General features: G+C 50.1%; 5 protein-coding genes across 11 annotated transcripts in view; all 5 read left to right on the plus strand.

Annotated features, from left to right (window-relative positions):
* Window positions 1–6,569: 6,569 nt before the first annotated feature.
* Window positions 6,570–28,938, plus strand: IGSF23 (immunoglobulin superfamily member 23). 2 transcript variants are annotated; one of them, XM_054463608.2, is made up of 5 exons: window positions 6,570–6,777; window positions 19,164–19,429; window positions 22,894–23,047; window positions 27,556–27,620; window positions 28,577–28,938. In XM_054463608.2, exons 1-4 carry the CDS (start codon window positions 6,653–6,655, stop codon window positions 27,587–27,589), a joined length of 579 nt encoding a protein of 192 aa, XP_054319583.1. In that variant the 5' UTR covers window positions 6,570–6,652; the 3' UTR covers window positions 27,590–27,620; window positions 28,577–28,938. The 2 variants fall into 2 exon arrangements, with proteins under 2 accessions (XP_054319583.1, XP_054319582.1); XM_054463607.1 differs by lacking the exon at window positions 28,577–28,938 and having other exon boundaries at window positions 6,653–6,777; window positions 27,556–27,688.
* A 6,997-nt stretch (window positions 28,939–35,935) lies between these two features.
* PVR (PVR cell adhesion molecule) lies at window positions 35,936–56,790 on the plus strand. 3 transcript variants are annotated; one of them, XM_054463610.2, is made up of 8 exons: window positions 35,936–36,325; window positions 40,560–40,907; window positions 43,140–43,436; window positions 47,221–47,338; window positions 50,972–51,120; window positions 51,952–52,074; window positions 54,508–54,539; window positions 54,956–56,790. In XM_054463610.2, exons 1-8 carry the CDS (start codon window positions 36,247–36,249, stop codon window positions 55,025–55,027), a joined length of 1,218 nt encoding a protein of 405 aa, XP_054319585.1. In that variant the 5' UTR covers window positions 35,936–36,246; the 3' UTR covers window positions 55,028–56,790. The 3 variants fall into 3 exon arrangements, with proteins under 3 accessions (XP_054319585.1, XP_054319584.1, XP_063514737.1); XM_054463609.2 differs by having other exon boundaries at window positions 35,938–36,325; window positions 51,952–52,110; XM_063658667.1 differs by lacking the exon at window positions 35,936–36,325 and adding an exon at window positions 36,359–36,387 and having other exon boundaries at window positions 51,952–52,110.
* Window positions 56,791–63,141: 6,351 nt separating this feature from the next.
* CEACAM19 (CEA cell adhesion molecule 19) lies at window positions 63,142–76,213 on the plus strand. 4 transcript variants are annotated; one of them, XM_054463613.2, is made up of 8 exons: window positions 63,142–63,942; window positions 64,546–64,914; window positions 68,212–68,362; window positions 70,785–70,868; window positions 72,192–72,238; window positions 73,134–73,219; window positions 74,463–74,516; window positions 75,314–76,213. In XM_054463613.2, the coding sequence occupies exons 1-8, from the start codon at window positions 63,888–63,890 to the stop codon at window positions 75,368–75,370; spliced, it is 903 nt and encodes a 300-aa protein (XP_054319588.1). In that variant the 5' UTR covers window positions 63,142–63,887; the 3' UTR covers window positions 75,371–76,213. The 4 variants fall into 4 exon arrangements, with proteins under 4 accessions (XP_054319588.1, XP_054319589.1, XP_054319592.1 ...); XM_054463614.2 differs by having other exon boundaries at window positions 75,317–76,213; XM_054463617.2 differs by lacking the exon at window positions 70,785–70,868 and having other exon boundaries at window positions 75,314–76,209.
* A 14,766-nt stretch (window positions 76,214–90,979) lies between these two features.
* CEACAM16 (CEA cell adhesion molecule 16, tectorial membrane component) lies at window positions 90,980–102,255 on the plus strand. The gene is made up of 7 exons (XM_054463619.2): window positions 90,980–91,089; window positions 93,192–93,324; window positions 95,194–95,538; window positions 95,882–96,160; window positions 97,452–97,730; window positions 99,695–100,021; window positions 102,033–102,255. The coding sequence occupies exons 2-7, from the start codon at window positions 93,288–93,290 to the stop codon at window positions 102,041–102,043; spliced, it is 1,278 nt and encodes a 425-aa protein (XP_054319594.1). The 5' UTR covers window positions 90,980–91,089; window positions 93,192–93,287; the 3' UTR covers window positions 102,044–102,255.
* Window positions 102,256–138,397: 36,142 nt separating this feature from the next.
* BCL3 (BCL3 transcription coactivator) overlaps window positions 138,398–140,888 on the plus strand; it is an 11,560-nt gene continuing 9,069 nt past the window's right edge. Inside the window, exon 1 of the mRNA XM_054463621.1 lies at window positions 138,398–138,860. Within this exon, the coding sequence (XP_054319596.1) occupies window positions 138,605–138,860 (256 nt within the window). The 5' untranslated portion in view covers window positions 138,398–138,604. The remainder of the gene's footprint in view (window positions 138,861–140,888) is intronic.

Consider the following 140,888-nt stretch of genomic DNA (forward strand, 5'->3'; position numbering starts at 1 on the left):
AAACAGACCCAGTTCGGGTCGGTGACATGTCCTTCTCATAGAGATGTGAGAAATGCAGGATTCCCTCACACAGGGCAGCAGAAATGATGACTGATGGTACAGGGACCCAAGGAGCCGGGAGAACAGGTCTTGACCTTGAATGTCAGTAAATTCATTGTCTGAGAATGGGAGGAAGGAAGTGAGGCTGGCTCACAAGTTTATGGGTGGGGGCAGGAAATAAAATGTGTTCAGACGCAGTGAGTGAAATTTAACCAGAGGAAGCTGAGCTGATTCTCGGGTATAATTATGAGAGTGATCTAGGCTTTGTATATGGCAGTGAAGGCTGGAATGGCTGCTGAGAAAATTGGAACCAGGAACTGACCAACGAGAAATAAATGGATTTCCAGAGATTGCTCAGGGTCTGTTTGAAGCTGGGCACATGGATTTGTGGAATATGATGAGGTTTTTTTTTTTTAAATAATCCAATCAATCTTTTATTTTTTAATTTATAGTACCCCCTTTTATTTTTTGCCTTTGTTAAATGCCCAGACATGCCACAGTACCAAGCATTATCAATACCAACTCACATTCCTTTCCTTATTTAAAAAAAAAAAAACTAACTTTCTAACTCATTACAAACACCCCTTCCCCTTTCCTCTCCACTTTCTTTTACGTGACCACCTTATCTAAAAAAAACAAATCAAATGTTTAGCCAACCAAAATTAGTTTAAATTGTACGACCCAACCCCAGCCAATGGGGAAAGGGTACAAGAGCAAGACTTGCATCAAAAATAGACTCTCGTGCCCCTTTGCTCAGGTATGTTCTCATGGTAACTGGCCAAAGAGACACCCACCCCTCTGCACAAAAATAAAATTGCTTTGCTAAAAATCCTTTGTTCAAGTGTTCAATTTCCTTAAAATTTTAAACATTATTCCTAACAGATTCAAAGTGGTTCCAGGATGGAAGGGCAAGTTCAACCTGTCTGTTCCTTCAACCTGGAATGCTCTTCCCCACAGCCCCACACTCTCACCCAACACCGACCTCTCTTCACCTATCACAGAGCCAAACTCAGGATCCCAGGTCCAGATCCCTAAGTCCAAATCCTGGTTCTGCCACTTACTTGAGCGTGAACTTGGACAATTTATTTAACCTCCATGAATCTCTGTTTCCTCATGTAAAAAAATGGAAGCAATTTCTACCAGCTAGGGATGTTAAGAGACCCAAATGACTTTAAAAGGTTGTTGCACTTAAGAACACAGCCTCCAGAGCCTGATACCTGGTTCTGCCCAGTTATTCAGCAGCTTTGTGGCCTGGATAAGTCACTTAACCTCTCTGTGCCTCAGTTTCCTCTTCTGCAATAGGAGAATGGCAGCACCTGCCTCATAGTGTTGAAAGGATAAAAGAGCTAAACGATGTAAAGTGTGAAGTTACATAAACGAATATATGTAATGCTAATCTATGCAAAGAGTAGGACTGGGCTCAGAGCCAAGTTCTCCATAAATACTAGCAATTGTCATGAGTATTTCCTCCATATGGGGCTCCTGTTCTTTCGGTGACACACAAAAAAATTCCACATGGTATGTGGACAGATACGTTTTATTTTCATTTTGTTACTGTCATCTATATTTAAATATAATTAGCATATTCATATATAATTTCATGGATGTTGTTTAAAAAAATGAGTGAACTTATTTTAGATGAGTCATTTTAAAGAAAAATGTTGAGTAAAGAAAAGTGTAGCTGGAGGCCAGGCACAGTGGCTCATGCCTGTAATCCCAGCACTTCAGGAGGCCGAGGCAGGTGGATCACTTGAGATCGGGAGTTCAAGACCGGCCTGGCCAACATGCTGAAACCCCGTCTCTACTAAAAATACAAAAATTAGCTGGACGTGGTGGTGGGCGACTGTCATCCCAGCTACTTGGGAGGCTGAGGCAGGAGAATCGCCGGAACCCAGGAGGCAGAGGTTGCAATGAGCTGAGATCACGCCCCTGCACTCCAGCCTGGGTGATAGAACAAGACTCTGTCTCAAAAGGAAAAAAAAAGTGTAGCCAAGTGCAGAGGCTCAGGCCTGTAATCCCGGCACTTTGGGAAGCCAAAGCAGGAGGATCACTTGTGCCCAGGAGTTTGAGACCAGCCTGGGTAACATAGGAAGATCCCAACTCTACAAAAAATTTTTTTAATTAGTCGGGCATGGTGGTGTGTGCTGTAGTCCCAGCTACTCGGGGGGATGAGGCAGGAAGATCACTTGAGCCAAGAGGTCAAGGCTGCAGTGAGCTGTGGTCACACCACCGCACTCCAGCCTGGGCTACAGAAGGAAACCCTGTCTCAAAAAAAAAGAAAAAGAAAAGTGTAGGTGATGTGTGCATATGGAAAGAATTACGAATGTGGTATGAGAAACACTGAGGTTTGAGAAATGTTCCAAATAAACAAAGCGGGACATCAGTTAAAGCTGTGAAAAAGATCTTATTCAGTAACCACTGGCAGTAGGGGAAAGAGCTGAGCTCCGTTCAGATTCCTGCAGAGGTGGCTGGGTGTCTAGAAGGCAGAATGAGGGATGGGGAGAGAAGGGCACTGCAAGTAAAAATCATAAAAAGTTGTCTGGCTCATGCCTGTGATCCCAGCACTTTCAGAGGCCAAGGCAGGTGAATCACCTGAGGTTAGGAGTTCGAGACCAGCCTGGCCAACATGGTGAAATCCCGTCTCTACTAAAAACACAAAAACTAGCTGGGCATGGTGGTGTGCACCTGTAATCCCAACTACTCAGGAGGCTGAGGCAGGAGAATCGCTTGAACCCGGGAGGCAGAGGTTGCAGTGAGCCGAGATCATGCCACTGCACTCCAGCTTGGGCAACAGAGCGAGACACCATCTAAAAAAAAAATTGTACAGTGTCAATGGGATTCGGCCAGCTGTGTCTGCTAGCTGGCAATTGTCATAGAATTCTATCCTCCCGCAGAGACTGGGAGATGGAGGTCCTCTCCTTCTGACAATTCTATTTCAAAGGAATGGCTTTCAGATCGTCTAGAAACACCCCTGAGTTGTAGGATATAGATACATATACACACATGTCTGAAAGAGGAAGGATTCATAATTTTAGGCTCTTCTTAGTAAATGCTCTGAAAAGGGAAATTAGGGGTATATTGCCAGATGTTGGCTAGGTCAGACAGTAAATTCTCCTGGCAAGGTAGAGCTTTCTCGGGTGGCATTTTAACTGGGGGCGGGAGTCATCCTAGGAACACGACCTTATGCTGCTAGACGCCCTGCTAAAATTTCATCATCTCTTTCTTTCTTTTCTTTTTCTTTCTTTTTTGAAACAGAGTCTTGCTCTGTTGCCCAGGCTGGAGTACAGTGGCTCAATAATAATTCACTGCAGCCTCGAAAACTCCTGAGCACAAGCAATCCTCCCGCCTCAGCCTCCCAAGTAGCTAAGACTACAGGCGCATGCATGCCACAATGCCCAGCTAATTCTTTTATTTTTTTGTAGAAATGGGGTCTCGTTATATTTCCCAGGCTGGTCTCAAACACCTTGCCTCAAGCAATCCTCCCACCTCAGCCTCCCTAAGTGCTGGGATTACAGGCATGAGCCACCACACCTGGCCTTGGTCATCTCTTAATGCAGAGGTTTGCATGGAGTTCTGCAGTCCTCAGAAACAGTGACCTGCTAAGTTCTCCTCGTCCTGCAGGGGTCAGCTTCGCCGTCTCTTCCCCAGAGTCTTCCCTTATCCAGCCTGAGTCTCAGCTAGATTGAGAGTCAGATCCTTTCAAAGCTCTGTTTTTCATCTTTCCTTTTCATCAAAGTTCTTTTTTTTCTTTTTTTCTTTTTCTTTTTTTTTTTGAGACCGAGTTTCACTCCTGTTGCCCAGGCTGGAGTGCAATGGCGTGATCTCGGCTCACCACAACCTCCGCCTCCCGGGTTCAAGTGGTTCTCCTGCCTCAGCCTCCCGAGTAGCTGGCATACGCCACCACGCCCAGCTAATTTTGTATTTTTAGTAGAGACAGGGTTTCTGCATGTTGGTCAGTCTGGTCCAGAACTCCTGACCTCAACTGATCCGCCTGCCTTGGCATCCCAAAGTGCTGGGATTACAGGTGTGAGCCACCGTGCCCGACCTCAATCAAAGTTCTTTTGGGATTTAAAGTAACTGAATCCCAAAACAAACTGACTTCAGGGGAAACAATGAGAATACACAGACCAGCATAACACACAACCTGAAGGATCAGTATGGACATCAGGCACAGCTGAATCTAGGTGTTTAAATGATGCCATTAGAAATCTCTCTTTCTGTGCACTGACTATGCTTTCATATGTGTTGGCCTCATTTTTAGGCAACCTCTCTACTCATGTTAGAAAGATGGCCCCCAGCAGCTGCACACTGAGATCTCTTCAGCTCAGCAAACCCGGAAGCAAGAAAAAATGCTTTTAGGCTGGGTGCGGTGTCTCACGCCTATAATCCCACCACTTTGGGAGGCCGAGGCAGGTGGGTCACTGGAGGCCAGGAGTTCAAGACCAGCCTGGGCAACAGAGTGAAAGACTGTCTCTACTAAAAATACGAAAAAATTAGCTGGGCATGGTGGCACATGCCTGTAATCCCAGCTAATCCGGAGGCTGAGGCATGATAATCTCTTAAACCCGAGAGGTGGAGGTTGCAGTGAGCAGATATCACGCCACTGCACTCCAGCTTGAGCAACAGAGCAAGACTCTGTCTCTAAATAAATAAATAAAATTTTAAAAACAGAAAAAAGAAAAATTGCTTTATTCCCCAGAGTTCCAATAAAATCCCTAAGAGATTGTTTCTCCTTGGCCTGTTCTGGGTGCCACACCCAGGTCTCCAAAAATCACTGTTGTCAGGGGATGAAGTGCTCTGATTGGCCAGTCCTGGGCCCCTCACCTCCCTGGAGCCATGAGGAGGTTGGTTTCCAAAAGAGAACTCCAGGTGCTGTTACCTGGATAAAAGAGAGTGCTGGCTGGGTATAAACCCCGGAATCCTTACAACATAATGGTTATTAATTGCATTGCAAATATTTACTTTTTGCCTACAGTGGTCTCCTGACCTAGCTAATCACTCCAGCAGAGGCCTTCAGACCAACCATAAAAGAGGCACTTTAGCAAATGCTAATAAAGAAATAACTGTGTCACCTGATAACGACTATTATTAGAGACTCATGGGTGAACCTTAGCCCCTGGGTGGAACCTGAACCTCTCTGGGAGGGAAAAGCATGAGCTTCTAAGTCAGAAAGATCTGAGTTCAAGTCTGAACACTCCCATTTCACTCACTTGCTCTTCATTCATTTATTCACTAAAAAGAAAACATGTAGGCTGGCTAGGTGGTTCATGCCTGTAATCCCAGCACCCTGGGAGGCTGAGGCAGGAGGATCACTTGAGCCCAGAAGTTTGAGACCAGCCTGGGTAATATAGTGAAACTCTATTTCTACAAAAAAAAAAAAAAAAAAATTTAATTGGCTGGGAATGGTAGTGTGAGCCTGTAGTCCCAGCTACTCAGGAGACTGAGGCAGGATTATTGCTTGAATCCAGAAGGTTGAAGCTGCAGTGAGCTATGACCATGCCACTGCACTCCAGCCTGGCTGATAGAGTGAGACCCCATCTCAAAAACAAGAACATGTATTGAGGACCTGTTATGTGCAAGGCACTGTTCTAGTCACTAGGGACACAGCCACAAGCCAGACAACATCCCTGCCCTCCTGGATCTGACATTCAAGTTGGAGAGGTGGGACTAAGGAGGGAGAGACAGATAACTCAAGTGGACAAAGAAATAAATCATCTAAAATAGCAGTAAATGATGTAAAGTAAACAAAGTGTGGCTTGCTAGCAAAGAGCTGGGGAACTGAGTTGCAGCAGGCATTAAGAAAGGCCTTTTTGATGGGGTGATGTGTGTGAATTAAGCCAAAATAATAAGATACAGTCATCTTTGAGATTATATGAGTAAGGTTCTAAGGAGAGGGAACGGCTCATGCAAAGGCCCTGAGCTGGTGCCTCCAAAAACTGGCAGAAAGCCCCTGTGAACGGCTGTGTGATGGTAGGTGAATTACTCAGCCCCTCTGCACCACGGGAAAATGGGGATGCTCATATTTACCCCTCGAGGTTGGTATGAGGATTCAAATTAGGCAACCCTGTTACAAGGTTAATGCTGTGTCTGGCATATAGTAGGTGTTCTATAAACACCAGCTATTAGTTTGAGCAATATAATTATTAATTTGAGGAGGAAAGAATGGACCTGGGGAGTGAGAAGGGTGAGGAAAAGGGAGCTAGTGTAGCTTATCCTTCTGGAATCTAAAATTCAGGATATAGTCTGAGCAAGCTCCTGATAACGGGATTCTAAACATGCCTCCAGGACATCCTAGACACCAAATTATAATTAGCATTGACTTCATAGTGACTGTCATTCGTTGAGCGCCTACTACGTGACCAGGCACTACTCCAAGCACCTTGTGTCCACGGCCCCGTCTGACTCTGGGGCAGGCACTATTATTAACGCCTCCATTTTACAGAGGAGAAAAGCTGTGGTTCAGAGTCCAGGAGAGAAGTCAGGAGGCCAGCAGAAAGCCCCGTCACCTCCTACCAGGTTGACCTTTGGCCATTCCTTGCCTTCGATGTGAGTGATAGGAGCGGGCGATTCTACTTTTCCCTCCATCTCCCGGTGGGGATTGTACAGTGAGAGAATGAGAGCAAAACCTCAGAGCCCCGTTTCCAGGAACCCTGTCCCAGCCTGGTTCCCACCCACCACCACCACTGACCCGATGCTAGAGAAGGATGCGGCTGGAGGTGACTTCCCAGCCAACTTGGTGTAAGTCATGTGGGGAACTGGCCAGGGTAGGGCATGGTCATCGTGAGCAGGGTCCTGCAGGGCGGGGCCGGGGCTGCAGACGCGACTGTACAGGTCTATAAAGACCCCATGTGTGATGAGGAGACCTTCTCTGCACAGTTCCTGGACAGAACACAAGATGAGGGGTCCTCTGGACGTCAGCTCCGGCCACACCCCTGCCTGGAGGAAGCTGCTTTTAACAGGTGCGTTGGAGACAACGGCTTCACCACGGGCCAGGGAAAAGGAGGAAAGAGTCTCCTTACAAGTCCAAGTCGCCCCCACTCAGAGCTTTGACCCTGTCAGTTTGAGGCCCATGCAGCTCAGGCACCCAACTCATGAGAACTCTTGAAGGCCACTCCGCCACAAGAGATGACCCTGTTGGCTTCTTTTAGGAAGAAGAGAAGTGAGGCGCAAAGAGGGGACCAGGTCACCTACCCAAGATCAGGGCTGGCAAGGGGCAGGATCAGAATTTGGGACCCCAGCCCAGCCCCCTTCCACCAGAATGCCCTGTCTCACCCCAGCAATCCACAACCTAGTAATAATAAATATAAATAATAACAATCGTAAAATAATAACAGCCATAATAGAAGGTCACTGTAACTTAATAGATCTATATACCAGCCTGTTTGGGGTTTTTGTTTTTTTGTTTTGTTTTGTTTTGAGACAAGGTCTTGCTCTGCTGTCCAGGCTACAGTGCAGTGGCCCAGTAATGACTCATTGCAGCTTCAACCTGCTGGGCTGAAGCCGTTCTCCTGCCTCAGCGTCCTGCGTAGCTGGGACCACAGGTATGCACCACCAAACCCAGCTAATTTTTTATTTTTAGTAGAGATGAGGTCTTACTATGTTGCCCAGGCTAGTCTCGAACTCCTGGGCTCAAGCGATCCTCCTGCCTCGGCCTCCCCAAGTGCCAGGATTACAGGCGTGAGCCACTGCGCCCAGCCTGTCAGCCCGTTCTAAGTGCTTTCCTATAGTAACATTTACCTCTTATCACAACTCTTTGAGATCAGAGCTATAGAATCCCTATTTCACAGAAGGGGAAACTGAGGTTCAGAGAGGTCATGTGCCCTCTCCAGGTCACACACTTGGAAGTGGCAGACTGAAGATTTGAAGCCAGATGGGCTGGCTTCCCAGACCACACTTTCCAGAGACCACACACATCTGCCTCTCAGATAGTGAATGAATTGCTTCCTTATCCAGGTCTTAAAAGTTCAGTTCTGAGCCGGGCGCAGTGACTCACACCTGTAATCCCAGCACTTTGGGAGGCCGAGGCAGACGGATCACGAAGTCAGGAGATCGAGACCATCCTGGCTAACACGGTGAAACCCCGTCTCTACTAAAAATACAAAAAATTAGCCGGGCCTGGTAGTGGGCGCCTGTAGTCCCAGCTACTCGGAAGGCTGAGGCAGGAGAATGGCGTGAACCCGGGAGGCGGAGCTTGCAGTGAGCCGAGATCGTGCCACTGCACTCCAGCCTGGGCGACAGAGCAAGACTCCGTCTCAAAAAAAATAAATAAATAAAGTTCAATTCTGAGCCGGGTGCAGTGGCTCACGCCTGTAATCCCAGCACTTTGGGAGGCCAAGGCGGGCGGATCATCTGAGGTCAGGAATTCAAGACCAGCCTGACCAACATGGAGAAACCCCGTCTCTACTAAAAACAGAAAATTAGCTGGGTGTGGTGATGCATGCCTGTAATCCCAGCTACTCGGGAGGCTGAGGCAGGAGAATTGCTTGAACCCGGGAGGCGGAGGTTGCGGTGAGCCCAGATGGCGCCATTGCACTCCAGCGTGGGCAACAAGAGCGAAACTTCATCTTTAAAAAAAAAAAAAAAAAGTTCAGTTCTGTGTAATTTTAAAACCCCAAAGTCCACCTAGTTCAAAGCTTTGCTCTGTCCCCAGCTCAAGCAGGTGTCACACTGGAAGGAGGAAAGGGATGTGGTGGGCCTCTTCCCTATTTCATCAGAGCTGTTGTCTGAGGCCTCTCTCAGGGTGCAGGGCAGAGGGGAGGAAGGAAAGAAAAGGAGGTTGGAAAGTTTCTCCTAGGCTGCTGTAGTTTTGTGATGGAAACACGGTATGCTGTGTGTTGCTGGATCTTCCTGGGGGCGGGGAGGGTGGGGTACTTTGAGAATTGGCTGTGCCACTGGATAAAATAGCAACCAGTTTTTAGAAAGTGGTTTACAACATGTTTGCAAAGTGAGGTGGGGGAGCTTACAAAACATTGTCCAAAGGAAAACAAAGCCACGGTGCAACGAACTTCAACTCTGTAAATACAAAATGTTCTCTTGATAACAGCAGGTACCTGGAGAGTGTGACCAGGACAAGCGTAGGGGTGGAGGTCAAAGGGATATTTGGCTTTATATGGGTCTACTTTTTTTTCCTAAGGAGAAGCTCTTGAGTGATTAAAAAATAATTTTAAAAATTATGAAAAACCTTCAAAGAAAATATACTCCCCAAAGTGGTTATCTGAGTATTAGGCTTAAGGATTTGTTTTACTGCTTTTTACTTTACTTTCCAAATTATTCTATAATGAGGAACAGAGGTTGTTTTTTGTGATGCCTTGTAAGAATTGCTGAACATAATTCTACTTTTTGTTTAAAAGAAATAGAAACAGCCTGGCGTGGTGGCTCACGCCTGTAATCCCAGCACTTTGGGAGGCCCAGGCAGGCGGATCACGAGGTCAGGAGATTGAGACCATCCTGGCCTACATGGTGAAACCCTGTCTCTACTAAAATACAAAAAAATTAGCCAGGCGTGGTGGCGCGCACCTGTAGTCCCAGCTACTCAGGTGGCTGAGGCAGAGGAATCACTTGAACCCGGGAGGTGGAGCTTGCAGTGAGCCGAGATTGTGCTGCTGCACTCCAGCCTGGCGACAGAGCAAGACTGCATCTTAAAAAAAAAAAAAAAAAAAGAAAGAAATAGAAACAATAACAAGCATAAAGCTTGAAAAACAATAGTAAAAGTTTCCAAAACATAGTGTTTATTTCTAGGTGTCTAAGTTTTATGCTATAAAAATGGAAATAAATATATATGTATATATATGAGTATATATGAGTAATACCATATATGTAGAGAGAGAGAGGGAGAGAGAAAAAAAGAGAGAGAGAGGGAGAAAGGTCTTGCTCTGTCACCCAGGCTGCAGTGCAGTGGCAGGATCATAGCTCACTGAAACCTCAAACTCCTGGACTTGAGGAATCTTCCCACCTCAGCTTCCTAAGTAGCTGGGACTACAGGCGCATGCTACCGTGCCCAGCGAACTTTTTATTTTTGTGGAGACAGGGCCTCACTCTGTTGCCCAGGCTACTCTTGAACTTCTGGCTCAAGTAATCCTCCAGCCTTGCCCCGCGCACCTCCCCCGCCGCCCCCGCAAAGTGCAGGATTACAGGTGTGAGCCAACACACCAGCCTACTCTTATATTAAAAAAAAAAAAAAAATTCCTATCAGGAGTGAAAGGATTAGGGTGTAGTGCCCAAGAGACACAGAGTTTCTTTTTGGGGTGATGAAAATATTCTAAAATTGATTGTGGTGATGGTTGTACAATTCTGTGAGTATACTAAAAGCTCTTGAATTGTACACTTTAAATGAGTAAATTATTGGCTAAGAAAGTAGATTTTATGTGTTCTCGCCACAAAAAAATAAGTACATGAGGTAATGCATATGTTAATTAGCTCAATTTAGCCATTCCACAATGTATACGTATTTTAAAACTTCACATTGTACACCATAAATATATACAATTTGTATTTGTTAATTTTAAAAAGAAAAAACAGAGGCAAGGTTATAACTTAATCAGTGCCCAGAACAAACATTATGTCACCCTTTAAAAATGTACCATTCACATTGATTTATAACCCATTATTATTTCAAAATAAGGTGGTGAGAAAATGTTGGGTGAGGGGTTGGGTAGGAGTAAATGGAGCAAAGCAGATCCCAGAACCAGAAGACATTAGTGGTATATGGAGAGGGACACTCAACAGGAGCTGCGGGCTGGAACAGAAGGACCCAACCAACTGTAGGACTAATCCCTTCAAGCTTACTCCCCTCTCCTTTTCTGCCAACGTGCCCACTGACAGAAACCAACCAGCAGCAAAAGGTAAGGGGACACCAATAACACAGCTCAGAGAAGTCAGCCTTTCAGGCAGCAGAGTGGAGCAGAGAAGGGTAGAAAACCAATTTTTGCAACATCCAGTATAATATAAGTGTGTGCTTCATGGGGTCAAGGAAAAGAATCAATGATTTGATACACATTCAGCACTTAGAACAGAGTCAGGCTTGTGGTGGGTGCTAGTGAATGTTCTCTGTTATTTCTACTCTACTTTTATCACTACTGCCACTGTCATCATCAATTCTTGATGCTCCACACTCACTCTCAGTGGCTTGGGAACGATCACTTGCAGGGACAGCATTTCACCTTTGGTCTCACTTGCTCCCCTTTTCTCCTCCTCCTTCCCTGCTCCTCCAAGGCACCCTGCTCACATCCTGCACCTGCTCTGCCTTCTCGGAGCTGCCCTTCTCAGCACAGCTGAACACCTTGACCGAAGGAGCCAGTGTCCACCTTCCTGTCCCCGGAAGCCTTGAAGGCATTCTCACCCGTCTTGGTTCCGAGGGTATGATGCCCAGCCAGCAGCCATGATATTCTCCCCGGAGGGCCTCCCAGGACCTGCTCACACTGGCCGGGAGATGCTGGGAACCCAAGGCAGCCTGGTCATTAGAAACGTGACGGCTCAGGACTCGGGCAGCTACACCGTCGTGCTGGAAACCAGCAGGGGACGCAGGAGTGTGACAGAGCAGATCCATGTCAAGAGTGAGTGGGGCCCCACAGTGGGAGGGGCTGACTTCTCAGAAAGCAGACCCACTGGACCCCAGAAGAGCCCACCAGAACACTTTGTGTGCTGGTTATCCTTGCTCCCCAATAAACCACCTCAAAACTTAAAACATCAATCACTCATCTAGCTGGACAGTTCTTGTGGTCACCTGTTGGGGTGTCTGGGTGTTGGCTGGTCCAGAATGACCTCCTTCATGTGCCTGGCCATGGACCAGCTGGTGGCTGGAGTGATGGGGATGAGAGGGCCACATGGCCTCCCAACCTCCAGCAGGCTATCCCAGGCTTGTTCACTCAGCAATGAAAGAGGAACAAGAGGTAAAGCTGCAAAATTCCTTCAGGCCCAGGCTCAAAACTGACCACCATCACTTCTGCCACCTTCTATTGGTCAAAGCAAGTCACATGGCCAGCCCAGCTTCAACAGGAGGGAAATAGGCCCCACCTCTTAAGGAGAGGAGTTGCAATGTGTTGTGGCTATTTTTTGTCATTGTGTTAGATTGTTCTTCCATTGCTATAAAGACATATCTGAGACTGGGTTATTTATTAAAAAAAAAAAAAAAAAAAGAAGAAGACGTTTGATTGGCTTATGGTTCCATAGGCGGAAGCGTGGTGCCAGCATCTGCTCAGCTTCTAGGGAGCCCTCAGGGAGCTTTTAATCATAGTGAAAGCAAAGGAGGAGCAGGTGTCTCCCATGACAACAGGAGCAAGAGAAAGAGAGAGTCAGAGAGGCAGTGCCACATTTTACAACAATCAGATCTCATGAGAATTCACTACCATGAGGACAGCACCAAACCATGAGGGATCCACCCCTATGGCCCAAACACCTTTACCCAGGCCCCACCACCAACATTGGGGATCGCTTTTCAACATGAGATTTTGGCAGGGATAAATATCCAAATTATAACAGCCAAGACTTGCAACAGACATTCATGAGATACACATTCATCATCACTTGGGAAAGGTAGAGAAGGTCTGGTAGCAGCCTTCAACGTCATCTATATTTTTATCACCTGGACTCAAACTTTCTTATCTGAATTAGGAAAACAAAGCCCTGAGAGTAACCAGACCCATCCTCCTTTTAGAAGATAGTCCAGAGACTGTCTTAGTCGGCTCGGGCAAAATACTCTAGGCTTAAACAACAGAAACTTATTCCCTCACAGTTCTGAAGGATGGATTGCAAGATGAAGCTGCTGGCAGGTTTCATCTCCTCTGAGGCCTCTCTTTTTTGACTTGCGGAAGGGTGCCTTCTCATTCTGTCCTTGCATGGTCTTTCTTCTGTGTGTGCACATCCCTGGTGTCTCTCTGTGTGTCCAAACTTCCTCTTCTTATAAGGGCACCAGTCAGGTTGGATTAGGACCCATCCTAACAACTTCATTTTAACTTAATCACCTCGTTAAAGACCTTATCTCCAAATACGGTCACATTCTGAGGTACTAGGTGTTAGGGTTTCAACATATATGTTTGGTGAGGGACTCAATTCAGTTCATAACAGAGATCAACTTAGTTAGGGTTCAGATTCTGATGCTCTAACAAAGACTCAAAAAGTTCCAGTGTCGGCCGGGCATGATGGCTCACGCCTGTAATCTCAGCACTTTGGGAGGCCGAGGCGGGCGGATCACGAGGTCAGGAGTTTGAGACCAGACTGACTAACATGGTGAAACCCCGTATTTATTAAAAATACAAAAATTAGCCGGGCATAGTGGCAGGCGCCTGTAATCCTAGCCACTCAGGAGACTGAGGAAGTAGAATTGCTTGAACCTGGGAGTAGGAGGTTGCAGTGAGCCGAGACCATGCCACTGCACTCCAAACTGGGCGACAGAGTGAGACTCCGTCTCAAAAAAAAAAATTCCAGTGTCTGAAGCAAGATGGGAGTTTATTTCTCTTTCCCGTAACGGTCTGGCGTAAGCAGTTTAAGGATGATACAGTGGCTCCATGGTGCCAAGATGTAGGGTCCTTCGAGTTTTTCCGTTATTGACAGGGTGTTGTCCCATCTATGGGATCCAAGGTGACTCCCATAACGTCTGCATTCCAACCAACATACCAGAGAGGGGAAAAAGGAGGTGAAAATGCCTTCCTTTTAAGGCCCAGCATAGTGGCTGCTCACACCCCATTGGCTGGAATCTAGTCACTTGGTCATACTTAGTTGCAACAAGAGCTAAAAATGTAGACTTTATTCCAGGCAGCCATCTGCCTAGCTAAAATGTGGGATTTTGTGACTAAACGAAGAAGGAAAAAAGAGATGTTGGCAGCCACCCAGCACTTTCTGCCACAGGTTGCTAGTGGAGAATGCCTTTGGGGCTCACCCCTACCCCCACCCCTTGGAATCCCAAAGGGTTTAGCCAAGTATTCCTTCCAACCCAATGTATTTGGCCTCTAGATCATCCAGGGATGATCTAATTTTTGTATTTTTAATAAATACGGGGTTTCACCATATTGGTCAGGCTGGTCTCGAACCCCTGACCTCGTGATCCACCCACCTCGGCCTCCCAAAGTGCTAATCAGCCCACTCCATGTGGGCTCCCAGCTCCACAGTAGGCACATGAATGGGTGTGGAGAAAAGGGGTTCATTCCCTAGGAACAGTGATATGGGCGAGGAGGGCTGGGGCTTTGAGGGGAGGCTTGGGGGAGTGGGAACATTTTTCTATCCATTTATTCAACAAGCCATCAGCACCTACCCTGTGCTGGGCAAGGCTGGAGACAAAACAGGGACTGAGACAGCCCTGGCCTCTTCCTCCCAGTCTTGTACTCACAGTCCAGGGAGAAAGACAGACCCATCCCCAGATAATGGTGACCCAGAGTTGGCAGGGCTGGGCTGGGTGGAACCCACAGGGCTGTGGGAGCCCAGAGAGCACCTGGCCCCTTTGAGGTATCTGGGAGGACTTCCTGGAGGAGGAGGAATTCAGCAGTGAACAATACAGAGTTGGTCTCTCCCACTGTGGAATTCTCAATCTATCATGGGAGACAGACACTAAATGAACAATTCCAAGTATGGGGTCAGAAAGTTTATCTGCAGGAGTAACATTTAAAATTTTATTTGAAGCAAAATTGAAGTTAGCCGATAAATATATGGAAGGTTGTTCCAGGCAGCAGGAACAACGTGGACAAGCACTGGAGGGGTAAGAGAGATGCTGGTGAGTTTGACACAATGAGAGTAGAGCAGTGTACAGGCCATGGGACAGATGAGGCCATTGGCATTTCAGTGTCACAGAGGGAGGCAGGTGGAGTTTTGGTTGAAGCGGGCTGACGATGGGCTTTAGGAATGACCTTCAGATTTCTATGCCACAGGACTTTCCCACAGCTGACTTTTTAAGTGCGCATCAAATACCTCTTTCGTGCCTTCTCAGTCCTGGTTGATGCTGACATTGCAGCCAGGGAGATGTGGGAACCAAAGAAGGTGTCTGACAGCCCCGGAGGGCCAGTAGAACTTCCTGAAGCCTGAGCTGGGACCTGTACGATGGGCAGGAATTTGCCCAGTGAAAAGTAGGGAAAAGTGTTCCTGCAGAGAGGCCAGCCAGAGTAAACACGGGAAAGCAAGCCTGAAGGGAGGCTGGGCATGGTGGCTCACGCCCGTAATCCCAGCACTTTGGGAGGCTGAGGCAGGTGGATCACTTGACGCCAGGACTTTGAGACCAGCCTGGACAACATGGCGAAACCCATCTCTGATAAAAACACAAAAAATTAAGCCAGGCATGGTGGCACACACCTGTATTTCCAGCTACTCGAGAGGCTGAGGCAGGAGAATTGCTTGGACCCAGGAGGCAGAGGTTGCAGTGAGCCAAGACTGCGGCACTGCATTCCAGCCTGGGCAACAGAGACTCCATGTCAAAGAAAAAAAATAGCGAAGGGAGCCAGTTCACTGAGCATTCTTGATATGCCAGACACTGAATGATTTCCCAGCAGCCCAAGAAGCAGCAGCTCTGAGCAGCAACCCATTGCACAGGTGGGGAAACTGAGGCTCAGAGAGGTGACATCAATGGCCTGTGGTCATGTGATGAGCAAGGGGCTGAGCAAAGGTCATATGACGACTCATTGATCCTCGAGCCTCTCTCCTTCTGTGCTGCCTCTCCAGCCCGGCAACATCTCCATGGTACAATGCAAAGGGGGGATCGCGCTTAGAACCCCGCTTCTGTGCAGAGGGGTTTTTACTCCCCTCCCAGAGAATTTATGGACCGCTGAGGTTCATCCATCTGTATTTCTGTGATTTGATGACTAATTTTTTGTTTTGTTTTGTTTTGTTTTTGTGAGATGGAGCCTCGCTGTGTCGCCCAGGCTGGAGTGAAGTGGTGCGATCTCGGCTCACTACAACCCCCACCACCCGGGTTCAAGCGAGTCTCCTGCCTCAGCCTCCTGAGTAGCTGGGATCACAGGCGCCCACCACCGCACCCGACTAATTTTTGTATTTTTAGTAGAGACAGGGTTTCACCGTGTTGGCCAGGCTGGTCTCGAATTCCTGACCTCAGGTGATCCACCTGCCTTGGCCTCCCAAAGTGCTGGGATTACAGGCGTGAGCCACCGTGCCCGGCCTGAAGGCTAATTCTTCTAAAGACCTGGCTCCACACCTTCGCCTATGCCATTCTCAGTCCGAAGGGCCCTTTCTAAAGAGAGAAGTTGCAGGAACTCACGCTCGGTGGTGCAGGCTGTGCGGCCAGAACTCCCTGGATCAAGTCCCTCCACCATCTGTTATGCCCCTGAGTCCCTGCAAAAAAGTAACTTTCTGTTTTACACTTCAGTTTCCCCATCTGTGCAATGAGGTCATAGCGGAACCTACCTCATAGGGTGACTGTGAGGAGTAACTGAGTTAATCTGTGCTAAATGCCTACAACAATGCCTGACAAAGAGCAAGTAAATGTTAGCCCTGGCCAGGTGCCATGGCTCACACCTGTAATCCCAGCAGTTTGGGAGGTTGAGGTGAGAGGATTGCTTGAGCTCAGAAGTTCAAGACCAGCCTGGGCAACATGATGAGACCCCCATCTCAACAAAGAATTTAAAAATTAGCCAAGCCTGGTGATGTGCGCCCATAGTCCCAGCTACTCAGGAGGCTGAGATGGAAGGATCCCTTGAGCCCAGGAGGCTGAGGCTGCAGTGAGCTGTAACCTTGCCACTGCACTCCAGCCTGGGGGACACAGCAAGACCCTGTCTCAAAAAAAGAAAAAATAGCCCTGTTTGTTTCAAAGGACTTGACTTCTTTGAGCCTTCCTTTTCTCATCAAAATGGGAATAAGGCCAGGCACAGTGGCTTACACCTTTAACCCCAGCACTTTGGGAGGACAAGGTGGGTGGATCACTTGAGCCCAGGAGTTCAAGACCAGCCTGGGCAACATGGTGAGACCCCATCTCTACAAAAAATAGCTGGATGTAGTGGTGCATGCCTGTAATCCCAACTACTCTGGAGGAGCCTTTGAGCCCGGGAGGTGGAGGTTGCAGTAAGCTATGATTGCACCACTGCACTCCAGCCTGAGTGACAGAACAAGACTCTGTCTCAAAAAAAAAAAAGAATAATAATAATTACTTCATAGGATTGTTGTGAGAATTAAATGAATAAATCCAGTGGCTTTCATAAGAAATGCTTTTCACATCATGCCCAGTATATCCCACAACTAACCAAAAGGCAAGTGTAGTAACAGTCATTACTATGAGTAATGCTCTCTGATGTTTTCTATAATATTTCTTTTCATGTTTTGAATGTTGATCACAGTCTACTAAATGATTTAGACACCTGGGCATGGGTCTCGCGTGCAGTATAACAAGCCATGGATTAACACGTGTGCTTGGCTCATAGTAAGAGCCCAATCCATGGCCGGGTATGGTGGTTCACACCCATAATCCCAGCACTTTGGGAGGCCGAGGCGGGTGGATGACCTGAGGTCAGGAGTTCAAGACCAGCCTGGCCAACATGGTGAAACCCCATCTCCACTAAAAATACTAAAATTAGCCGGATGTGGTGGCGGGTGCCTATAATCCAGCTATAGAGAGGCAGAGGCAGGAGAATTGCTTGAACCTGGGGGACAGAGGTTGCAGTGAGCCAAGCTCCAGCCTGGATGAAAAAACAAAACTCCGTTTCAAGAAAAAAAAAAAAGAGCCCAGTCCAGGTGGCTGTTACATTGCCTCTTGTCTGTATACCTAGTGGGCTCTTTCTCCTCCTTCAAGGCTTAACTCAGACACCTCCTCCAGGAAGCCTTCCGTGAGCTCTCTGGTGCTAAAATTCTTTTCACTTATAACATTGCATTGAAATCAGAAATCAGCTCTAAGTGGAAGTTCGCAGCACAGTCTGGGAGTTCAAATCCCAGATGTGTCCCTACTTGACCATGAAGCCTGGCCTTAATGAGCCCCAAACCTCAGAGCCTTTCACCTGAAAAATGCAGACAAGAAGTGGGGACCTCTTGGGTCACCTCCTCAATGGGCTGTTTCCACTCCTGCAAACTTAAAATCAAGTTCTCACATGATAGCCAGAGTGAGCCTGTTCAAACCTAAGCCAGCTCACGTCCCTCCTCTGCGCAGTCCTCCCATGGGTTCTACTGCACTCAGAGTCAAAATCAGAGTCCTCACCCTGGCCCAGGAAACCCCAGCATGATCTGCTCCCATTATCTCTCTGACTTCTTCTCCCAGCCCTCTCTCCCTTTCCCTCATCTCTATGCCCGCCTTGGCTCACACCCACCTCAGGGCCTTTTACTTGCTGTTCCCTCTGCCTAGAACATTTTTTTCTTAGGAATCCACATGGCTCCTTCCTCTGCTTCTTCAGGACTCTGCTCAAACATAACCTCCTCAAAGAGGTCCTCCTTGACCCACCTTACCTGAAACGGGCTTACCCCACCCCCAGTCCAACCCCACAGCCCTTTGCAGTTTTCCTCACAGCTCTTACCACCACTATATATATTTGTCGGTTTGTTGACCCCCTCCTCACTCAATCGTAAGTTTAATGAGGGCAGTGACTGTGTCTGTTTAATCACTGCTGAGCCCCCGAGTCCTAGAGCCTTAGAGTCCTAGATTTGGTTCACCCAGATCCAGAGGCGAGGATTCGAGGATAGATAGTCTGTTTGGGAGGTGCAAGGAACTAGAGAGTGGGGAAGTTAGGCAGAGAAGGCAGGAAATAATAAAAGCTGTGTTCCCAAGCTGGTTACTATGGGTAACTGGAGCACAGTCCCATTGGGGAACTCAGGCCCTGGTGTGGAACGACTCTGCAGAGTTATCCCACATAGCAGCGAGGGAGCTGGGGAATTTATACACCAACCTGTCCTGGCATTGTGGAGGGCTGCTCCCTGATGTGCTTATTCCCCAGCACTTCCAGCCTGCTGCCTCCATGGGCAGAGTAGGCTTTGGCCACCAGTGAAAGTCCTCAGGCAACAGGATGCAGGTGCTGGCCGTTGGAAGTGGGAAGGGCAAGGGGTTGGACTGGGGGCACTGGGCACAGACCAGGCTCTTCAAACACATTCATGGGTGAATTAATGAATGAATGAACACATGAAAGAATGGACATCTCTATGGTGGGCAGAAGAAATGCCCAGCTTTTCTGAGTGGTCTCCACTCTTGTGGCCTTGTTCCCTGTTTGCACAGACAGCCTCCAACTAATGCCACTGAAGACATTCCCAGCTGCTATCCGGGGAGTCATCCAGAGTGAGCTCAACTATTCTGTGATCCTGCAGTGGGTGGTGACAATGGACCCTGAGCCCGTGCTGAGCTGGACCTTCAATGGGGTGCCCTGTGGGATGGGAGAGAAGCTGTTCATCCGACGGTTGTCCTGGGAGCAGCTGGGCACCTACATGTGCATAGCCACGAACAGCAAGAAACAGCTGGTCTCCGAGCCTGTGACCATCTCACTGCCAAGTGAGTCCCCCATCCCACCCCAACCCACCCAAGAGCCCTGCACCCTCTCCAGCCTGTGGCAGCCTCTCTGATTCCATTGAGCCACCTACTATGAGCAGTCCCCTGTGAGACCCTTTATAGGCAAAATGTCATTCCAATGTTCCATCCACCTGGTGGACTGTGGATGATTAGGCCACTTTCTTCTTCTTCTTTCTTCTTTCCTCTTCTTCTTCTTTCTTCTTTCTTCTCCTTCTTTTCCTCCTCCTCCTCCTTCTTCTTCTTCCTTCTTCGTCTTTCTTCTTCTTCTTTCTTCCTTCTTCTTTCCTTCTTCTCTTCCTCTTCTTCTTCTTCTTCTTCTTCTTCTTCTTTTCCTTCTTCTTCTTCTTTTTTTTTTTTGACAGAGTCTTGTTCGGTCACCCAGGCTGGAGTACAGTGGTGTGATCTCAACTCACTGCAACCTCTGCCTCCCAGGTTCAAGTGATTCTCATGCCTCAGCCTCCTGAGTAGCTGGGATTACAGGCATGCACCACTACATCTGGCCTATTTTTGTATTTTTAGGAGAGATGGGGTTTCACTGTGTTGTCCAGGCTGGTCTCAAACTCCTAGGCTCGAGTGATCCACCCACCTTGGCCTCCCAAACTGCTGGGATTACAGACATGAGCCACCTCGCCCAGCCAATTAGGCCATTTTCAGATGACAGGCTGAGGCTCAAAGAGGTTAACTGTGATGAAAGCCCAGCTTAGGATCTGGACCAGGCTACCTGGGTCCTTGTCTCCAACCATTTGCTGGCTACATGAACATGGGAAGCCTCTTTGCCTCTGTGAGTGTCAGCACATACCTGCAAAAAATGCAGATCAAAATCTAAGGAGTGGGCCAGGTGCAGTGGCTCACACCTGTAACCCCAGCACTTTCGGAGGCTGAGGCAGGAGGATCACTTGAGCCCAGGAGTTAGAGACCAACCTGGACAACATAGTGAGACCTTGTCTCTACCAAAAAAAAAAAAAAGCTAAAAAATTTAATCAGGCATGGTGGTGCCACCTGTAGTCCCAGCTGCAATGGGAGGATCACTTGAGCCCAGGAGTTTAAGGCTGCAGTGAGCTGTAATCGCACCACTGCGCACCAGCCTGAGTGACAGAGGATGACTGTCTCAAAAAAAAAAAAAAAAAATCACCATTGTCATCATCTAAGGAGTGGTTCAAAGCAATGGCTTTGGAATTTGAATCCCTGGCTGTGTGACTCTGAGCCAGTGCCTTGACTTCTCTGTGCCTTAGTTTCCTCATCTATAACACTGGGAAGATAATAGTGCCTATCCCAGTGTGTAGTTGTGAGCATTCAATGAGATAAGCAGGTCAATAGCTTAAAACAATAATGTCTAGCACTATCGAACACTAATGAGTGCTCAATAACCGTGAGCCAATATCACTGTTGCAATTAGCATTGTCATTATTAATTGTAGCTATTACCATATACAGTTGGTATATGGAGCCCTAGGAGGCAATCAAAATGACAGCAAGTTGTTGAGATCAGAGAAGTGGTCTGGGACCTGGTCAAAACTCAGTTCAGTCCCTGTTCCCATGCCTTCCTGGCTGGGTAACTTAGCGCAAGTGACTTCCCCTCTCTGAGCCCCAGTTTCCTGATGTGTATAATGGAGGTAATCCTATATACCTCTACAGGGTTGTTATAAGGAACAAAAACAAGGGGTGACTGAGTTTGCCAGAACAACTGTCAGGCAGCAGGTGCCTTGAATAGCAGCTATTACGGTGAATATTGCTTTTAGTGTGTTATTCATGGAGGGACACACAGTGATATGGTTTGGCTGTGTCCTCACCCAAATCTCGTCCTGAATTGTAGCTCTCATAATCCCCATGTGTCATGAGAGGGACCCAGAAGGAGGTAACTGAATCATGGGGTCAAGTTTTCCCCATGCTGTTCTCGTGATAGTCAATAAGTCTCACGAGTTCTGATGGTTTTACAAAAGGCAGTTCCCCTGCACACATTCTCTTGCCTGCCGCCATGTAAGACATGCCTTTGCTCCTCCTTCACCTTCTGCCATGATTGTGAGGCCTCCCCAGCCACGTGGAACTGGGAGTCCATTAAACCTCCTTTTTTTAATAAAGTACCCAGTCTCGGGTATTACTTCATAGCAGTATGAAAATGGACTACCATGGCTTGGAGTGAACTAGAGGTATGCAGAGGAACTGGCCAGGAGAGAAGAGAGGGAGGGTATTTGGGGTAGCAAAGAATGCATGAGTCAAGGTTCAGAGCTGGGACATGGAATGGAAGGGGTGATGGGAATCTCAGCTTGGCTGGGTCCCAGAGAACCACCTCACCTCCCTGGCCAGGGTCCAGTGGAAGCTTCAGGGCTGATGCACTGGGGGAAAAAAATGTAAATCTTATAGCACCTAGTGACCCTGATATTCATTGAGAAGGACAATACTTCCAAGCCCCCTTTGCTCATTCATCAACTGCCCAGGAAATGTTTATGAGCACTTGCTCTGTGGCCAGCCCACACAGCTGGGAACACTCTGGTGACCAAGACAGCTGCAGCCCTGCCTTCACAAGACTTACAGTCCAGTGTCCACAGACAGTGATCACCAGAGTGGGCAGGGCTGGGATGGGGGAGCCCAGAGAGCTATAAGACTCAGCCTAGGAGTTAAGGAGGGCTTTCTGGAAGAAGGGACACCTGAGCTGAGAATTATGCAAGCTGGCCAGGTACAGTGGCTCATTCCTGTAATCTCAGCACTTTGGGAGGTTGAGGCAAGTGGATCACTTGAGGCTAGGAGTTTGAGACCAGGCTGGCCAACATGGTGAAACCCCGTCTCTACTAAAAATACAAAATTTAGCTGGGAATGGTGGCATGTGCCTGTAATCCCAGCTACCAGCGGGGCTGAGACACAAGAATTACTGGAACCCAGGAGGTGGAGCTTGTAGTGAGCTAAGATTGTGCCACTGCACTCCAGCCTGGTTACAGAGGGAGACTCTGTCTCAAAAAAAAAGAAAAAGGAATTATGCAAGCCAAGAGAGAGAGATGGCATTCCAGAGAAAGAGTGCAGCATGGACAGGCCTGGAGGCAAGAGAGAAAGAAAGGGATGAGCTTGGAAAATTGAGTGGGATCCAGGGTTGCATGGCTATAAAGGCAGGGCAGTGAGAGAGATGAGGCTGGCCAGGTGGCAGGGCCTCGAAGGCTAAGGTGAGAAACTGACTTCTGCCCCAGTGTGCTGGGGAGCCACAGCAGGGTTCTGAGCAGGGGAGGAACAGGGTCAGGTGTGAGCTTTAGAAAGATCCTCCTGGCTTCCATGTGGTAGGAAGGTGGATGGGCGCTGGACTAGGGCAGGAGAGCAGGGAGGAGAGGGGGCCAGAGACCTGGAGGATGGAAGAGAAGGATGGATTGAAGAGACACTTGGGAGGGGGAATGGCAGGAGGGAGGGGTGCACAGGGAGGGCGGGCAGATGGCTCCTCCAATTTCACCCCTCCTTGGTCCCCAGAACCCATCGTGCAGCCCACAGAAGCAGAGCCCATGGAGCCGGACCCCACTCTGTCCCTGTCAGGAGGCTCTGCCATCGGGCTCCTTGCAGCTGGGATCCTGGGAGCCGGGGCACTGATTGGAGGCATGTGTTTCACCATCATCCAGAGCCTAAGGTATCTCCATCCCTCACCCCCGTCCACTGGGCAACATCCACTCAGCCCCCGTGGGGAACAGAGCTGGCTCAACAAGGAAACAGAGATGAAACCAACACTCCCATTGTGGGGGTGATAGGGACTCCTGAGGAGCACATCTGACTCATTGGTTTCCAAAATGGGATCACAGCAACAAAGAAATAGAAGAGGACACTAGAGCTGGGCTGTCTGGCTTCAAGTCCCAGCTCCGTAACTTACTAGCAGTGAGGCTGTGGGCAAGCCACTCCCCTTCTCTGTGCCTCAGTTTGCCTGTCTGCAAAATGGAGATGATAATAATAGCATCTGACTCTCTGGGTTGTTGTGAGTGAATTTTTCTTTTGCTTTTTTTTTTTTTTTTTTGAGACAGAGTCTCGCTCTGTTGCCCAGGCTGGAGTGCAGTGATGTGATCTCGGCTCACTGCAACCTCTGCTTGCCGGGTTCAAGCAATTCTCCTGCCTCAGCCTCCTGAGTAGCTGTGATTACAGGTGTGTACCACCACACTCAGCTAATTTTTGTATTTTTAGTAGAGACAGGGTTTCGCCATGTTGGTCAGGCTGGTCTTGAACTCCTGACCTCACAATCTGCCTGCCTCAGCCTCCCAAAGTTCTGGGATTACAGGCATGAGCCACCGCACCCATCCAGTGAGTGAATATTTCTAAGAAACTTAAAGCAGTGCCTGGAATAAGTATTATGTTTGTCCTCTCTACACATATCTGCAGAGTGACCGCTCTGTGCCAGGCACTGAGGATACCGAGGGAAGAAACAGCAGAAAGTCCCTGCCCTCATGAAACTTGCATCCTAGTCAGGGATACCATCAAGAAACACAATGAATGAGTGAAATACAGATAGTATATTGGATGCGCCAGGTGCAGTGGCTCACACCTGTAATCCCAGCACTTTGGGAGGCCGAGGCGGGTGGATCACTTGAGCCCAGGAGTTTGAGACCAGCCTGGGCAACATGACAAGACATCTTGTCATCTCTCTCAAAAATATAAAAATTAGCCAGGCATGGTGGCATGCACTCATAGTCCCAGCTACTCAGGAGGCTGAGATGGGAGGATCACCTGAGCCCAGGGAAGTCAAGACTGCAGTGACCTAGGATCATGCCACTGCACTCCACACTGGACACAGAGTGAGACCCTGAATCAAAAAAGTAATAATAATAAATCTTTTTTAAAAGATAGTATGTTGGAGGAGCTCTAAGGAGAGGAGTGAGACTGGGAAGCAGGACAAAGATTGTGGAGTGGGGTGGCATTTAACGAGTCAGGGAAGGCCTCCCTGGGACAGTGACATTTGAACAAAGGGAGGGAGTGGGGAGCCATGTGAGGGTCTGGAGGAATGGCATATCCAGCAGAGGGAACAGCAAGTGCAAAGGCCCTGAGGCAGGATTGCCTGGCTTGTTCAGGAAATAATGAGGAGCCCAGGGTGGCCAGAGTGGTGTGAAGAATGGGCAGAGAAGTAGGATGTGGGTTAGAGAGGGAGTAGGGAGGCAGGGGAAGGCAGCTAGACCCTTGTATAAGGCCTTGTAGGCTCTCTGAGCACTTGGCTTTTGCTCTGAGTGAGATGGAAGCCGTGGAGGGTCTAGTGCAAGGGAAGGATGGCATCTGACTTACATTTCATCCTACATGTTGGCTAGTACTACAACACTATTAATATCTTACCATCAGCAAGGCATGGTGGCCCACATCTGTAATCCTAGCACTTTGGAAGGCCAAGGCAGGAGGATCACTTGAGCCTAGGAGTTTGAGACCAGCCTGGGCAACATAATGAGACCCTGTCTCCACAAAAACTAAAGTTTTTATTTTAATTAGCTGAGTATGGTAGCACGTACCTGTAGTCCCACCACTTGGGAAGCTCAGGTGGGAGGACTGCTTAAGCCCAGGAATTTGAGGCTGCAGTGAGCGATGATTGTGCCACCACACCTCCAGCCTGCTTGACAGAGCGAGACCCTATCTCTAAAAATTAAAAAAAAACTTTTTTTTAAAACTTGATCTTACCATGTATTGAGCACCTATTACATGCTTTTTTTTTTTTTTTTTTTGAGACAGAGTCTCACTCCATTGCCAGGCTGGAGTGCAGTGGTGCAATCGCGGCTCACTGCAGCCTCCACCTTCTGGGTTCAAGTGATTCTCCTGCCTCAGCCTCCCAAGTAGCTAGGACTACAGGTGGGCGCCACCATGCCCAGCCAATTTTTGTGTTTTTAGTAGAGACGGGGTTTCACCATGTTGGCCAGGATGGTCTCGATCTCTTGACCTCATGATCTGCCTGCCTTGCAAAGTGCTGGGATTACAGGCATGAGCCACCAAGCATTACTCTATTTAATCTCCATAAGATCTGGGGAGGTGAGGGGGCTGTGGTGGGGGTGAAGATCTCATTTCAGTCCAGAGAGTAGTGATCTGCCCAGGGCCCACAGCTGGAGAGAAGGGATTCGAACCTAGACTCCTGCCTGCCACTTTGTTCTAGCTCCCATCTACATTGCCTTTTCCACCATCAGTAACTGTACAGACCTCCGTAATCTGTGTTGTGAGGAAGAGAAATCTGTAGGTGGTAGTGGCTTAGGGAGGCTCTGTGGACCAGCTGGGAGGAACTGGGGCCAGGTCTCCATCTATGAGTCCTGCACACAACCATCTAGGGGCAAGGGAGGGCCAGGCTGCTGCCTCGGCCACCCGGACTGCCTTCATCATTGTGGCAGCTCTGATGTCCTGGCCCCTCAGCACGTACCAGGTGCCGAAAGCCCCAACTCTCAGGGCTAGGTGCTATTATTGTCCTCATTTCCCAAGTGAGTAGAGCTAATGCTCAGAAAAACTCATTAACTTGCCCAAGGACACACAGCAAATGAATGGCTGGCCCTGAATCGAACCCTGATCTAAGTCTACGGAGGGGAAAGGTGAGGAGTCAGACTGGCATGAAAATCCTCACCCAGGCACCTCAAGTCCCTGCCCTCATGAGCAGGCAAGAAGGGTCACTTTCTGTCTTCCCCACCCTGTGGCCAAGACCTATTTAGTTGTGAGCAACAGACTCCTGGGACAAGGCCAATGGGAGCATCAGCTGGAAGGAGCCAGCCTCGTCCAATCAGCTGTGACCTTGCAGATGAGGCCGTGTGTCATGGACATGGCTGCCTTGATCCTCCCAGTGAGGAGGAACATTTCTCAGAAAAGAGGTGTATATGGGCTAGGCAGGAACCCCACGCATGCCTACTATGCCCACCTAGGGCCAGGAGAGATCCCCATTGTTTGTAGTTGAGGAGAGGGACCTGAAGCCAGGCTACTTATATTCACATCTCAGCTCTGCTGTACATGACCTTGTGGAATTTGGGGAAGCCCTTTAACCCCTCGGTGGCTCATCTGTAAAACAGGAATATGGCTGTGTGTGGTGCTCACACTTGTAATCCCAGCACTTTGGGAGGCTGAGGCGGGAGGATTGCTTGAGTCTGGGAGTTTGAGACCAGCCTGGGCAGCATAGCGAGACTCATGACTCTACAAAAAAAAAAAAAAAAATAGAAAAATTCGCTGGGCATGATAACACATACCTATGGTCCCAGCTACTCAAAAGACTAAGGTGGGAGGATCGTTTGAGCCTGGGAGTTCGAGGTGGCAGTGAGCCATGATTGCTCTACTGCACTCCAGCCTGGGTGACAGAGTGAGACTCTGTCCCAAAAAACATTTTTTTTAATTGAAAATAAAAATTAAAAACAGGCTGGGCACAGTGGCTCACGCCTGTAATCCCAGCACTTTGGGAGGTCGGCAGGAAGATCTCTTGAAGCTAGGAGTTCAAGGCCAGCCTGGCTAACATGGTAAAACCCCATCTCTACTAAAAACACAAAAATTAGCAAGGCGTGGTTGTACATGCCTGTAATCCCAGCTATTTGGGAGGCTGAGGCAGGAGAATCATGCCGAGACCAGCTCAGTCAGGGAAACTCTAACCCAGCAGCGCTAGAGGAATTAAAGACACAGAAATATAGAAGTGTGAAGTGGGAAATCAGGGGTGTCACAGCCTTCAGAGCTGAGAGCCTCAAACAGATTTACCCATGTATTTATTAACATTAGCATTGTTTCTATAGATTTTAGATTAACTGAAAGTATCCCTTATGGGAAACAAAGGAATGGGCTGAAATAAAGGCATGGGTGTGGCTACTTATCTGCAGCAGGAGCATGTCCTTAAGGCACAGATCACAAGGTGGCAGCCAGTTTGATGTCCCATAGCGCCCCTCTCCATGGCTTGCAGAAGGCCACCTTCTCGCTGTGTCCTCACGTGACCTTTTCTCTACGCTCATCCCTGGTGTCTCTTCCTCTTCTTGTAAGGATACCAGTCTTATTGGATCAGGACCCCACTCTTAATTGTGTCTGAAGAATCTATCTCCAAATATAGTCACATTGGAGGGTTAGGACTACATATTAATTTGGGGAGCAGATAATAATTCAGTTGATGATTCTTATTCTCTCTCCCTCTCTCTCTCTCTCTCTCTTTGTCTCTCTGTCTCTCCACTGCAGGACTGACAGGCAGAGAATAGGAATATGCAGCTGAAATGTGGGCAACTCTCCTGTCAGCTGAAGAGGTAATACCAGGATGGGTGTGAAGGAAATCCTAGGTTTGGGAACAGAATGAAGTTCTGGGCAGAGACTCCACATGTGATTTCCTCCCTCCTGGTTCCCTGGTCATTTGTCTGTGAGATGTTCCCCTCCTGTGGAGAGCTCCAGGAGCTGCTTTTCTCTCCTTTTGCCAACTGCCAGCACCCCATCTGCCCAGCTCATCAAATTCCTGGAAGCCGCCTAAACAAGAAGTCTATATTTCATAAACCTCTTGGGCTCCATGCAAAAGAAACTCACTGAAGTAGCTCAGGAAAAAATAAAATGAACAGTTTAATATAAGGACCTATGAAATTTTTCAGCAATCCATAGGTGTGACAGTCAGCATTTGCTTTGTAACAAACTACCTCCCCAAAATTCACTGGCTTGAAACAACAGCCATTTATTTAGCTTGCAATTTCATGGGTCATCCATTTGGGCTGGGCTCAGCTGGGTAGTTCTTCTGGTCTCTGCCAGGCTCGCTCCTGCATCTGGGGTCAGTTGACAGATTGCCCAGGGGCTGTCTGGACTAGGATAGCCTCATAGCTGGGACAACTGGCCTCTCCTTCATGTTGTCTCTCATCCTCCAGCAGGGTGACCCAAGCTTGTTCACATGGCAGAGGCAGGATTCCAAGAGTAACAGCAGAAACTGCAAGGCCCCTTAAGTCTCAAGCTCAAAATGGACATGCCATCACTTCTGCCACAGAAAGGACTTCATTGGCCAAAGTTCATGACTGGCCAAATTCAAGGGATGGGGAAGTTGACTCCATCTCTTGCTAGGAAGGGAAAAATCTGTGGCCATTTTCGCAATCTACGAAGAAATGTGGAAGTACACACAGCTCTCTCTGCCAGCCTCCCCAACCCACACACTTCACCCCCACCCCAAGCCCTTACAATTCCTTTCCTCCTGCACGTGGAATTCACAGTTCTCTGTCTCTCTCTGCAGATGGGTGCTTTGTACTTCTCTATCCACATGGGAAAAGACCCCATCCCATAGCTTCCAAGTCTACAACATCTCTGTTCAAGGGAACAACCCAACTTAACCAGACTCCCTTTGCCCTGTTTCTGAAACACCTGAAGAAAACATCTGATGGGTTGACTCAGTGCCATCCTTGGTCCCATCGCTGTGACACGTTGTGCAAGCAAAGCATCAGAGGCTCATCTCTGTCTGTGGGAGCTCAGTGCTCAGAAAACAGGGGGGAGGTTTTACCTTGGAAATTGGCCAGACCCCAAAATATGTCTTTTACACATGCTGCTTTCCTTTTCTCTTTTTCAAAAAGAACCAAAAATCAAATAAAAACACCACCACTCTGAGTGGTTTCTCATGAAGCCTCTCTTCCTGAGAGTGGGAGAGGCATGTTTGCAAATAAGATCAACCTTTGAGCTTTGTGCTGTTCAAGTTTAATACCTCTCCATAGGAGGATCCTGACAGATGGCAGGCACAGGGCACACAAGTATGGCTGAAACTCCTCTGGGGGATATATCTCACATTTGAGGAACACTCGGTGCTTCTGTGACCAACACAGAACCACCTAACATGGCATTTTGCTTAGCAATAATAGTAGCAGAACTGAGTCCAAGTCCTGTCTGTTGAGGGCTCTCCATGTGCCAGCCACTGACTATTTACCTTACATGATTAATGTGTCATAGCAGGCCAGGCACAGTGGCTCACACCTGTAATCCCACCACTTTGGGAGGCCGAGGCGGGTGGCTTACCTGAGGTCAGGAGTTCAAGACCAGCCTGGCCAACATAGTGAAACCCCGTCTCTACTAAAAATACTACAAAAATTGGCTGGACGTGGGGGCACGTGCCTATAATCCCACCTACCCGGGAGGCTCAGGCAGGAGAATCACTTGAACCCAGGAGGCAGAGGTTTCAGTGAGCCGAGATCATGGCCACTGTGCTCCAGCCTGGGTGAGGGAGTGACAGTATCTCAAAAATAAAATAAGTAAGAGATGTTAGCCAGGCACGGTGACTCATGCCTGTAATCCCAGCATTTTGGGAGGCCAAGGCGGGCAGATCACCTGAGGTCAGGAATTCAAGACCACCATGGCAACATGGTGAAACCCTGTCCCTTGTTATCACAGGAATGGGGATGTGGCTTCTGTGCTGCCTAATCTTGCCTAGAACTAGGTGTACCTGCATTCTTTTGCTTATGACTTTACCCTTGGTTACCCTAATTCCCTATTCTCCTGCCTCAAGAGGTGACCACAGCAGCCCTGGGCCTGCCCTCCTAGGGCTTATAGTACAGTGAGGGAGACAGACCTGTTCCCATTGATGACCCAGAGTCATCACTCCCCTCTGGTAGGCCAGAGGGGAGTCTTAATGGAGACTGGAGGATCCAGGAGGGCTTCCTGGTGAGGGAGGGGTCAGCTGTACTAGAGAACACATTAATATCATTAATAACAAGAGCAGCCAGATGGTCGGGCGCGGTGGCTCACGCCTGTAATCCCAGCACTTTGGGAGGTGAGGCAGGCAGATCACGAGGTCAGGAGATCAAGACCATCCTGGCTAACACAGTGAAACCCTGTCTGTACTAAAAATACAAAAAATTAGCTGGCGTGGTGGCAGGCGCCTGTAGTCCCAGCTACTCGGGAGGCTGAGGCAGGAGAATGGCGTGAACCCGGGAGGTGGAGCTTGCAGTGAGCCAAGATCGTACCACTGCACTGCAGCCTGGGCGACAGAGTGAGACTCCGTCTCAAAAAAAAAAGAGCAGCCAGGTCTTCTGGTTGGAGTTGGTGTTTAGGAAAAATAAAATTTAAAAATTAAAATTTTTCTGGCCGGGCACAGTGGCTCACAGCTGTAATCCTAGCACTTTGGGAGGCCGAGGCAGTGGATTGACTGAGCTCAGGAGTTTAAGACCAGCCTGGCCAACATGGCGAAACCTTGTCTGCTAAAAATGCAAAAAAAATTAGCCAGGTGTGGTGGTGCGGGCCTGTAATCCCAGCTACTTCGGAGGCTGAAGCATGAGAATCACTTGAACCCGGGAGGCAGAGGTTGCAGTGAACCAAGATTGTGCCACTGCACTTCAGCCTGGGCAACAGAGCGAGACTCTGACAAAAATATAAAAATTTTAAAAATTGTTTAAAGAGCAGCCACGTCTCCATAGTGATAATTGTCAGGCATTGCCCCAAAGAGCTTTAATGCGTTATTCTCAAACAGTCCTTCCACTTCAGCCTGCCAAAGTGCTGAGATTTCAGGTTTGAGCCACCATGCCATGCTATGCCCATTTTTCAGATGAAGAATCGTAAGCCCCAGGAGACATCAATAATAATTGCTGCCATTTGTTGAGCAGCTAAATAAATAACTTTTTAAACCATATAATTTATTTATTTATTTATTTATTTATTTTTTTTTTTGAGACAGGGTCTCACTCTGTTGCCCAGACTGGAATGCAGTGGCACAATCTTGACTCACTGCAACTTCCACCTCAAGTGATTCAGCCTCCCAAGTAGCTGGGATTACAGGTGTGCACCACTACCACCCAGCTAATTTTTGTGTTTTTAGTACAGACGGGGTTTCCCCATGTTGGCCAGGCTGGTCTTGAACTCCTGACCTCAAAAGTGTGGGGGAAAGAAAGAGAGATCAGACTGCTACTGTGTCTATGTAGAAAAAGGAAGACAAAAGAAACTCCATTTTGATCTGTACTAAGAAAAATTCTTCTGCCTTGAGATGCTGTTAATCTGTAACCCTAGCCCCAACCCTGTGCTCGCAGAAACGTGTGCTGTATTGACTCAAGGTTTAATGGATTTAGGGCTGTGCAGGATGTGCTTTGGTAAAAATGTGTTTGCAGCTTGGTAAAAGTCATTGCCATTCTCCAGTCTCAAGTAACCAGGGACACAATGCACTGCGGAAGGCCGCAGGGACCTCTGCCCAAGAAAACCTGGGTATTGTCCGAGATTTCCCCCACTGAGACATCCTGAGAGATGGCCTCGTGGGAAGGGAAAGACCTGACCGTCCCCCAGCCCGACACCCATAAAGGGTCTGTGCTGAGGAGGATTAGTGAAAGAGGAAGGCCTCTTTGCAGTTGAGATAAGAGGAGGGCATCTGTCTCCTGCTCGTCCGTGGGAATGGAATATCTCCGTGTAAAACCCAATCGTACATTCTATTTACTGAGATAGGAGAAAACCGCCTTATGGCTGGAGGTGAGACATGCTGGCGGCAATACTGCTCTTTACTGCACTGAGATGTTTGTGTAAAGTCACACATAAATCTGGCCTACGTGCACATCCAGGCACAGCACCTTTCCTTAAACTTATTTATGACACAGAGTCCTTTGCTCACATGTTTTCCTGCTGACCCCCTCCCCACCATTACCCTATAGTCCTGCCACATCCCCCTCACCGAGATAGTAGGGATAGTGATCAATAAATACTGAGGAAACTCAGAGACCAGTGCCAGTGCAGGTCCTCACTTGCTGAGTGCCGGTCCCCTGGGCCCACTTTTCTTCCTCTATACTTTGTCTCTGTGTCTTAGTTCTTTTCTCAGTCTCTCGTCTCCACCTTGCGAGAAATACTCAGAGGCGTGGAGGGGCAGGCCCTCTTCAAAATGATCCACCCAGCTCACCCTCCCAAAGTGCTGGGATTACAGGCATGAGCCACCATGCCCAGCCACATATGACTTGTTTCTAAATAACTTATTTAACTAACACCACATGTTTTTATGACCCCCTATTTTACAGATGAGAAAAAAGAGGCAAGAGAAGCAATACCAGTTGCTTAGGATTCCCAGCTACCAATTAGTGGAAGCAGAATTTGAACCAAGAGAGTCTCTGGAGCCCTCGTTCCCAATCTCCTCTTCTTCCTCTCCATGTCTTTCTTTCTCCCCCTGCTCCCAGGCCTCCTACATCACACCCTTCTGGACAAAGTTTCACATCTGTCATTTTCTTTTTTGGGGTGGACAGAGTCTCACTCTGTCACCCAGGCTGGAGTGCCGTGGCGCAATCATGGCTCACTGCAGCCTCAAACTCCTGGGCTTGAGGGATCCTCCAGCCTCAGCCTCCCAAGTAGCTGGGACTATGGGCATGTGCCACCACACCTGGCTAATTTTTTAATTTTTTGTAGAGATATGGGGGGTGGGGGCATATCTGAGATTTTTAAACCTTCCCTGACTGCCGTGAGCATTTCTGGGTAGAAGCCGCTCCATGCCCTTACTTTGCTGGCATGAGTGCTGGACAGCAATTTGGCAACATCCTCTAGACCACAAATGTGCATGGCCTTTGGCCCAGTAAATCGGCTTCTGGGAATAAATATGACAGATACTGTCACATACATGGGAAATGCCATGGACATGATGACCCAGGGAAGCACAGTTTGCAAGTACAAAAGGGCTGGAAACACCCAAAAAGCCCATCCCCTGAAGACAGTTTCAAAAATGATGGTGCATTCGTGTAATGGAATAGTACACATTTGTGAATGAATGAATGAGGTAGCTCAATATATCTGCCTATGGGAAAATCACCAAGATATGTTGCGAAGTGAAAAACACTTTGCAACAATGAGACAGAACAATGCTACCATTTTATTTTTTAATGGGAGAGGGAAGTATAAGGAAATGGATTCATATTTGCTTAATTACACAAGCTTCTTGATGATCCTTTCGGATCCAGAAGTTTGAAAACCACAGCATCAAGAGGATGCCCATTGGGCATGGTGGCTCACGCCTGTAATCCCAGCACTTTGGGAGGCTGAGGAGGGTGGATCGCCTAAGTTCAGGAGTTCGAGACTAGCCTGGCCAACATGGTGAAACCCCGTCTTTACTAAAAACACAAAAAAATTAGCTGGGTATGGTGGTGCAGGCCTGTAATTCCAGCTACTTGGGAGGCTGAGGCGCAAGAATCACTTAAGCCTGGGAGGCGGAGGCTGCCATGAGCCGAGATCACGCCATTGCACTCCAGCCTGGGAGACAGAGCAAGACTCTGTCTCAAAACAAACAAACAAACACACACAAAAATAAGATGCCCATTGGAGATCTCCATTCACTATTTTATCAGATGACATTTCAGCACTTGAGTGAAGAAAATGTCTACAACTGGTCCAAACACTCAAGGAATTTAGACTCTTGACAGAGAAACACACAGAAGCAAGCAGATGTGCCCCAAACCAAACTTGCTTTTTCTTCTAAGCCTGCTTCTTCAGAGCAGCCTCTGACCCTCCAGGGCCCTGAGAGGAGTCCCTGGAGCCACAGGAGCTTGGGAGCCCAGAGAGGTGGGGGAACCCCAGATGGTGACAGCATCGTCCAGAGGAGGAACATAACGATGGCCACAGATTCCCAGTTTGGAAATAACTCAGCAAAACAAGAGTGACAGAAAATTCAGAGATTTCCAAGAGACTAGCCTCCATGTTTCCATTTAGAAATTCACCTACATACATCCAGGGTGAGAGACCCCAAGCATCAGATGTGTCATACACAAGCATCAGATCCAAGTTAGAGAGGGCACCCGGGGACAGAAACCTCCAAGCCAGCCAAAAGCCAAAGGAAGGATTTTACAGAAACATACAGGAATGTGGGGCTGGGCACAGTGGCTCATGCCTATAATCCTAGCACTTTGGGAGGCCGAGGTGGGAGGATCGCTTGCGGCCAGGAATTCAAGACCAGCCTGAGCAACACAGCGAGACCCTATCTCTACAACAAATCTAAAAACTAGCTGGGCATGATCACATATGCCCGTGGTCCCAACTACCCAGGAGGCTGAGGCAGGAGTTGAGCCCAGGAGGTGAAGGCTGCAATGAGCAATGATGGCGCCACTGCACTCCAGTCTCAGTGAAATAGTGAGACCCTGTCTAAAAAAAAATAATAAAAATAAAAAAGATATAAAGACGTCAGAGAACAGGGACCAGAGCTGTTAGTCAGTCTCATGGAGACCCTGGCCAGGACAGACACCTCTGGGGACCAGGAAGTCTCTCAGGTTCTATCTCTGAGGGTTTGGCTCTCTGAGTCTCTCTGTCACCTCTCATTTCTCTCTCATCTCGCTCTGTCTATGCTGTGTCTCTATCTCTTTCAATCTCTCTCTGTCTCTGTCTCCCAGCCCTTATCTCTGAGTGTGTCTCTCTGTTTCTCTCTCATTTCTCTCTCTCTTTCTCTCTCTCTCTTTCTCTCTCCCTCCCTCCCTCCTCCCCTCTCCCTACTGCAGGTTGGTCCATAACCCTTATCTTCCCCAGACCTGATGGAGTTCTGATATTAACCTGTTTATGTTCTGTTTCCCTCCACTAGAACACAGTCCTCATTAAAGGCAGAGATTTTTGTCTGTCTTATTTTCTGCTGTATACCCAGCGCCTGGGATACTGGCTGGCTCAATAAATATACGTTGAGTGAAGAATGAATGAATTATCATTCTCATGAACATTATTATTTGATGGCAACTGTAAAGCAACAATAATAATAATTGTCACTGCCACTGCTGCTATTGTTGGTATATTTGCTTTTTATTTAGTACAAACTATATCCCCGAAATTGAGCTAAGCATTTTCTTGTTTAAGTTTTACAGACCACGGTGTGAGGTAGGTACTGTTAGTATGCCCTTTTTTCTTTTTTTTTTGAGACGGAGTCTCGCTCTGTCGCCTAGGCTGGAGTGCAGAGGCCCGATCTTGGGTCACTGCAACCTCCACCTCCCAGGTTCAAGTGATTTTCCTGTCTCAGCGTCCCTAGTAGCTGGGATTACAGGCATGTGCCACCATGACGGCTAATTTTTGTATTTTTAGTAAAGATGGGTTTTTGCCATGTTGGCCAGGCTGGTCTTGGACTCTTGACCTCAGGTGATCCTCCTGCCTCCGCCTCCGAAAGTGCTGGGATTACAGGCGTCAGCCACTGCACCTGCGCCCCCAGCCCCCAGCCCCCAACTTTTTTTTTTTTTTCTTTTTGAGACAGGTCTGGTTCTGTCACCCAAGCTGTAGTGCGGTGGCGCGATGGTGGCTCACTGCAGCCTCTAACTCCTGGGTTCACACAGTCCTCCTGCCTCAGCCTCCCTAAGTGCTGGAATTCAGGCCTGAGCCACCGCGCCCTACTATGCCCATTTTTCAGGTAAAGAATCTGAGTGCCCTCAAGGAGAAACCACTTGCCCAACATGAGCCCAGGTCTTGTCTGACCCCAAAGCCCATGGGTTTAGGCTGCGTGGAAGGACAGCCTAGTGGGCTCAGGATCTGTCCCATCACGAGTTGGAACCTCAGCTCTGCCACTCGGCAACCGCGAGCGGTTAGTAAGTTGCTGAATCTCTCCGCGTGCCTCCGTTTCCTCGCCTGGAATGCGGGCGACCTCACACAGGAAGCCGCCCCTTCTAGTGCGCACCGACGGAGCGAGCGCGCGTCTGCAGCGGGACTGTGCGCTGGGAGAGACCTGCGCAGGCGCAGGCGCGCGGGGAGGGCCAGCCTGGGTGGGCACCGCACCCCCCGGCGCCTGGGGGGACTGGCCGCCAACTCCCCTCCGCTCCAGTCACTCGTTTGGAGCTTGAAGAAGTGGGTATTCCCCTTCCCACCCCAGGCACTGGCGGAGCGGCCCCCCGGGGATTCCAGGCCCTGAGCTCCGGGAGCTGGACTCGCAGCGGCCGCGGCAGAGCGAGCGGGCACCGGGAAGCGAGAAGGAGACGCCCGCCGGAGGCCCAGCTGCCCGGAGCAACTGGCATGGCCCGAGCCATGGCCGCCGCCTGGCCGCTGCTGCTGGTGGCGCTACTGGTGCTGTCCTGGCCACCCCCAGGAGCCGGTGAGTGACCCCCGCGCAGTCCAGTGGCCCCTGTCTGGCTCCCAGCTCCGCATCCAGGCCAGGTACTCGGCCCCCTGGGTTCCCGAAGATGACGGCGCCGCCCGGCGCCACCCACCCCCCATCTCTGCCCCAGGGTTGGAAGGAACAGGGTGCGAGGGCAGGACCCTCCTCTTGGCCACCCGGAGAGCGGTCGGAGTTGGGTTTAGAACTTCCTCGAAATTGGCAGGAAGACGGAGCGAGGGCAGGACCCTCCTCTTAGCCACCCGGAGAGCGGTCGGAGTTGGGTACAGAAATTCCTCGAAATTGGCAGCAACACGGGGTGGGCACAAGACCCTCCTCTGGGCCTGCTCGGAAAGGGGATGGAGTTGGGTGCGGAAATTTCCCAAAAAGGCAAGTGAATCTCGGAAAATCAGCAGATGGTGACGCATGCCGGATTACCTTACCCAGGTTCCTGCTCAGCATACCCAGGCCATAACTCAGCAGCCTGCTGGCAGGCTGGGTCTGGACGGAGAGGATGGTTGATGTTGGGGAGGAGGACAGTGGGTGACACTTGACACCATTACCCCTCTGACCCCCAATGTCTGACTCCAAGGGCCTGGCCATTCATTCATTCTTTCATTCTTTTTTTTTTTTTTTTTTTTGACACAGTCTCACTCCATCACCCAGGCTGGAGTGCAGTGTCCTGCTCTCGGCTCACTGCAGCCTCCTCCTCCCGAGTTCAAGCGATTCTCCTGCTTCAGCCTCCTGAGTAGCTCGGATTACAGACATGTGCCACCATGCCTGGCTAATATTTTTGTATTTTTAGTAGAGACAGGATTTCACCATGTTGGCCAGGCTGGTCTCAAACTCCAGATAAATATATATATTATATATTATTATTATATATTATATAATATAATAATATATAATATAATATATACTATTATATATTATAATATGTAATAATATATACTAGTATATATTATAATATTATATACTAGTATATATTATAATATATACTAGTATATATTATTATAATATATACTAGTATATATTATAATATTATATATTATAATAATATATACTATAATAATATATAATATGTATATTATAATATATGATATATATTATATATTATAATATATTATATATATTATAATATATAATAGAATATATAATATTGTATATTATAATAATATATAATATAATAATATATAATATTGTATATTATAATAATATATAATATAATAATATATAATATTAGATATTATAATAATATATAATATTAGATATTATAATAATATATAATATTAGATATTATAATAATATATAATATAATAATATATAATATTAGATATTATAATAATATATAATATAATAATATAATAATATAATAATATATATTATAAGAATATATAATATAATAATATATATTATAAGAATATATAATATAATAATATATATTATAAGAATATATAATAGAACAGTATTATATATTATGAGAATATATAATAGAACAGTATTATATATTATGAGAATATATAATAGAACAGTATTATATATTATGAGAATATATAATAGAACAGTATTATATATTATGAGAATATATAATAGAACAGTATTATATATTATGAGAATATATAATAGAACAGTATTATATATTATGAGAATATATAATAGAACAGTATTATATATTATGAGAATATATAATAGAACAGTATTATATATTATGAGAATATATAATAGAACAGTATTATATATTATGAGAATATATAATAGAACAGTATTATATATTATGAGAATATATAATAGAACAGTATTATATATTATGAGAATATATAATAGAACAGTATTATATATTATGAGAATATATAATAGAACAGTATTATATATTATGAGAATATATAATAGAACAGTATTATATATTATGAGAATATATAATAGAACAGTATTATATATTATGAGAATATATAATAGAACAGTATTATATATTATGAGAATATATAATAGAACAGTATTATATATTATGAGAATATATAATAGAACAGTATTATATATTATGAGAATATATAATAGAACAGTATTATATATTATGAGAATATATAATAGAACAGTATTATATATTATGAGAATATATAATAGAACAGTATTATATATTATGAGAATATATAATAGAATAGTATTATATATTATGAGAATATATAATAGAATATAATAATATTATATATTATAAGAATATATAATAGAACATAATATTATATATTATAAGAATATATATTATGTATTATTATATAATTGATAATATATTATATAATAATATATTTCTTAATAAATATATATTAAATGTATTATATATTATAACATATATTATTTATATAATAAATATATATTTTATTATACATTTAAAGAGTAAATAAATGACATATTTTATTATTTATTTCTATATTTTGTGTATATATATAGTGTGTGTGTGCATGTATGTGTGTGTGTGTATGAGAGAGAGAGACAGGGTCTTGCTTTGTTGCCCAGGCTGGAGTGCAGTGGTACAATCCTGGCTTATTGCAAACTCGACTTCCCAGGCTCAAGGGATCCTCTCACTGTGGCGTCTGGAGTAGCTGGGATTATAGGGGCTCACCACCACACCTGGCTAATTTTTTTGTATTTTTGATAGAGATAGGGTTTTGCTATGCTGCCCAGGCTGGTTGCAGCCAAGCACAGTGGCTCATGCCTGTAATCCCAACACTTTGGGAGGCTGTGGTGGGAGGATCACTTGAGCTTAGGAATTCAAAACCAGCCTGGGCAATATGGCAAGACCCCATCTCTACAAAAATAATTAACTAAATAAAAATTTAAAAATAGAAAAGAATGCATAGGACCATGTTTATTAGTGTCAATAAGCACTGTCACATTTTGAGGACCTACTGTGTGCTAGGGCCCTTAGCAGAAAGATTTTTATATAGGACCTGGGGGATTAGAGGTCAGTCTCTGACCACCCAAGTTCAAATCCCACCTCTGCCACTAAACCTCTGTATGACTTGGAGGACACTATACTCTGTGTCAGTTTCCCTGTCTGTAAAATGATGTTAACAGTAGTGCTTACCTCAGGGGGGCTATTTGAGGATTAAATGCCAAGATATCTGTGAAGCACCCAGAATAGCCCCTGATCTGTGTCAGCACCCTGTGAGTGTCCACTGTTCTAAGTCTCATTTTACAAACTAGGAAAAAGAATCAGAGAGGTTAAGTAACCGGCCTGAAGCTTCACAGCAGAAAACTAAAGGGACCCAAAACTCCTGGGCTATAATTGCCTTCCTCTCGTGCCTCGATCCCCCACATTCTTCCAACCAGGACCCACCCAGAGTAATAATGCAGCGTTTCATGGATTTGAAGACCCAGGATTTCTCCCCGTTTTCTACATTGGGGATATTCTAACCACTAATGGCAAGTTGTGCTGTAAATGACAACAGTCATGGTATGTGAAAGCTACGACACTGGTGGGATGAAAAAGTTCTGGGCCAGGTGCAGTGACTCATATCTGTAATCCCAGCACTTTCGGAGGCCGAAGTGGGAGGATCACTTGAGGTCAGGAGTTCAAGACCAACCTGGCCAACATGGTGAAACCCCATCTCTGCTTAAAAAAAAAAAAAAAATACAAAAAATTAGCCGGGTGTGGTGGTGGGAGCCTGTCATCCCAGCTACACGGAAAGCTGAGGCAGGAGAACCGCTTGAACCCCAGAGGCAGAGCTTGCAGTGAGCAGACATCGCGCCACTGCACTCCACCTGGGAGACAGAGCGAGACTCCGTCTCAAAAAAAAAGAGAAAAAAAGAAAAAGTTCTGGAGCTATATAGTGGTAACGGTTGCACAATATCGTGAAATGTACATAGTGCCACTGAACTGTATGCTTTAAATGGCTTAAATGGTAAATTTAGTTTTTTAACCACAATATTTACCACAATTTTTTAAATCAATGATATTGAGATTGAGGGAAATACGGTAATAATAGAAGAAATACGATAATAAATAGCCAAAGTGAAGGAGCACGGCCAAGTTGCAGACCATCCCAGACGCCCTTACCCTCCTCGCCTGCCATGGCCCCAACTAGTGCCCCAGTCCCCCCTCCCCCCACACCCCACCGTCCACCGGGGCTCCAGGGCCCCAGCGTGCAAGTGCACGCCCAGGTGCCCGGGGTCCTGGAGCCCCTCCCTATCTAGCCCAAGAACGCCCCGGGTCTGACACTTTCTCTTCGGTTCTCCGCAGGGGACGTCGTCGTGCAGGCGCCCACCCAGGTGCCCGGCTTCTTGGGCGACTCCGTGACACTGCCCTGCTACCTACAGGTGCCCAACATGGAGGTGACGCACGTGTCACAGCTGACTTGGGCGCGGCATGGTGAATCTGGCAGCATGGCCGTCTTCCACCAAACGCAGGGCCCCAGCTATTCGGAGTCCAAACGGCTGGAATTCGTGGCAGCCAGACTGGGCGCGGAGCTGCGGAATGCCTCGCTGAGGATGTTCGGGTTGCGCGTCGAGGATGAAGGCAGCTACACCTGCCTGTTCGTCACGTTCCCGCAGGGCAGCAGGAGCGTGGATATCTGGCTCCGAGTGCTTGGTGAGCAGGAGGTTTTGGGGAGGCTGAATGAAAGGCGGAGACTTGGTGGGAGGATCAGGGAAGTTGGCAAAGAGCGCGGAGGCCTGGGAGGGAGGGAGATTCCCTCCACAGCAGATTCCCTGGGGACAAAAGGAGGGGGCAGCGCAATGATGGGGGGTGGGGTGGGGGGAGGTGAGTGGGGGGAGGGGCTGCAGGGCAGGAAGAGAGCAGAGATCTCAGGGAGTAAGGACCCCCAAGCCTGGGATCAGAAAGCCCTGAGGGAGGGGGAGGGGTATATTGGAAAGGGAGCTGGGAGGGGACTGGGAAGGAAGGGAGGAGGCCTGGGTGGCCTCTTCTGGGTCCCTCCTTTCCTCATCTGTAAAAGGGTTGTGACAGTAGCATCACCCTTGGAAAGCTGTCCTGAGTGTCACTACTGCCTAGGAAAGAGTCTGTCTGCCCCCTTGGACTGTGTACCCATGAGGGCAGAACCGGGGCTATTTTGGTCACTGCTGGGCCCCAGCACTTTCCACCAAACAATATTTATTGAGCACTTATTATGTGCCATTCTAAGAACTTTACCTGCATATTCTCATTGCCTATGATTCCATCATTATCCCCTGTTGACAGACAAGGAAACTGAGGCACAGACTTGCCCAAGACCAAAGGTGCAGCCTTAGGGCAGCGGCGCTTCACCGCTGGCCCATGTGAGTTTCTTAGAGCTGTCGGTTACTGTTACTTTATCTGGTAAAGGAGAAAGCTGAAACAGACAGACAGGAAAGCAAGGATCCTGATACCTAAGAGAGGAGGGGATCATGCTTTCATTTTCATGAGCTCCATGAAGCCCTCCTCTTGGAACTTGAGCAAGAAGTCTCTGTGCCTCAGTTTCCTCATCTGTGGGATAGGGATCACCATGAAGATTCAAAAAAATTGACGCTTTTTTTTTTTTTTTTTTTTTTTGAGACAGTTTAGCTCTGTCGCCCAGGCTGGAGTGCAGTGGTGTGATCATAGTAGGTCCTCACTGCAGCCTGGAACTCCTGGGCTCAAGGGATGTTCCCACCCTCCCTGTAGCTGGAATTACGGGAATGTGCCACCATGCCCAACTTGTTTTCTGTTTTGTTTTGTTTTTAAGCTTATGTGCCAAGAACTATTCCAGGCCTGTGCATGAGAAACTCATGAAATGTCAAGGGCTTGGAACTGTGCCTAACACACAACACCCAACCAAAGGCAGCTCTTGTCACTCCAGCAAGCCTGGGATTCTGGGTATCATGGTTTAGGATGAGGGTAAAACAGAAACAGTGAGTCAAGTTAAGGACAAGTCTTCGGTAAATAATACAGGTAATGATGGGGAAGGAAGTTCCAGGTTTGGGAATCACCAGGATGATGATTAAGAGATGGTCAAGGTGGTTTTGGAGTCAGACTATGTGAAAGCCCAGCTCTGCTGCTTACAGCTGTGTGACCATGGGCAAGTCACCTCCCTTCTCAACTTCAGGGCTCAGGCTTCCTCTCCTCCACTGAGCCCCAGACTAGGATAACCCCTTTGGGTTTCCCCTTCCCAGCCCTGCCCTCTCCGAGTCATCACTGCCTAGGAAAGAGTCTGTCTGCCCCCTTGGACTGTGTACCCATGAGGGCAGAACCAGGGCTATTTTGGTCACTGCTGGGCTCCAGCACTTTCCACCAAACAATATTTATTGAGCACTTATCATATGCCATTCTAAGAGCTTTACCTGCATATTCTCATTGCCTATGATCCCATCATTATCCCCTGTCGGCAGACAAGGAAACTGAGGCACAGACTTGCCCAAGACCACACAGCTGCTCAGGGACACAGCTGGGGTTTAAAACATGCCATTCTGTATCCTTTTTTTTTTTTTTTTTTTTTTTTTTGAGACAGAATCTCACTCTGTCGCCCAGGCTGGAAGGCTGGAGAGCAGTGACACAATCTCGGCTCACTGCAACCTCCGCCTCCCGAGTTCAAGCAATTCTCTGGTCTCAGCCTCCCAAGTAACTGGGATTACTGGCGTGTGCCACCATACCCTGGCTAATTTTTAGTAGAGACAGTTTCTCCATGTTGGCCAGGCTGGTCTCGAACTCCTGACCTCAAGTGATCCACCCACCTCAGCCCCCCAAAGTTCTGGGATTATAGGCGTGAGCCACCCCGCCCAGCAACCATGCCATCCTGTACCCTTAATGAATGCCCCCTTCTACCACGGAGGGGTTCGTTGAATGACCTGTTGCTTTTGTTCCTCTTCCCAGCAAAGCCCCAGAACACAGCTGAGGTTCAGAAGGTCCAGCTCACTGGAGAGCCGGTGCCCGTGGCCCGCTGCATCTCCACAGGGGGTCGCCCGCCGGCCCAAATCACCTGGCACTCAGACCTGGGCGGGATGCCCAATACGAGCCAGGTGCCAGGATTCCTGTCTGGCACAGTCACTGTCACCAGCCTCTGGATATTAGTGCCCTCAAGCCAGGTGGACGGCAAGAGTGTGACCTGCAAGGTGGAGCACGAGAGCTTTGAGAAGCCTCAGCTGCTGACTGTGAACCTCACCGTGTACTGTGAGTGTGCCCAAGTCAGCGATGGCATGAACCCCTGCCAGGCTGCCCCCACCACTGTCTACACTGACTCCCCAAGGCACTGTAGGCATTGCTTCCATCATCTGCACCGGGTCCCCTGACTCCTATCTACACGACCCACCCCCATTGTCTGCACCAGTTCCCCTGGGCCATAAACAACACTGTCCCTATTGTCTACACCAGTTTACTTGGGCCATAGTCAATGCTGGTACCCAGATTGTCTGCCCTGGCTCCTCTAGCCGCTGTCTGCACGGATACCTGACACTCTGTTGACTCCCTTGAGCACAGTCTACACTGCCCCTAAACTGCCTACACCCACTTCCCCAGGCAAGTATCCACAGTGACCCTCCCCACATTGCTACACTGGTTGTTCTGGCCACGATCAACACTGCCTCCCTTATTGTCTACACCCACTCCCTTGTCCTTTTCTTTCTTTTTCTTTCTTTTCTTTTTTTTTTTTTTGAAATAGAGTCTTACTCTGTCACCCAGGCTGCAGTACGGTGGCACGGTCTTGGCTTACTGTAACCTCTGCCTCCCAAGTTCAGGTGGTTCTCCTACCTCAGCCTCCCAAATAGCTGGGATTAAAGGTGCACACCACCACACCTGGCTAATTTTTGTATTTTTAGTAGAGACAGGGTTTCACCATGTTGGCCAGGCTGGTCTCGAACTCCAGACCTCAGGTGATCTGCCTGCCTCGGCCTCCCAAAGTGTGCTGGAATTACAGGCATGAGCCACTGTGCCGGCTTTTTTTTTTTCATTTGAACAGAGTCTCGCTCTGTCACCCAGGCTGGAGTGTAGGGGCATGATCATGGCTCCTACAGCCTCAACCTTCCAGGCTCAAGTGATCCTTCTCCCTCAGCCTCCCAAGTAACTGGGACTACAGGTGCAGCCACCATGCCCAGCTAATTTTACAATTTTTTTCTAGAGACAGTTTTGCTATGTTGCCCAGGCTGGTCTCAAACTCCTAGGCTCAAGTGATCCTCCCGCCTCAGTCTCCCAAAGTGTTGAGATTACAGGGGTGAGCCACTGCACCTGGCCCCTTGTCCATTTTCTACACTGCCTTACCATCGTCTACACTGGCTCTCCTGGGCCACAGACAGCACTAACCCCATTGTCTACACCACCTATTTCAGCCACCAGCTGTGGGGTGTTTTCACTGTCTCCCATGGTGTCTACATTGACTCCTATGACCACTGTCTACGTAAACACCCCACTTTTTCTACACCGGTTCTCCTAGGCACTCTCTAAAGTGCCCCCCGACACTGTCTACACTGACTCCCTGGAGAACTGTCTGCATTCACCTCCCACATTGTATCGACCAGTTCCCCTGAGCCACGATCGACTGTCTCCGCCGGGTGCTAGTTGCATTGATCTTCCACATTGTTTGTGCTGGCTCCCCTAAGCAGTGTCTGCAGAGTCCCCCAGTGTAGTCTCCATGCCCCTCTGCCCAATATTGTCTACACTGGCTCATCTACAGGCTATCCAGTCTCACCCCACATCACCACACTGGCCTCCTTGTGTTCTGTCTGCACAGCCCCTGACAGCATCTGTCCTGATTCTCCTGCACAGCGTTACCTCCACCAGCTCCCTCACGGCATCATCGACATTGACACCCACACATTTATCTCCACTGACAGCCCCAGGACTCTCTAACCAGTGCTGTCTAACAGAAATAGCATGCAAGCTGCATATAGGATTTTAAATTCTCCAGCAGCCACCCCATTAAAAAATTAAAAGAAAGAGGCCAGGCATGGTGGCTCACGCCTGTAAACCCAGCACTTTGGGAGGCCGAGGCAGGTGGATCACCTGAGGTCAGGCATTCAAGACCAGCCTGATCAATGTGGTGAAACTCCGTCTTTACTAAAAAATACAAAAATTAGCCAGGCATGGTGGCGGGTGCCTGTAATCCCAGCTACTCGGGAGGCTGAGGCAGGAGAATCGCTTGAACCTGGGAGGCGGAGCTTGCAGTGAGCGAGATCATGCCATCACACTCCAGCCTGGGCAACAGAGCAAGACTCTGTCTCAAAAATAAAAAAAGAAAAAACAAGAAAAGAAAGAGATGAAATTTATTTGTTTATTTATTTATCTATTTATTTATTTGAGACGGGATCTTACTCTGTCACCCAGACTGTGGTGCAGTGGCACAGCTCACTGCAGCCTCAACCTCCTGGGCTTAAGTGATCCTCCCACCTCAGCCTCTAGCTAGGACTACAGGCGTGCGACACCATGCCCAGCTAATTTTTGTTTTTGTTTTTGTTTTTTTGTTTTGTGATGAAGTCTTGCTCTGTCATCCAGGCTAGTTTGCAGTGGCGCGATCTCGACTCACTGCAGCCTCCGCCTCTCGGGTTCAAGCAATTCTCCTGCCTCAGCCTCCCGAGTAGCTGGGATTACAAGCCCTGGCCACAGTGCCCAGCTAATTTTTGTATTTGTGGTAGAGACGGGATTTCGTTATGTTGGCCAGGCTGGTCTCAAACTCTTGACCTCATGATCCACCCACCTTGGCCTCCCAATTGCTGGGATTACAGACGTGAGCCACCACACCCGGCCTATTTTTATTTTTTCTGGAGACAGGATCTCCCTATGTTGCCCAGGCTGGTCTCGAACTCCTGGGCTCAAGTGATCCTCCTGCCTCAACCTCCCAAGGTACTGGAATTACAGGCATGAGCCACTGTTCCTGGCCAAAATTAATTTTTAATAATTGCCTTTACTTACCCCAATATACCTAAAATATTATTTCAACTTGCAATTGTTTTTTTAAAATTATTCTTGAGATCTTTCCCATTTATTTTGTCCTAGTAAAGCCTTTGAAATCTGGTGTGTATTTTGGCCTGGCTATATTTCGAGTGCTCAGTAGTCACTTGTGGCCAGTAGGTGCCATATTGGACAGCACAGATCTAGACTAAGCTCCCACATCGTCTACACTGGCTCATCCAAATACTGTCTACACACACACACAGGCCTGTCTTAATTTCGTCAGCTCCCGGGGACACACTCTATATGTGGGGGTGATCTCACCCCCACCACAACATTTTCAACACTGGCCCGACAATATAGCATCTGCTGTAATATTCCAACACCCTGTCTACACTGAGCCCATCAGTAATACCCACACAAGCTCTTCTAGGCATCATTCATACTGTTCCTCCCACCATTGTCTATACTGCTTACTCCCCGCCAGGCAATTGGTACACAGATTCCCTCAGGTACTGTCTATATTGGAGTCCCTCAACACTGTCACTGGGTCTGAGCAAGGAGGAGATCTACACTGACTCCTACCCCTCGCCCCCGAAAAAAAACCCTGTCCCATTGGCCTGTCCCCCGAGGACATTGAAAGGTCTTCGCTGTCAATCACGTATGGGATGGCCGAGCAGCAGCCTAGAGCAGGGTTATCTGGGACTCTTTCCTGCAGGACTTGTCAGAGCCTTGAATACACTGCTGTGTGTTATGAGTGGTCATTGCCTATGAGTGAGAAAAGGAGGAGGCCTTTTCCTGCAGGACACCCAAGACATGCCTGGTCCAGGCTACCCAGGAAAGCTAGTGGAGAAAAGCAGCCCCTCAGAAGCCCTCTCCATGTCCCCACTGACCAAGGACTCCCAGGCTTCTGCTCTCTGCAGCACCCCATCTACCTAGACTCCTCCTAGGCCTCTCCAGCTCCCGCTGTTTTCCAAATATCCTCAGGCCTTTTCCTGCAGTGTCGTGAATCCCACGTAGCCCCAGGCCCCCCAGAGGCTGCCAGTCTCTGAACCTCTGTGTCCATTTCCTGCAGACCCCCCAGAGGTAACCATCTCTGGCTATGATAACAACTGGTACCTCGGCCAGAATGAGGCCACCCTGACCTGCGACGCTCGCAGCAACCCAGAGCCCACAGGCTATAACTGGAGCACGTGAGTCCTGGGTCTCAGGGAGGAGGGGCTGGGGGTCTGGATTTCTGGGACTGAGGGAGGAGGGGCTGGGGGCCTGGACTCCTGGGACTGAGGGAAGAGGGGCTGGGCCTGGACCCCTGGGTCTGAGGGAAGAGGGGCTGGGGGTCTGGACCCCTGGGTCTGAGGGAGGAGAGGCTGGGAGCCTGGACCCCTGGGTCTGAGGCAGGACGGACTGGGGCCTGGACTCCTGGTCTAAGAGAGGAGGGGGATTCAGAAAAGAAAAAAAGAGAAGGAGGTTGACTTCGGCTCACCCAGTGGGGGGCATCTCTGTTTTGACATCTCTGTTTTGCAGTTGAGGAGTTTAGCAGGTGGTTGAATCCTGGCTGGTGGATGCACCTGCTTTTTGGGGTGTGCCTGCTCTGTGCCCGGTACTTCCCCCGAATCCCACGTGACCCCATGCTGTGCACAGTCAGCAGCTGTTGCCATGCCCAGGTTAAAGACCAGCCACAAGAGGGCAGAAGCAGCCCTTGAATCAGCGCCTGGCTCCAAAGCTGGTCCTCCGCCTCTTGGCCAAGCTTGTCTAACCTGCAGGCCGCATAATTTGTAAACTTTCTTAAAACATTACGAGACTTTTGTTTTGCAAATTTTTTTAGCTCATTAGCTATCGTTAGTGTTAGTGTATTTTATGTATGGCCCAAGACAGTTCTTCTTCTTCCAATGTGGCCCGGGGAAGCCAAAAGATTGGATACCCCCACTCTAGACTGTAACCACCTCACCATCACCTTGTGTAACCTACTTGATTATCTCTGGATGGAGCAAGTACTATATCCCCATTGTCTAGATGAGAAAGTTGAGGCTCACAGCAATAAGATTTCCCCAGATTCATACTGAGGCTTAGATCAAGAGCAAGGTAAGAAAAAGGCAAAGAGATAATACATAATTTTATAATACATAATTTTACATAAATTACATAATTTTACTGAACCGCCTTTTTTTTTTTAAGAAGGGGCTCTGTCGCCGAGGCTGGAGTGCAGTGGCGTGATCATAGCTCACTGCAGCCTGGACCTCCCTGGGCTCAGGTGATCCTCCCACCTCAGCCTCCTGAGTAGCTGGGACTACAGGCACACGCCACCACGCTCAGCTAATTTTGTTGTATTTTTTTTGCAGAAACAGGGTTTCGCCACATTGCCCAGGCTGGTCTCCAACTCCTGGGCTCAAGCAATCAACCCACCTCAGCCTCCTAAAGTGCTGGGATTACAGGCGTGAGCCACCTCGCCCAGCCTTAGGTCTTTTTCCTTATTACAAAAATAACTTGTGTCCACTGTAGAAATATCAAACAATTTAGTTATAAGCAAAAAGAAGAAAGTAGCGCCTATAGTCAAGTATACCCAGCCACCTCCAGAAATACCCAGTGACCCCTTATTATACATCCTTCTGTCTTTTTTCTCTCTGTTTCTAAACAAAGACTGGAATTATGCTGTACATATAATTTTGAAACTTTTCGTCTATCTTGTGAATACCTTTCCGTGTCAAAGCACATAGATCCACAACTCCATTTTCCCCCACATTGTATTAGGAAGACTGTCAAACATACAGAAAAATCACAGGAATTTTCCAGTGAACACTTAAGATTCCACCACGTGGATTCCCCCGCTAACATTTTACTGTGCTTGCTTTATCATGTTTCTGTGATTGCTTCAGTCCCTCTATTCATCCATCAATCATATTATGCATTTCAGAGCACCCCCAGCTCCCCTGGTTTTTTTGTTTGTTTGTTTGTTTGTTTTGAGACAGGGCCTCACTCTGTTGTTCAGGCTGTAGTGCAGTGGCACAATCACAGCTCACTACAGCTTGAATTCCTGGGCTCAAGCGATCCTCCAGCTTCAGCCTCACAGATAGCTGGGACTACAGGCACACGCCACCACGCCTGGCTAACCTGGCCCCTTTTTTAATGTTGCTGGGATTCCACCACTTTAAAAAAAAAATTTAAAGAATAGAGACAGGATCTCACTATGTTTCCCAGGCTGGTCTTGAACTCCTGTACTCAAGCAATCCTCTCACCTGGACCTCCCAAAGGGCAGGGAAGGGATTCCAACATATGTGGATGTCATCAGTTATTTAACCAGTCCCTAGTAGAGGACACAGATGTCATTTTCCATTTTCAACTCTGCAAATGCCATGGTGGTGACCATCCCCACTGGTCACTTGTCAGCAGTTGTCCGTGGAAGGAATTGCCAGTCAAAGGTTTTCAACTGGTGTGATGGTGCCTTTACCGTCCTGCCTCAAAGCACCACAATTCAGGCTCTTGAGCCAGATAGCTGCGTTTGCATCCCAGCTCTGCAGAGCACCCAAAGCCTGATGCTTCCATCTCCTCCACCTCTGTTCATTAAACCAGTGCTCCTTGACTACTTACTGTGTGCTGGGTGCAATTAACCAACATACGTTGGTCGATAAATAGACCAAATTTCCTCCCCATATAGAGCTTCCATTCTAGTGGTGAAAGAAACAAGAAGCAAGATAAAGTGTGTAGTGTGTGTGCAATGGTGATAAATACCGTGGAGAAGATAAAGCAGAGAAGGGAATGGGACTGGGTGCCGTGGCTCATACCTGTAATCCCAGCACTTTGGGAGGCAGAGATGGGAGGATCACTTGAGGCTAGGAGTTCGAGACCAGCCTGGCCAACATGGCGAAACCCCACCTCTACCAAAAAAGATACAAAAATTGGCCCGGTGTGGTGGCATGCACCTGTAGTCCCAGCTACTCAGGAGGCTGAGTTGGGAAGATTCCATGCACCCAGGAGGTGGAGGTTGCAGTGAGTCAAGATGGTGCCACTGCACTCCAGCCTGGGTGACAGAGTGAGACACTGTCTCAAAAAATAATAATTAAATAAAAAGGGGATGGGAAGGGTGATCATCACAGTTGAAACAGGGTGGCCAAGTGAGGTGTTACTAAGGTGACATCCCAGCAGAGGCCTGAAGGAGATGAGGGTGAGCTCTGCGGGTACCTAGGGGGAAAGCATTCCGGCAGAGGGAACAGCATGGGCAAACCCATTTCTATCCATCAGTCCCAGCATAAGCAAACACCCTGGACGCCTAACTGGAGAGTTTGAGGACCAACAAAGAGGCCACTGTGGATGCAGAAGCGGGAGCAAAGGGGAGAGTAATGGAAAACGTGGGCAGAGGTAGCAGGGGCCAGATCACGTGGGGCCTGTGACACTTCTGGAAGACTTCGGTTTAACTCTGAGCCAGGCTGAGCCGCCAGAGGGTACTGAGCTGAGGGATGGGAACTGACTTAGGGTTCACAGGCGACCTCTGGTGGCCATATGAGGAACAGACGAGGGGGCGAGGGCAGAAACGGAGCCCAGCGTGGAGGCGGCTGCTGGGGGCCGGGATGCACAGCGCCAGAGCAGAGAGGTAGCCGTGGAAGCCCTGAGGAGAGGTGGGATTCTGGATCGATCTTAAGGCGGGGCCGACATGATTGGCTAATGGGTTGGGTGTGGGCATGAGAGGAAGGGAAGACTCGGGGGGCCTCCAGAGTTGCTCTCCGCTTATGCTATAGAGGGCGTGAGGGTTTCTGGGCACGTAGTGAGTGCTCAATCATTGTCACTCCGGACCTGCAGCAGAGGCCACCTCCTCACCTTTCTGTCTCTCCTAGGACCATGGGTCCCCTGCCACCCTTTGCTGTGGCCCAGGGCGCCCAGCTCCTGATCCGTCCTGTGGACAAACCAATCAACACAACTTTAATCTGCAACGTCACCAATGCCCTAGGAGCTCGCCAGGCAGAACTGACCGTCCAGGTCAAAGGTGAGGAACTCCCTGGGTGGGGAGAGCAGGGACCAAAGGAAGAGGTCGAGGCAGGGTTCCCTCTCTAATGCTGTCTGGCTCCCATCCTTCTCCTAAGCCTTCTCACAAAAGGACCAGTGGGGCCAGCTTTACTCCCCTGTTAACTCCATACCTATATCACTGGTACCGTTGTTCAGCTGCCTGGATACACTCCCTCCACACACACAGGTTGGGATAGATGTGGAATCCCTCTCTCTCAGGGACTCAGGCCTTTCCAAATGTATTAGGCAGACTGCTATCAATTGCAATTGACAGAAACGCAAAGTAGTCTAAGCAAAAAAAAACAAACAAAACAGGACTTTATTGAAAATTCACCTTCAGGTATGGTTAGATCCAGGGGCTCCAACCATGTAACCCAGGAACTTTTATTTTATACATCTCTTGTCTCTGCTTTTCGTTATACTGGCTTTATTCTCAGGCAGGCTCTGAAGCAAGGTGGCCCTCAGCAGCGACAGGCTCACATTCTACCAGAATGGCAACAGCAGGAGAAAAAACATACCACTTTCAATAACTGTAGCCAAAGTCCCAGGGCTGGCTCTCATTGGCCCAGCTTAGGCCACAGCCCACCTATGAACCAATCATAGCAGACAGGGAGAATGGAATATTCTGATTGGCCAGGCCTGTGTCAAAGTCCCATTCTAGGCACCAGAGGGTGGGATCCATTCCACCTGAATTAAATAGACTGAGGCAGTGGAGTGGTGGCTCCCTAAGGAAATTCAAGATGCCATTTCAAGAATGAGGGATAAACCCCAAGAATTTCCTTACCTAAATACCTGTTTCCTTCTCTTTCAGAGGGACCTCCCAGTGAGCACTCAGGCATATCCGGTAACGTCATCGTCTTCCTGGTTCTGGGAATCGTGACTTTTCTGATCCTGCTGGGGATCGGGATTTATTTCTATTGGTCCAAATGTTCCCGTGAGTTCCTTTGGCACTGTCATCTGTCTCCCTCGAGTGAGCATCACCAGAGCTGCCGTAATTGAGCACCTACTATGTGCTGGGCTCTGTGCTGAGTCCTTCCCGTGTGCCTCTCACTGAATCCTCACCCCACTGCCATGAAGTTTCCCCCGTTTGACTCATGAGGGTGCAGAGCCAGGGAGTCTTGTTCACTGGTTCATTGATTACATTTACAAATATTATTTACAGAGTGGGAGAAGAGCGTATAGGGTCTTAATGCCATGGTAGGGACTTTGGAATTTAATTCAGGTGATGTGGGAGTCCCTGCCAGATGGATGGAGGGTGAAATAATGCTTAACCCCTCAGCCTTACTCCATCTGCCTTGTTCAGGAGTGACTCCTAGGAGGAGGTGGCAGGAACTGGCACCTTTGATCCTCAGCTCTAAAAGGGCCTGATGCTTTCACACCTCAAGAGATTTGCACAGGCCGTTCCCCTGCCTGGTGCACCCTCCCATGGCTCCTTCTGGAGAAGTGTGCCAGCTAATTCTATAATCAGAGGAACGATACTTTGCTGAGCACTGTCTACATGCCACTTTCTATGTATAACCCCCTCGATTTTAATTTTTAATTTTTTTATTATTTATGTATTTATTTATTTATTCTTGAGACAGGCTCTCACTCTGTCGCCCAGGCTGGAGTGCAGTGGCGCGATCTCGGCTCACTGTAGCCTTCACCTCCCAGGTTCAAGCGATTCTCATGCCTCAGCCTCCCGAGTAGCTGGGATTACAGGCACGCACCACCATGCCCAGCTAATTTTTGTATTTTTAGGAGAGACAGGGTTTTGCCATGTTGGCCAGGCTGGTCTCGAACTCCTGGCCTCCTGTGATCCACCCGCCTCAGCCTCCCAAAGTGCTGGGATTACAGGCATGAGCCACCACACCTGGCCTGTACGATCTCCTTGAATGCTCACAACCACCCAGCAAAGTGGTTCTCCCGTGAGCCCCATGTTACAGAGGAGGAAGTATTTGCTTTGAGAGATGAAGTTACCTGCCAATGGTCAAACAGCTGGAAATGGTTGTTGGGGAGAAGAAGCCAGATCTTTGACTACCAAGCTTTTCCCTCAACCACTAAACAAAGCTGCTCCCTTACATCCCAGGCGGATGCTGCCTCATCCAGGAAGCCCTCCCTGACCCCCAAGCATGAGCCAAGCATCCACTAGGCTCTCCCACTCCAGCCTTGCCCATTCTGGGTCATCACCGTGAGGGACTTGTTTGTCGTCCCCAGTGGACTGTGAGCCCCAAGAGAGCAGACCTGAGGCTGTCACTGTCATGACTGTGTCCCCAGGACCGCCTACCACTGGGCCGGGCATAAAAGAGGCACTCGAGGAAGTGTTTGCTGAGTGATTCAATGTGTCAACTCCAGAGCCAGACTGCCTGTATCTGGGCCCTAAAGCTACTGCTTGATTAGTGATGTCACCATAGGCAAATAGCTTAATCTGTATGACTCAGTTTCGTCATCTGTAAAATGGGGTGATAGTACCTAATAATACAGTAAAGCACTTAACACAGCAGGTGGCACATTGTAAGCCACATACTGGGTATGTATTAGCTATGATTGTTATTGCTATTATTACTATTATTGTTATTATTAACATAAACTGCACAAGAGCAGGCTTTTTTTTTTTTTTTTTTTTTTTTTTGAGACAAGATCTTGCTCTGTTGCCCGGACTGGAGTAGTGCAGTGGTGTGATCTTGGCTCACTGCAGCCTCAACCTCCCAGGCTCAGGTGGTTCTCCCACCTCAGCCTCTCGAGTAGCTGGGATTATAGGCATGCACTCTCACGCCTGGCTAATTTTTTATATTTTTAGTGGAGATGGAGTTTCATTGTGTTGCCCAAGCTGGTCTCAAACTCCTAGACTCCAGCAATCCACCCACCTCAGCCTCCCAGAGTGCTGGAATTATAGGCATGAGCCACCACGCCTGGCCAAGAGCAGGCATTTTTATCTGTTTTGTTCACAGCTGTGTCCCCAGCACCTAGAATGTACCTGGCACAAAGTAGACATTTACCATTTGCTGAATAATACTACTATTTGCTAAATAAACCCCTGTTGAATAGTCTAGGAAACTGAAACACAGAGAGGTTAAGTCACTTGTCCAAGTTCACACAGCTCCTAAAGGACAGAGATGGAATTTGAACGCATCCATCTGGTTCTAGAGCCCAGGCTCGATATTTATGGATATTTAATAACCAAGTGAATAACTGGATGGCTAAATCCTTAAAAAGCACACCCGCCATCCCTGTCTGACACACGTGTATACCATTAAGGGAAATGGCGCCCCCATGTAATAGCAGAGGCAGAACTTGACATTTTCAGGGCCCTGACACTCAGGCGTGTCTTCTTCCCATGCTTCCCAGCGTTATTCCTTCCTGACGACTTCCCCTCCTATTTCCCCAGGTACGGAGCATGCCAGCGCCTTGGCTAATGGGGTAAGTGCAGTGTTGGAGCTAAGGAGGGTGTGGGGTCTGCACAAACTACAGACCAGACGTCTTCAGATGCCCACGGCCCGGCCTCAGGAGCCTGGGTCTTTTCTCCTGGTGCCTCGAGCAGCATTTCCCAACCCTTCCTGCTGGGCGGAATCCCCTGTAGAGTTTGCTAAGATGCAGCCCCAGACAGTCTGATCTGTGATGGGGCCAGGGAATCTGCATTTTAACATCCGCTCCCTCCCCTCCGCCCCCTGCCCCCTCAATTCCACCCATGGCCACAGCTTGAGAAGCACTGCCCTGGCTTCCAGGGAGAGAGGAGGGGACGGGCCTGCAATTCTTTGCACATGGGGCTTCAGTGGGAAGATGTTTGATTTTGTTCAAAAGAGCCCCAAGGCTAAAGTTTGAAAACCCTCTTCTAGCATGTCTCCTATTCAGCTGTGAGCAGAGAGAACAGCTCTTCCCAGGATCCACAGACAGAGGGCACAAGGTGACAGCGTGGGGACTGAGAGGGGAGAGAGACTGGAGCTGGCAAGGACATGGGCCTCCGGAGTTGGACCCCACCCCAATGGATGAAGACCCCCTCCAAAGAGACCAGCCTCCCTCCCTGTGCCAGACCTCAAAACGAGGGGGGCAGGTACAAGTTCAGAGGTCTCCAAGACCACCCTCCGTTCATTTGCTAGAAGGACTCACTAGACTCAGGAAAGCTGTTAGGCTCACAGTTACAGTTTATTACAGTAAAAGGACAGAGATTAAGATCAGCAAAGGGAGGAGGTGCACAGCACACGTTCCAGGACAGATGAGGCGACGGCTTCCATCTGCCCTCTCCCAGTGGAGCCATATAGGCAGCACCTGATTCTCACAGCAACATGTGACAACATGCAAGAAGTACTGCCAACCAGAGCAGCTCACTCGAGATCTTCATGTCCAGAGTTTTTTGTTTGTCTTGAGACAGGGTCTGGCTCTGTTGGCAGACTGGAGTACAGTGGTGAGATCACAGTTCATTGTAGCCTTGACTTCTCAACTCTAAGTCATCCTCCCACCTCAGCCTCCTGAGTAGCTACGACTACAGGTATGTGCCACCACGTCTGGCTAATCTTTTTATTATTTGTAAAGTCGAGGTTTCCCTGTGTTGCCCAGGCTGGTCTTGAACTCTTGGCTTCAAGTGATACTTCTGCCTTGGCCTCCCAAAGTGCTGAATTAAGCAGCTCACCATCCACACGGCTGACCCCATACATCAAGCCAATACCGTGTGGCCCAAGACCCCCACCATAAATCACATCATTAGCATGAACCACCCAGAGTGGCCCAAGACTCTCAGATCACCTACCAGGCAGGATATTCCAAGGGCTTAGAGATGAATGCCCAGGAGCTGAGGATAAACGGCCCGATCTTTCTTTGGGCAAGGTTAAGCCTTTACTGCATAGCAGACCACACAGAAGGGTGTGGACCACCAGAGAATTTTGGTAAAAATTTGGCCTCTGGCCTTGAGCTTCTAAATCTCTGTATCCGTCAGATCTCTGTGATTACAAGAAACAGCCACTGACCCTGGCCCCCAGAGGCTGCAATTCAGGCCACAAGCAGCTGCCTGGGGGGTGTCCAAGGAGCAGAGAAAACTACTAGATGTGAACCTGAAGAAGGTTGTCAGCTGCAGCCACTTTCTGCCAGCATCTGCAGCCACTTTCTGCCAGCATCTGCAGCCAGCAAGCTGGGACTGGCAGGAAATAACCCACAAAAGAAGCAAATGCTATTTCCAACACAAGGGGGAAGGGATGCAGGGGGAGGCAGCGCTGCAGTTGCTCAGGACACGCTCCTATAGGACCAAGATGGATGCGACCCAAGACCCAGGAGGCCCAGCTGCTCAGTGCAACTGACAAGTTAAAAAGGTCTATGATCTTGAGGGCAGACACCAGAATTCCTCTTATAAAGAAAACTGTTTGGGAAAATACGTTGAGAGAGAGAAGACCTTGGGCCAAGATGCTAAATGGGAATGCAAAGCTTGAGCTGCTCTGCAAGAGAAGATAAGCAGGACGGAGGATTTGCTCTGGACAGAGATGGAAGAGCCGGGAACAGAGAAGTGTGGGGAAGAGATAGGAACCAGCAGGATGGCAGGGGCAAAGGGCTTAAGGGTGAGGAGGCCAGTGGGACCCCACAGAGTTGGGGAGACAAAGGAACATTGGTTGCTTTGGTGGCACATAAGCTACTTGTCTGTCTCCATTGCCCAGAATCTCATTAAAACTTATTTATTGTACCTCCAGTGGCTGTGTGCAATGGGGTCTCTTGTGGAAATCAAGGAGCAGACAGGTTTCGTGTGTACTGTCACCACGTGGGATGGAACCAGAGGCATAGAAGCAAGACACTAAATGAAGAGGGCCATAAGGGCTGGGATTCCCAGGCCCCTTAGAAACAGCTGGTCTTTTTTTTTTCCTCTCCAAAAAAAATGTTTAAGAGACGGTGTCTACTGTCACCCAGGCTGGAGTGCGGTAGCATGATCATAGCTCATTGCAGCCTCTAACTCCAGGGCTCAAGCAATCCTCCCACCTCAGCCTCCCAAGTAGCTGTGACCACAGGTGCCCCTCACCATGCCAAGCTAATTTTTTTAATTAGATAGTACATAAACTTCCCAAAATTAGAAGTTATAAAAAGATACGAGGGATCCATTCTAATTTGTGTTTGGAGTGTAATGGTCCAGCTCCATTCTTTTGCATGTGGATATCCAGTTTTACACAACACTGTGAATGTAATGAATGCCACTGAATCATACACTCAAAAATAGCTAAAATGGCAAATTTTCTGTTATCTCTTTTTAACCACCATTTTTGAAAATTAATTATACCAAAAAACCATTGAATAGTGCACTTTATTTATTTATTTATTATTTGTTTATTTATTTATTTATTTTAGAAACAGAGTCTCACTTTGTTGCCCAGGCTGGAGTGCAGTGGCATGATCATGGCTCATTGCAGCCTCGACCTGCTGGGCTCGGGCGATCCTTCCATCTCAGCCTCCCGAGTAGCTGGGACTATAGGTGGGCGCCACCCCACCTGGCTAAATTTCTTTTTAACTTTTGTAGAGATGAGCGTCTCGCTATGTTGCCTAGGCTGGTCTGGAACTGCTGGGCTCAAGTGCCCCTCCTGCCTTGGCCTCCCAAAGTGCTGGGATTACAGATGTGAGCCACCATGCCCGCCCTGGACCTTACTTTTGTTGCTCAGTTTCTGGCAATTCAGAGAATGCCTCCTTAGTTGTTCTACACCCACCTCATGTTCCATGGGAGGGATGTACAGGGCTTTTTTAACGAGGCCCCTGAGGACAGGCATTTGTATCATTTCCAGCCTTTTACTATTATAATGTTGTAGTGAATAACTTTACACACTGTCATTTATTTTACTTATTTTTTTTTTTTATTTTAGAGACAGGAATCTTCCCATCTTGCCCAGGCTGGTCTCAAACTCCTGGGCTCAAATAATCCTCCCGCCTCGGCCTCCTACTAAAGTACTGGGATTTATAGGCATAAGCCACCGTGCCTGGCCAATGCACACTGTCATTTAGCTCATGTTGACACCTGAGTGTAGGACACACTCCTGGAGGTGGAATTGCTGGGCCAAAGAGTATGTTTCTTGTCATTGTGATAGATATTGACAAATGAACCCTCACAGAAGTTGTGCTGAGTTCTGTTCCCACCAGCGACGTAGGTGATGACGTTTTTCTGAAGGGAGGGGGCATCCTTGGAGTCCACAGAGCCGGGAATGGAGAGTGGGCCCAGAATTTTGGTATAGGTGTTGTATAAACTTATAGTAAGGTTAAGAAAACCGCAACTATCCATATCAGAGACTTGGCGGGGGGCGGGGTATGATGGAGATCATAAAGAGGCTAAAACACTCCACACCCTCCCTCCGCATTGCTCCTGCATGGGAGTCGGGAATCTTTTCAGGTTGATATGATCTCACCTTGAGGAGCTGTGAGGTCCCAGAAGCCTCTGGGTTGCTGATTGCTTGGGGTAAAAATGCCTGTGCTACTGAAATCTAACTTTTTAAAAAAAATTATGGGCTGGGCGCAGTGGCTCACGCCTGTAATCCCAGCACTTTGGGAGGCTGCAGCGGGTGGATCACTTGAGGTAAGGAGTTCAAGACCAGCCCATAGTGAAACCGTGTCTCTACAAAAAAACTTAGCCGGGCGTGGTGGTGCATGCTTGTAATCCCAGCTACTCAGAAGGCTGAGGTGGGAGAATCCCTTGAACCCGGGAGGTGGAGGCTGCAGTAAGCCATGATCGAGTCACTGCACTCCAGCCTGGATGACAAGAGCGAGACTCTGTCTCCAAAAAAAAAAAAAAAAGAACTGGATCGTCTGGCTCTACTCCGGGCATGGCATGTAGGCCCAGTTCTGCTGCTCTGCTGTTTGTTCTGCTTTCCTCCACATATTGGCATCACCCTCTGGTGCCAAGATGGCTGCTGCATTCCGGGCATCACATCCAGACTCAGACCCAGAGAAGCTGCCCATCCCTACCTGGGTGAGCCTTTGTAGGAACGAGAAACCTCAACCAGCAGCGTCTTTTCCGGTCTCATTCACCAGCGCCGCCCACCGCTCAACCAATCCCTGGCCAAAAGAATGGGACCGCCTGGAAGGCTGGACCAATCAGGACCTGCCTTCTGGGGCTGGGGAGAGGCCCGGATGAAGGCTGCGGGACACTCCTAGACGTCTGTTACCAGCAGTGACTACCTCTGTCTGGGTGGCTGGAACATGTTTGAATTTTATTCTCTTTTAAGTACTGTCTAAAAGTTCTGCAATAAACCTTGACTCTTCTTTTAATAATGCAAAAGGAATCGAAGTGATTGTTTGAAAGGGAGAGGAAGAAAGAGAGAGGGAGGGAGGGAAGAAGGGAGGGAGGCAGGGACGGAGACAGGAGAGAGAGTAGAATCCAGCCACCGGAAAATCCAGAATAGCTGGCTTTGCTTAATCCATGCCTGGAAATAACTGCTGGGTTTGCAACAACTTCTCTCCCAGAGACAGACCAAGGAAACTACAAAACTGAAGGAAGGATTGAAGGGCCGGGCACGATGGCTCACGCCCGTAATCCCAACACTCTGCGAGGCCGAGGTGGGTTGGATCACCTGAGGTCAGGAGTTCGAGACCAGCCTGGCCAACATGGTGAAACCTCGTCTCTACTAGAAATACAAAAATAAGCCGGGCGTGGTGGCGTGCGCCTATAGTCCCAGCTACTCGGGAGGCTGAGGCAAGAGAATCGCTTGAACCTGGGAGGCGGAGGTTGCAGTGAGCTGAGATCGTGCCACTGCACTCCAGCTTGGGCAACAAAGCAAGACTCTGTCAGGTGGATTCTGAGGGTACTCTGACCCCATGAACCCAGCATGAAATCTTCCAGGCATTAAGGAACATCGAGGATGTGGAGGACTGAAAATCCCTCCAGGGAAAATACACTTCTCTTGAGCAGGGTCACGAGGGGTGGGGGCAATGTGGGAGGTGGCGCAAGTCCAAAGACAAGGTCAACAGCAATAATAATAATAACAATGACAGGCATTTGTTGCTTGTTTGCCGGGCCTCTTGCATGCAGTTCTTCCAACATCCCTGTGAGGTGGTGATGCTTATCCCCATTCTCCAGGGGAGGAGGCTGAGGCCCGGAGAGACGAAGTCGTGTGCCACAAAATACCCCAGCCATATGGTGGTAGAACCAAGTTTTCAGCCAGACTCACCAGCTCACGGCAGAGCTGCCCTGGAGTCTACAGCCATTCAGTCTATAGCTGGGCCACTCCATCCTTCAAGGCAGTTCAACGTCAAGATTCTTGATTTGCCTCAACCTGGGGCCTCTAGAAGATACCATCACCCCCGACAAGCTGAAGACGTGTGTCCAGAACACTCAGACACACACAAAGTGCTATGGATACACCACACCCCGACCTAGCTGTCTCTTCCTGATGGACCTCACCGGGTAGAAATGCCTGGCACCACCTACCTCAGATCCCTAGGTCAGCTCTCGCTCCCGAATAGAACTTTCTGAGATGATGATGAAAATGTTCTCTATCTGTGCTGTCCAATGGAGTAGCCACTGATCACATGAGGCTAGTGAGCACTTGAAAGTGGCTAGTTTGAGGAACTGCATTTTTTAATGCATTTAATTTTAATTACTTTGCATATATATACACACATATTCATTTATATATACATATTCATACACATATATACATTTTTACATATTTTATATATATATATATGTTCAATTTTATTTTGGAGATGGAGTCTTGCTCTCTTGCCCAGGCTGGAGTGCAGTGGCACAATCTCGGCTCACTATAACCTCCGCCTCCTGGATTCAAGCGATTCTCCTGCCTCAGCCTCCCGAGTAGCTGGGATTACAGGCGTGCGCCACCACAGCCAGCTAATGTTTGCATTTTTAGTAGAGACAGGGTTTCATCATGTTGCCCAGGCTGGTCTTGAACTCCTGACCTCAAGTGATCTGCCTGCCTCTGCCCCACAAAGTGCTAGGACTACAGGCATGAGCCACCACGCCTGGCCTATTCAATATATTTTTTTGAGACAGGGTCTCACTCTGTCGTCCAGGCTGGAGTGCAGTGTCATGATCAAAGTTCACTGCAGCCTCGACCTCCCAGGCTCAGCGATCCTCCTGCCTCAGCCTTCTGAGTAACTGGAACTACAGTTAAAAGCCACCAAGCCTACCTAATTTTTTAAATTTTTTTGTGTAAAGATGGGGTCCTACTATGTTGCCCAGCCTGGTCTCCAATTCTTAGGCTCAAGCAATCTTCCCACCTCAGCCTCTCAGAGGGGTAGGATTACAAGTGTGAGTCACCTGTGCCTGGCCTAAATTTATATTTAAATAGCCACATATGACTAATAGCTATGATATTAAACAGCATAACACTAGACCCTCTATCACCCAAGCTCTGTTGATCCAACCAACAGAGCACACTTGATCTCTCCCACCTCCCAGCATCACACACACAGGTCCCACACCCTCCTTCCCGGCTCCACTCACCCAAGATATTGCAACCTCCTCGATACACTTCGATGACTATCTCAGCATCCTCATCCTTGCATTGCTGTTTATGCTGCCTGATGCACCTCACGCTGCCTCACCCCATCATCTGCCTCATTTCTACTCTTACTCCAGGTCTCAGCTCAGATGCCCCCTCCCCCAGGAAGCCCTCCCTAGCTGTCAAGTTGAATGAGGTGTGTCTCCTCGGGCTCTCCCAGACTCCTGGGCTCCTCCATCCCAGCCCTGATCACTCTGGATCATAATTGTGTGAGAGGGGTCTGCCCCCCCCATACCCTACAGGATTGTGTGCCCTACTGTGGACAGAGGGCAGAGCAGAGGTGGTCTCAATCATCACTGTGTCACCAACATCACCCAGCACCCATAACTGGGCACTGGGAATGTGTGCTGGAATGAATGGAGGATGCTTTTTAAAAAATAGGCTAGGCCAGGTGTGGTGGGTCACATCTGTAATCCCAGTACTTTGGGAGGCTAAGGTGGGAGGATCACTTGAGCCCAGGAGTTCAAGTGAACTCAAGTGAGTCACTTCAAGTGAGTCAGCCTGGGGCAACATAGTGAGAACCCATCTCTACAAAACATAAAAAAATTGGCCAGGGATGGTAGCACACAACTGTGGTCCCAGCTACTCAGGAGGCTGAGATGGGAGGATTGCTTGAGCCCAGGAGTTGGAGGCTGCAGTGAGCAATGATCATGCCACTATACTCCAGCCTGGGCAACAGAGTGAGACTCTGTCTTAAAAAAAAAAAAAAGAGTAACACACTTGGAATAAACATGATCCAAAAAAGTACAAAACATACACTCTGGGGCTGGGTGCAGTGGCTCATGCCTATACTTCTAGTACTTTGGGAGGCCAAGGCAGGAGGATCATCTGAGGTCAGGAGTTTGAGACCAGCCTGGCCAACATGGCAAAATCCCATCTCTACTAAAAATACAAAAATTAGCCAGGCATGGTGATGCATGCCTGTAATCCCAGCCACTCAGAAGGCTGAGGCAGAAGAATCACTTGAATCTGGGAGGCGGAGGTTGCAGTAAACTGAGATTGTGCCACTGTACTCCAGCCTGGGTGGCAGAGCATCTAAAAAAGAAACCACTCCAAAAACTACAAATATTCTTGCAATTATAGGTGACATATTTAAATGGTAAGACAACCAATGTTCATGAATGGAAAGACAGAGCAAGACCCTGTCTCAAGAAAAAAAAAAAAAACAGGACAAGCGCGGTGGCTCACACTTGTAATCCCAGCACTTCAGGAGGCCGAGGTGGGCAGATCACCTGAGGTCAGGAGTTCAAGACCAGCCTGACCAACATGGAGAAACCCCGTCTCTACTAAAACTACAAAAGTAGCCGGGCGTGGTGGCGCATGCCTGTATTCCCAGCTACTCGCTGAGGTGGGACGATCACTTGAACCCAGGTGGCAGAGGTTGCGGTGAACTGAGATTGCGCCATTGCACTCCAGCCTGGGCAACAAGAGCAAAACTCCATCTCAAAAGGAAAAAAAAAAAAAAAAAAAAAAAAACGAGGCTAAGAGCTTTTTTTTTTTTTTTGAGACGAAGTCTCGCTCTGTCACCCAGGCTGGAGTGCAGTGGTGGGATCTTGGCTCCCTGCAACCCCTGCCTCCCAAGTTCAAGTGATTCTCCTGCCTCAGCCTCCCCAGTTGCTAGGATTACAGGCGCCCACCACCACGCCCGACTAATTTTTGTATTTTTAGTAGAGACAGGGTTTCACCATGTTGGCCAGGCTGGTCTCAAATTCCTCACCTCGTGATCTACCCACCTTGGCCTCCCAAAATGCTGGGATTACAGGCATGAGCCACCGCACCCAGCCTGTCTCAGAGCCTTCAAGTGAGTCAGCCACAGGTGAAATCCCACCTCTGTCTATTGGCAGACTTGCCTCTTTTCCTGGGCCTCTGTTTCCACATCTGTGCAATGGGAACAGTTATTTATGGTGGCTGCTGAATGAGGCAGTGAGTGTTTGAACAAACCCAGGGGAATTGTTCAAACAGAGGCTGTTATGACTATTGCTATAGTGACTGCTGTTGTAGTCACGCTGAGTGAGAAAAAGAGGTTGAAGAGGGTCAGGGGAGGAGTCCTGGGAAGTTCCCCAGTCACCCTGAAAAACTGGTTCAACCTCTGTCTGTGCTCCCATCCCAGGGAGTATAGGTGGAGCCTCCAGAGCCCGTGGACAGGGCATGCTGGGGCTGAGCCAGCCCCAGCGGTGTCTCTAAGGCACCCCTGGGATCCCCGCCGAGCTGGCCTACTTCAGACAGCCAGGGCCCTCCCCTCTGGCCCCCTTAGTGTCCAGCTCGTGGCCCCTTGGCATTTCCACAAGACGCCAAGATGGAGATTCCCATGGGGACCCAGGGCTGCTTCTCAAAGAGCCTCCTGCTCTCAGGTAAGGAGGAAATAGACCCTAAAGGCCAAGGGGAGAAATGGGGACTCAGCCCAGAGACTGAAGTTTCCTCTTAGAAGTAGGGAAAGATTACCTGAGAGGATGAAATTAGAGTAAGATGGGGGAGGGGCAACAGAATCACAGCCTCATTGCCATTTTATCTATGGAACCTTCTATAATGTTAGGACCATGAAGGCAGAAATTTATGTATGTTTGGTTCCCTGCTATATCTCCAGTGTCTAGAAATTGAAGGAAGTTTAGATGTATTATATATAGTTGGTATTATAGCTTATATTACATATGCCTATAAGTATTGGTTGAATAAATGAATGAATGAATTCAGAGAGTCCATGTGTTTAGAAGCAGGCCACACAGCATCCCAAGGTAGAAAAACCTCTGGATCAATAGGATGGCAAATCTGTGGTAACCATGCCTGTGTTCCCCCTCCTGCACCCAGGGCAGACATCACTAATCAATCCCAGCATTGTTTCCAATGAGCAGCACTCAGAGTCCTTGCTCCCTGCTGAAGATCTCTATCTAGAGAGGAGCATGCCATGGTCCCTGGCAACACCGCTGATCTCAGCCCTTCCCTATTACTTCCCACAGCCTCAATCCTGGTCCTCTGGATGCTCCAAGGCTCCCAGGCAGCTCTCTATATCCAGAAGATTCCAGAGCAGCCTCAAAAGAACCAGGACCTTCTCCTGTCAGTCCAGGGTGTCCCAGACACCTTCCAGGACTTCAACTGGTACCTGGGGGAGGAGACGTATGGAGGCACGAGGCTATTTACCTACATCCCTGGGATACAACGGCCTCAGAGGGATGGCAGTGCCATGGGACAGCGAGACATCGTGGGCTTCCCCAATGGTTCCATGCTGCTGCGCCGCGCCCAGCCTGCAGACAGTGGCACCTACCAAGTAGCCATTACCATCAACTCTGAATGGACTATGAAGGCCAAGACTGAGGTCCAGGTAGCTGGTAAGTGTTAGGGTCTGGGGATGAAGTGAGGAAGCTAATAAGCCCTGAGCAGCTACCATGCACCAGGTGCTGTGCAAACACCATTTCATTTGGTCGTCTCATTCATTCACTCGACACATATTGAGTGTCTACTGTGTACCAATCCCCAGACATAGTCTTTAACCCTCACATGCATTAACTAATAAAATATCTACGAAATGCCTGCCTTGTGCCTGACACTGGAGAATGCACCATCTCATTTACCTTTCACATGCACTAAGATTAACCAAATTTTTATCGAGCACTTACTGTATGCCTGGTTGTGAGGAATGCATCCCTCAATCTTTATGTTCATAAAGCGAGTATTTACTGATGAATCCACTCGGGGCAAAGTGTGAGGGAAAGGGCGGTGGGCAATAATGACAGCTGGCATTTCTTTGGTGATTGTTGAGAGCCAGGCACCACCTTAAACATTTTCCCTAAAGCATGGTTTCTCAGCTTCAGCACTACTGATGTTTTGTATTGGCCAGTTCTTCCTAGTAGAGGGTTTGTGCGTTGCAGAGATTTCAGCAGCACCCCTGGCCTCTACTCACTGGGTACCAGTAGCAGCTTCCTAGTCATGCCAACCAAAAATGTCTTCAGATATTACCAAATGTCTCCACACTGGGATAAGAATCACCCCTGGTTGAGAACCACTACTCTATGTTTACTCATTTTTACCTTAAAACAACTCCATGAGGCGGGTGCCATTATTGTCTCCATTTTACAGATTGAAAAATGGAGGCACGCAGTGGTTATGACTTGCTGAGTAAAGAATACGAACCAGAATGATGTGACATGGGAAAGGAGGTCATCAGGGAAACCTCACTCAAGAAGTGACCTTAGAGGAGGGACCAGAAGAAGGTGATTGAGGGAGGGAGGTGCTGTGGCCCCTTGCCATTTCCACAGGACGCAGATCCCCTTAGAATTTATATGTTGAAATCCTAACCTCCAAGATGATCGTATTAAAAGGTGGGGCTTGGGCCTGGCATGGTGGCTTACACCTGTTATCCCAGCACTTTGGGAGGCTGAGGTGGGTGGATCACCTGAGGTCAGGAGTTCGAGATCACCCTGGCCAACATGGTGAAACCCCGTCTCTGCTAAAAATACAAAAATTAGCTGGGCATGGTGGGGTGGCAGATGCCTGTAATGCCAGCCACTTGGGAGGCAGGATAATCACTTGAACCCGGGAGGCAGAGGTTGCAGTGAACCGAGATCATGCCACTGCACTCCAGCCTGGGCAACAGAGCAAGACTCCATCTCAAAAAAAAAAAAAAAACTGGGGCTTGTGGGAGGTGATTAGATTATGAGGGTACAGCACTTGTAAATAGATTGTATGCCTTTTTTTTTTTTTTTTTTTTCAATTTAAAAGCAAGATTGTGGAGACAGGGTCTTACTGGTATTGCTCAGGCTGGTCTCAAACTCCTGGCCTCAAGCGATCCTTCCACCTTGGCCTCCCAGTGCTGGGATTACAAGAATAAGCCACCATGCCCAGTCTCAGCTCACTGTAACCTCCACCTCCTGGGCTCAAGCGATCCTCCCACCTCAGCTTCCCGTGTAGCTGGGACTGTAGGCGCATGCCATCACACCCAGCTAACTTTTTTTATTTATTGGTAGAGACTGGGTTTCGCCATGTTGCCCAGGCTGGTCTCCAACTCCTGAGCTCAGGCGATCCACCCACCTCAGCCTCCCAAAGTGCTGGGATTACAGGCGTGAGCCACCACTCCTGGCCCCTAGTTAAATTTTAAAATGGATTTTGGACAGTGAATAGAAAAAACTTTAGAGAAATGGATGAAATAGGCAAAAGTTGACTCAACATATACATTAATTTGGTTACACAAATCTGCATAAAATGACACTCTAGTCCGGTTGGAGATAACAGTCCTTACTTCACTCATGGAGCCTGAAGTGGCTTCTCCCCACATTTCCAGGGTTCTCAGGTCACAGGTGCCCCTTTTGGAAGCCTGCACAGCGTGGTCATTAAGGAGTTCAGGTGGCCTGGGTATGATCCCAGCACTGCACTTATTGTGAGCCATCAGGCAAGTCAATTTACTGTTCCGTGCCTCAGTTTCCTTATCTGTAAAATGGCACAGAGCTTACTTCTTCGTTGGATCATTGAGAGAACAGCGTGTGTGTGTGTGTGTGTGTATTTCAAACTTCATAACAACCCTAAGAACTAGGTATTCGTATTATCCTCATTTCACAGACGAACCAAGTCACAGAGAGATTGAGTAATTTGCCCAAGGCCACACAGCCAGTAGGCAGCATTAGTATCTCATAGTCTATGAGCTTAGCTGCCAAGAAGGGTTGGAATGGAACAGATGTCCAGCTTGAGAGTAAAGCTGGGAGGTCAGAGGGTAAGAGCCAGGTAGGCGTGATCTTAATTCTGGCAAGTCCAGTTTAAGAATCCTCCGAATCCCCTACATCTCCTGCAAAACACAGCCCAGAACCTCATCCTTCTGCTGAAGGGATTCAGGTATCATCAACCGAAGTGAGAAAAATCAAAGCAGATTGGGTCTGGGCTCGGTGGCTCACGTCTGTAATCCCAACACTTTGGGAGACCAAGCCAGTAGAATTACTTGAGTCCAGGAATTTGAGACCAGCCTGAGTAATTTAGTGACACCCCTTCTTTACAAAAAATTTAAAAATTAGCCAGGAGTGGTAGTGTGTGCCTGTAGTCCCAGCTACTTGGGGGACTGAGGTGAGAGGATGGCTTAAGCCCAGGAGTTGGAGGCTGCAGTGAACCGTGATCATGCCACTGCACTCCAGCCTGGGCAACAGAGTGAGACGCTGTTTCAAAAAAGAAAAAAAAAATCAGTTTGATGGCGTAGGGTTGGGGAGCATGTCAGCAAGCAGATTTTGGATGTGCTGAGGATCGTATGAAATCCTAGGGAAGCAGCAACATCGAGATATAGGACAGCTAAGGAGTTCCATCTGGGACATGTTGAATTTTTTTTTTAATAGAGATAGGGTCTCACTATGTTGCCCAGGCTGGTCTCGAACTCCTGGGCTCAAGTGATCCTCCCGCCTCGGCCTCCCAAATTGCTGGGATTACAGGTGTGAGCACCGCGCCCAGCCCGCTGGGACATGTTGGATTTTATGTGCCACCCAGATGGTTGGATACTCAGATCTGAAAAGCAGGAGAAAGCTCTGGGCTGGAAATAGGAAACTGCACTTCAGTTCTCCATGCAGTCACTGATACAGTCGGTGGGGGACTGAGGGAGCCCTCAGGAGACATCGCACAGTCCCCCGTCTCTCTTTCTTTCTCTCACCCCTCAGAAAAGAATAAGGAGCTGCCCAGTACACACCTGCCCACCAACGCTGGGATCCTGGCGGCCACCATCATTGGATCTCTTGCTGCCGGGGCCCTTCTCATCAGCTGCGTTGCCTATCTCCTGGTGACAAGGAACTGGAGGGGCCAGAGCCACAGGTACAGGGTCCCCAAGTGTCCCTCTCCTGTCTCCTCCCACTGTCTTCTCAAGCCCCATGGATTCTTCCACAAGTCACATCATCCAGCTCATACACAATCTCATCAAATCTTGGAACTCCTGGGGTGAAAAGGATCTTTCTATCCTGTATTAAACAGAATTCTGCATTGCAAGGGACAGGAAACCTATTCTTAAACTGACTTACCAAAAACAAGGAATTTTAGACAGGGTCTCGCTCTGTCACCCAGGCTGGAGTGCAGTGGCACAATCACGACTCACTGCAGCCTCGACTTCCCCGGGCTCAGGTGAGTCTTTTACCTCAGCCTTCCAGGTAGCTGAGACTACAGGTATGCACCACCAAGCCTGGCTAATTTTTTTTATTTTTGTAGAGATGGGGTTTTGCCCAGGCCGGTTCGAACTCTTGGGCTCAAGTGATCCTCCAGCTTTGGCCTCCCAAAGTGCTGAGAATACAGGCATGAGCCACTGTTCCCTGCCTAAAAACAAGGAATTGTTTAATACTACGTAACTTATTAACTTCAGGTAGGGCTGCATCCAGGGGCTCAATGTTCTCAAATGACTCCCTTATATACTCCTCAACTCTGTATTTTTCTTCAGTGGCTTCATTCTCAGGCAGGCTCTCCCCTGTTGCAACAAGATCACTCCCAGGGGGCCCAGGCTCATACTCCACTTGTTTACCCATTCCCAGCAAGGATACCACCTTGTTCCTGGTAGTTCCAACAAAAGCCCCAAGTCTACCTCTCATTGGCTTAACTCAGATCACATGACTTTTCATGAACCAATCACTGTGGCCAGGGGTTGGTGGCCAGGGAAAGCTCTGATTGGCCAAACTTGGGCTATTTGTGCAGCCCTAGAGACTGGGATAGATCCAACTCCGTTTAATCAAGTGGATTGAGAGTGTAGACCGACTCTCCAAAGGAAAACTGGTTGCTATTGTCAAAGAAGGGGAGTGGACAGCGGCAGGCACAGCTATCAGATGCTACCTACTTCTATGTGGGGACAGAGAGAGAGAGAGATGGGGTCCTGTTTCCCCCAGGGAGAGTCTATTCGTGAAAAATTCCTTTCTTATGACATCAGCGTCTTCAGAACTTTGTCTCTTGAAATTGATTCTGAACTGATTGTAGATAAGATGTCTAATTTTTCTGCCACTCACCAGTTCCCAGAATATGAAAGCAGCAATTTTGTCTCCTTTCTCAACTCTTCCTTATGTGCCATGGATTCTGTTTTCTTCTTTTTTTTTTTTTTTTTTTTTTGAGACAGAGTCTTGCTGCAGTGTAGTGGCCCAGTCTCAGCTCACTGCAACCTCCACCTCTGGGACTCAAGCAGTTCTCGTTCCTCAGCCTCCCAAGTAGCTGAGACTACAGGCGTGCACCACAACCCCCGGCTAATTTTTTGTATTTTAGTAGAGATGGGGTTTCACCATGTTGCCCTGGATGGTCTCAAACTCCTGATCTCAGGCAATCCGCCGGCCTCGGCCTCCCAAAGTGCTGGAATTACAGGCGTGAGCCACTGCGCCTGGCCTATTTCTTTTTCTTTTTTAAAGAGACAGGGTCTTGCTCTGTCACCCAGGCTGGAGTGCAGTGGCATGATCATAGTTTACTGCAGCCTCAGACTCCTGGGCTCAAGTGATCCTCCCACGTCAGCCTCCTGGGTAACTGGGACCACAGGCCTGTGCTACCACACCTGGCTAATTATCTATATTATTATTTTTTGTAGAGACGGCATCTTGCTCTGTTGCCCAAGCTGACCTCAAACTCCTGGCCTTAAGCGATTCTTCCACCTCAGCCTCCCAAAGTGCTCGAATTACAGGCATGCACCACCATGCCTAGCTTATTTTTTACTTTTTGTAAAAATAAGATCTCCCTGTGTTGCCCTGGCTGGTCTTGAATTGCTGGGCTCAAGCCATCCTGCCATCTCAGCCCCACAAGTAGCTGGGACTACAGGAGTGCACCATTTCCAAGCTTTTTTTTTTTCTTCTTCTTGTTTTGCTCTTGTCGCCCAGGCTGGAATCCAGTGGTGCGATCTCGACTCACTGCAACCTCCGCCTCACGGGTTCAAGTGATTCTCCTGCCTCAGCTTCCTGAGTAGCTGAAATTACAGGCACTCACCACTTTGCCTGGCTAACTTTTGTATTTTTAGTAGAGACGGGGTTTCACCATGTTGGCCAGGATGGTCTCAAACTCCTGACCTCAGGTGATCTGCCCACCTTGGCCTCCCAAAGTGTTGGGATTACAGGCGTGAGCCACTGAGCCCAGTCAATTACTATTTTTTGTACTCAAAACCGCACACACACCTTCCACCCCCTCCCCCTCTCTCCATTTTCCTTCATAGGGAAGGAATGTTGCTCTCTGATATTCTACTGTCAATGCTTTATTCCAATTTTCTTCCCCTCTCTTTCCACCCTAGACTGCCTGCTCCGGGGGGCCAGGGATCTCTGTCCATCTTGTGCTCGGCTGTGTCCCCAGTGCCTTCAGTGACGCCCAGCACATGGTTGGTGCTTGTAAATACTTATTTGGTGAATTAACAAACTTGCTATAGTGGTGTCAAGAGTACTTTTGTTTTTGGAGTCAAAGTCTCGCTCTGTTGCCGAGGTTGGGGTACAGTGGTGCGATCATAGCTCACTGTAGCCTCCACCTCCCTGGTTCAAACTATCCTCCCACCCGAGTCTCCCAAGTAGCTGGGACCCCAGGTGCGCACCACCACGCCTGGCTAATTTTTGTAGTTTTTGTAGAGACGGGATCTCACTTTGTGGGTCAGTCAGGTCTCAAACTCCTGGCCTCAAAAAAGTCTCCTGCCTTGGTCTCCCAATGTGCTGGGAGTATAGTCATGAGCCATTTCACTTGGTTCCAGTGTACTTTTTAAATTCAGGACGGGTGAGGTGGCTCACGCCTGTAATCCCAGCACTTTGGGAGGCCAAGGCTGGTGGACCACTTGAGGTCAGGAGTTTCAGATCAACCTGACGAACATGGTGAAACCCTGTCTCTACTAACAATACAAAATTAGCCGAGCATGGGCCAGACGCGGTGCCTCACGCCTGTAATCCCAGCACTTTGAGAGGCCGAGGCGGGCGGATCACGAGATCAGGAGATCGAGACCGTCCTGCCTAACACGGTGAAACTCCGTCTCTACGAAAAATACAAAAAATTAGCCAGTCATGGTGGCGGGCCCCTGTAGTCCCAGCTGCTCGGGAGGCTGAGGCAGGAGAATGGCGTGAACCCAGGAGGCAGAGGTTGCAGTGAGCCGAGATTGTACCACTGCACTCCAGCCTGGGCAACAGAGCTAGACTCCGTCTCAAAAAAAAAAAAAAATTAGCCAAGCATGGTGGCACACACCTATAATCCCAGCTACTTGGGAGGCTGAGGTAAGAGAATCGCTTGAACCCAGGAGGCGGAGGTTGCAGTGAGCTGAGATCACACCATTGCACTCCAGCCTGGGCGACAGAGCGAGACTCTGTCTCAAAAAAAAAAAAATAAAAAACAAATAAGAGTATTCAAATGAATCAATGTAAAGAGAAATATTAAGGAAATCATAAGACAGGTGGATGGAGCAGGATGATTTAGGTGATCTCTGTAATTGGTGATGTCTGGGGAACACTGCTCATTGGCATAAGGTGGTGGCTAAGGAAACTGAGGGACTGCGGATGGGGATTATGGAAGAAGAGTCTGGGATAGTTCAGGCCTCATCCTAGCTCACTCTGAAGGAGAGACCATGTGGCTTTCAGGGGCCTGGTGGGATTTCCAGCTTCTCTAAGTCTCTCTCCACCTGCCTGAGTGTCTCTCTATCCTAATATCAATTCCCTCCATGTGTCCCCAGGATGGCGACCACAGAGAAGCCAGAATTGGGCCCTCCTCATGATGCTGGTAAGGCGGGAGCCCCAGATCTCACTACCTAGCCCTCCTCTCAGCTCCTCCCTTCTCCCCTATAGCCACAAGCCCCCTTATTCTCTTTCACTCAGAGGCCTGCCAATGCACCTGCCCCGAGACCTCTCTGGGGCCCGCTGAACTCCACCCACATAATCTGAGCACATCAGCACCCACCCCAAACCTGCTTTTTCTCTTCTTCTCAGTGGCTGGCACCCCCATCCCATCATGCGAGTGGATCCCATCCACCCCCACAGGGCACTACCAGCCTCCTAGACCCCCCACACCCAGCTCCTCACTGGTCTCCCAGCCTCCAGACACCTCCAACCCATCCCGGGACAAGGTCTTTCTAAATTTCTGATCCTGTTACTCCTCTGCTCAAAGGCCCTCCATGGCTCCCCTGTGCCCTTGGGACGAAGTTTAGTCTGCTTAACATGGTTCTCAAGGCCCTTCACAAGACAGATCAAACATAGTTTCTGAAACACAGCTGGCTCTCTCACCAGACCTCTGCATTCACCCTCTCCTGCCTTAGCTTCACTCTTACTTCTCTCTACTATCTCAGATGACCCCTCCTCCAGGAAGCCCTCACTGAGTGCTAGGCTACTTAGGCACCCCCTCTTGGGCTCCCACCCAGCCCCAGTCCCCTGAATCCAGCCCTAAACACTCCAGGTTGTCACTCTGGAGACTGGTCTGCGTCCCCCACTGGACTGTAAGTCCTGGAAGGGCAGGCCTGGGACTGTCGTGGTCAGCACTGTGTCCCCAGCACTGGGTTTGGCTAGAAGAAGCGTTTGTACAAATGTTAGTTGAATAAATAAATAAATAAATGTCAACAGGCAGCCAGAGTGGCCTGTGGGGCCCACCTGTCCTCTGGTACCTCCCCTGTCCCCTGTTTCAGGTGACAACAACATCTATGAAGTGATGCCCTCTCCGGTCCTCCTGGTGTCCCCCATCAGTGACACGAGGTCCATAAACCCAGCCCCGGTGAGTCCCGTCCCCAGCCTCTCCCCTGAAGCCAATGCTAACAGGCGCCTCCCCTCTGAGCTGGCTGTGGTCCTCTGGGCCATCTTGACACCAGGTTTGGGAATCTCAACTCTCTATATATTGTTCCCTGTTTTTAAAAATCCTAAGGAAAAGAGACTGGAAGGAAACAGCACAACAGAAGCAGCATTGTCTCTGGGGTGTGGAGGCTGGTGGGTGGGTTTTATCTTCTTTTCTTTTATACTTGTCTGTGTTTTCTGCACTGAGCAGCCACTCCCTTTATAATGGGGAGGTTTTATATATATATATATAACGAAAGGTTTATAAAAATGGGTCATTTAGGCTGGGCGGCTATAATTCTAGCACTTTGGGAGGCAGAGGTGGGTGGATCACCTGACGTCAGGAGTTTGAGACCAGCCTGGCCAACATGGTGAAACCCCATCTCTACTAAAAATACAAAAATTAGCCAGGTGTGATGGCACATGCCTGTAATCCCAGCTACTCGGGAGGCTGAGGAAGGAGAATCGCTTGAACCCAGGAGGTGGAGGTTGCAGTGAGCCGAGATCGTGCCACTGTACTCCAGCCTGCGCAACAGGCGTGAAACTCCATCCCAAAAAAAAAAAAGTTATTTAGATTAAATAAAAAGAGAAACTTAGCTGGGCATGACGGCTCACACCTGTAAATCCCAACACTTTGGGATGCCAAGGTGGGAGGATTGCTTGAGGCCGGGAGTTTGAGACCAGCCTGCGGAACATAGCGAGACCCCATCTCTACAAAAATTTAGCTAGGATGGTGGCGTGCACCTATAGTCCCAGCTACCAGGGAGGCTGAGGAGGGAGGATCGCTTGAGCCCAGGAGTTTGAGGCTGCAGTGAGCGGTGATTGCACCACTGCACTCTGGCCTGGGTGACAGAGCAAGATCCTGTCTTTTTCTAAAAAAGTGAAAAATAAGAGAAACATAAAACACTAAGGCTAAGAGCTTAGAACCAGAGGTGTTGACAGGGGTAGACTGAGAGTTAACGGAGTGGTTGACGGGCCACTGGATACCACACGAAGCTGGGGCCCAGTGCCTATTTGTCAGAGGAGAACGCTGAGGTGTAAGGAAGCTAATCCCCTCTGCCCAGGGGCCTCGCGCAGTCTGGGAAGGGTAATGGGGACTTGGAATCTGAGACTGTCCTAGCACCAAAGGTCAAAGGTTAGAGGGTGGGGGTGCCAAGCGCCCACTCACCTGTGTCCTTCCTTTGCAGCCCCTGCCCACACCCCCACGCCTGCAGGCGGGGCCAGAGAACCACCAGTACCAGGTGTGGGGCTGGGAGCTGGGAGGGGTGGTAGGGATCCCACGGATCCAGGAGCCCCGAAGCCGGGGTGGGGAGGGGTCAAGACAACTGAAACTGGGGGCTTTCCTCCCCTCGTGCCCCCCAAGCCTCACGGTCTCAGCTCTCGGAGAAGCCCAAACCGCCTCCCTGAGAGACCCTGGCAAGTCCCTTTTCCTCCCAAGGCTGCAATTTCCTTCTTTGCTAAAGGGATCCAAAACCTTGAATTTGCACAGGAGGAACAAGGCCCAGAGAGGGACAGGGGATTGCCTGGAGCCACACAGCCAGTCAGGTCCCCAGTGAAACCCCACCGCAGGGCTGAGTCCCTCTCCATCCCCTCCTGTCAGCTGTCTGTCCCTGTAGTTCTGTCTCTCTCTCAGTGGCCTACATATGTCTGTGTGTCTGTGTTCCCCTTTCTTGGACTCTCTCTCTCTCTCTCTCAATTTCTCTGGCTGTGTCCTTTTTAATCTGTCTTTCTCTGTTTCCAGTTTGTTCATGCTGGCTTGTCTAAGATGCATCTCTTTACATCTTCGTTCTCTGCATCTCTGTCTCTCTCTCTATTCTCTGTCTCTCCTGCATCTTTGTCTCTGTCACTGTGTCCACCTCATTTACTGGCTCTTCCAGGGCCTCTTGTCTCTGCCTCTCACTCTCTTTCCACCTTGCTCTTCCATTCTCTCTGTGGGTTTCTCTCCATCTCACTTTGTCTCTCATCCTCTGTCCCTCTCTGTCTCCCCAAGACTCTCCCCCTCCACCCAGTCATAATTCTGTTCTCTCTTCCCCCCAAGCAGGACCTGCTAAACCCCGACCCTGCCCCCTACTGCCAGCTGGTGCCAACCTCCTGATGGGTCCTGGGCCAGGCCAGCCGGGGAGAAGACAAGGCCCCAGCCCTCCTCTGGGAGCCTCACACCTGAGACCAGCAGGACAAGGCTGTCAGGGGCTGTGGGGCCGATGAGGTGGACTCAGGCAAAGACTCAGCAGCACATGGGGCAGGTGTCCTGGCAGGGCGACAGGAGACTGTAACAGGCCCAGGTCCCTGTGCAGCCCCTGAATGCATGCCCGCCTTCGGTCTGTTCCTTCAAGCAAGCTGGCCTGGGCTATGTGCCTGTGAAAGGCAGGCTCTGGCCCCTTTCCATGCCAAAGTCCCACAAGATCTGAATATCTGGGGACAAGAGGGTGGCCTCAGGCCTGCCTCCCAGGCAGTTGGCTGGGCTCCCAACTGTCTGTCCTCAATGCCCTACCCCCACTCCACCAGTGACCCTCAGAGTCTTTTCCCTGAGGACAAGGCAGACACCCCACCATGCGGGCCTCAGGTGGCAGAGAGGCCTAGCCTCACAGGCCTGTGGCCCCACACGCCAGTCCCAGCAAGGTGACCACAGCTGCCGGACCCCTTCCCCTCTCAGAACCCGCTGCCAGCTGCTGATCTTGGCCCCCACCCTGAATCTCACTGAGTCCCTCTGGGCAGCAGCTCCCTTCTCCACTCTACCCCAGCCCCGGTCCCAAATGTGGCCTCAGCTTGTCCTCCCCTCACCCAATCTATGCATTCATTCAGCAATAAATGAGCCTTTGCTGTATGCCAGACCCAGTTCTAGACTCTTGCAGCCTTGGTAGAAAGCAAAACGAAAACTCCTACTTTCCCAGAGGGTCGCTTGGCAAGGAAGAGAATCAGGAAATAAAATAAATAATGAGCATGCGTTGTCTGTCAAATGAGGATAAGTGTATTGGGGAAATGGAGGGGGGGTCGAGAGTATTGGGGGACTGAGATTTTTAATTAGAGAGGGCAGAGAGGTCCTTGCTGAGAAGGTGAAAAATGAGCAAAGACTTGAAGGAGGGGAAGAAGGGAGCCATGTGGGGCTCTGGAGGAAGAGCATTCCAGACAGAGGGAATAGCCAGTGCAAAGGCCCTGGGGCAGAAGCATGCCAGGCACATTCAAGGAGCAGCAAGGGGGCTGGGCATGGTGGCTCACGCCTGTAATCCCAGCACTTTGGGAAGCCAAGGCAAGCAGATCACTTGAGGTCAGGGGTTCAAGACCAGCCTGGCCAACATGGTGAAACCCCATCTCTATTAAAAATACAAAAATTAGCCAGGCATGGTGGCGGGCGCCTGTAATCCCAGCAACTGGGGAGGCTGAGGCAGGAAAATCACTTGAACCCGGGAGGCGGAGTTTGCAGTGGGCCAAGATCGCACCCCTGCACTCCAGCCTTGGTGACAGAGCAAGACTCCACCTCAAAAAAAAAGAGCAGCAAGGCGGCCAGTATGGTGGAGAGGGTGGGGAAGGAGGAAAGGGTGGGTGGAAGTTGACGTCAGGAGATGGATGGAGGGGCACATGGCGCAGGGCCAGGTAAGGCACTGCCGAGACTGTGGCTTTGAGGAGCAAGGTGCTGTGAAAGGCTGAATAACGGCCCCCCAGTGACGTCTACATCCTAATCCCCTGTGAATGTTACGTTATATGACAAAAGAATGCAGCTGTGATTAAGTTCAGGATCCTGCTTTGGGGAGATTATCCTGGATTGCCCTGGCAGGCCCTTCATGTAATCACACAGGTCCTTATAATCAAGAAGGACACAGGAAGCGTGAGTCAGAGGGGCTGTGACAACAAAGGAAGGAAAGCCCTTTGAAGACAGGAGAAGGAGCCGAAAGTCAAGGCAGCACTTCAGAGTCAGAATGATTCAGTGTGAGAAAGATTCCGTGGGCCACTGTGAGTGTTGAAGACGGAAGGGGGCCATGAGCTAAGGAATGCAAGAACCTTCTAGAAGCTGGAAGAGGGCCAAGCTCAGTGGCTCACACCTGCAGTCCCAGCACTTTGGGAGGCCAAGGTGGGAGGATCACTTGAGGCCAGGAGTTGGAGACCAGCCTGGGCAATATAGCAAGACCCCGTCTCTACCAAAAAAAAAAAATAATCAGAGACGAGGGTGGTGGCTCACGCCTGCAATCCCAGCACTTTGGGAGGCCGAGACAGGGGGATCACCTGAGGTCAGGAGTTCAAGAATCAGCCTGGCCAAGATGGGGAAACCCTGTCTCTACTAAACATAGAAAAATTAGCCAGGCGTGGTGGCGGATGCCTGTAATCCCAGCTACTGGGGAGGCTGAGGCAGGAGAATCACTTGAACCCAGGAGGCGGAGGTTGCAGTGAGCCGAGGTTGCGTCATTGCACTCCAGCCTGGGTGACAGAGCGAGACTCTGTCTAAAAAAAAAAAAAAAATGAGAATTGAAGAAAGGCAAGAAAATGGATTCTCTTCCTAGAACCTCCAGAAAGCAACACAGTCCCGCTGAAACCTTGGCTTTAGTGCAGTGAGACCCATTTTGGATTCTTGACCTCCAGAACTATAAGATAACAAACTTGTGTTGTTTTAAGCCACTAAATTTGTCGCAATTTTTTACAGGAAACGGGAAACTAATCTAGAGGATGAGGAAGAAATCACAGAAGGAGAAGTTGCGTCTCATGCTGACTCAGTATGCAAATACTCTCTGGGAGACTTCTCCATCCTCAGACCGCTCCAGACACCGAATGCCTGGGCCTGTGACTGCCTTGCTAAGAGGGTCAACCAGGTCAGCCAGGTAGCCAGGGCTCAGGGCTAGGAGTGTGAGGGGATTCCATCTTTTCTCTCTCTTTTTTTTTTTTCTTTTTTGAGACAGAGTCTTGCTCTGTCGCTGAGGCTAGAGTGTAGTGGCGCGATCTCAGCTCACTGCAACCTACGCCTCCCAGGCTCAAGCAATTCTCCTGCCTCAGCCTACCAAGTAGCTGAACTACAGGTGCGCACCACCTCACCCAGCTACTTTTTTTTTTTTTTTTTTTTTTTTTTTTTTTGTATTTTCAGTAGAGACGAGTTTCACCATGCTGGCCAGGCTGGTCTCAAACTCCTGGCTCTGCGGACAGGAGGACTGAAATCCATGGTGGCAGACGCCTGTAATCCCAGAACTTTGGGAGACCAAGGCAGATGGATTACTTGAGGTCAGGAGTTCAAGGCCAGCCTGGCCAACGTGCTGAAACGCTGTCTCTACTAAAAATACAAAAATTAGCCGGGAGTGATGGTAGCTTGAGACAGGAGAATCGCTTGAATCCGGGACGCAGAGGTTGCATTGAGCCGAGGTCATGCCACTGCACTCCAGCCTGGGCAACAGAGCAACACTTTAGAACAAAACATTGACAGAATTTGGTTCTGGTTTGGATACCGGGGATTGGAGAGAAGAGTGTGCCAATAATTGGTTTGGTCATCAATTCAACGAACATTTATTGAGCATCTGTTGTGGACAGCCCTATTCTAGGTTCTGGGGAGACAGCCATGAATGAGGCAGCGATGCCTGCTTTTGGAGAGCTGACCTTCTAGTGGGAGACAGGCCACAGAAAAACCAAACATATGGAACATAATGTCAGGGATGATGATGCTGTGAAGGAATGGAGCAGGTGTTAAGAACCTACTGGAACTGGCATGCTCAAGAGGTGCTGGAGAGGGTCAACTCCTGGGTGACTGCTTCACGCAATGGGAGGGTGGGGAGCAGGGGTGTTGTGCACACTGCAACAGGGCCAGGTTTGCAAAAGAAATCAAGACATGGCCACACAAACACTTCTGTGTGAATGTTCACAGCAGCATTATTCACAATAGCCAAAAGGTAGAAACAACCCAAATGTCCATGAGCAGATGAATGGGTTTTTTTGTTTATTTGTTTTGTTTTGTTTTTGTTTTTGAGACAGAGTCTTACTCTGCTGCCCAGACTGGAGTGCAATGGTGCAATCTTGGCTCACTGCAACCTCCACCTCCTGGGTTCAAGCCATTCTCCTTCCTCAGCCTCCCAAGTAGCTGGGACTACAGGCGCCCGCCACCACGCCTGGCTAATTTTTTGTATTTTTAGTAGAGACGGGGTTTCACTGTATTAGCCAGGATGGTCTCGATCGCCTGACCTCATGATCCGCCCAACTCGGCCTCCCAAAGTGCTGGGATTACAAGCGTGAGCCACCGCGCCCGGCACGGTATTTTTACTGTATGTTTTCTATGTTTAGATACACAAATATTTATCACTGTGCTACAGTTGCCTACAGTTTTCAGTGCAGCCACAGGCTATGCAAGTTTGTTGCCTAGGAGCAATAGCCTGTACCTATACCCTAGGTGTGTAGCGGGCTCTACCATCTAGGTTTGTGTAAACACATTCTATAATGTTCACACAACAATGAAATCGCCTAAGGACTCACTTCTCAGAACATATCCTCATCATGAAGTGACGCATGGCTGTATTATCCAGTGGAACATTATTCAGCCATGAAAAGAAATGAAGCCCTGACACATACTGCAGCAAGGATGACCCTGAAAATGCTGTGCTAAGTGAAAGAAGCCAGACGCAAAGGACTCCATATGGTAGGATCCCATTGCTATGAAATGCCCAGGCAATTCGTCAAGACAGAAAGTGGATGTAGTAGTTGTTGGGTTGGGAGGGAGGGTGGAATGGGGAAGTGACTGCTCGTGGATACAAGCTTTCTCTTAGGGGTGATAGGATGTTCTCAATTTTTGTTTTTTTGTTTTCTTTTCTTTTGTTTTGTTTTTTGAGATGGATTCTTGCTCTTTCGCCCAGGCTGGCATGATCTCTGCTCACTGCAACCTCCACCTCCCGGGTTCAAGCGATTCTCCTGCCTCAGCCTCCCAAGTAGCTAGGATTACAGGTGCATGCCACCACACCTGGCTAATTTTTGTGTTTTTATTAGAGACAGGGTTTCGCCATGTTGGCCAGGCTGGTCTCAAACTCCTGAGCTCAGGCAATCCGCCCACCTCAGCCTCCCAAAATGCTGGGATTACAGGCATGAGCCACTGCATCCAGCCATGTTCTCAAATTGATTGTAATGATGGCTGCACAACTCTGTGAATATACTAAAAGCTATTGAATTGTACACTTTATTTTGGTTTTGTTTTCATTTTAAGAGACAGGGTCTTGCTCTCTCGTCCAGGCTGGAGTGCAGTGGTTGCGCTCTGGGCTCATTGCAGCCTCAACCTCCTAGGCTCAAGTGATCCTCCCTCCTCAGACTCCTGAGTAGCTAGGATTACAGGCATGCACCACCACGCCCAGCTAATTTTTGTATTTGGTAGAGACGGGGTTTCACCATATTGTCCAGGCTGGTCTCTAACTCCTGACCTCAAGTGATCTGCCTGCCTTGGCCTCCCAAAGTGCTGGGATTACAGGTGTGAGCCATGGCACTCAGCCTGCATTGTATACTTTACATGGATGAATTGTGTGGTATGTGAATTACACCTCAAAACTGTTTTAAAAAGAAGAAAGGGTGGAGCCTTTCTGAACCTATTCTGGTTCAGGGGCTGCCAGATTCGCAAAATATTTTTAAAAAGAAAGAGAGAAGTGGGGTGGGGGAGGGAGGAGGAGTGGGGGGGGAAGAGGTGGAGAAAGAAAAGAAAGAGAGAGAAAGCAAGCGGGGAGGGAAAGAGGGAGGGAGGGAGTGGGGAGAGAAAGCAGGCGGGTTTGACAGGTCTGTCCTGAGTCAGCAGGAGGGGATAGCTGGAGACCGGGGTCGGAGTGTGGGAATGGGGACAGTGAACGTAGTGCTCCTTGTAGCACCTGACTCGCTGTCACTCCAGAAATGTCACCTTCTTTCACTGTTTGGGGTTTGTGCTTATTGGGTCGTCACTATTGCCAGACTTGCTGCAAAACAGCGTCAGCCCTGAGCCAGCAGGGGGCAGCAGAGCACCACACAGACTCATGCACAAGCGCGGCAGCTACCTTGAGCCCCCCATGTGCCCACCCCGTCTCTGCCCCTTTTTTTACCCCTCTGGGAACCCAGACAGTCTATCCAGCTGTCCAACCCCAAACCTGGACACCTCCCTCCCCACTCTCACTGCAGGCACCAGGCCCTGCCCTGCAGGCCTCTTGAACTTGGCCTTCCCCTGTACCTGCAGCCCAGCCCTGGGCCAGGCAGCTTCTCTCCCCTCCCTGCCCCAGCCTCCCACCTGGACTGCTCCCCACTCCCATTCTCCTACCACAGAGCAGCCCAAGGGATCTTTCTAAAGCCCAAACTCAACCTAGCCCCTTCCTGCTCAAAACCATCCATGGCTCCCCAGTGCCTTCGAGTCCAAGTTCCTCACCACAGCCTCCAACGCCTGCAAAGTCCAGGGGACGCTCAGTCTCACCTCTCAGCACCCACCACCCTCTCACCCTCACCCCTGGTCTACAGTCCACCAGATTTAACTTCTTTCTGTTTCCCCACACACTGTGTTCCATCTTACTTCCAGGCCCTTGCACACCCCCAGGCACACAGCTCCACTCTTCCTGCCCACCCCATTCACCCTCCAAGTCTCAACTCACACACCTCCTCCTCCAGGAAGCCCTCCTTGACCTCCAAGCTGGGTCAGATCCCTCCTGTGAGCTCACCCACCCCAGCCCCGCCCACTCTGGGCCATCACTGCCTGGGGATGGGTCTGTCCCGCTGAACTATCAGCCCTATAAGCACAAGTGCTATCTCCATCACTGAGGGGCTCCAGCACTGACCAGCACAAGGCAGAGGCCCAAGGAGTGTGGATGCTCATTATACACGTCCTTCCCTTTCCCAACCTAGCAGTCCCCATTCATTCATTGACAAACGTTTATTGAGCAACTACTATCACCAAACTCTGTTACATGAACTTGACTGGCATGAGAGAGGTGAAGATAAACCAGCCCAGCTCCTACTCTCAGGGAGCTTGAGGTCTAGTAGGGGAGATGACCTGGAACTCAAAGTAATAATAATAATTAATAATAAACATTATTGAGCACTTATACGCCATGCACTGTGCTAAGGGCTTTACATTTATTCACTGATATCCTCACAACGGTTCTGTGAGGGAAGTTTTGCCATTGAAAGTAATGGCAAAAGCCAGGCGCAGTGGCTCACGCCTGTAATCCCAGCACTTTGGGAGGCCGAGGCAGGCAGATCACCTGAGGTCAGGAGTTTGAGACCAGCCTGACCAAGATGGAGAAACCCTGTATCTACTAAAAATTAGCTGGGCATGGTGGTGCATGCCTATAATCTCAACTACTCGGGAGGCTAATGCAAGAAAATCGCTTGAACCCAGGAGGCGGAGGTTGTGGTGAGCCAAGATCGCACCATTGCACTCTAGCCTGGGCAACAAGAGTGAAACTCTGTCTCAAAAAAAAAAAAAAAAGTAATGGCAAATTGGCCAGGCGCAGTGGCTCACATCTGTAATCTCAGCACTTTGGGAGGCTTGGCGGGTGAATCACAAGGTCAGGAGTTCGAGACCAGCCTGGCCAAAATGGTGAAACCCATCTCTACTAAAAATACAAAAAATTAACTGGGCGTGGTGGCAGGTGCCTGTAATCCCAGCTACTCGGCAGGCTGAGGCAGAAGAATCGCTTGAACCAGAGAGGCAGAGGCTGCAGTGAGCTGAGATTGTGCCACTGCACTCCAGCCTGGGAGACCGAGCAAGACTCCGTCTCAAAAAAAAAAAAAAGGAATGGCAAAAGCCACAGTTACTTTTGCACCAACCTACTACTGTGATTATCCCCGTTTTACAGATAAGGAAACAGGTTAAGTAAGTGAAGCTGGCTGGGCAAAGCAGCTTATGCCTTTAATCCCAGAACTTTAGGAGGCAAAGGCAGAAGGACCGCTTGAGGTCAGAAGTCCAAGATGAGCCTGGGTAACATAGCGAGACCCAGTCTGCACACACACAAAAATTTATTTATTTACATTTATTTATTTATTTATTTATTTTGAGATGGAGCCTCTCCCTGTCACCCAGGCTGAAGTGCAGTGGCACGATCTCGACTCACTGCAACCTCTGCCTCCTGGGTTCAAGCGATTTCTGGCTTATTTTTGTATTTTTAGTAGAGACAGGGGTTTTACCATGTTGGCCAGGCTGGTCTCGAACTCCTGACCTCAAGTGACCCACCCACCTCGGCCTCTCAAAGTACTGGGATTACAGGAGTGAATCACTGCACTGGGCCAAAAAAATTTAAAAATTAGCCAGGCGTGGTGGTGCATGCCTGTGGTCCCAGCAACTTGGGAGACTGAGGTGGAAGGACTGCTTAACCCCAAGAGGTCAAGGCTGCGGTGAGCCATGATTGTGCCACCACACTCCAGCCTGGGCGACAGAGCGAGGCTCTGTCTTAAAAAAAAGTGAGGTCACACAGGGTATCAGTGGACAAGCTGAGAACAAAACCAAAGTCTTTCTAATGCCGAAAATTTGTCTTCTGCTCATCCCAGCCTGAAAGGAAGGTGAATCGAGTTGCAACCCGTGCCCATTCAAGTGGGGTCTGTGTGTCCAAGCAGAGGTGTCTGCCCTCTACAAAGGGCACAGGGGAGAGAGTGATGCTTAACCCAAAGGAGGTCTCGCTGATGGTGGAATTTCAGGCACCGTGTTTATGTTTGGCCTAATTAGCTTGAGACCAGTGTCCTTGATTGGAACTAAGACGCCCCCCCACGCCCATCCCCGGCTCCCAGGCTCTCTCCACCCAAGTTCTGCCCACCAGGGCACACTTCTTCCCTCTGCCACCTCCTCTTCCCACGAGCCCTGGTACACCCTAGATTCTCAGGGCTGTCGCTCCTTGCTTTACAAATGAGTAAGTTGGTGGCAGGGAAGGAAGTGGGCTGGGCCATGACCAAGAGTCACTATGATTCACGGGGAAAACCCTGCCCTCCCGATTCTACTCTGTGTGCAAAAAGGCTTTGTGTGGGGTCCTAGGGTCACAGGGTCAATGAACGTAGATAGACCACTAGAGGTATACACAGCCTCCTCACCACTGTCCACCAGCTCCCCCACCCCCGGGGTCTGCCTACAGCCCTGGATGGGGATCCTGTACCAGGGGGGCGGGGGGGGGCGGTGTGGACAGGTGTGGGTTGAGGTGTTGTTTATATGTTGAACACACTGGGGTTCCAGGTAAGTTTCCGTCAGAAGAAAGCACTTCACTGCTGAGGCAGAAATTTCAAAATATTGAACCACTTTTTGATCCTGGCAGAAGGGAATTTTCCCAGGGTGATAAAAGTGTTCTAAAATTAGATTTGAGTGATGGCTGCCCAAAAGGAATTATGATATTATTAAAGAAATCATGGCTTTGCTGAACAACTGAAAACTCGAACACTGAACATTTGAAGATATTAAGGAATTGTTGATTTTTATGTTCACTGTTTAGGTGAAATGATGGCATTGTGAGTGTGTTATTTTTAAATGAGTCCTTATCTTTTAAAGATACAGGCGGAAATAGCTATAAAATGATCTGATGGCTGGGATTTGCTTTCAAATAATACAGGAGAGGGCCGTGGATGAGGAGAGGGAACCAGATTGCCCATAAGCTGAGTGATGGATATGTGGTTGTGAGGGGAGACACTATTCTTCTCTCTGCTTTCGATGGGTGTGTAGAATTTCCCATAATAAAAAGTGGTTTTTAAATTGTTTTAACCATTGGCCTGGCGCGGTGACTCACGCCTATAATCCCAGCACTTTGGGAGGCAGAGGCAGGCAGATCACTTGAGGTCAGGAGTTCGAGACCAGCCTGGGCAACCTGGTGAAACCCCATCTCTACTGAAAAAAATATAAAAATTACCCGAGTATAGTGGCATGCGCCTGTAATCCCAGCCACTCAAGAAGCTGAGGCAGGAGAATCGCTTGAACCCGGGAGGCAGAGGTTGCAGTGAGCTGAGGTCGTGCCACTGTACTCCAGCCTGGAGGACAGAGTGAAACTCCATCTCAAAAAAAAAAAAAAAAAAAAAAAAAATTGTTTTAACCATTCTAAAGGAATGAGAAAAGAATTCTATAACTTTTTTTTGTTTGTTTTTTGAGACAGTCTCACTCTGTCCCCCAGGCTGGAGTGCAGTAGCATGATCACAACTTACTGCAGCTTCCATCTCCTGGGCTCAAGTGATCCTCCTGCCTCAGCCTCCAGAGTAGCTGGAATTACAGGCATGTGCCACCATACCTGGCTAATTAGTTTTTTTTTTTTTTTTTTTTGGGATGGAGTTTCACTCTTGTTGCCCAGGCTGGAGTGCAATGGCGCGATCTTGGCTCACTGCAGCCTCTGCCTCCTGGGTTCAAGCGATTCTCCTGCCTCAGCCTCCCCAGTCACTGGGATTACAGGCATGTGCCACTGTGCCCAGCTAATTTTGTATTTTTAGTAGAGACGGGGTTTCTCCATGTTGGTCAGGCTGGTCTCGAACTCCCGACCTCAGATGATCTGCCCACCTCAGCCTCCCAAAGTGCTGAGATTATAGGTGTGAGCCACTGTGCCCGGCCTTTCTTTTTATTTTGTTTTTAGTAGAGATGGGACTCACCATGTTGCCCCAGCTGGTCTGAAACTCCTGAGCTCAAGCAATCCTCACACCTCAGCCTTCCAAAATGCTGGGGTTACAGGAGTGAGGCACCATGCCCAACCCAGGCCTAACCATAATTCTAAATCCAAGTCCAACCCCTTCCCACTTTCCTGAAGGGAAAAATGAGGTGCAGAGAGAGGAAGGAACCCCTAATCAGGTCCCTTTAGGGTCCCCAGAGAACCCTGGCACTCTCTGCTGGCCTCCATCCCCCTAACTCTGCCCTTCACTTCCTCCCCTCCAGCACCTTCCAGAAAAGCTCTAGGTGGCTGGTCCCCCTCTGACCACCTTCTCCCACTTTCCGCTGCTCCTCACTCAGCTCCAGTCACACCAGGCTCCCTGCTGTCCTTATGCTCATCAAAGCCCCTCCTGCCCCAGGACCTCGAATTCACTTGTACCTTCTACCAAAAACACTCTCCTCCCACACACCCACAGGCTCCCTCTTCTGTCGCCTCCTTCAGGCCACCACCACCTCCCAAACTAAAACAGCAACCCCTGCTCCTCTCTATCCACTTGCCCTATTTTATTTAATTTTATTTATTTTGAGACATGATCTCGCACTGTTGCCCAGGCTGGAGTGCAGTGGTGCAATCTCAGTTCACTGCAATCTCCACCTCTTAGGCTCAAGCAATTCTCTCACCTCAGCCTCCCAAGTAGCTGGAATTACTGGTGCACTCCACCACCACGCCTGGCTAATTATTGTATTTTTTTGTAGAGATAGGATCTCACTATGGTGTCCAGGCTGGTCTCAAACTCCTGGCCTCAAGCGATCCGCTCACCTTGGCCTCCCAAAGTGCTGGGATTACAGGTGTGAGCCCCTGCACCTGACCTATTTTACTTTTTATAGCTTTTATCTCTGCCTGACATTAAATGCCATATCAGGTTTTTTTTTATTATTATTATTATTGCCCATCTCCCTCCAATAGGATTTAGCCCAACAAAGGAAAGGATGTGTCTGTGCAAACAGCCTGGTACATAGTCCATGCTTGACAAATATTTGTTAAATGATTGAATGGCTTGGAAAAACCCAGATGAATGAGGTGAGGAGGGTGGGGACGGGTATCCAGGCACAGGGAACAGCCTATGGAAAGGTCTGGAGCTTCTCCGATCCACCTGCCTCCTCTCCATGGAAGCCTAGGTGCTTGTTTTTTGGTTTTTTTTTTGAGACAGAGTCTCACTCTGTCACCCAGGCTGGAGTGCAGTGGTGCGATCTCGGCTCACAGCAAACTCTGACTCCCGGGCTTAAGTGATTCTGCTGCCTCAGCCTCCTGAGTGTCTGGGATTACAGGTGCCAGCCACCACACTCGGCTAATTTTGTATTTTTTTTAGTAGAGACGGAGTTTCTCCATGTCGGTCAGGCTGGTCTCGAACTCCCGACCTCAGGTGATCCACCTGCCTTGGCCTCCCAAAGTGCTGGGATTACAGGCGTGAGCCACCGCGCCTGGCTGCCTGGGTGTTCTTTCTAGGGTCAGGAATTAAGGGGACATTTGGTCCTTTCTCCCCAAGAACAACCTCTCCAGGCCCAGCCAGAGCCAACTCCAGGCCTTGCCAGGCCGGCACAGGAAGCCACACCCTGAGCAAATATGACGGCCCCCTCTGCCTCGCCCAAGATAAGGGGAGGTTGAAAGGGGTTCGGAAACCTGCTTCAGCCTAAGAGATTAGCTCCAGCCAAACCCTCAGTCTCAAGGCCTCCCTATCGCTGCCCAGGGAGGACGGGACAAGGATTGTAACACGGAGGCCCAAGTCCGACGTGTTCATCTAATATATATTGACGATGTCGGTGGTGGACAGGGTCTTGAAGAGGAGATAAAGGAGTTCCCAGCCCCCCTCCCGCTCCCAAGGGAACTAAGTGACTGGTGAGACAAGAGGGCTGGGCGGGCAAGGGGTGACCCTGACCAAACAAGGTCATAGACCCGTGTCCCCAGATGGCTGTGCAGAGACGAAAAGACTCATCTGCTCCAACCTTATGAGGCAATGGCCCGGGGCCTCAGTTTACTGGTCCGCAAAATGGGTTTTCTTGGGGGTGGGCAGCGGGGAGATGGATAACAGGAAAAGCTGAAGCTGTCAAAAAGAATAATGAGCCAGGCACGGTGGCTCACAACTGTAATCCCAGCACTTTGAGAGGCCAAGGCAGGTGGATCACTTGAGGTCAGGAGTTTGAGACCAGCCTGGCCAACATGTCAAAACCCTGTCTCTACTAAAAATATTAAAATTAGCCAGGCATGGCAGAGTGTGCTTGTAATCCCAGCTACTCGGGAGGCTGAGGTGAGAGAATCGCTTGAACCCGGGAGGTGGAGATTGCAGTGAGCCAAGATCGCACCACTGCACTCCAGCCTGGATGACAGATCAAGACTCCATCTCAAAAAAAAAAAAGAAGAAGAAGAATGATATCAGCAGAATACATCTACAAGCTGACCACTTCTCCCATAGTTCAGCCACCACCACCTCCTGCCTGGTTCAGCACTACCCAACAGGAGCAAGAGTGGAGCCACGAACACAACTCAACCTTTCCCAGCCTCATCTCATGAAGAAAGGTGAAGTGAATGTATTTAACACAACATATGCAAAATGTCATTTCAGCACAGAATCAATATAAAAAACTGATTATCCGTTTTACATTATTGTGTGTGTGTGCGTGCTTTTTTTTTTTTTTTTCTTAATGAGACAAGGTCTTGCTCTGTCGCCCAGGCTGGAGTGCAGTGATGAGATCACAGCTCACTGCAGACTCAACCTCCTGGGCTCCAGCGATCCTCCTACCTCAGCCTGCCGAATAGCTGGGACTACAGGCGTGCAACACCACTCCTGGCTGATTTTTAAATTTTTTTGTAGAGACGTGTTCTACGCTGCCCAGGCTGGTCTCGAACTCCTGGGCTCAAGCCATCCTCCCACCTCAGCCTCCCAAAGTGCTGGGATTACAGGTGTAAGCCACTGCGCCTGGCCCCCCTTATTGAACCTCTACTCCAATGTCGCTCTGACAATGTCGCCTTGCTGCCCTGCATAAACCAGTGCCCCGACCACCTCCATCCCTTCCCCTGCTTTATTTTTCTTCATAGCATTGTCCCCGCCTGTTCTAATACTGCTCATGTTTGTATTTGTCTATTAACTGTCTCCCCAATCAATAGGTCAGCTCTATGTCTATCTTATTCATGGCTGTAACCCCACAGCGCCTAGCGCAGTGCCCGGCACATAGTAGGTGCTCCATAAACGTTTGTCAAATGGTGGAGGAACAACGACCGCTGTATCCCCAGTACGTGCTCTGAGTCAGGCCCAGCACTGAACGCTCCATGTGCCTATTTTGATCCTCAGAAGAGTCCCAGGGAAGTCAGTGTCATGACCACCCCCGACCCACTGCACAAACAGGCAAAAGCCCCTACCCACAAGAACCCCGTCTGCTTTCTGCCCAGCTGGGCGGCGCACAACAAGTGCTAAAGAGCCTGCAGCTGTTGATTGAACCAAGGATCTGGGCTCGCAGCCGGGAGCACCAGAGGAGGGGCCAGGGAGGTGGAGGATGGGGGCAGACTGGGAAGGGTGGGTGTGACGCTGCGGGGCCTCTAGAGCCCAGCCTGGTCACACTCCGCAGGCAGACAGAGGATCACCAGGAACCTGAGCCTCTCTGAAGACTCCTCTCTCTGTGTCATCCACACCTGGTGTCCAGTTCCACAAACATGCTCTGAGCCTCTGCTCTGTGCCAGGTGATTTGCTGGGCAGTGCTGGGGACACAGTGGTGACAGCCCAGCCGTGCCCAGCTGAGGCTCCCAGGCCAGTGGAGGAAAAAGACCCAGGCCCAGACAGCGAGAACCCAAGGCAGTCAGGGCTGGGACAGGGAATACCAGGCCCTGAAGTCCAGGAGGGCTTCCTGGAGGACGGGGTTTGGGGAAGGCAGTGGAATAGAGCAGAGGGAAGCAGGGATATTCTGGATAGAGTGCAAATGAGGCAGAAGAACTGAAGCAGAGGGTTCCCGGAAGCAAGTGGTGTTCTATGTAGCTGGTCAGGTGGGCAGGAGACAGGCCGGGCAGGGCCTCCTGGGCTACAGTGAGGAACCTGGTCTTCCTCCCAAGGGCACCGGGGAGCCACAGCAGGTTCTGAGCACGGAGGGGCAGAGGCAGGTTTTTGTTTTAGAAAGAGCCTCTGTCTGCCATGTGGAGGGGCAATGGGAGTTGGGGAGACCAGGGCCAGAGACTAGGGAGGAGGCTGGTGGGGAGACGGGAGGACCCAGGCAAGGTGGGGTGGTGGGGTGGTCACCTAGACCAGGGCAGGGGCTTCAGGGAGGGAGAGAAGATACACGTAGAGTCAGTTGCCAGAAGGGGTGGCGTGTTCAGGGAATAGGGGGAGGCATCAGGGATGAGGCCCCAGGTCTCTTTTCCCAGTGATGAGATGGGTAGTGGCGCCTTCCCTGATAAGGGCACCAGGGGAAGAAACACTTCTGGGGGAAGATGCCAAGGTCAGTTTGGGACAAGGTGAGTGAGCGGTGCCCAGGGACATCGGGGAGGCATCCTGATTGATACTGGGATGAGGTCCCAGTGCTCTGGGCCAGGACGGAGAAGAGTGAGGTGAGGTCACAGGTGGCGGCGGGGGGAGCAGGAGGCGCCAGGACATCCTCTGTGCCTCTCACCTGGCCTCACCCACACCTCCTCAGGGCCTCCTCCTCCTCGTCGGAGGCCTGCCCCATGAGGGCAGCCCAGGACACAGTGCTGGAGGCAAACCAGGACAGGTGAGCACAGGTGTGGCCCCCCGCCCGGAAGCAGGCTGCAGAGGCCTCAGAGGAACCAGGACTCAGAAGCCATCAGGATGCAGGTGATAAGAACACAGCTATCAGCAGCTCTGGCACCACAACCCCCTCAAGTCCCTCCCAGCATTATCTCAGAGACACCTTCCCTGTTACCCTCCCTCCACCCCAATTTAAAGTAGCAAACCAGGCCAGGGGCAGTGGCTCACGCCTGTAATCCCAGCACTTTGGGAGGCCAAGGTGGGAAGATCACTTGAAGCCAAGAGTTTGAGACCAGCCAGGGCAACATAGCGAGATCCCATCTCTACAAAAAATAAAATGGCAAACCCCCTTTCTGACTTTATTTTTCAATCTGACGTGGAAGATATTTACCTTTCCTTTATTTACTCCACAAATGTCGGCCCCCGAGGGCAGGGATTTCATCTGTCTTGTGCACGGCTGCATCCTCAGCGCCTAGAACAGCACCTGGCAAACAATAGGTGCTCATTCAATATTTGTCCAATAAATGAATGAGTGATTTACTGAGCATTTACTCTGTGCCAGTCATGGTAAGTACTGTACTTTACACGTGTTATCTACTTAATCCTTTCAACAGCCCTGTGATGTGAGTACTATTGTTTTCCCTATTTTACAAACAAGGAAACTGAGGCTTGGCAGATTCCATAAATTGCCCAGGGTCCTGGAGGTAGGAAACAGTGGAACTATGTCCAGAGCGTATACTTTTTTTTTTTGAGATGGAGGTTCACTCTTTTGCCCAGGGTTCAAGCAATTATCCTGCTTCAGCCTCCCAAGTAGCTGGGATTACAGGTGCCCGTGACCACACCCAGCTAATTTTTGTATTTTTAGTAGAGACAGGGTTTCACCATGTTGGCCAGGCTGGTCTTGAACTCCTGACCTCAGGTGATCCACCCACCTCGGCCTCCCAAAGTGCTAGGACTACAGGCATGAGCCACTACGTCCGGCCATGAGCCACCACGCCCGGCCAGAGCCTATACTTTTAATAACAGTCATACCAATCAGACCCACGTCCACCAGGCCCTGGCTTAAATCCCTGACTTGTAGCATCTCACCAACTGCTGTCAACAACCCTAAAGTAGGGTCCATATCATCTCTATTTTTTTGTTTGTTTTTGAAATGGAGTCTTGCTCTGTCACCCAGGCTGGAGTGCAGTGGCAGGATCTCGGCTCACTGCAACCTCCACCTCCTGGATTCAAGCGATTCTCCTACCTCAGCCTCCCTAGTAGCTGGGATTACAGGCATGTGCCACCATGACCGGCTAACTTTTATTTTTTGTTTTTGCTTTTGTTTTTTGAGATGGAGTCTCACTCTGTCACCCAGGCTGGAGTGCAGTGGTGTGATCTCGGCTTGCTGCAACCTCCGCCTCCCGGGTTCAAGAGATTCTCCTGCCTCAGCCTCTTGAGTAGCTGGGACTACAGGTGCACACCACCACACCCAGCTGATTTTTTATACTTTTAGTACATACGAGGTTTCACCATATTGGCCAGGCTGGTCTCAAACTCCTGACCTTGTGATCCACCTGCCTCGGCCTCCCAAAGTGCTGGGATTACAGGCGTTAGCCACCACACCCAGCTAACTTTTATATTTTTAATAGAGACGGGGTTTTGCCATGTTGGTCAGGCTGGTTGCAAACTCCTCACCTCAGGTGATCTGCCCATCTTAGCCTCCCAGAGTGCTGGGACTACAGGCACCTGCCACCACGCCTGGCTATTTTTATTATTATTATTTTTAGTAGAGATGGGGTTTCGCCATGTTGGCCAGGCTGATCTCGAACTCCTGACCTCAAATGATCCACCTGCCCTGGCCTCCCAAAGTGCTGGGATGACAGGCGTGAGCCACCGCACCCGGCCATCATCTCTATTTATCAGAATAATAAATGGAGACTCAACAAGGGACTGTCCCCAGCCCCACTTTGGGTAAGTATAGAGCTGGTGTCAAAACTCAGCTCTCCTTGGCCCCAAAGCCTCCAAATACGCCTATTTGACAGAGAGGGGAAAACAAGGCCTCTGAAGTGGGAGAAAGAGAATGTGAATTTCTGAGCACTTTGCAGGAAGCCAACAAGAAGGAGAGCCCCAAAGAAAGCATATGGCCATACAGCTTCCTGCCCTTCTGTCTGGGTTTGCACACAGAGCAGGGCTCAAATCCCCTCTCCCTGCAGGAACCCGGACAAGTGGGAGTCCCCACCTGGCTCATCTCCATCTGCAAAGGGAGGTCCTAAAGGTGCCCACTTTACAGGGTTGTTTTGCCATCCACTGAGACAACACCTGTAGGTCCCCTGCACTGGGTGGGGCTGGGAAAGGTGCAGTCACCTTTTGCTGATTTTATTCCTTGGTGACTCCCAAGCTCTCTGAGGAGGCCACGGGCCTGGGTGGTTGGTAAGAACTACCCGAAAATCTTCCCCTACTTTTCCTCTCTTCTCCTCGGCAACCTGGTTCCTCTCCCAGTACCAAATCCAGGCCCTCAGCACAAAGAGGGTTAGGCGGCTGCCCCAGGAGGCCTGCCCAGGTCATGGTCTCTGGCCAGTGCCCGCCACACCCACCCTGGTACCCAAACCGGGCCCCAGATCCTTGGTGACTTGATCCCTCCAAATTCAGGTGATCTCCCCTGGCTCCAAATCACCAAACCCTCCCAGGTCCTGCGGCAGACGGAGCCGAGCCCCAACCAGGAAGGGAGTCCGAGCACTGGGACTTCAACGCCACCATCTCCAAGACTCGGTTTGGGGTGAAAGATGGCGCTGACTGAGTACAGCTGGCTGCTCCTCAGTGGTGAGCGAGAATGGCACCCCCCAGCACCTCAGCCCCTGGAGGACCCCAGGGAGGGGAGGGGACCCCCAGTCTGAGAGAGGGAAGGTGTGAGCAGAAGTCCAGCATGCTAGGGAGGGAGGGCAGCCCTGCTTCACACCGGCACAGTTTACCCCTCCAAGAGGCATCTGCATTGGGCAGGCTGGGGACAGCCACCCAGAGAGGTTTTCAGGGTGGGCTTTGGAGATTTCTGAGCCCAGGGCACGAGCCAGGACAAGGGAGCCGCTGTTACTCCTTCATTCCTGCGGGTTTCTGTTTTATCAGCTATGGAAGACTTGACGAGGCTAAACTCTTCCCAGCAGCTGTTTCTCCTGGAAGATGTATCTTGGGGCAGTTGCCTTTCCCTTCTCAGCCTCTGTGTACCTACCTATGAATGGAGCCTCACTGACAGGGTCATGTAAAGGTCATTATAAGCAGCACCATATATGCTGTGTGCCCAGAGCTGTTCTGAGAGCTTCTCGTGTGTTAAAAACCACCTATGAGGGGCCGGGCAAGGTGGCTCACACCAGTAATCCCAGCAGTTTGGGAGGCCGAGGCGGGCGGATCACCTGAGGTCAGGAGTTCAAGACCAGCCTGGTTAACATAGTAAAACCCCATCTCTACTAAAATACAAAAAATTAGCTAGGTGTGGTGGCACATGCCTGTAGTCCCAGCTGCTCGGGAGGCTGAGGCAGGAGAATCACTTGAACCCAGGAGGTGGAGGTCACAGTGAGCCAAGATTGCACCACTGCACTCCAGCCTGGGCGACAAAGCAAGACTCCATCTCAAAAAAAAAAAAAAAACCCAAACCACCTATAAGGGAGGCCCACACATGAACCCCACTTCATAGGGAGAAAACCCCACTTCATAGGGAGGCTCAGAAAGATGAAATCATTGGCCGCTGTCCCACAGCCAGAAAGTGGCAGGACTGAGGGCTAGACCCAGAGCCCCTCACTCCTAGCCCACACTCTAACAGCTGGAAAGTACCAGAAAGCTGGCCAGGCATGTAAGTCCTTTTTACGTGAGAACTGTCACAACCGCCCGTTCCAGGCATTCAAACCACACGTCATTCAAACCCAAGCAGCCCCGACCAGCTCATCGGGCTTGGGGCTAATCTGTTTGGTTGAGAAGGAAAGGGGTGCAGTGTGTTCATCTTACCCCTACTTTCCGCTGTAGGCGAGCTTGGAGAGGCAGAGGTAGAGCCCCAGACTGGGAGTCAGGACCCAGGGGGCAGGCCCTGACGTCCTACGTGGGGCCATACAATTAGCTGGGCTGGATACGCAGCCGGATCTCGTGAGACTTAGTTTGGTGACTGTCACGATGGGAAAACCCTTTGGGTCCGGCTTAAAGCCGCAGGTCCTGTGGGCTGAGCACTTGCTTTGCACTTGCTGTATGCAAGATGTGATGCTAGATCCTTGGCACAATCCATCAAACCCAATTCTCACAACACACGCCTCCCTCCCTCGGACTGAGTCCCTCCCTGGGACTGAGCTCCTGCATCTGACTAACATGTATTGGGCACTTACTATATACCAGGCATTGTAAGCATGTTATGTGTACAGAATCCTTACAACCTTACGAGGCAGGTAGACCTGTCATCCCCATGTAAGAGTTGGAAGAACAGAAACAGAGAAAGACGGTGTACTTGAAGCCACGCAGATAAACTCCCAGAAAGATTAGGTGGCTAAGATGTTGAGAGTCAGAGTTGCAGGTTCAAATCCTGGTTTTACCTGTCCTCATTTACACAGAGGACATTGGGCTGGGGACGTGCCCCGAGCCTGAGTCTCTTCTTCTGTCAAATGGGGCGATTGATCAAACCTGCCTCATCCAACCCCTCTGACTCCTCTTTCTCAGCCACATTCCTGAATGTGGGGGCCGAGATCTCTATCACCCTGGAGCCTGCCCAGCCAACCCAAGGGGACAACGTTACGCTGGTCGTCCACGGGCTTTCGGGGGAACTGCTTGCCTACAACTGGTATGCGGGGCCCACACTCAGCGTGTCGTACCTGGTGGCCAGCTACATCGTGAGCACAGGCGATGAGACTCCTGGTCCGGCCCACACGGGGCGGGAGGCTGTGCGCCCCGATGGCAGCCTGGACATCCAGGGCATCCTGCCCCGGCACTCAGGCACCTACATCCTGCAGACCTTCAACAGGCAGTTGCAGACTGAGGTGGGCTACGGACACGTGCAGGTCCATGGTGAGACACCCCCCAACGCCCCCCTCTGACCCAGCCGGGCCTTCCCATCTCCTTCTCAATCCTTCTTTAAAAAAAAAAAAAAAAAAAAAAAAAAAAAAAAAAAAATTCCAACAAATCATCAAGGAAACCATCAAGGAAAAAATTTCTAAAATAACCTCAAAATGCTCACCTCCTTCAGGATGGCCTCCAGGATTAGACCTGCCTCCTAAACCCATTCTTTGTCCCTCCAGCTGAGGGTGTAGGGGCCCAGCCACAATCCAGCCATGCCCCTTGTCCGGGGAAGGGAAGGCCCTCGGAGCAGGCGGTGCCCGGCCCCCTCCCCCTCTCTCTCTCGCCTCCACAGAGATCCTGGCCCAGCCCACAGTCTTGGCCAACAGCACAGCCCTGGTGGAGCGTCGAGACACCCTGCGCCTTATGTGCAGCAGCCCCAGCCCCACCGCCGAGGTCCGCTGGTTCTTCAACGGTGGGGCCCTGCCCGTCGCTCTCCGCATGGGCCTGTCCCCTGACGGCCGGGTGCTGGCCAGGCATGGCATCCGCCGGGAGGAGGCCGGCGCCTATCAGTGTGAGGTGTGGAACCCGGTCAGTGTCAGCCGCAGCGAGCCCATCAACCTGACGGTGTACTGTGAGTCCTCCTGGCCCCACCAGAGATACCCAGTGTCCAAACCTCATGGATGGAGAAACAGGCCAGGAGAGGGGGCCCAAGGGCACACAGTGAGTCAGCAGGCAAGCTGGGGTTGGGGACCAGGGGCCCCTCTTAAAGTGCACTTGCCCTGGCCAGGTGCAGTGGCTCACGCCTGTAATCCCAGCATTCTGGGGGGCCTAGGCGGGAGGATCACCTGAACCCAGAAGTTTGAGACCAGCCTGGGCAACATAGCAAGACCCTGTCTCTACCAAAAACATAAAAATTAGCCAGGCATGGTGGCACATGCCTGTAGTCCCAGTCACTCAGGAAGCTGAGATGGGAGGATTCCTTGAGCCCCGGAGGCCGAGGTTGCAGGTGCAGTGAGCTATGATTGCACCACTGCACTCCAGCCTGGGCGACAGAGCAAGATGCTGTCTCAAAAAAAAAAAACAAAACAAAACAAAACAACAACAAACAAAAAAAATACACTTGCCCCATATCCTAAAGGACTTCTACAGACCACCTTTGCTATTGAATAATCCTTCAGTTAGGAGCAATATCTACAGAGAAAGGAAACAGGGCCAATTGGCTTGAAAAGGGAGCAGGGGAGGGAATAGTGTAATGGGAGGGGACACAAAATTTAACAACATAACCAAAGGATGCAGTCATTCCCAGGAGCAGCAGATGTGCAGTGTGGAGTCCTGGGAAAATAAATCACCGAGGTACATGAGGACCCATGATATAGAAAAACTTAGTGCCTAGAATCCTAGAATCCTACAACCAGAGAATTCCAGACTTCAGAAGCACTGATTTCCAGGCTCTGAGAATCTTAGAACCTCTAGATGCAGAGATTCTTAGAATCTTAGAATCTAATCCTGAAATCTTAGAGTCTAGAATCTTAGAAACATAGATTTCTAGAAGCTTAGAACCTTAGAACCTAGAGGCACCAATTCTTGAAGCCCTAGAATTCTACACTCTTAGAATGGCTTTGTCAAAAAAAAAAATCATTTAGGCTTTTTTTATTTGTTAATGGAGTCATAGATTTCAAAAATACCTTGAAATGTTATCTGGCCCAACACATTCTTTTTACAGAAGAGAAAGCTGAGATCCTCTGAGAGGGAGTGATTCTCAAGATCCTAGAACAAGTTAGAGTTAAGGCCAGAGCTTTTTTCCCCCTCCACTAGGCCAAGATATTCCCAGGGACCTAGCCTGGTGGAGAGAAAACCAGGAGTACCAACCTCCACTCCTCCTTCCCTCTACTGCCCCATCTATCTCCCTCCTGCCCCCACAGTTGGCCCAGAACGTGTGGCCATCCTCCAGGATTCCACCACCCGCACAGGCTGCACCATCAAAGTTGACTTCAACACGTCCCTCACCCTGTGGTGCGTGTCCAGGTCCTGCCCAGAGCCCGAGTATGTGTGGACCTTCAATGGGCAGGCCCTAAAGAACGGCCAAGACCACCTCAACATCAGCAGCATGACAGCCACCCAGGAGGGGACGTACACATGTATTGTGAAGAACACCAAGACCCTGCTATCTGGATCTGCCTCAGTCGTGGTCAAGCTCTCTGGTGAGTCACCCCCAGCCTGACCACCCCCCAATCCCCATGGAGGCCTCATCAGGCCGTGAAGGTTAAGCCATCATTTGCCCAACAGAGAATTGGAACATGGTAAATTCACAGTTCATTCATGAGCTGTGACAAAGTGGCATATCAAGCGGATCTGTTTGCATCTGGGTCTAAAGAGAGACAGCCCATGTCCTGTTCACCTAGAGAACAAATGGCAAACCATTGTGGGTTGACAGAGTGGAAAATCACTCAGATGTCACTTCAGGTGGGTGCCACTGTTCTAAATTCAGTCACCAGCTGTTTAGGGGCTTGACCCACCACCCGCCCCCACCCCGCCACACAGACAGCTGAAATTCTGTGCGGCCAACTAGACTACCCAGTTATCTGACCCAGATGACGGGCATATACACACACACACACAATTGGAGAATCACAGCCAATTGCTGGCAAACGGAGAAAGAGCTGGGGAGGCATTGTCATCTTGCTTCTGTCCTAAAATGACCTGAGGGCTGGGGCAGTGCAGGCAGGTGGCATTTCAGAGCCATTGGGATCCTCAGGCGACATTTTCTCATCTTCCGGGGATGGTGGCTTTGAACATTAAGGCCTCATTAATTCCACCTCAGTTCCTTCTCAAGTGGCCATCACCCCGGGGGACAGTGGGGAATGGTCCTTCCCTCCCTCCCACTAACAGGCTGGGTCTCATCCAAGGGGTGGATTTTCACCCAAAGCAGAAATGGCATCCCCAGAGGTAAGTGTGACTCCTGCTCCACTCATCTGGGGCTTTGGCAGCTGGTCTTGACAGGAGACAGGGGGATGGACCAGATGACCTCAGGAGCTACCCCAAGCCCCTGTCTGTGCAGGCCAAGAAGGGGGGTGTCCAAGGTATGCAGGTATGTGCAGGGAGTGGATACAGTGCCCCCAAGGGCTTCTAGTACTGTCAGCAACTCTGTGGCAGGTGCTGGGAGAGAAACAGAAGAAAAGGAGACGCCACCCTCCCTCCACCTTGGGATACTAATCTGATGGAGGAGACATGGCCTCTGTCCTTGGAGAGATGATCCTGGGACAGGGAAACATGGCTCCCTTATTCAAGGAATTGCTGCTCAAAGAGAAGAGGCAATGCCTCATCCTCCATGTCAGTAATGAGGGAGATATGACAACCTACCCTCAGTGAGTTCCTAGTCAGATGGAGGAGACACAGTCTGCACTTGGGGAGAAATTTCCTTCTGATGGGGAGACTTGGTCTCCAGGAGACATGGCCCTGTTTTTTGAGCATTCCTAGTCTGATGGGGTATCCACCTTTGGGGTACTCCTAATCTGATGGAGGAGTACAGGTCCCCACTTTCTAGGAATTTCCAGTCTGATGGAATAGGCATTTCCCTCCAACTTCCAGGGTCCCCAACTTGATTGGAAAAACTCAGCAACAATTTAGAATTTCTCCATCTGATGGAGGAAACGGGGCTGCCGCCTTGTAGGAATTTTCAGTCTGATGGAGGAGACGTGCTCTCACCCTCAAGAATCTTTCAGTCTGATGGAGGAGCTATGGCTTACACATTCTGGGGTCTCTCGGTCTGACAGACACAAGTCTCAACCATCTCATGGGGAAGACATGGTCCCCATTTTCTGGGATTTCCACTCTGATAGGGGAGACATGGCCCCTATATTTTGGGAATTTCCAATCTGATGGAGGAGACATGACCAACCCTCTAGGGTCTTCCAGTTTGATGGGAGAGACACCTCTCAAAGGCTGGGAATTTGTAGTCTGATAGGGGAGACACAGACTCCAGCAGACACTATTGGGACCCAGAATCCACCTCCACCACCACACAAGTCACCTCCTTCCTCAGTCTCCTTCCCAGCACCCTACATGGGGAGTGCCAGCCAGCTGGGGGGAGGCCAGCAAGGGATGGGAGGGGGACACCATGCCAGATGCAGACCAAACTGACCCAGCCCCCTCGTTCTCTTCCCAGCTGCAGCAGTTGCCATGATGATCGTGCCCGTGCCCACCAAGCCAATGGAGGGCCAGGACGTGACACTGACCGTGCAGGGCTACCCCAAGGACCTGCTGGTCTACGCCTGGTACCGCGGGCCTGCCTCCGAGCCCAACCGGCTGCTCAGCCAGCTGCCGTCAGGAACCTGGATTGCAGGCCCCGCGCACACAGGCCGGGAGGTGGGCTTCCCCAACTGCTCGCTGTTGGTGCAGAAGCTGAACCTCACAGACACTGGCCGCTACACACTCAAGACCGTCACAGTGCAGGGCAAGACTGAGACACTGGAAGTGGAGCTGCAGGTGGCCCGTGAGTGTGTGGGAAGGGGCAAGGCATGCCACTTTTTAGATAAGGGCTCCCAAAAGGAGCCTTTGCTTCCTCCGTCAGGCTGGGGGACATAGACCAAAGATGGATGCCCGTCCCCATCAGGCTGAAGGAAGCAACCTTGTCTCCTCCATCTAACTTGGGGGTCCCCAAATAGGGTTCTGCCTCTTCTATCAAACTAATGACCTACACTGTGGGTAGACAAGTCTCCTCCATCAGACTGAGGGTTGCTAAAGGGGACCCCCATGGCTTCTTTCTCAAATAAGAGGTACAGCAGACTGAAGGTTTTAAAAGAGAAGGCATAGTTTGATGGTGGAGCATCCTTTTCCTGCAGACAGGTGGACCCTAAAACATAGGGTCCATATTGGGGTAATGGGTTAATTATGGGAGTTTACCTCTCCTATCAGACTGCAGGCAGAGAATAAGGATGAATCAGGCCTCCCTATTCAGACTGGGAGATCCTATGCAGTGGGGATCATGTCTCCTCCTTTCTATTATTGTGAGGGCAAAGTTTCTATCATCAGATGGCGGAGTTTCTCTTTCAAAGTGAAATAAGGATGATTGCTCCATTAGGATGGAGGCTTCTAGGTGTGGAAGTTGTGTCTCCTCACAGAATGGAAGTTCCCAGATGTTGGGGACCATGTCTCCCCATCAGACTGGGAGCTCTTAGAAGTCAGGAACAATGTCTCCCCCATTGGATTGGGAATTCCCAAGTGTTGAAGACCATGTCACCTCCCTCAGACTGGGAGCTCTCAGATGTTGGGAACCATGTCTCCCCATCAACTGGGAGCTTCTAGAGTCAGAAACTATGTCTCCTCCATCAGACTAGGAGCTCCCAGAGTCAAGATCCATGTCTCCTCCATCAGACTGAGAGCTCCCAGAGTCAGGATCCATGTCTCCTCCATCAGACTGGGAGCTCCCAGAGTTATAGACCATGTTTCCTCCATCAGACTGGGAGCTCCCGGAGTCAGGGACTATGTCTCCCTCATCAGACTGGGAACTCCAGGAGTAAGGGTCCATGTCTCCTCCATCAGACTGGGAGCTCCCAGAGTCAGGGTCTATGTCTCCTCCATCAGACTGGGAGCTCCCAGAGGCAGGGACCATGTCTCCTCCATCAGACTGGGAGCTTCCAGAGTCAGGCACCATGTCTCCTCCATCAGACTGGGAGCTCCCAGAGGCAGGGACCATGTCTCCTCCATCAGACTGGGAGCTCCCAGAGTCAGGGACTATGTCTTCTCCGTGAGACTGGGAGCTCTCAGAGTCAGGGACCATGTCTTCTCCATCAGACTGGGTGCTCCTAGACTCAGGGACCATGTCTCCTCCATCAGACTGGGAGATCCCAGAGTCAGGGTCTATGTCTCCTCCGTCAGACTGGGAGCTCCCAGAATCAGGGAGCATATCTCTTCCATCAGACTGGGAGCTCCCAGAGTCAGGGTCCATGTCTCCTCCATCTGACTGAGCATCCCCAGAGGTCTGAGTCCATGTCCCTACAGCAGGGCCAGGTTTCCCCCATTAGCTCTCAGACACTGGGGATGAGATCATTCCCCAAGTCTGGAATCTTGCCTCCCCCAGCAGACAGAGCACTCTCAGAAGCCATGTCCCTGAGTCCGGGATGGTGCCTCCCCTATCACTGGAAATCTCCAGGATCAAGGACTCAACCACTGCCAGTCACCCACTTTTATCCATTCACTGATCAAACCCTGGTTTTCTGGGTCAGTGTTAGGGGAAAATGCTGTTCAGTGGCAGCAGGCCACCCCGACAAAGGCTTAGGATTCCTTTTCACCCATTCTTTCTTCTCACAGTCAACCTCCCTCCCTCGCACGAGGACCAACGCTACCTTCCTGAACCTGAACCTGGCACAGGATGAGCATGGGGTGGATTGGGCCACTGGGTGGCCCGGGTGGGCAGGGGAGCAGAAGGGGTGGGGGCACTGGGGACCTGGTCCTCCATCTCTCTGACAGCCTCCTTCGCCCCCTCGCCCCATATGCCCCCACAGCCCTGGGGTGACAGCATGATCCTGGAGACGTCCAGAGAGAAGAGCTCTTCGCACCATCCTCTGGTCCTCGCCCTCTGAGTGGGAACCGCTCCCCCCCAGCGAGGATGCCGGGCTGTGGTCCTGCTGTTCTCCTGCCTCCACCCTAGAGCTAGAGCCACAGGGCCCCACTCCCTCGCTGAGCTGTTGGGGAGCCACCAACGCCATAAACGTCCTGGTTAATGCACACGTGTGTCAGCCTCTCCTTCCACCACCGCTAGCCCCTCCATTTCCGGGTGGCCACACTCATTTCCTTTCCCGCCCAAGACTTTTCTCAGTCTGGGTGTGCACGTGCAGGAGGATGGACCCAGATCACCGTGCTCCACACCCCACTGCTGGATGCCAGGGCCTTGTGCCCCTCCCGCAGTGCTCCAGGTTATATGTGAGAGTCCTGCTCCCCAGCTGGCCAAGGACTGCCCCTCTTGGAGCACCAGCATTCTGTGGGACATGGCTCTCCCCTACACTGCACCTCATTTTGTTACCTGGGCCCTGAAACAGGGCTGCTTGTGCTCAGGAAATGACCATATTTCGCAAGAAGACTTCCATCACCTTCTGGTAGTCCTCACCCATTTAACCAAGACACAACTTTGTCCTGGGATTCCCCGCATGTCTCTCAAACATTACCTGCCCAACCCTGACAATATCTCCATCCCTCTGTAGCCACAGGAAAGGCCCTGTGGATGGATGAATGCAAGCGGGACAGAGGTAGAGGCCAGGAGTGGAGAGCTGGGAAGTGGGGGCCAGAATGAGTGTGTTTTCTAACTCTCCTCATTAGTGGGAGCCACAGGCCCCACCCAGCCGCAATGCCCCACTGGAAAGAGGCTCTTGGCATTGGTCAGGACTGGTGATGGCCGAGTCCAGGCTTAGAATAGAAGGACAGGTTTGGGCAGGGACGAGAAAGGCCCTTTTGGGGATGATTGTGTTGAGTTGGGGTGATGGGTGGTGAAAGACCTCCAGAATGAGGGTTATAAAATCTGGATCATAATCCTGCATTTGCCACAGATTCACCAGAGCCTCAATTTGCCCATCAGTAAAAAGGTGTTGACTTGAGATGGACCAGACTTTTCCAAACCATTTTTAAAAGCCTCAGAGCCCTTTCTTCAAATACAAGTTTACATGGCAGGTCAACTTATTATTAATATTTAAAATAGAAATGCAACAAATATAGCCCCAGCACAGTGGCCCATGCCTGTAATCCTAACACTTTAGGAGGCTAAGGTGAGAGAAACGCTTGAGCCCGGAAATTTGAGACCTGCCTGGGCAACATGGCAAAATCCCGTCTCTATTTTTAAAAATAAATAAATAAATAAAACCAACTATAGATACCAATTCAATAGCTATACTCGTCTCCCCCAAAATTTCTATAGAATTGGAAAAAAAATTCCTTAAATTTAAATACCACTGGGATTAGCCAGACATGGTGGCGCGTGCCTATAGATCACTTGAGCCCAGGAATTTGAGGCTGCAGTGAGCCATGATCGCACCACTGCACTCCAGCCTGAGCAACAGAGAGACTACATCTCATAAAAAATGTTAAACTTTACAAATAAAAGGTAACACTTGGGGCCAGGCGTGGGGGCTCACCTCTGTAATCCCAGCACTTTGGGAGGCCGAGGCGGGTAGGTCACGAGGTCAGGGGTACAAGACCAGCCTGACCAACATGGTGAAACCCCGTCTCTACTAAAAATACAAAAATTATCCAGCCGTGGTGGCATGCCCCTGTAATCCCAGCTACTCAAGAGGCTGAGGCAGGAGAATTGCTTGAATCTGGGAGGCAGAGGTTGTAGTGAGCCAAGATCGCGCCACTGCACTCCAGCCTGGGCAACAGAGCGAGACTCCGTCAAAAAAAAAAAAAAAAAAAAAAAGTAACACTTGGACTACAGAAGCACCTAAAATACAAGATATCAACCAGAATCAAATGACAGTAAAAGTATCATATACATCAAACCTGTGGGATATGGCATCCTTGAAGAGAAAAATGATAGCTTATAAGCATTGAGAGTACTAAAGGAAAAAGACTTGAAAATGAATAAAACAAGCTTTCTACTCAAGAAACTAGAAAAAGTCCACAAAATGAACCAAAGACAAAAGCTAAGGAATGAAGAAAGGTAAAAGCAGAAATAGATGAAATGTAAAACAAAACATGGCCAATAAAACCTAAAGCTGATTCTTTGAAAATGTCAATGAAATAGACAGACTTTTTGCAGGTGTGATCAAGAAAAAAAAAACAGAGAAGTATAAATAAGGAACACAAATAATAAAGAGCCAAGGAGATTAATATATAAAATAAAAGGCCCTGGGGTGGGTGCTGTGCTCACACCTGTAATCCCAGAACTTTGGGAGGCTGAGCCAGGAGGATCACTTGAGCCCAGGAGTTCCAGACCAGCCTGAGCAATGTAGCAAGACCTCATCTCTACAAAAATTTTTCAAAAATTATCCAGGAATAGTGGTGCCTGCCTGTAATCCCAGCTACATGGGAGGCTAAGGCAGGAGGATTGCTTGAGCCCAGGAGGCCAAGGTTGCAGTGAGCTGTAATCACCCTACTTCACTCCATCCTGGGCAACAGAGCAAGACCTTGTCTCTGAAAAAAGAGAAAGAAAAGAGAAACTGGTCTGGTTGAAGCAAAGGTTGTTCAGTAAATGTACATTGACTGAAGAGGGATCTGTTGGTTGCTCCCCAGCCGACTGCCCTCCCTGGTTCCATGACACACGTACTGCCTGCCTCTCTAGAAGCTGAAAATGTCAGGTACTCACTTTCCCAAACTGCCTTGCAGCTGCAAGCAGCCACGTGACCAATTCAAGCCCATGAGGAAGGAGAGAGCCTAAAGTTCCACCCACTGACTCCACCTCACCTGAGGGGACCCTGAGGGAGCTCTATGGAGTTTGAAAACTATTATCTAAATTAATGGTCTCCATTGTGGGGCTTCTAGCTGGGACGTGAGGATGGACTTGAGCCCATACTACTAACCCCAACACTATCCAGCCCAGAAAGAAGAAATAGCGTCCATATTACCACCTTCATCCCACCCCCATCCACCCAAGTTCACATAAAAACTTGACATAGATGGGGATAGAGTCTAGATATAACAGAAATTTTTGGCCAGGCGAGGTGGCTCACGCCTGTAATCCCAGCACTTTGGGAGGCCGAGGCGGGTGGATCACGAGGTCAGGAGATCAAGACCATCCTGGCTAACACGGTGAAACCCCGTCTCTACTAAAAATACAAAAAATTAGCCGGGCGCAGTGGCGGGCGCCTGTAGTCCCAGCTACTGGGGAGGCTGAGGCAGGAGAATGGCGCGAACCTGGGAGGCGGAGTTTGCAGTGAGCCGAGATCATGCCACTGCACTCCAGCCTGGGCGACACAGAAAGACCCCGTCGCAAAAAAAAGAAAAAAAATTAGCTGAGTGTGGTGGCAGGTGCCTGTAGTCCCAGCTACTCGGGAGGCTGAGGCAGGAGAATGGCGTGAACCTGGGAGGCAGAGCTTGCAGTGAGCCGAGATTGTACCACTGCACTCCAGCCTGGGTGACACAGTGAGACTCTCTCAAAAAAAAAAAAAAATTATCTTCAGTGGCTAGGCTGGGCACTGTGGCTCACACCTGCAATCCCAGCACTTTGGGAGGCCGAGGTGGGCTGATCATCTGAGGTCAGGAATTCGAGACCAGCCTGACCAATATGGTGAAGCCCCATCTCTTCTAAAAATACACAAAAATTAGCCAGGCGTGGTGTGATCAAGAAAAAAAAGCGGAAGTATAAATAAGGAACACAAATAATAAAAAGCCAAGGAGATTAATATGTAAGATAAAACGGCATCTGTAATCCCAGCTACTTAGGAGGCTGAGGCAGGAGAATTGCTTGAACCCATGGGGCAGGGGTTGCAGTGAGCCGAGATCATACCATTGCACTCCAGCCTGGGTAACAAGAGTGAAACTCCGTCTCAAAAAAAAAAGAAAAGAAATTATCTTCAGTGGCTAGTAAGAAATATTGGAACTAACATAAACAATTAGACAGAATAGATATACAGGGAGTAGCTTATATGGCTAGAAGATGATTTTTCTCACATGTAAAAAATCTCCAGAAGCAGATTGTTCAGAGCTGGAATGGAGGCCCTGTAGTGTCATCAGGGACACAGCTCTTTCTATTTTTCTGTTCCATTATCCTTACCTCGGGGCTTCCATCCTCTCCATCACCTCATGGCCCAAGGTGGCTGCTGGAGTCACAGCTGCCTCATCCATGTTCCAGGCAAGAAGTAGAAAGAAGGGGACAAAGGGAAACACACACAAAAAAATTCCCCCTAGCCAGTTTATGGACTGTGCCCCTTTTAAGGAAACTTTACCTAAGGCCCATCCAACAACCCCTGCTTAGATCTGATTGGCCAGCTCATAGTACCATGGCCACTCTAGCTGCAAGGGAGGCAGGGAATTGCAGTCATTGCCTTGGGTATGTTGCTGCCCCAATTAACATCAAGGTTCTTGTATTAAGAAAGGCAGAGAGAATGGGTCCCGGGTGGGCAGCTGGCAGGCTTGGCCACTCCAAGCCTTGGAACTTCTACCTCCTCAGCTAGGCAAAATGGCCTTCCTCACCTGAGCCCAAGGAGTAAGAGTCACAGCCCCCGTAGCAGGGGTTTGGGAAAGATGGGAGCTGCTGCTCTGAGCTGTGATTGTGTGCAGTTGATGCAGAATGAGGCCAGCAGGAGGGGCAGAGGGAGGGAAGGAGAAGCAGCTCAGGTTTCTAGGTCAAGCCAGATCCCATAGCCTCAGGGTGTGGTGGAGGCTCAAATGTCCCCAAGACCAGGTCCTCCGTCCCTCTGGGCATCTCTGTGCTCTTTTACTGAATTATCTCAAGTAGTACAATCCCCTTCATTAAGAGTCTAGGAAACAATAATAACAATAACCACAAAATAATAATCACTCCTATATCTCAAGCATCAATGTATTAGTCCGTTCTCACATTGCTATAAAGACACACCTGAGACTGGGTAATTTATAAAGAAAAGAAGTTTAATCAGCTCATAATTCTGTGCGCTATACTGGCTTCTGCTTCTGGGGAGACCTCAGGAAACTTACAATCATGGCAGAAGGTGAAAGGGAAGCAAGCACGTCTTCACATGGCCGGCAGGAGAGAAAGGTGGGGTGCTACACACTTTTAAACAAGCAGCAGTAGGGGGATGGTGCTAAAACATTAGAAATTGCCCCCACGATCAAATCACCTCCCACGAGGTCCCTCCTCCTACACTGAGGATCATAACTGGACATGAGATTTGGGTGGGGACAAAGAGCTAAACCATATCAATTGGTTTTATCCTTTTTCATGCAAGATCTCAATTCCTACAACAGCTCTTAAGAGAAGTTACTATCATTCCCCCAACTTACAGGTGAGGAAACTAAGGCACAGAGACTTGAAAACTTTGCTCCAAGTCCCACAGTTCCCATGTGTCCTAGGTGGAGGTGCTGGTGGGGGAGTCCTCTCCATTCTTCAGCAGGGCAGAGGGTTTCAGGGCACAGCTCTGAGGTCAGACAGAACTCTTTTTAGCTGTGGGAACTTGGGTACATTGCTTGCTTTTCCTCCTTGTAAAATGGAGATGATAATACTGCCCCTGCCTCCTAGGATTGTTGAAAAGATTACATTAGTTAATACAAGTAAAGAGCCTGAAACACGGGTGCTCAATAAATGCCGATGACCCAGACAGAGGTGTTAGCTTTTAACAACAGGCAGATGGAAAAAGCAAAAATAACATTTTTCTTTTTCTTTTTTTTTTTTTTTTTTGAGACGGAGTTTCGCTCTTGTTGCCCAGGCTGAAGTGCAATGCACGATCTCGGCTCACCGCAACCTCTGCCTCTTGGGTTCAAGCAATTCTCCTGCCTCAGCCTCCCCAGTAGCTGGGACTACAGACGTGAGCCACCACGCCCGGCTAATTTTTTTTTTTTTTTTTTTTTTGCATTTTTAGTAGGTTTCTCTATTTTGGTCAGGCTGGTCTAGAACTCCTGACCTCAGGTGATCTGCCCACCTCGGCCTCCCAGAGTGCTGGGATTACAGGCGTGAGCCACCACACTCGGCCTCTTTTTTTTTTTTTTTTTTCAGACAGGGTCTCAGTATTATCCAGACTGGAGTACAGTGATGCAATCACGGCTCACTGCAGCCTCCCAAGCAGCTGGGACTACAGGCATGAGCCACCACGCCAGCCAATTTTTGTATTTTTTGTGGAGTCAGGGTCTTGCTCTGTTGTCCAGGCTGGTCTCAAACTCCTGGGCTCAAGCAATCCTTTCACCTCAGCCTCCTAAAGTGCTGGGATTACAGGTGTGAGCCACCACACCCCACCTCAAAGATAACATTTGTCCTGGCGAACTTAACCCTACTAAGCAGGTTTGCCTCGATTTATGCAATATATGATGTTCTTTACATTGTAATCACTGAGATTTGCTTACAAAAAGTAATAATAGGCCGGGCGCGGTGCCTCATGCCTGTAATCCCAGCACTTTGGGAGGCTGAGGCGGGCAGATCACCTAAGGTCAGGAGTTCAAGACCAGCCTAGCCAACATGGTGAAACCCCATCTCTACTAAAAATACAAACAATTGCCAGGTGTCATCGTGTGCGCCTGTAATCCCAGCTACTTGGGAGGCTGAGACATGAGAATCACTTGAACCCAGGAGGCAGAGGTTTCTGTGAGCGGAGATTGCACCACTGCACTCCAGCCTGGGCAACAAAGTGAGACTCCATCTCAAAAAAAAAAAAAAAAGTAATAGGCAGATCACAAGGTCAAGAGATTGAGACAATCCTGGCCAACATGGTGAAACCCCGTGTCTACTAAAAAATACAAAAATTAGTTGGCCATGGTGGCACATACCTGTAGTCCCAGCTACTCGGGAGGCTGAGGCAGGAGAATTCGCTCGAACCCAGGATGCGGAGGTTGCAGTGAGCCGAGATCGTGCCACTGCACTCCAGCCTGGAGATAGAGTGAGACTCTGTCTCAAAAAAAAAAAAAAAAAGTAATAAAAGCAATAATAATAAATGTGTATGAGCTTTTAGAAACACGATGCTCATCATTGCAGGTTCCAGGATAGGTGCTCTCAGCACAGGTTCTCTGACTTGCTCCTCAAAGCTTCCCTTTGAAATGGAACTATTAATACATTTCCCAAATCTCCTAGATGTTTATTAAAGTAAACATCCCTCCGAAGAGCACTGGCTAACGCTTGTTATCCCATCACTTTGGGAAGCTGAGGCAGGAGGATCACTTGAGACCAGGAGTTCAAGAACAGCCTGGGCAACATTGCAAGACCCTATCTCTACAAAAAAAAAAAACAGAATTAGCCAGGCATGGCAGCACTTGTCTGTCGTCCCAGCTACCTGGGAGGCTGAGATGGGAGCATTGCTTGTGCCTAGGGTTTTGAGGCTGTAGTGAGCTGTGATGGTGCCATTGCACTCCAGCCTATGAGACAGAACACCCTGTCTCAAAAATTAAAATAAAATAAAATAAAATAAGTTATATATCCCAGGCCCCTGCCTGGGCCCAGAAAACCTGTCTCTCCAGGGCAGGGACTTGAAAGCAGAATTTTCTTTTTTTTTTTTTTTTTTTTTTGAGATGGAGTCTTGCTCTGTCGTCCAGTCTGGAGTGCAGTGGCGTGATCTCAGCTCACTTCAACTTCTGCCTCCCAGGTTCAAGCTATTCTTGTGCCTCAGCCTCCCGAGTCGCTGAGATTACAGGCACCCGCCACCACGCCCAGAAAGCAGAATTTTTAACAAAGGGTCTAGGGAATTTTTGTTAGCTGGGAAGCTGGGCGACTCAGATGCAGAGACTGTTTGACAAAAAAAAAGGAAAGTGAGACACCACAAAGAAGAGGAGGTGACTTGCCCAAAGTTACTCAGCCAGAAAGGAGCAGGGCCAGGATTTGGCCCAGAGAGGAGCAGGAACTAGTCTAGGGTCACAGAGCAGGTTTCAGATGAGGGCTGAGACTGGCGCCCTTCACTGTCCCGAGCAGGTCCACAGTGGCTCCTCGCCTCCCGCATAAAGCCACGAAGCTCTGGTGGCGCCAGCGGCCCTCAGGTTCCACCAGCCATGGGTGGGGAGGCAGACCACACCCCTCTCAGCCCCAATCCCTTCCCCCTCACCCAAGCTGCCTTTTCTCAAATAACCACACTGGGGAGGGCAGGGAGTCAGGGTGACCTTGAGGCCAGAATACACAATGGCCCAGTCCCTCTCTGGAGCCCTGCCAGGGAGAGGAAGGAAGCCTGCCCTGTTTTTTTCCATGGACTGGAATGTTGATTCAGGACGGAGAGCAGGGAGGAGGGAAGGGGGAGGAGGGAGAGAGAGAAAAAAACGGAGGAACGAGAAGGGAGTAGGAGGAGGGTGGAGGAGGGAGAAAAGGGGAACAGGGGAAAAAGGGAGAAGAAGGAGGTGGAGGAGGAGGAGGGATGGGGGAGGAAGAGGAGAAGAAAGAGGAAGGAGACAGGAGGATGGAGGAGGGGGTGCCAAGGCCAGACTTTGGGAACCAAGGAGTGAGCTCCATCAGCTTCAGCCCATCCTGACACACAGTGTGGAGAATGCAGAGTCCAGAGAGGGCACCCCAAATCTGCAAGGTTGCACAGGACCAGTGCAGCCAAAGGGCCTCACCTGTGCGGCTGCCTCCTGCCTGTGGAGGCAGGAGCTCCCTGAGTCCTCACAGTGACCTTCAGACGCAGGTGTCATGTTGCACGTTTCTCAGAAGAGGAGACTGAGGCGCCCAGAGGTAAAGCCACATTTCCTGGAGCATCTCCCCTTTGGATCGGACTCCAAGGTCCTTATAATGGTCTGCAGGCCTGTCCGCCCCTCATTCCCTTCATCATCTCCTCTCCTTCACTCACTGCAGTCACCCTGGCCTCCTGGCTATTGTTTGAACAAATCAAGCAACTCCTTCCTCAGGGCCTTTGCACTGGCTGTTCCCGCTGCCAAGAATGTCCTTCCCTCAGACACCTGCATCTCTCCAGTCAGGTCTCTGCTCAAATGTCACCTCCTCAGAGGGGTCCCCTGTACACCCAAAGTTGTCTGGCTTTATTCTTCACAGCATCTATCACTTACAGAACTAACCCAACTTTATATTTTATATTTCTTTTTTTTTTCTTTTTTGAGATAGAGTCTTGCTCTGTTGCCCAGGCTGGAGTGCAACGGCACAATCACAGCTCACTGCAGCCTCGAACTCCTGGGTTCAAGCAATCCTCCTGCCTCACTCTCCTAAGTAGCTGGGGCTACAAGTGCTCACCACCATGACCTGCTAATTTTTTATATATATATATTATATATATATAATTTTATATATATAATATATATTATATATTTTATATATATAATATATTATATATAATATATATTATATAATATATATTATATATTTTATATATATTATATATTTTGTATATATATATATTTTTTTTTTTTTTTTTTTTTCCTGAGATGGAGTCTTGCCCTCTCGTCCAGGCTACTAGAGTGCAGTAGTGCAATCTTGGCTCACTGCAACCTCCACCTCCCAGGTCCAAGTGATTCTCCAGCCTCAGCATCCCGAGTAGCTGGGATTACAAGCACCTGCCACCAGGCCCAACTAATGTTTGTATTTGTGTAGAGATGGGGTTTCACCATGTTGGCCAGGCTGGTCTTGAACTCTATCTAGAATATACAATATATCAAACATTTCAACACACACAAAAAAATATGACTTTTTTTTTTTGGAGATGTAATCTCAATCTGTCACCCAGGCTAGAGTGCAGTGGCATGATCTCAGCTCACTCCAACCTCTGCCTCCCAGGTTCAAGTGATTCTCCTGCCTCAGCCTCCTGAGTAGTTGGAACTACAGGCTTGTACCACCACGCCCAGCTAATTTTTGTATTTTTAGTAGAGTCGGGGTTTCACCGTGTTGGCCAGGCTGGTTTCAAATTCCTGACCTCAAGTGATCTACCCACATCGGCCTCCCGAAGTGCTGGGATTATAGGTGTGAGCCATCACGACTGGCCATTTTTTGTCTTTTTGATGACATCTTGCTCTGTCATCCAGGCTGTAATGCAGTGGCACAACTACAGCTCACTGCAGCCTCCAATTTCTGGGTTCAAGCAATCCTCCCACATCAGCCTCCCAAGTGAGTAGCTGGGACCACCACTGTGCACCACCACACCTGGCTGTTTTTAACTTTTTGTGCAGACAGGGTCTCGCTGTGTTCCTCAGGCTGGTCTCGAACTCCTGGCTTCAAACAACCCTCCTACCTCTGCCTCCTAAAGTGCCAGGATTATAGGCGTAAGCCACCATGGCTGGCCAACACTATAATTTTTTAAACGGGCAAATTATCTTAACAGACATTTCTGAAAAGAAGACATACAATGGCCAACAAATATATGAAAAAATACGCAACATCATACTCATCGGGGAAATGCAAATCAAAACCACAATGAGGTGTTATTTCACCTGAGTTAGGACGGCTGTCATCAAAAGGACAAAAAATGGCCTGTTGTGATGGCTCACGCCTGTAATCTCAGCGCTTCGGGAGGCCGATGTGGGCGGATCACTTGAGGTCAGGAATTCGAAACCAGCCTGGCCAACATGGTGAAACCTCGACTCTACTTTTGTAAAAATATAAAAATTAGCCAGGCGTTGTGGTGCAAGCCTGTAATCCCAGCTACTCGGGAGCCTGAGGCAGGAGAGTCACTTGAACCCAGGAGGCAGAGGTTGCAGTGAGCTCAGATGGCGCCATTGCACTCCAGCCTGGGTGACAGAGAGAGAGGTTCCCTCTCAAAAAAAAAAAAAGGAACAGGGATTCAGCTTTGAGGGCCATGGTGAGGATTTTGGCCATCACCCCAAGTGAAGTAGGAGCCACCGAGGCTGGATGGGTTCTGATTCAGGTTCTTTTTTTTTTTTTTTTTAGATGGAGACTTGCTCTGTCGCCCAGGCTGCAGTGCAGTGGTACGATCTCGGCTCACTACAACCCCCGCCTCCTGGGTTCAAGTGATTCTCCTGCCTCAGCCTCCCCAGTAGCTAGGATTATAGGCATGTGCCAACTCACCCAGCTAATTTTGTTGTTGTTTTGTTGTGTTTTGTTTTTTGAGATGGAGTTTCACTCTTGTCTCCCAGGCTGGAGTGCAATGGCGCCATCTCAGCTCACTGCAACCTCTGCCTCCCGGGTTCAAGTGATTCTCCTACCTCAGCCTCCTGCCTCCTGAGTAGCTGGGATTACAGGCACGCACTACCACGCCAAGCTAATTTTTGTATTTTTAGTAGAGACGGGGTTTTGCCATGTTGGCCAGGCTGGTCTCGAACTCCTGACCTCAGGTGATCCACCCGCCTCGGCCTCCCAAAGTGCTGGGATTGCAGGTGTGAGCCATCATGCCCGGCCCTGATTCAGGTTCTAACAGGATCCCTCTGGCCATCAGGTGGAAAGAGACTGTTGGGGGCAGAATTGTGCAGCGAGGGACAAGAAGAGTCAGGGATCTCTAAGCTTTGAGCCTGAGCCTCTGCAAGGATGAAGCTGCCATTTCTGAGGCCAGAAGGCTGCAGGCAGGGCTGGGTGGGAGGCTGGAATGAAGATACGTCTTGTTTGAGGCCAATGAGGAGGGAGCCTCACCCGAGGCACACAGGCTCCAGGCGGGAAGTTGGCGACAAGTTGTGGACTGTGGTTTTCACCCACCTCATGGGGCCCCCTCATCCTCTCCCCCAACTTCCCCTCACGCCCTGGTGGAGCCAGCTTTGTTTGTTTCCCCCCCATCATCCGTTTCATGATGGGGAAGACTGGTTTTCCCCTAACCCAGCTGACACCTCTTCCCTCAGCCTGTCCCTGACCCTCCCACCTCGGGAAGCCCCGAGCGGGCCTCCCAGAATGTCCCAGCAGGATGGGGCTGCTGCTACCGTTCATCCAGCCAGATGAACCCCAAAAGGGGAAGTGGGTCACCCGTAGTCACCCGGCTCATGGTCAGCTCGGGACTTCAGGATCTCGTCTCTTCACTGCCCCACCACAGCCCTGAGAGGCTTTCCATGCACGCTTCTCATTCTCCCCACATTTCACACGAGAAAACAGGGGCTCCAAGAGAGGCCCACACTCACCTAAGGAGCTCCAAAGATAGGGGCATCTGGATTTGAACCCAGGTCCTAGCAGATATTGTTAGCTCAGAGGAGAAGGCAGAGAGGGTGAACAGAACCCAGCCCTGCCCTCCCAAATCCAGTGGGAAGGCAGACTTGTTCCCAGGTAATAATGGCCCAGCAGTGCTCATAGCCTGGGATGGAGGAGCCCAGGAGGCTGCAGGAGCTCAGAGCGCATGCCTGACCCAGCCTGGGGTCAAGGAGGGCTTCCTGGAGGAAGGGACGGCTCATCTGATACCTAGAGGATAAGTGGGGGTTACTAGGTGTAAATAGTGCAGAGAGAGGGAAGAGTATGTGCAAAAGCCTAGGGTTGAGAGGGAACCTAGGGGCTTCCAGCAAGGTGCAGCGGCTCATGCCTATAATCCCAGCACTCTGGGAGGCCGAGGCGGGCGGCTCATCTGAGGTCAGGAGTTCAAGACCAGCCTGGCCAACATGGTGAAACCCTATCTCTACTAAAATACAAAAATTAGCCAGGCATGGTGGCGTGCTCCCATAATCCCAGCTACCTGGGAGGCTGAGGCACGAGAATTGCCTGAACTTGGGAGGTGGAGGCTGCAGTGAGCCAAGATCACACCACTGCACTGGGCGACGAAGTGAGATTCCATCTCTCTCTCTCTCTCAAAAAAAAAAAAAGGTGGATGGGGGAGAACCTAGGGGCTTCTAAATCCCACCGTGTCCTGGCCCTGATTAAACTCTCCTATGGCTGCCCTGGCAAACTCTTTAGCTTGGCATTCATTCATTCATTCATTCACTCATTCATTCCATAAACATTCCCTGGAGTGCATTGTCAGTGTCAGGCCCCAGGGGAACACAGCAGTGACCACGACAGCCCCACCAGACCGTGACCCTGACCAGGGGGCTCACGAGGGCGGAGACATCTACTCCAAGACCCGAAGGAGGAGTAGGAGAGATGCTGGGGAAGATGCAGGGAAGGGTGTTCCTGGCAGAGGGAACAGCCTGTGCGAAGGCCTGAAGGTAAGTTTTGCATATGACACCTTTGAGAAACTACTTATTGTTCAACTGAAGCATAGGGTTGTTCAGAAGAAGCCAGCCTTGTGGCCAGGTGTGGACTTCCTCCCAGGGCACCGGGGAGCCACAGTAGAGTTGTGAGCAAGGGACAGACAGGGATAGGCTTGTACTTCCAAGAGACTCCCCCAGCTGCCACATACAGGGTGAATGGAGTGACGCACAGAATCCAGTTTCAGGGGTAGTTTGGGACTTGGACCCAGGTCCCAGGGAGACAGTCCAAGGAGCCCTTCTCTGGTCTTCCAAGGTGCCGCTCTCCCCAAGCTCTGGATGGAAGGTGTGCCCATGGTAACCGCTAGGTGGTGTCCGTACACCACCAGCCAGGTCTTTTTTTGCCAAAAGTGGATCAGGCCCAGAGGTGGGCAGAACTGCCCCCTGGGTCAGGAGAGCAAATCCTCTCTGTCTTTTGGTCCTGGCTCCCTGGCCAGGCATCCTGGGGCCATTTGACTCCCAGGCTCAGGAAGGAGCTGGCTGACCCGCAGCGAGTATGTTCTTTGTCTGTTTCCTCACCTTGGAATCTCAGACCGGAGCACCCTGGCTCCCACTTCAGACGGGAAGATTCTTACCTCCCTCATCAGACTAGCAGGTTGTTTGTCTCCCCACCAGTTTGAGGGGCTCCCCATTTCTATCATTCATTTGGAAGCTCATCAGCTCTCCCAGAAGGCATGGGAGCCCTTCAACACCCCCATCAGACTAGGACTACCCGTCTCCCCCATCAAATTAGAAATGCGTTGTCTCACACATCAAAGTATCACTCCTGGCCAGGTGCAGTGGCTCCTGCCTGTAATCCAAGCACTTTGGGAGGCCGAGGCGGGCGGATCACCTGAGGTCAGAAATTCAAGACCAACCTGGCCAACATGGAGAAACCCGGTCTCTACGAAAAATACAAATATTAGCTGGGCGTGGTGGTGTGCGCCTGTAATCCCAGCTACTCAGGAGGCTGAGGTAGGAGAATCGCTTGAACCCAGGAGGCACAGGTTGCAGTGAGCTGAGATGGCGCCACTGTACTCCAGCCTGGGCGACAGAGCAAGACTCTGACTCACAAAAATAAATACATTGTCTTACACATCAGAATGTTGCTCCTACCTCCCCTGACAGACTGGAAATACAGACTGGACACTCGTTCTTGCTGCACAGGGCTGGAGCTTCTTATCTTCTTCACTGGATTTGGACAATCCTGTCTCCCTCATAGGATTTGGTGAGAGCTCCTTAGTTTCCTTATTTTTCCCACTGTGTTGGGCCACCTTGTCCTCACCATCAGATTGAGGGAACACCTTGTCTCCCAGTCAGACCAGAGGGGCAGACTCCTCCACCCTTGCAAAGGTTCCTGGGTCCTTCTTACATCCATAGGAGGAACCATGCCTATTTTACCAAGAGGGAAACTGAGGCACAGAGAAACAATGTACCACTTCTCTGTCCAGCTGCAGATGCCTCCACCTCCCCTCCGCCCACTCCTCTGCCCCTGCCCTCCCCCGCCCCCGCCCCCACCCTGGGTAACTCCCCTGGCACCAGGAGTAGGGGAATTTTGCCCTGCTGGCCTCTGCACCAACCACCTCCCCTTATCGGCAGCGTCGCCACCAGTGGCGGCCCAGGGTTAAAGTCCGGAGAGAGCTCGGGCGCGAAGCGGATAGGGAGGGAAGAGTGGCACCCAACCCAGAACGGGGACTCCCCGGAGGTCGAGCCCTCACGCTGCTGGGGGGAGAAGGGATGGGCAGGGCTGTATCCCATGGTAAGGTGTGGGTTCAATCCTTCTTTTCTAGTTCCCAGCTGTGTGGTCTTGAACCTGGAACTTCATCCCAACTGGGAGCCTCAGCTTGTCCAGCTTTAAGGAGTCAGGGGCGTGAAAATGTCCAGGCTCTGGAGTCAGACTACAGGAGTTTGAATGCTGGCTCCTATAACCTGCTGTGTGAGATCTGGGGCCAGCGAGTGTGTCTCTCTCAGCCTCAGTTTCCCCAGCTGTTCAATGAGGATACCTAGTGGGTGGTGGTGAAGGCTCCATGAGTTGACACACAAGAAAACCTTGGGATAGTGGCTGATAGTGGTGCCAGCAAGCCAGCAGGCACCGCACCCTTTCCTTCCAAGAAAATTGCCTCCTAAATCTATGATTGGTAACCTTCACCCCTCTCTCTTTGACCCACCTCCTAACCCAGGCCACCTGGTGTCTTGCTGCACAGCTGGTCTCCCTGCCGGCACCACACCCAGAGGCGTCTTTGGAAACCCAACCCTGACCCCTGCTCAGAATCTGCCATGGCTCCCCAGTGCCCCCGGGAGAAAGCCAAGTGCTGTGCCACAGCCACAGCCTGACCACTCACTGCTTGTATTTTCTTTTTATTTTTCTTTCTTTTCTTTCCTTTTTTTTTTTAAGACAGGGTCTTGCTCTGGCCCCAGGCTGGAATGCAGCGGTGCCATCATAGCTCACTGCAGCCTCAACCTCCTGGGCTCAAGCAATCCTCCCACCTCAGTCTCCTGAGTAGCTGAGACTACAGGCACACGCCACCACACCTGGGTAAATTTTTAAATTTTTTTTTTAGAGATAGGGTCTCACTCATTGCCCAGGCTGGTCTTAAACTCCTGGGCTCAAGCGATCCTCCCGCCTCAGCCTCCCAAAATGCTGGGACTACAGGTACGCACCGCTGCGCCCAGCCTCCTTTCTGGTTTTCAAATAAAGCCTTTTGTTCACCTCCTTCAAACACTTCCCCATGCTCTTCAGGTCTCAGCTCAAACAGGCCAGGCCGGGTCCCCTGGGTCCTCTCTGTCCTCCCTCTCCTGGTTCCCTGGACCTCTCCAAAAGCCCCCACCACCAAAAGAAGTAAAGATGTAGGGCCGGGCGCGGTGGCCTACACCTGTAATTCCCAGCAGTCTGGGAGGCTGAGGTAAGCGGATCACCTGAGGTCACGAGAACTGATTGAACCCCAGAGGCAGAGGTTGCAGTGAGCCAAGATTGCGCCACTGTACTCCAGCCTGGGCGACACACAGAGACTCAACCTCAAAAAAAAAAAAAAAAAAAAAAAAAAGAGGGGGAGCTGGGCAAGGTGGCTGATGCCTGTAATCCCAGCACTCTGGGAGGTCAAGGCAGGCAGATCACTTGAGCCCAGGAGTTCGAGACCAGCCTGGGCAACATGGTGAAAACCCGTCTCTACAAAAAATACAAAAACTAGCTGGGCATGGTGGCATCTCTACTAAAGAATACAAAAATTAGCTGGGTGTGGTGGCATGCACCTGTAATCCCAGCTACTCGGGAGGCTGAGGCATGAGAATCGCTTGAATCCGGGAGGTGGAAGCTGCAGTGAGCCAAGATCATGCGACTGCACTCCAGCCTGGGTGACAGTGCAAGACTCTGTCTCAAAAAAAAAAAAAGTTCCCACCCTGGTCCAGCCACCATCACTGAAGGCCCGGACCATGCAGTCACCTCCTCATGGGACTCCCTGCCTGGGTCCTTGCTGCGCCCCCCGCAAGGACCTGTTTTTCCCCCACACGCAGCCACAGGGATCCTGTTAACCCCCTAAGTCATCAGAAGGCTGAGGCAGGAGGATCACTTGAGCCCAGGAGGTCGAGGCTATAGTAAGCCAAGATGGCACCATTGTACTCCAGCCTGGGCAACAGAGTGAGACCCTGTCTCTAAACAGTAATAATAATAACAAATTAAATTAAATTAAAACCTGGCCTGGGCATGGTGGCTCATGCCTGTAATTCCAGCACTCCGGGAGGCCGAGGCAGATAGATCACCTGAGGTCAGGAGTTGGCCAACATGGTACCTGACCAACATGGTGAAACCCTGTCTCTATTTTAAAAATATAAAAATTAGCTGGGCGTGGTGGCGCATGCCTGTAATTCCAGCTACTCAGGAGGCTGAGGCAGGAGAATCGCTTGAACCTGGGAGGCAGAGGTTGCAGTGAGCCTAGATGGCGTCACTACACTCCAGCCTGGGCAACAGAGCGAGACTCCATCACAAAAAAAAAAAAAAAAAAAAAAAATGAAGTCAGATTATCCCTCCCCTGCCCAGAACCCTCCATGGCTCCCATCTCCCTCTGAGTAAAAGCCTATGTCCCTACAGTGGCTCATAAGATCCTGAGCCGTCTCCTTGCCACCCTTCCCCTCTCCCCATCCTCCCTTCCACTCTCCCCCAGCTCATTCTGCTCCAGCTACACTGGCCTCCAACAGCTGTTCTGACCTACCTCTGGGCCTTGGCACTTGCTGTTCCCTCTGCTTAGAATACTCTTCCCCCAGATGTCCACATGGTTCATTCCCTCCCCTCCCTCAGGTCTTAGCCCCAAATGTCATTCCTTGGAGGGCCTCCCTTGGCCACCGGATTTAAACAACAGCTTCCACTTCCTACCCTCCATCTCCCTCATTCCCTCACCAGCTTTATTTTTCTCCATAGCAAATACATGCCATTGGCTGTATTTTCGTTATCTTGTTGACTGTCTCCTGGATGGATGGACGAGTCTGTGGCTCCCCAAGGGCAGGAATCTTATTTGTTCAACACCAGAGCAGGCCCTGAAAAACCTGTTAGCAGAGTGAATGAATTGTGTGTTTGTTTTGAAAAGGTAGGGTGTTCACAAGTTCCAAAATTCAAAAAGGACCAAATGGCAGTGAGCTGTCACTTCCCCACCACGACTCTGCCCCTCCCTCCCCAGTCCTGTTCTCACCTCCCAGTTTCCGTTTTTTGTTTTGTTTTGTTTTGTTTTGAGACAGGGTCTCACTCTGTCACCCAGGCTGGAGTACAGTGGCGCCAGCATAGCTCACTGCTGCCTCAACCTCCTGGACTCAAATGATCCTCCCACCTCAGCCGCCCTAGTACCTGGGACCACAAGCACGCACCACCATGCCCAGCTAATTTTTGTATTTTTGGTAGAGACGGGGTTTCACCATGTTGCCCAGGCTGATCTCGAACTCCTGGGCTCAAGTGATCCATCCACCTTGCCCTTGCAAAGCGCTGGGATTACAGGCGGGAGCCACTTCGCCTATAATCCATGAGTCCTTCCCTCTTTATGCAAATGGTGCACGGTCTTGCTGTGGCCTGCATTTTCCCCTAGCAATACAGCAATACATCTGGAAAATCACACCGCATCAGCACCTTCTTTTTTTTTTTTAATAATTGCATGCACAGTGTCGACTTGTGGACAGAAGAGAGCTCTTGCCGCAATTGTTATTATATTTCAGGAGTGGTGTGGCTTGGTGCCTAAGAGCTCAGTGTCATCTCTCAGACTCGGATTCACCTCGTAGCTCTACAGCCAGAACTCCCACAGGCTGCTGGTGGGCATGCAAGCCCCGAGCAGCCACTTTGGAAAATGGTTTGCCAACTTCTCGCAAGGTTAAATATACGCTTCCCATAGGATCCAACAATTTTGTTCCTCGGTATTGACCCGAGAGAAATGAAAACCTATTTTCACACAAAAAAACTGTATGCACACACACTCACAGCAGCTCTGTTCGTAATTGCCAACGACTGTAAACAACCCAGATGTCCTTCAGCTTGTACGTGGATAAGCGAGCTGTGGTCCATCCACACAATGGAATATCACTCAGCAATGAAGAGGAACTGCTATTGATACACACAACGTGGATGGATCTCAACTGCATTATGCTGAGTGAAAGAAGCTAGGCTCAAAAATTACAGTATTCAGCTGGGTGCATGGTGAAACCCCGTCTCTACTAAAAATTCAAAAATTAGCCAGGCATGGTGGCGGGTGCCTGTAGTCCCAGCTACTAGGGAGGCTGAGGCAGGAGAATCACTTGAACCCGGGAGGCAGAGGTTGCAGTGAGCCGAGACCATGCCACTGCACTCCAGCCTGGCCATAGAGCAAGACTCCATCTCAAAAAATAATAATAATAAAAGAAAAGAAAAGAAAAAGCAGATTAGTGGCTGCCAGGGTCTGCGGACAAGGGGAGGAGATGACTGCAAGGAGGGCACAGGGGACCTTTTCCGGGCCCTAGAAATGTTCTATATCTTGATCAGGATATGATTAAATGATTGTACATGTTTATCAGAACTCATCTAACATACTCCTTCTTTAATTTAATTTTAATTAATTTAATTGATTTATTTTTGAGAGAGTCTCGCTCTGTTACCCAGGCAGGAGTTCAGTGGCAAGATCACAGCTCACTGCAATCTCCACCTCCTGGGTTCAAGTGATTCTTGTGCCTCAGCCTCCCAAGTAGCTGGGATTATAGGCATGCGCCACCATGCCCAGCTAATTTTTTTATTTTTTGTAGAGATGGGGTCTCGCCATGTTGCCCAGGCTGGTGTCAAACTCCTGGGCTCAAGTGATCTGCCTGCCTTGGCCTCCAAAGTGCTGGGATTACAGTCATGAGCCACCATGCCCGGCCAAACACACACATTTGAAACAGGTATATTTTATTGCATGTAAATTATACCTCAGTACAGTTGATTTTTAAAATCTAAACTCCTGACCAGGTGCAGTGGTTCAGGACTGTAATCCCAGCACTTTGGGCTGAGGCAGGAGGATCACTGGAGCCCAGGAGTTCAAGACCAGTCTGGGCTGCCTGGCAACACCCTGTCTCTACAAAAAAAAAAAATGCAAAAACTAGCAGGGCATGGTGGCACATGCCTGTAGTTCCAGCTACTCAGGAGGCTGAGGGGGAAGGATCACCTGAGCCCCCGGAGGTGGAGGCTGCAGTGAGTCGTGAATGCACCACTGCACTCCAGCCTGGGTGACAGAGTGAGACCCTGTCTCAAAACACACACACACACAGCTCGTCTTCCCCCTTATTGGCTGTGTGACCTTAGACAAAGCTCCTAACTTCTCTGTGCCTGGGTAAAGGTGAGGGAGTTAGGGAGGAGGGAATGATCACTGAGGGCAGGTGCTGAGGTCTCGGGTCTCACTGTGGATTCATGCAAGAAACGTTTACAAGTGAAACAGAGGGGCTTTATGAGATTTTAGAGTGGAACTGGAGACAGAGACCTCAGCAGCTAACAATGGCTCCTATGTCTCAGGAGGGCAGGTGGTGGGCTGAGCACTGTCAGGGCCTCACCTGCATCCCTTTGAACCATCAGGCACTCCTTTGCTGACCTGGAAAAGTGAGTGGAGCCATCCCTGGGATCCCAGAGGAATGGCATTGAGGGCACACAATTAAGAGCATTGTAAGCAAGCCTTGTGAACAGTCAGATGGGCTTGACAGCCCCGTGCCCAGAGGTCTCTGCTGTTTGGGGCAGTGCTGGATACACACAGCAGTGACAGCCCCAGGCCTGCCCTCACAGGCTCACACATGGGGAAGACTGGCCTGTCCCCAGACAGTCGCATCCCAGAATGTTGGGGCTGGCAGGGTCAGGGGGCCCAGAGGGGGCTCCTGACTCAGACTGGAAAGAGAAATCAGGGAGCGCTTCCTGGAGGAAAGGCTGTCAGAGCTGGGGCCTGATGTGTTTATTGAGCACTTACTGTGTGACCTGGTTTGGATCTCCAAGAAAGAGGTACAGTTTTGAGGTTGAAGTGAAAGGGGTATGTATGGAAGGAGGATGGTGGGAGAGAGGCCTTGGCTAAGAGGCAGAAAGGGGTGTGGGTGGGACAGAGCCGGGGGGATAAGGCTGAAGGGAGGCGGTACCTGGTGTAGGTCCTCTGCGGCAGGATCCTGGACATTCTCCCGATGATGGGGCTCAGGAAGGAGCAGCTTCCTCAGGTTCCATCCTGTGCAAAGGGAGAACCAGGCAGGAGAGGTGGGGAGGCCGAGGAAAGGCCATGCAAATGAGAAGTGGCTGTAAGAGCCACCCAGGGGAGGGGACACAGGGAGGGTGAGAAGACCTGGGCCCCCACTCCTTTCTCTTCTCTGTTCTCACTCTGAGCTAGACAGCGTTGGCCGGACAGCTTCCTTGTTTCTAAAAGTTTAAGATAAAGGGCAGGCGAGGTGGTGCATGCCTGTAGTCCCAGTGCTTTGGGAGGCCCAGGCAGGTGGATCACTTGAGCCTCCTGTTTGGAACTGTAGTGAGCTGTGATCACATCACTGCACTCCAGCCTGGGTGATGGAGCAAGACCCCATATCTAAAAATAATAATAACAATTAATAATAAATATAAATTTAAGATAGTGAATCTGGCCGTGCATGGTAACTCATGCCTATAATCCCAGCACTTTGGGAGGCTAAGGTGGGCGGATCACCTGAGGTCAGGAGTTTAAGAACAGCCTGGCCAACAGGGCGAAACCCTATCTTTACTAAAAAACACAAAAAAATTAGCTAGCGCGCACCTGTAGTCCCAGCTATTTGGGAGGCCGAGGCATGAGAATCGCTTGAACCTGGGGGACAGAGGTTGGCGTGAGCCAAGACCACACCACTACACTCCAGCCTGGGTGACAGAGTGAGACTCCATCTCAATAAAAATAAATAAATAAATAAATAGTGAATCTTAAGTTTGCCAAGGATGCATTTTTATCTTTCTTTAGTTCTTAAGACTCTGATCATTCTTTTTTTTTTTTTTTCAAGTTCCAGGGTATATGTGCGGGATGTGCAGGTTTGTTACATAGTAAAGATGTGCCACGGTGGTTTGCTGCACCTATCAACCCATCACCTAGGTATGAAGCCCGTCATGCATTAGCTATTCTTCCTGATGCTCTCCCTTCCTCTGCACCCCTCCCCATCCCAACAGGCCTCAGTGTGTGTTGTTCCCCTTCCTGTGTCCATGTGTTCTCATCATTCAGCTCCCACTTATAAGTGAGAACATGTGGTATTTGGTTTTCTGTTCTTGCATTAGTTTGCTGAGGATAAATGACTTCCAGTTCCATCTGTATCCCTGCAAAGCACATGATCTCATTCCTTTTTATGGCTGCATAGTATTCCATGGTGTATACGTACCACATTTTTCTTTATCCAAGACTTCGATCATTCTTAATTTTTATTTTTATTTTATTTATTTATATATTTTTTTGAGACAGAGTTTCACTCTTGTTGCCCAGGCTGGAGTGCAGTGGTGCAATCTCAGCCCAATGCAACCTCCTACTCCTGGGTTCAAGTGATTCTCCTGCCTCAGCCTCCCGAGTAGCTGGGATTACAGGCATGCAACACCACGCCCAGCTAATTTTGTATTTTTAGTAGAGATGCAGTTTCTCCATGTTGGTCAGACTGGTCTTGAACTCCTGACCTCAGGTGATCCGCCCACCTTGGCCTCCCAAAGTGCTGGGATTACAGGTGTGAGCCACCGTGCCTGGCCTAATTTCTTAAATTCTACCCATTTTTGCTCCTAAAGTTCTGTAATTGCAGGTTTATTTGATCCTTTAATACTAAGATTCATTCATTCAGTAAATACTTAATGGGCCTCTATTCTGCCCTAGGTCCTAAGGATACAAGGGAAAACAAAATGTATAAAATTCTTGCCATGAGAGAAATCACATTTACTGAGCACTCACTATGTGCCAAGTTTCATGCCAGGTGTACACATATAACATTACCTACATGATGAGTTAGAGACTTCTATTATCCCCATTATCCAAATGGGGAAACTGAGGCATAGGGTTCTGGAATCCCTTGTTCCTAAAAGTCTAGGATTCTAGAATTCCTCTCCTTCTCCTTCCTCTTCCTCTTCCTCCCTCCTCCTCCTCCTCTTCTTCTTCTCCTTCTCCTTCTCCTTCTCCTTCCCCTTCCCCTTCCCCTTCCCCTTCCCCTTCCCCTTCTCCTTCTCCTTCTCCTTCTTTTTGAGACAGGGTCTCACTGTGTTGCCCAGGCTGGAGTGCAGTGGCATGATCATAGCTCACTACAGCCTCAATCTCCCAAGCTCAAGAGATTCTCCCGCCTAGGTCTCCTAAGTAGCTGGGACCACAGGCAGGGTCTCACTTTGTTGCCCAGGCTGATCCCAAATTCCTGGGCTCAAGTGATCCTCCTGTTTCAGCCTCCCAAAGTGCTGGGATTACAGGCATGAGCCGCTGTGCCCAGCCTAGAATTCTTTGCACCTAAGATTGTAAGGGTCTAGAATTCTTTGTCCTTAAGATTCTCTTATGCTTGGATTCAAGTGAACAATGGATATAGGAAAAGGTGCTGAATCTCATTATTGATCCAGGAAATGCAAATTAGAACCACCCTGAGATTCCAATCCACACATACACACAGCAGGATGACTCATATTTTTAAATCTGGTAGATCCAGTACTGAAAAAGATGTGGGGCAAGGAGAACTCACAGCGGACATTGAAGATGGGAGTGAGAATTGGCATAACCACGTGGGTAAAGTGTCTGGCCATGTCTTCTATAGGGGACACCCTGCAGCCTAACAATTCTAGTCCTGGAGAATGCAGAAAAATGTACGCTCATGAGCATGAGCAGTATTGGCCAAAACAGTCAGAAAGTGGAAACCAACATTCTGCCCATCAACAAATAATAGATTCAAAAATTGTGCTATACAGCCAGGCACTGTGGCTGAAGCCCGTAATCCCAAAACTTTGGGAGGCTGAGGCAGGTGGATCACTTGAGATCAGGAGTTCAGGACCAGCCTGGCCAACATGGTGAAACCCCATCTCTACTAACAATACAAAATTAGCTAGGCATGGTGGTGCACGCTTGTAACTGTACTCAGGAGGCTGAGGCAGGAAAATCACTTGAACTCAGGAGGCAGAGGTTGCAATGAGCCAAGATTGCACCATTGCATTCCAGCCTGGGCAAAAAGATCGAAAGTTTATCTCAAAAAAAAAAAAAAGAATATGAATGAAATTCACAGACATAAAATTGAGTCAAAGAAGCCAGATCCAAGAGGTTGTACAATAAGATTCCCTTTAGGCCAGGTGCAGTGGCTCACGCCTGTAATCCCAGCACTTTGACAGGCTGAGCCAGGCAGATCACCTGAGGTCGGGAGTTTGAGACCAGCCTGACCAACATGGAGAAACCCTGGTCTCTACTAAAAATACAAAATTAGCCGGGCATGGTGGCGCATGCCTGTAGTCCCAGCTACTCAGGAGGCTGAGGCAGGAGAATCGCTTGAACCCAGGAGGCAGAGGTTTCGGTAAGCTGAGATTGTGCCATTGCACTCCAGCCTGGGCAACAAGAGTAAAACTCTGTCTCAAAAAAAAAAAGATTCCCTTTATTGGCCTGACATGGTAGCTCACACCTGTTATCCTAGCACTTTGGGAAGCCAAGGCAGGAGGATCGCTTGAGTCCAGGAATTAGAGACCACACTGGGCAACCAGTGAGAATCCATCTCTATAAAAAGTTTCATTAAAAATTAGGCCAGGTGCATTGGCTCATGCCTGTAATCCCAGCCCTTTGGGAGGCAGAGGCAGGGGGATGACCTGAAGTCAGGAGTTCAAGACCAGCCTGGCCAACATGGTGAAACTTTGTCTCAACTAAAAATTAAAAAAATAAAAAATAAAAAATTAGATGGGCGTGATGGCGGGCACCTGTAATCCCAGCTACTTCAGGAGGCTGAGGCAGGAAAATCGCTTGAACCCAGGAGGCAGAGGTTGCAGTGAGCCGAGATCGCGCCATTGCACTCCAGCCTGGGCGACAATAGGAAAACTCTGTCTCAAAAAAAAAAAAAAAAAAAAAAAAAATTAGCCAAGCATGGTAGCATGCACCTGGGGTCCCAGCTACTCGGGAGGCTGAGGCCAGAAGATTGGCTGAGGCCAGGAGTTCGAGGCTCCAGTGAGCTATGATCACACCCACTGCACTCTAGCCTGGACGACAAAGTGAGACCCCATCTAAAAAAAAAAGATTTCCTTTATTAAAAATTCAAAACCATAGTGGTCGTAGGTAGCAAAAATATAAAGAAAAGCAAGAAAATCATACCATAAAAGTCAAAATACAAGTTACCTTTCCAGGAGGGAGGGAGCTGTGAGGCATGAAAAGGCATGAAGGAGCTTCTGAGAAACTAGCAACACTGTTTCTCTTTTTTTTTTTTTTTTTTTTTTTTGTTTTTTTGAGACAGAGTCTTACTCTGTCACTCAGGCTCAAGTGCATTGGCACAATAGCAATATTGTCTCACTGCAACCTCCGCCTCCTCGTTTCAAGCTATTCTCCCACCTGCCTCCAGAGTGCCTGGGAACACAAGGCGTGCACCACCACGCCCCACTAATTTTTGTATTTTTAGTAGAGATGGGGTTTTGCCATGTTGCCCAGGCTGCTCTCAAACTCCTAACCTCAGGTGATCCGCCCCGCTCGGCCTCCCAGTGCTAGGAGTACAGGCATGAGCCACTGCGCCTGGCCCAGCAACACTTTCTTAACCTAACTGTTTCCTTTACAAAAGTCTCTGAAACAGAACAATATATTTTAATTGTGTGCAATTCTCCCTATGTTATATTTCATAATTTTCAGGGATTTTTTTTTAATCCCACGATTCCAGATCTCTGTTCCTCAAATGACGTGGCTCTCCAGGGGGCAGTGGGCTAAAGTTCTGAGCCCTGGCACAGAGCCCTGGCACAGAGACCTGGTGCACGGTGCACCAGGAACCCACAGGAGAATTTGGGATCTGAAACAGCAAATACAATTTGATTTTCCCAGAAGTGAGCAAACGTACTGTGACTCTGTGTGACCACAGTGGGCTGAAGCGGCAAGTTCAGGGGTAGGTGATGTTCAAAGTAGAGGCCACAAGCCAGCGCCTCCCCGCCCCCACCGCACCTCCTGCAGAGCGTGACGCCAGTAAGAGTGGTCATCTATTTCTCTTCCCACCAGCCACCCCAGAGCCTGGCTTTCCCTGGGAGGAGGTGCAACCTCAACAATCCTGGGCCAGTCCCATTCTTTTTGGATGTGGAAATTGAGCCTGCCCAGGATTGCTTGGCTGAGAGGCTGCTGTGTTGGGATTTGCTCCTGACTTGCAGCCACCTGACTCCACAGGGATGAGGCAGTAGAGACAGCCCCGCCCCATCCTCAGTATCCTGGGAATGTGTTGGAGGGTAGGGGTGGCCCCGACTGGGACACTGGGAAGACGGTTGGAAACAAGGGAGGTGAGTGTGCCATGTCCCAGCTCAAATGAGGAAGGGCCCAGTGTGACCTTGGCTTTCCCAGGAGCCTGAGGGACTTTTGCATCTGTATTTTTAAACGTTGGTGGCCACAGGGCAGGTTGTGGCCTTGAGTAGGGGAGGCACCGACTTCCAGGGAAAAGGCTGGAGTTTCAGGAAAGGGACTGTCCCTCCTGGATAGGCACCATGTTCCACCCTGCCGGGGTGGGCTTGAGAAGAGGGGCTTCTAATTCAACAGGAGGGCTTGCCCCTACTCAGGGAGTGGCTAGGCTGATAGGGGAGGCATGATTTCCCCCAATTCAAGTCAAGAAGGAACCACTAATCTGATGGAGGAGGCACATACCAGCTCCCTCCTGGGGAAATTTATATTTCCTAGTCTAATTTGAGGGACAAAATTTAATTTTACTCGGACAGCACTCCTAGTCCCAGGAAGGATTCAAGCTTTACAGCGTAGTGAGCTCTAGTCTGATGGAGGAGGCAGGACCCAAACCCACCCTCAGGGAAGTTTCCTATGAGGGTGGAGGCATGTCTGTTATCTTCAGGAAGCTCTAGTCTAGTCTGACATTCATCCAAATGTCCTCTGGGGAGGAGGGGCAAAATTGCTCCCCTCAATTGAGAATCTATTCAGAGGAGGGAGGCATGCTGCCCCACCACTCCCCTTTTTTTTTCCTTTTAGATCTAGTCCTGAACCCAGATGCCCCATGTATCTTCAGGGAACCGAAGGGAGAGGCAAAATCCACTTTTAGAGATATCTAATCTGTGAAGAAGTCACACTTTCATTCTCTGGGAGATTCTGATCTGATGGAAGAGGAAGAATGCAATTCAAACCCTCAAAGAACTCTTACACTGATTGGAAACATGTCCCCACCTTGGGGGCCTCCAAGTCTGATGGCAGAGGTCTTCCTCCCATCCTTGGGAAGCTCTAGTCCAATGGGGGAGGCACTCCCCCACCATGTCAGCGCCTTCCTTCCCGTACCTTCTCCCTGCCCTCTGGCTGCCTGAATGAGCAGGGCAGGGGGCTTCCCCTCCCCATGTCCCTGGTGAATCCTAGAATCAGGGAACTTCTGCAGGAGGACACCATGGTTCCCCAGCCCTGGGACTTCCCTTTCTCCGTCAGCCCAAACCCAGGGCCTCACTGGGGGGCCAGACATGCCTGCCCTGCAGATCATAGCTCACCTATCACCCCAGCCCCCATGATATCACCTGGTTATTGCATGTCCACAGCATCCCAGGCTCCACAGGGACTTTCCATGCTTGACCTCGCCAGTGCCCTACCCTGAGAGGGAGGAGTCTGTCCCCACTTTACAAACAAAGCTTAGAGGGTATGGCACTCTTGCCAGAGGCCACACAGCCAGAAACTGGCAGAGTGGGGAACAGACCAAGTGGGTCTGACTCCAGAGCCCCGGCTCCTTAGGAACGAGGATGAGGATGATGTACGTATACAGTCCTCATTTTCTGCCAGGCAATCCTGCCAAGGGCTGTATCGCTGACTCACTAGATCTTCTCGGCCATGGTGTTATTATTCTCATTGTCATTATTCTGTGACTCAGACAGGGAAACTGAGGCCCAAAGAGATAGACGAGTATGTAGCAGAGCCAATACTCACAGTCAGGTTGTCTGACTCCAGTGCCATTGTCACAGCTCAGCTCCCCCAGAAGACAGATGTTTATACGGAATTGGGCATGCGAAAGATTTATGGACCAGCCTGGGAAATGTAGCAAGATCCCATTTCTGCAGAAATTTTAGAAATTAGCCAGGCACGGCTGGGTGCGGTAGCTCACACCTGTAATCCCAGCACTTTGGAAGGCTGAGGCTGGCAGATCACCTGAAGTCAGGAGTTTGAGACCAGCCTGACCAACATGCAGAAACCCCGTCTCTACTAAAAATACAAAATTAGCCAGGTGTGGTGGCACACGCCTGTAATCCCAGCTACTCGGGAGACTGAGTCAGGAGAATCGCTTGAACCCAGGAGGCAGAGGTTGCGGTGAGCTGAGATCCCGCCATTACACTCCAGCCTGGGCAACAAGAGCGAAACTCTGCCTCAAAAAACAAAAAGAAAAAGAAATTAGCCAGGCATGATGACACACACTTGTAGTCCCAGCTACTCAGGAGGCTGAGGTGGGAGAATCGCTTGAGCCCAGGAGGCTAAGGCTGCAATGAGCTATGATTGCACCACTGCACCTCAGCCTCAGCCTGGGCAACAGAGTGAGACCCTGTCTCTTACATACATATGTATCTCTTAAATATATATATATATACACACACACACACACACACACACACATATGTCTTAAATATATATGTGTGTATATATATACATATATAATGTGTGTGTGTGTATATATATACACACATATATATACATATGTGTGTGTATATATGTGTATTATATATGTGTGTGTGTATATATATATATATTTGTAAGGCACAGCACCTCAGAAAGGAAAGGGGGAAGCAAGAGGAGTGAGCAAGGGGGACCGTCAAGTTGTAATGCCCCCCCCACAGGAAGGCTCTTACATTAGAGAAGTCCCACACTGGTCAGAAATGGCTAGCACCTCTGAACCCCACCTGTCATTGGCTGGAGACTGCCCAGGAGACCATGCCCCAGCCGGTAAGCTGAAACAGACCTCAAAGGAGCCAACTGTCAATGTCAGAGGCTGTCTGCTCTCTCTGCATGCCTGGCAGCAAGATCAAAAGTCCGTTTTTTTGTTGTTTTGTTTTGTTTTTTTAAATTTCTGAGACAGGGTCTCACTCTGTTACCCAGGGTGGAGTGCAGTGGCATGATCATAGCTTACTGCAGCCTCAGCCCCCCAGGCTCAGGCGATCCTCCCGCCTCAGCCTCCCAAGTAGCTGGGACCACAGGCTCACCACCACCACGCCGGGCTAATTTTTATATTTTTTTGTAGAGGCCAGGCGTGGTGGCTCATGCCTGTAATCCTAGCACTTTGGGGGGCTGAGGCAGGAGGATCACTTAAGGTCAGGAGTTTGAGACCAGCCTGGCCAACATGGCGAAACCACATCTCTACTAAAAATACAAAAATTATCCAGGATTGGTGGCATATGCCTGTAGTCCCAGCCACTTGGGAGGCTGAGCCAGGAGAATCTCTTGAGCCTGGGAGGTGGAGGTTGCAGTGAGCTGAGATCACACCACTGCACGCCAGCCTGGGCAACAGAACAAGACTCTGTCTCCAAAAAAAAAAAAAAAATGTATTTTTTTGTAGAGACGGGGTCTTGCTCTGTTGCCCAGGCTGGTCTCAAACTCCTGGGCCCAGGTGATTCTCCCATCCTGGCCTCCCAAAGCACTGGGATTAGAGGGATGTGCCGCCACACCCAGCCAACAGGTTTTTTCTTGAAGGGGGGATGTGAGCTGCCTGTGTCTATGGCTGCCACTCCCATACCTATATGAATAATAACAATCATTTTAAAATAATATCTTCCATTTACTGAGACTTTCCTCTGTGCCAGGCCTGTGCTGACGTGTGTGAATTCATTTGACTCTCACAACACCGCCGGAAGACATGCACTGTTTTTACCCTCATTTTATAGATGAGGAAACTGGGGCTCAGAGAGGGTAAATAAATCACTTGCCCAGGGTCACACAGCTGGTAAGTGACAGAACTGGGATTCGAACCCAAACAATTAGACAGGGCCCCATTCACAGATGAGGACACTAGCCCACTAGTACCTGATTGTCTACTGTCACCTCGCTGAGACCACTGTCACCTTCCTTCTTACGCCCCACCTTCCCAGACCCCCATCCACCCACCCAGGGCAGATGCTGATCGCCACACTTCCCCCACCGAATCACCCCTCTCTGATCACGGCAGCTGGCAGGGGCAGTGGAGGGGGTGGGGGGAAGAGGGCGTCCAGTCTCCCTGGCCTGCCAAGAGAGGATGTCGCAATCCTCTGACTCAGCGTCGTGCGTGCAGACCCAGCAAGAGGCAGAAAGGGAAGATTAAGTCTTGGCTTAGGCCCCAGATGGGCTGATTCTGCTCAAATGCCAAGAGCTCCCACAGCTGCCAAGGCTCCAGGGTGGGGAGGAACCAGGAGGTGCAGGCCATGCTCCAGGAAGCTGGCCCGCATTCACCCGTGGGGGTGGGGCAGAGCAGCCTCAGGGAGCGGAGCCGTGTGGACTTCCAGCCCAGGGCCCAGACTGGAGGCAGCCTGACCTTGGGCATGTCCCTCCCCATCTGGGCCCAGAGTCTGTGTATCCCTCTGTCTGCGGAATTCACTTGCTCTCCCTGAGCCTCCCTGGAGGCTCTAGTGGTTGTTCCTCCTCAAGGGACTCTTAAGTCTAACTCTATTTTTTTTTCTTTTTTGTTTGAGACAGGATCTTGCTCTGTCGCCCAGGCTGGAGCGCAGTGGCACGATCTCAACTCACTGCAACCTCCACCTCACGGGTTCAAGCGATTCTCCTGCCTCAGCCTCCCGTGTAGCTGGGATTACAGGCGCCCGCCACCACGCCCGGCTAAATTTTGTATTTTTAGTAGAGACGGGGTTTCGCCTTCTTGGCCAGGCTGGTCTTGAATTCCTGACCTCAGATGATCCTCCAGTCTCGGCCTCTCAAAGTGCTGGGATTACAGGCGTGAGTCACCATGCCCGGCTCCTTAAGTCTAACTCTATTCCCTCCTGCTGCAATGCCATCCTCTCTCCACCCACGGACCCTCCCCATACTAGGAGGCAGCAGAGAAGAGTTCCAGGGTCTGAATCTCCATGGGTGTCCTTGGGCACATGACTTTCCCTCTCCATGCCTCAGTTTCCCCATCTAAACCATTTCTTCCCAGGGAGAAGGGGTCTAGAATCAAGCTGGAAGGGTGCACCTGCAGTCTCCGAGACTCATGGCCACTTCTCCCAGGTCAGAAGCATGCTGGGGTCACAGGGACCTGGCTTGAAATCTCAGCTCTCCCCAGTTCCTCACCGTGTGACCCGGGCAGTGAGTTCACTTCTCTGTGCCTGTTTCCTCCTCTATAAAATTGGGTTTTTAGCTGAATTTTCCTTACAAGGTGTTGAGAGGATTAAGTGGGCCAATTCTTAGTTGCAACTCAGCCCGGAGTGAATGTTTCTGTCTTGTCTCCTCTGTGAGTAGAAAAGGGTGAGAAGGAGGCCCTGGTCTGCTGGATAGGGTAAGGGTTAAGGCCAGCAGTGTGGACACAGAAATGAACATTATTCATTCATTTATTCCACACACTTTTCTTATTTAATCTGCTCAGTAAGCCTGTGAAACAGGATCCGTTATCATCCTGTTATTATTATTATTACCATTATTTTGAGACAGAGTCTCGCTCTGTCACCCAGGCTGGAGTTCAGTGGCGTGATCATAGCTCACTGCAGCCTTACACCTCAAGCAATCCTCCCCACCTCACCCTCCCAAGTAGCTAGGACTACAGGTGCCTCCTGAGCCCAGCTAATTTTTAAAAATTTTGTGTAAGCCTGGTGTGGTGGCTCACGCCTGTAATCCCAGCACTTTGGGAGGCCGAGGCAGGCGGATCACAAAGCCAGGAGTTCGAGACCAGCCCAGCCGATATGGTGAAACCTCGTCTCTACTAAAAATACAAAAATTAGCTGGACATGGTGGCGCGAGCCTGTAGTCCCAGCTACTCAGGAGGCTAAGGCAGAAGAGTCGCTTGAACCCAGGAAGCGGAGGTTGCAGTGAGCCGAGATTGCGCCATTGTACTCCAGCCAGGTCAACAAGAGCGAAACTCTGTCTCAAAAAAAAAAAAAAAAATTTGTAGAGACAGGGTGTCACCTTGTTGCCCAGACTGGTCTTGAACTCCTGGTTTCAAGGGATTCTTCCTTATACCTTGGCCTCCCAAAGTGCTGAGACTACAGGAGCACACCCCATGCCCGGCCCCATTCCCCACTATTAAAGTCACAAGGGGCTGGGCATGGTGGCTCATGCCTGTAGTCTCAGCATTTTGGGAGGCCAAGGCAAGTGGATCACTTGAGGTCAGGAGGTCGAGACCAGCTTGGCCAACATGGTGAAACCCAGTCTCCACTAAACATACAAAAATTAGCCGGGCATGGTGGCGGGCCCCTGTAATCCCAGCTACTTGGGAAGCTGAGGCAGAATTGCTTGAACCAGGGATTGGAGATTGCAGTGAGCCGAGATCATGCTACTGCACTCCAGCCTGTGCGACAGAGCGAGACTCTATCTCAAAAAATAAAAATTAAAAAATAATAAAGTCACAAGGAAGGCACAGAGAGGGAAAGCCACCTGCCTAAGGTCACATAACTAGCACATGGAAGAGCCAGGGCTCAAAACTATGTCTCTAAACCCAGCATGTTGAATTCTATTTTCCCCAATGAAGCAGGTCCTGCTATTGAAAACACAGGGCATTTGATGAGGACAATAATAATATATAATATTATATTATTATTATTATTATTATAAAACTAATAGCAGCTAAATTGCATTGAGAGCCTTCTATACATCAGACCCCATGGGACAGAGTCATATTTTCTTGATGTGATCCACTCTACAGATGAGGAAGCTGAGGCTCCATGAGGTTAAGTAACTGCCCAGAAGTCACAAAGCTAACAATCAGGAGGCAGGACTTGGACCCAGGCCTCAATTCAAAACAAAGTAGGACAAGGAGGCCAGAGGTGGTGGCTCACGCCTGTAATCCCATCACTTTGGGAGACCGAGGAGGGAGGATCGCTTGAGCCCAGGAGTTCGAGACCAGCCTGGGCAACACAGCGAGGTCCCCTGACTCTACAAATTGTTTTTTTTATTAGCCAGTCATTGCGGCACATGCGTGTAGTCCCAGCTACTTGGGAGGTTGAGGCAGGAGGATCACTTGAGTCCAGGAGTTCAAGGCTACATTGAGCTATGATCTCACCACTGCACTTCAGCCTGGGAGACAGAGCCAGATCTTGTCTCAAAAAAAAAAGCAGGACAAGACCCAGTAATTGAGCCAGATGGGAACTTAGGCCCTGACCAGCCCTACTCTCTCCTCTTATAAAGAGAAATTGAGGCCCCTGAGAGCAAGAAAGCTGCCTCAAGCCTACAGACTTCCAGATGGAATTTCGTTTCCCTCTCAGGACTTTGAGCAGGTAAATTCCTGGCCTTTCCTCCCCCAGGGTGGGTTGGGGAAAAAGAAGCAGCAGCTGGGGAGGAGATCTGAACAGGTACAAAGGGCGGCCTGCATGAGGGGAAAGTGGTTAGACACCAAGCAGAACTTCCGGGCCTCCTCTGGGAAGTTTCTGAGACTCATCCAGGGGCTGCCCCTGCGGGTGGGGGCCCTCCAGAGGCCAAGGCCCAGAGAAAGGAGACCCTAGTCCTTTCCGCCTGGGGTGCAAGGAGCCGGGGGAAGGTGGGAGTGGCCATCCTGGTTCCTCATCCTCCGTTCCCGACATTGGAGGGAGGCTGCTGTGGGAGCTGGGGCTTTCCTGAGAGCAGAAGATTCTGGGAAATTAGAGACAGCTGCAGGGCGGGGCTGCCTCCCAGCCTCCCTTCCCTTCCCTCCCCTTGGTCCCTGCTGGCCCCGGAGGCACGCCTCTCTACCCCTCCACCCCACCAGCTCCTCCTCCCCTAGTCTATGCCTTCCACCCTCGGAACCTCAGATCTTTTCCCCTGAACCTCTTTCTTCTCCCTCAGATCTGGCCTCTACCCTCAGACTCTCTCCAAATCTTCTTCCCTCAGACCCTTCTTTTCCCTCCAACTCTCTCCTCCTCCCTCAGAGCTGCGTCTTCTCACTTAGTGCTTCTCAGACTTCCTCAGACTGTGCCCTCTCCCTCAGATACTCTCCTCTCCCCTCAGACCCTCACCTCCTCACTCAGACCCTCACTTCCTCCTTCAGACGCTCACCTCCTCCCTCAGACCCTTACCTCCTCTTTCAGACCCTCACCTCTTCTCTCAAACCCTCACCTCCTTCCTCAGATGCTTATCTCCTCCTTCAGACTCTCACCTCCTCCCTCAGACCCCCACCTCCTTCAGACCCTCAACTCCTCTCTCAGACCCTCACCTCCTCCCTTAGCCCCTCATCTCCTCCCCCCGAACCTCACCTCCACCTTCAGACCCTTACCTCCTCCTTCAGACCCTCACCTCCTCTCTCAAACCCTCACCTCCTTCCTCAGACTCTTATCTCCTCCTTCAGACCCTTGTCTCCTCCCTCAGACCTTCACCTCCTCCCTCCAAACCTCACCTCCACCCTCAGACCCTTACTTCCTCCATCAGACCCTCACCTCCTCCAACAGACCCTGTCCTCCTCCTACGGATCCTCTCCCCCTCCTCCCACTAAACCATCTACTTCTCTCTCAGACCTATCTTCCTTCTTCAGATCCTCCTCCTTCTGACCCTTTTATCCCTCATCCAACCTCAGAGAACCATCAGCACCCTCTCTTCCAGCAGCACCCTCTCTCCCAGCCCTTCGAAGCCCCCACTGGACCCATCACATCTTCTCCTCTCTACAGTCCTGCTAGGTTGGAACCACTGCACCAGCTGCCCCGGGATGCCAGGAGTGGGACAGGCTTGGGTGTCCTTCCCACCCTACCTCTGAGGGTCCCCACCCTAAGCCTCACCCCTCCAAACCTCAGCTTTCCTTTCTGTGCATTGGGGTGGTGTTCTACACCCCTCTCCTGTGTCTGAGGGTCCCCAGGGGTGGGGTTGGGTGGGCAGAGAACACAGCCCCCAGCCTGTGCAACCCAATTCCTCCCTTCTCTTCCCTTGCTGTGGCCCCCACAACACCAGCAGACAGGGGTTGCCATGGGTCCCATTTTCCAGAAGAACAAACTGAGTCTCAAGACAGGGGATGTCTTGTCTGAGGTCCCACCGGGAGCAAGGGGTGGAGGTGGAATTAACACAGGTCTGTGCTCGGGATGTTTCGCCACGAAGGGGGATAAGGGAAATCCAGAGAGAGGTAGAAAGGAAGGGAAGGGATGAGGCCTCTCCCTACAGCCACTTCTCACATCCTGGGTTAACGATCCACTCGGGTGGGGCCCGAGTCCGGCCAAAGTCCCTTCCCGGAGCCCCAACACCCACTTTCAAGGTCCCAGGGGACACAGAGACAGCAACAGAGATGGGGAGACAGAGACAGAGGGCGGGGCAGGAGACAATCAGAGGGAGATCCGGCAAGTTGCATAGACAGAAGGAGACCGGGGGAGAGAACCAGAGAGACGCCGCGTGCCCCCTGGGCAAGTCCGGGGTGCAGCCCCCATGCCCCGCCCTCTGTGTCCCCAAAGCCTCCCTCTCCGCCTCCTGTGACTCAGTGACCCGGACTCAACCCCAGGAGCTGCCCCGCCCCCAGGGAAATCCGGGAAAGCCCCGGACCTTCGGGGCCCCACCCCGGGGCGGGGAGAGGGAGAGGAAGGGAGGAGACAGGGAAGAGTCCCGCCTCCCCGCTCCCTCCCTGCCATCCAGCCTGAGTCATGCCCCCAACCCGCCTGGCCTGTTCCCCACCCATCAACTCCTCCTCGAGGTGGGAGGGGAAGTCGGGGGGAAGCCAAACTGCTCCCCGCTCCTGCAGCACCGGCCTCGGTCGCGCTCTGGCCTGGTGTCCGTGTCTCTTGCTATCTCTCTTTCTCTCAAGATCTCTGCGCCTGTCTCCATGTCTCTCTCTCTCTCTGTGCACCTAGGATTTTCCGAGCACCCACCCCGGTGCCCCGCGGGCCCCGGCTGGCTGCAGGGCCCCCAATGCGTGCAGAGACACAATCAGTGGAGCGCTCCCCACCCTCACCCCACCCCCAGCCCCTTTAGACCCACGGCTGATGAGGCACGTGGAGTGGCAGAGATGGAAGAGGGGAGGGAGAGGAATCGTTCCTGGCCACCTGCCGAGTGCCAGTCCCTGCCCCGGGTGCGTCTTTTCACTTCCACTGAGGAGGAAACGGCTCAGAGAGGGGAAGTGTTTGGCCAAGGTCACCCAGCGAGTAAGTGGGAACCGAGATTCCAACCCCTGTCCCAGAGATGCCAAGGCCTCCTGAGAGGCAGAGAAGTAGACAGCAACTGAGAGACCGAGAGATGGTGACAGACACAAAGAGACAAAAGAGAGAGACAGAGACGGAACAAAGCACACAGAGACAAACGCGGGGTTGCGGAGAGAAACACCTACTCAGACAGGAGAACCAGAGACAGTTACAGACTCAGAGATAGAGATGTTGAGAGCTAGGGCCAGAAAGACAAAAACAGAGGCAGAGAGACTGAGAGCGGCCCTTGGCAGCAGGGGTGGGGACACCCCCCCCGCCCCCCGACCCCGCCTCCTCTCCCCCCACCCCTCTTTTCCTCTCCCTCCCCCGCCGAAGCCTGGCTGCCCCGGGCGCCGCGGGCCAGGAGGGGGCAAGCGGGGCGCGGCGCGGCGCAGGCGGGGCGCAGGGCAGGCTACACCGCAGAGCGGCGGGAGCAGCGGCGGGTCCAGGAAACCCCTGGGGCGTACGGGTGGCCCCGGGGGGGCCGGGGGCGGGGAGGCGGGCGGCCGGCACCGCCCCGGCCGACAAAAGTCCCTTCAGTTCAGCCGGCTGCAGGGGAAGTCCCGGCGCCCGACGAAACCACCCTCCCGTGCAGCCGAGCCCAGCCGCGCTCCGGCCGCCGTCCCCGGCGGCCCCATGCCCCGATGCCCCGCGGGGGCCATGGACGAGGGGCCCGTGGACCTGCGCACCCGGCCCAAGGCCGCCGGACTCCCGGGCGCCGCGCTGCCGCTCCGCAAGCGCCCGCTGCGCGCGCCCTCCCCGGAGCCCGCCGCTCCCCGCGGCGCTGCGGGCCTTGTCGTCCCCCTGGACCCTCTGCGCGGCGGCTGCGACCTGCCGGCGGTCCCCGGGCCCCCCCACGGCCTGGCCCGGCCGGAGGCGCTTTACTACCCGGGTGAGTGGCCCCCGAGGGTCCGGGCCGGGTGGGATCCACACAGAGTATAGGGTCACAAGAGCCAGGAGGCAGAGCTCGAGGCACACACCGGTGTCTCTCCAGGGACCTGGGTGACAAGAGGATATAAGCCCAGGTTCCAGGGATACAGATACGAGATCATCGGGGAGCCAGTAAGCTGTGCCTTGGGATCTGGGGATTTGGGGACCCTGGGGGGCAGAGCCCAGGGGCTGAGTGACATGGGGGGGTCAGGGACAATGCACAGTGGTACAAATATGGGGGTGTCGGGGAATCAGGGCACAGAGCCTGGTATCCTAGGGACAAAAAAGTACAGGCTCTTAAGCCAGATGTGTAGGGTTATGAGGAAGCTGAGCTGCGCTGGAGAAACTGGGGTTCCTTGTATCCTGATATTAGAATCAAAGGGAGTCAGGGTAACAGAGACTGGGGTTCTAAGGAGACAGATACTGAGGATCTCAGGATGTCACAATCCCAGGAACCAAGGTATCTGGAGACATGGGCATTATGAAAACAGAGATGGGGTTCTGAGCACCCCAATATCTGGGATCACAAGGATCCAAGGAAATGAACCAGAGCTCCAGGGACCCAGATACCAGGAAGTCTTGAGGACCCAGGGGAATGGAGACCCGGCGTTCTGGGTACTCAGTTATGTGGGGCCACAAGTGATCAGGGTCCTATTTGAGGTGAAGATCAGGTGGGCCGAAGGGGATCAGGGTACTGAGGATCCTAAGATTGGGTAATTCTGAGACTCTGGGTAATTCAGAGGCAAGATGAAAAATTCAGGGGTCTCCAGACAGAAAGCCTCAGGGCCCCAAGGCCTGGTATTGGAGATACGGGGACCTGGAAACTTGGGAGTTCAAGAACACAGGGCCCATAAAGATCAGCAGATGACGAAGATCACACACTCTTCTCTCCATCCTATCTCCATCCCTGATCTCAAGAAGCGGTGTCCCCTACCACAGCTGTGGCCACGTCACCATCCCCAATTGACCCCCAAAGCTGCAGAGAGCCCTTCTACAGAGCCCCAAAACTTTAGGTAGTTTCTGCACCCTCCACCCCATCAGCGTGACAGCTGGAGAGCCTCAAGCTGTGTGCATCAGGAGTTCTGCCACAGCCTTCCAGCTTTCCCATTCCAAGAGTGAGAAAGCAGTCCTCAGTTTTCCCCGTCTATGTGATGGGTTGGTATGGATTTGCCTGCTGCCGTGGTCCCCTCACCTTTGTTTGTTTGTTTGTTTGTTTTTGTTTTTGTTTTTTGAGACAGAGTTTTGTTTTGCTCTGTCGCCCAGGCTGGAGTGCATTGGCGTGATCTCGGCTCACTGCAACCTCCGCCTCCCAAGTTCAGGCGATTCTTGTGCCTCGGCCTCCCGAGTAGCTGGGATTACAGGCATGCACCACCACACCTGGCTAATTTTTGTATTTTTAGTAGAGACAGGGTTTCACCATGTTGCCCAGACTGGTATTGAACTCCTGACCTCAGGTGATCCACCCGCCTCGGCCTCCCAAAGTATTGGTATTAGAGGCATGAGCCACCATGCCCGGCCTGCCGTGGCCCCTTTTTAAACAGTTTGATCTAAAATTACCCATGCGTGGTGGTGAGCATCTGTAATCCCAGCTACCTGGGAGGTTGAGGCAGGAGAATTGCTTGAACCTGGGAGGCAGAGGTTGCAGTGAGGCAAGATCGTGCCACTACACTCCAGTCTGGGTGACAGAGCAAGACTACATCTCAAAAACAATTTGAACAGGTTTCTGGTAACACCTCCTCTCTCCCTCCACTCTCCCCAAACCCACTCTACATTTATCCCACACCCTGCACCCAGCAATTCATCAGCCACAAAATCACTCCGCAGACTGTCCTTGGGGTCCCCTGCTAGGTGATGATGGGTGCACCCTCTGTTCTTAAGGGACCCTTTGTCTGATTGGAGATTGGGGTCAGAAGGTAAGTGACAATGAGGGTGACCAGCCCTGGAGGGAGAGGAAGCTGCCAGAGCCCAGAGGAGGGACGTGGAAGGGGGT

This window comes from Pongo pygmaeus, chromosome 20 (assembly GCF_028885625.2).
Source record: "Pongo pygmaeus isolate AG05252 chromosome 20, NHGRI_mPonPyg2-v2.0_pri, whole genome shotgun sequence".
In the NCBI taxonomy this organism is placed as follows: domain Eukaryota; kingdom Metazoa; phylum Chordata; class Mammalia; order Primates; family Hominidae; genus Pongo; species Pongo pygmaeus.

Excerpts from the sequence above, each read along its gene's own strand:
- CEACAM19 (XM_054463613.2), top strand. The coding sequence starts at position 63,888 with ATGGAGATTCCCATGGGGACCCAGGGCTGCTTCTCAAAGAGCCTCCTG. Across the intron at positions 63,943-64,545 it reads AAAGAGCCTCCTGCTCTCAG|CCTCAATCCTGGTCCTCTGG; the intron begins GTAAGGAGGAAA and ends TACTTCCCACAG. Across the intron at positions 73,220-74,462 it reads GGTCCATAAACCCAGCCCCG|CCCCTGCCCACACCCCCACG; the intron begins GTGAGTCCCGTC and ends CTTCCTTTGCAG.
- IGSF23 (XM_054463608.2), top strand. The coding sequence starts at position 6,653 with ATGAGAGCAAAACCTCAGAGCCCCGTTTCCAGGAACCCTGTCCCAGCC. Across the intron at positions 6,778-19,163 it reads GACTTCCCAGCCAACTTGGT|CCTCCAACTAATGCCACTGA; the intron begins GTAAGTCATGTG and ends TTGCACAGACAG. Across the intron at positions 23,048-27,555 it reads ACCATCATCCAGAGCCTAAG|GACTGACAGGCAGAGAATAG; the intron begins GTATCTCCATCC and ends TCTCCACTGCAG.
- CEACAM16 (XM_054463619.2), top strand. The coding sequence starts at position 93,288 with ATGGCGCTGACTGAGTACAGCTGGCTGCTCCTCAGTG. Across the intron at positions 93,325-95,193 it reads CAGCTGGCTGCTCCTCAGTG|CCACATTCCTGAATGTGGGG; the intron begins GTGAGCGAGAAT and ends CCTCTTTCTCAG. Across the intron at positions 97,731-99,694 it reads AGTCGTGGTCAAGCTCTCTG|CTGCAGCAGTTGCCATGATG; the intron begins GTGAGTCACCCC and ends TTCTCTTCCCAG.
- PVR (XM_054463609.2), top strand. The coding sequence starts at position 36,247 with ATGGCCCGAGCCATGGCCGCCGCCTGGCCGCTGCTGCTGGTGGCGCTA. Across the intron at positions 43,437-47,220 it reads TGTGAACCTCACCGTGTACT|ACCCCCCAGAGGTAACCATC; the intron begins GTGAGTGTGCCC and ends CATTTCCTGCAG. Across the intron at positions 52,111-54,507 it reads CTGTCATCTGTCTCCCTCGA|GTACGGAGCATGCCAGCGCC; the intron begins GTGAGCATCACC and ends CTATTTCCCCAG.